Source organism: Octopus sinensis, linkage group LG8 (assembly GCF_006345805.1).
Source record: "Octopus sinensis linkage group LG8, ASM634580v1, whole genome shotgun sequence".
Classification (NCBI taxonomy): Eukaryota; Metazoa; Mollusca; class Cephalopoda; order Octopoda; family Octopodidae; genus Octopus; species Octopus sinensis.
In genome coordinates, this window is record NC_043004.1 from 41063960 (window position 1) to 41208138 (window position 144179).

The 144179-nt window shown below is 39.0% G+C and overlaps 3 protein-coding genes across 7 annotated transcripts in view; 1 reads left to right on the plus strand and 2 right to left on the minus strand.

Moving 5' to 3' along the window:
* Nucleotides 1–2834: 2834 nt before the first annotated feature.
* Nucleotides 2835–17104, minus strand: LOC118764541. 2 transcript variants are annotated; one of them, XR_005000351.1, is made up of 3 exons: nucleotides 16265–17104; nucleotides 4144–4851; nucleotides 2835–3060 (listed from the first exon to the last, which is right to left on the minus strand). XR_005000351.1 is itself a non-coding variant. In XM_036505364.1 (2 exons), the coding sequence occupies exons 1-2, from the start codon at nucleotides 16470–16472 to the stop codon at nucleotides 4535–4537; spliced, it is 525 nt and encodes a 174-aa protein (XP_036361257.1). In that variant the 5' UTR covers nucleotides 16473–17104; the 3' UTR covers nucleotides 4138–4534. The 2 variants fall into 2 exon arrangements, 1 of the variants encoding a protein (XP_036361257.1); XM_036505364.1 differs by lacking the exon at nucleotides 2835–3060 and having other exon boundaries at nucleotides 4138–4851.
* Nucleotides 17105–25480: 8376 nt separating this feature from the next.
* Nucleotides 25481–109523, plus strand: LOC115214921 (nuclear pore complex protein Nup214). Of its 3 annotated transcripts, none has more exons than XM_029783988.2 (30): nucleotides 25481–25653; nucleotides 32285–32411; nucleotides 35949–36172; nucleotides 38157–38337; nucleotides 41005–41136; nucleotides 44697–44791; nucleotides 46709–46803; nucleotides 49079–49148; nucleotides 50098–50224; nucleotides 51455–51607; nucleotides 52431–52585; nucleotides 56423–56501; nucleotides 60820–61251; nucleotides 63447–63773; nucleotides 66571–66698; nucleotides 73765–73914; nucleotides 75535–75800; nucleotides 77797–78021; nucleotides 80389–80549; nucleotides 82748–82884; nucleotides 84900–84975; nucleotides 87759–87968; nucleotides 89160–91146; nucleotides 93890–93961; nucleotides 96865–97121; nucleotides 100527–100709; nucleotides 103897–104110; nucleotides 104995–105137; nucleotides 107039–107063; nucleotides 108900–109523. In XM_029783988.2, exons 1-30 carry the CDS (start codon nucleotides 25627–25629, stop codon nucleotides 108931–108933), a joined length of 6492 nt encoding a protein of 2163 aa, XP_029639848.1. In that variant the 5' UTR covers nucleotides 25481–25626; the 3' UTR covers nucleotides 108934–109523. The 3 variants fall into 3 exon arrangements, with proteins under 3 accessions (XP_029639848.1, XP_029639849.1, XP_029639847.1); XM_029783989.2 differs by having other exon boundaries at nucleotides 25483–25653; nucleotides 89157–91146; nucleotides 109192–109523; XM_029783987.2 differs by having other exon boundaries at nucleotides 25485–25653; nucleotides 89157–91146.
* Nucleotides 109524–127030: 17507 nt separating this feature from the next.
* Nucleotides 127031–144179, minus strand: part of LOC115215101 (protein FAM78B-like) — a 147981-nt gene continuing 130832 nt past the window's right edge. Inside the window, exon 3 of one of the 2 annotated variants that reach the window (XM_029784266.2) lies at nucleotides 127031–127762. In XM_029784266.2, coding sequence (XP_029640126.1) covers nucleotides 127183–127762 — 580 coding nt within the window. In that variant the 3' untranslated portion in view covers nucleotides 127031–127182. The remainder of the gene's footprint in view (nucleotides 127763–144179) is intronic. The other variant, XM_036505365.1, reaches the window with a different exon arrangement.

Below are 144179 nucleotides of genomic sequence, written 5' to 3' on the forward strand. Positions count from 1 at the left end.
GAACCTAGTAATAAGGAAAAAAAACAACACACCTTCCCCGAAAATACTACCTTACATATCCACATACAACCCCAGAAACAAAGAAGCCTTCACCATCATCACCCAGAATTTACCAACACTTCATAAAGACCCCAAATTAAAGGAAATTCTAAACATACACCAAATCATTAAAAGCTACAAACAGCCTAAATCACTTAAAAAGATTCTCACAAAGGCAAAATTGTCTTCTGAAATTACGGATGCAAAAGTAAAACAAATGTGGTAGATCGAACTGTGCAACATGCCCTAACCTGCTAGAAGGATCAGAATTCCTCTTTAAAGAGGGACAGAAATTCAAGATCAAATCTAACTTTACTTGTGCCTCTGAAAACATAATTTATGTCATAAAATGCTCGGGCTGCCACCAAGACTACGTGGGTTCCACAGGACTATCACTCAGATGTAGATGCACACTGCATTGACAACAAATTGCATTCCCAGAATATAGAATGATACCTTTTAGTGAGCACATTGAGAAATGCGCAAAGCAACTACTACCACAATTTTTAATCTTTCCATTTTACCAATGTGCTTTCGGATCATCAACACAAATTAGACTAAACAAGGAAACATTCTTCATTGAAAAGTACAAGCCCAGACTCAACCATCCGAACATACTGATACAGAGAAATTCACACCAAGGGAAAGGAAAAAATTTTTAAGCGATTATCTCCCTTACACCGGAAGAAATCACTCACTACCTTCCCTTATTTAGAACTCTCCTGAACTTAAACATAACGAAAACTCTATTCAACATAAACATAACGTCGCAAGAAATTTGAAAAGCTACACGCGAAACCGGTCTTTCTTTTAAATTATGTCATTATAAGAGAAAAAAATTTTTTTTTTTAATTTTCTAATATTCTTCAGACATATTGACGCAAATATATATATTTTTTAACATTTAAGCCTTCTGTAGTTTTTTCACTCTTGACTGTTTTTTATATATTCACCCACGTGCTTTCACAAACCAACTTTCTTATCTATATATATATATATTAAAACAAAACATTGGTCCTCCGAAAAAGAAAAATGAAATTCTACCACAACCACCGGGGTCACTGTTGCTACGGCCACAGTGAGAGAATTATAATAATGGAGGTGGGGCGAATTACAATTTCTCAGATCCTTAAACAGTCACTCACGCTGACAGTGATATGTCTTAGGGAAGGAAAAATTTATAAAAAGATCTCTTTCTCTGCGAGCAGATCTAATCCTGATTCGTCAAAACATTGATGACGTGTTACCTCAGTGGTCAAGCTATTGTCACCCTGCTTGGTCGGTTTCCTCACACGATACAGCTATGGGTCAGACCCGATTCTGATTTGTCAAAACATTGATGACGTCTTTCATCCGTGGTCAAACTACTCATTCTGCTGGACTAGCCACCTAACAGGATACAGTCATGGGTCAGATCTAATTTCGATACGTCAAAAAAATGATGACATGTTTCTTCCGTGGCTTGGTTGGTTTCCTAACAGGATACAGTTAGGAGTCTTTTCACTATATTCGTTGAGACTGGGTTTTGATTGGTTTGGAACTATATGACGCAAGTGAACAGTGCAATTATGAACTATTACATCATACTCTTTAAACATATAGCATGGACTCTCTTTATTATATATGAATTTTTTATATTTGACTATTGAATATTATATATGAATTTTTTATATTTGACTCTATTGAATATTATATATGAATTTTTTATATTTGACTCTATTGAATATTATATATGAATTTTTTATATTTGACTCTATTGAATATATGTCACAATTATGAACTATTACATCATACTCTTTAAACATATAGCATGGACTCTCTTTATTATATATAAAAAAATTTTTTTTGATAAGGTTCGTCATTTCAAGAACCGAAACATGTTAAATTAAAATTTGTCTAATATAGCAGCATTTTCAAACTTCATTTTTTACAAATATGTGTGTGTGTGTGTGTGTGTGTGTGTGTGTGTGTCTGTTTGTCCCCCTCACCACCACTTGACAACCTTGTGTTGGTGTGTTTGTGCACCTGTGACTTAGTAGCTCAGCAAGAGATCAATAGAATAAGTACCACTTCTTAACGAAAGATTAAAAAGTCTCGGTTCGATTCATTTGACTAAAAATTTAAGGCAGTGCCGACGTAAGACTGCTGTCTAATGAGTGAAACAAGTAAAAGATAGAAGCAATGAAGGTTTCTGCAAAATCTTAAGACAAGCTCATATTTAAACAATTGTACACAAACACACACTAGTATGCATATTCACATATACAGAAACTAGAAAATACAGGGAATTCACTAAAATCATTCTCATAAGACTGTGGAGGTGACAGGAAACATAGCTGCCACACGATGATGATGATGATGTAGTGTAGAGGCAGGTTAAATGATTATTTTTTTTTTTTTCAAATGAAAATGTTGATTAGAACTATGTCAACCTTGATTGAACATACAGGATTTGAAAGTATCCCAGCCATGACTTCAGGGGTGGAGAAATGTGAGAGAGAAATGTGTTTTGTATTTATGTAAATCAAGTGAAAATGTAGAGGTTTGTATACCTTCAAGAAATTATCCTCGTGGAAAGAAGGTAAAAAAAAGGAAAAAAAAAAAAAAAAAAAACTGTGGTTGCTCAACCTTCCAGAAAAATACCAACCAACACTTTTGGAAAATAAGGGTTATTGACAATAAACTATAATAGCAAATTGGAGGGAATGTAGAAAGAAGGAAAAAAAAAACAACAAATAAATAAATAAAATATCACAGCCTTTCATAAAAAAAACATGTTTAACATATTTCAACATTTTCATAGAAGTCTTCATTCATGAAGATGATAAGGTAGCGATAGAATATAGTTTTGATTGCAGTGATGGTGTGGTTTTCATGGTAAAAATGTAATGATAGTGTAGTTTTAGTGGTTTTTGATTGTTTTGGTATTAATGAAACTTGGGGATGGAGTTTCGGATCAGGATACCTATGTAAGTGGAATTTCTCCGTTTTGCCAGGTATTTTTCAGATTTGTTTTTAACCCTTTCGTTACTATATTTCTGACCAAATTACACCCCTTATGTGTTTCAATTAATTTCTAACGTAATCATAAATTTAGTCTGGTTTCATTAAACAACTATAACTTTTTTATTTATCGATATATTAATCTGATTTTTGGAAGATAATTTAATGAAATATTCTCAACCAATTCTATACTATAATTTTTGTCACAAAGTGACTCTATTTGCAGGTAGATACAGGTAAATTCCACAAAATATAAAATTATTAAAATTTTGTTCAAACATCGCTATAGAAAATATTAGCTAATATTCAATTGGGTATACAACAAAATTTTACGATAGAATTTGTTATTCTGGGTAACTTTCTGATACCCATAATAATATTTATGGCAAAATAGGCCTTAATTTCATTTAAGGTTGTGGGAAATAAACTATCCTTTCTTTCGTTTTGTTTACGTTTAGCGTAACGGTTCGTTTTCGCTGTAATGATTTCAAATAGGCTCATTCGAAAAAGTAAATAGAAATAGCCTAAGGCTTTACCCTTCTGGGAAAGTCTGTAGCTTGGTCCAGTTTCTGCAGAAAAATCACCGAAAGAAACAGTTTTTAAATTTTCACTCCATTCAGGTGCCAATTCGTTTTCTTTATCGCTATCGGAGATCTCAGATTCACTGTTTTCACTTTCAGAAAATGAAACATCAGATTCATTATCAAATACCATGTGCTTTTTTTTTTCAGTCATAGAGTTAGATTTATGAAGGTCTTCAGTAGAAAATCCTTCGAATTCTGACTCGCTGCTTGATATAATGAAATTCGTATCCATTTTTTGTCAGAATTACAAATTTTGAAAACACAATAGGAACAAATTTCGGAAAAAAATCTCCCAAAATTCACGGAATTAAAATTACACTTCGATTATTGTACAAAACTGTAGTTGAACTGTTTACGAAGTATAATACGTGTTTTCACGAATGTACTGAAGAGATTTGCTCTGATATTCTCATTTAAATATGAATAGGTAAATTTGGGCGGCTTTGGGCGGTTTGGTTTCATAAACCAAAATTTTTTTCGGGCGGCTTTGGGCGGTTTGGTAACGAAAGGGTTAAACAAAACTCTTGGAAATGATGGGGGACGTTTCTTCTTCTTTTTGCTCAAAAGATCATTTCCAAGGGTGTTGTCAAGAAGGAGAAAAAAAAATCTGAAAAATCCCCATCAAAACAGAAAAATTCCAACTTATGTGGGCATCCTGATCAGAAACTATTTACTCAAGAAAAAAAAAGGTTAACTTAGCATAGTCAATTGAATTGACTAATACATTACCACCGGTATTCATTTTAATCCCAGAGGGATGAAAAATTATATGAAAATTCAGAAAAAAAAAGGGACAAAAATGCTGACAGATAATTTAATCCATCAGCCAACAGTTGTTTTCAACAAACAATTTTCCTTCAAATTTTTCCCATTTACCTTAAATTGAAAAATTACTCTATGGCTGTTACTTACAAATCTTCAAAGGACTTCTTTCGTTTCAAAGGAGACAATGTCCTCTTCTCTGTTTTCGCCTTTGAAGCTTTCATTTCGCACTGCTCAAGAGACTCTTTCTCTCGTTTCTTTTCGTGGCTGTTAGGAGCTGTGACCAACAGGTGGGACAGCAACCCGTCGGCTGTCGGTTCTCCTTGGTATTTACTGTAAAGGATGATAGCTGCCTGTATGGAAAGGACTCTATCGTGGTTCTTTTCACCTTCAAAGAGGTCCCAGTAGATGCTGTGTTCCCAAATGTGCTTAATGAAACATACTTTGCTCTTGTAGAGTTTACCTACAAGTAAAAAAAAAAGAACCAAGACGTAAACATTAGTGTTAAAGCACAAAAGCCATGAGGTTAAAGTGTTTGGGCGATTTACCTACAAAAGTGAATCAACTGAGAATACTCAAGCTGACTAGTATCACATACACAGGTTCTCAGTTCAAACCACATTGCATGCCTTTAACCCTTAGCATTCAGGTTATTCCGTCAAATATATTGCCTGTTTATTCACATATCTGAATTAATCATGCATTATTTTCATATCTTTGGGGATTTTGGTGATTTGACTTTATTTTTAGAACATGCAAGTAAAATAGTAAATTTGGGGATCCACAGTAGTATTTTAAGGGTCTATGAAAAAATTTGATTTAGATGTATTTATGAGGTCTGATCAATAAGTATCCGGACTGTTGCCATAGTAACGAAGCTAAAGCACACAGAGTGAAGCTACTCGGCACAGGTTGACCTTGAACTCTGCTGTGTATGCGCACTAAGTTTTAACGTTCTAGCTCACTTCCACTGATTACAGCAGTGCTTGGAAGGAAGGTGTGTAGCGTGTGATTGTTGCATTGACCATGACAGAGAAAGTTGTCATAGCAATACCTATGCAAAGTTGCAAAAAGTGTATGGAGAGGAGTGTATGAGCTGCACAAAAGTGTACGAATGGTTTAGACATTTCCAAGATGGCTGAAAAAATGCTGATATCGACAAATGTTCTGGGAGACCAGCAACTAGCAGAACTGAGAAAAACATCACTGATGTGCATACAGCTGTGAGGGGAAATTGTCAAATCACCATCCATGAGTTACCAGAGGATGTGCAGATTAGTTATAGTTCAGTTCAGTCCATTATCACTGAAGATTTGGGTATGAGACTCTTGTCTGCCAAGTTAGTGCCAAAATACTTTCAGCTGAACAAAAAGATACACAGGTTACTATAGCAATAGTCCGGATACTTATTGATCAGACCATGTATTGCTAGAAACAGCAGTTTCTTTTCCTAACATTTTACATACTTCAAACTACACAATGTGAATGTGTGAAAAACAAAATAGAAATTATGAAAGAAGTATCAATAAAAATGGTTTTTAAACATCAAAAGGTGGGGGGGGGGCAAAAAAGTTATCAAAGGGGGCCATAAATAAAATGGTTATGACCCATTGTTTTAGTGTTTGAACCGACAAGATCTGGCCTTTCACACCTACTCTACAATGTCATTTTAAGAGTTTTGTAAACTTGCATATACTAAATAATAAAACAAACTTGAAAAAATACAAAACTAGTTTTTTTTCGATCACTTTATTCCCTATGCCCAGTGATTGCAAATGGACTAGTTCATGCCGGAAAGGTTATTTTTCTGCTGGTTCTTAAGACTAAGTACGCATCTTACCTAGTCAACCTGGAATAAGCAAGACATTTTCATTTAATACCTACTATACACTAATGGGCATTTCTGTGAAACCAAACTTAAGAACCAATAAATGTGTTATGCTGGGTGCTTTCATTTTATGTCTTCAGCTTCTCAATTTAAATACAGGCAGGGTTGTGTGGGGAAGTCCAGCCCCATTGCACAAACCTTGGCAAAATACCCTCTACTATTGCCTCCAGTTGACCACAGTAAAATCAGACAGAAACTGCATAGCAACTTGGCATATTGTCACCAATATTCTATACTTTCATGGGGTAGACAGAATTTACTGAGGAAGATTTCCTATGATTGGATGCTCTTCCTGTTGCCAAACCTCAGCTTTTTCCAAGCAAGATATTTTCTCATAACCATAAATGTTTTTCATGGAAAACTGGAAACAAAACTTGTCTGATTAAACACTGTCTACATGAGGCTACACATATCTTTTACTGGTTTCAGTTGTTTGACCATGGCCATGCTGGGACACTGCCTTGAAGGGTTTTAGTCAAAAAATTGATGCTAGGCCTTAATTTTTTAAAGCCTAGTACTTATTCTATGGGTCCCGAATCACTAAACTACGGAGATGTAAACACACAACCACACTCTATATGACGGGCTTTTTCAGTCTCCATCTACCAAATCCACTTACAAAGCTATAGTAGAAAACATTTGCCCAGGGTGCCATGCAGTGGAACTGAACCCAGAACCATGTACTTGAGAAGCAAGTTTCTTACCACATGGGCATGCTTGCACCTATATGAAAGATATATCCATATGACTGCTTCTTTTCAGTTTCAATCTACCAAACAAATCCAGACCATCACCACAACTGCTTCCATTCTTTTCTTATTTTTTTCTACAGGAACCCATGTTTTTGGTTACAAAGATTCCGAATCTAAAAACATTGGCAAAAATCAGCATTTCAAAATTTCAATCCCTACCTCCAATTTTTCACTTTTTACAGAAATTTTTTGGGGCAAAATATGTGGCATTCTTTTGTTACTGTTAGCAAAGTTGTCATGAAAGCATGTGGTATTATCATCATCATCATCGTTTAACGTCCGCTTTCCATGCTAGCATGGGTTGGACGGTTCAACTGGGGTCTGGGGAGCCCGAAGGCTGCACCAGGCCAGTCAGATCTGGCAGTGTTTCTACAGCTGGATGCCCTTCCTAACGCCAACCACTCCGAGAGTGTAGTGGGTGATTTTATGTGCCACCGACACAGGTGCCAGGCCAATTTCCGTAAAAATTTATTTCTTTACTTTTCTTTGGAAGGTGACAACTTGCTTTCAAGAGTAGAACCGGAAAGAGAGGAAGGCAACATTTGCTTTGAAGTGAGAGCAGGAAGTTGAAAGAGAGGAGAAAGTGAAAATGTATGTATGTGTATATGAAATGGATGTAAGTGCATGTCTCAGAGAGAGAGAAATAGTGAGTGATGGTGTGCGATGTCATATGTGTATTTTTTTGTATGTATAAGTGGCACTCACTTCCTCTCTCTTACACACACATCATTCATATACACGTACGTACATACATATTTTTTTGTATATATGCGCACCAAAGAGAGAAAGAGTGAGTGAAGGTGTGTGTTCAGATGTTTTTTTTTTTGCATGTATGTCTAAGTGGCTGGGGTTCGTTTTTACATGCATCCTTTGTTAGCAGGTTAGCATGTGCACGTGTGTGTGAAAGAGAGATTCCTTTTAACACACCCACTTCAAACCCTACCTATTTCTTTTTTTTTCTTTATTGCCCACAAGGGGCTAAGCATAGAGGGGACAAACAAAGGGATTAAGTCGATTACATCGACCCCAGTGCGTAACTGGTACTTAATTTATCGACCCCGAAAGGATGAAAGGCAAAGTTGACCTCGGATGGCTGGACGATATAGGATAGTTGAATCTGTCATCTCTATTAACGAATGGTCTGAAATTAAATTCCAATCTACAAGACATTCATGTCATAATAAAAGACAAGAATTCAATGATCCAATCCCTGGCACCTGTGGGATTGATCCACAATTCTTCAGAATGCTGTAACCAGTGTGTTTCTTTCACTGTGCTATAGAGAATCTGAAGGAAAAATGTGGAGGTGTTTTGTTAGCCATAGTTATCAAAGCATTAGACAGGATCCCGTTTTTTGGGGGTGCCCATTCACTGTTGACTCTCCTCTTAGAGTTGATGTATCACTGGCCCAATATGGATTGCAGTATGTTGTAATGAGTGAAATTGGAATTGCATCAGAACCATTGGATCTTTTCGGTTTGAACGGCAGTTTTTTCTAGTGGTGTCATATGAAATTGTCACCCATAATTATGACCCTAGTATCAATCTATTTTAGGGTTAGGGGTGGGGGGAAGGGTATCTTTTTTTCTTCATAAATGTAAATAAACCCAATCTGTTTCTTAAACGAGGGACATATTCATACGGCACAGAATGCTTTTTTTTTTTACCTCAATAGACGTCAGTGATTGGTTGAAATTGCAGAAAAAAAACAACAAATATCTTACAAACTATAGAATTTTCTCAATAAAGCCAAGAGAAAAACATATTTTATAAACACATTCTACCAGTATACGAAGTTTAAAATTTTCTAGCTACCTAGAAATTATGTTAAAAACTGCCGTTCAAACCGTAAAGATCCGAACCATTTGATAATTGGTACAATTACCTCCGCGATATTTGTGCCACGTTGTGCACTGATAATTCTGTACAACTTGGAGAACAGAATGTAGTTGTTGAAATTGATGAATCTAAGTTTATGCCCAGGAGGTATCATCGCAGTCGCTATCGGCAAGGCCACTGGGTTCTTCGAATGACTAAACACAGTAATGCGTTTTAGACCCTGTCCAAGACATAAGTGCAGCCACGTTGTTGCCTATAATTACCAGACACATGCAGCCAGGAACTAAATTACAGACTGTTGGTAGGCATATAATGCCCTGGCACATCATTCTAGTGTGAACCACAGTGCGAGCTTCATTGATCCCAATGATGCAACAATTCACATGAACATAGTGGAAGGTATGTGGGATCATACAAAGGCAAATTATCACAATATGCATGGAGTGTCTGGTTCTTTATTGCAGGAATTTTGTCGCCAATGTTATAACAAAAATAATACTTCTATGAATTTCATAAAATGCATTAATTTAGCCTAAAATTAATGGAAATATGTTATTTTATATTTATTTATTCCATGCACGTTACAATAATTCCGATCACATAATTTTTATATTTTTTGGACTTTTCAAAAAATCATTACAAATTTGTGTTCCACACACGAAAATAACCCACATGGCTAGGTAGCATGGTAATAGCATGGCTTGTTACTACAGAAACAGGTATCTATATACCTGTGGCTTTCAACTGGATAAAATTACCCAAAATTTGAAAATTATAAATGCTAATTTACTTTTTATTTTCAATGTCTGAAGAGAAGTGTGTACCTTAGTTGTTAAAGAAATGGCATCAGCAAGTAGCGATTCCGACTTTGAAGGTTTTACTCTTGACGATATAGAAAATATAAATGAAAACAAGAGTATTTTGTCTTCGGACAAATCTGATATCGATATTAGTGAATATTCATCAGATGAGGAAGATTTTGGAAACGAAAGTGATATCATAAACATGGCAACATGGTTCAAGATTACAATGCCCAATCACTATTCCTGACTTCACAGAAAACACTGGTCCACAACACAATTTACCTCCTGATGCTCAACCACTGGACTATTTTAATTTTTACCAGAAAGTTTTTTTTGAAAATGTTGCAGAGGAAAGAAACAAATATGTGCAACGTTTAATTTCTATTCACGGAAGAAACGATCCACTATGGCAGCCAACTTATACTGCGGAAATGAGAGCGTTTTTTTTTACAATCAATATTATGTTTGGTGTTAAACAGCTTCCTCGACTGGAACTACTGGAGTCCTGATATAAGGTATGGCAATCCATATATCTCAAGTATAATGCCGAAGACAAGGTATTCGAAAATAACTCAGTATTTGCATTTAACTGATTCTGCCAATGACCCCAAGCAAAAACGACCCAGACTACGATCCCCTGTACAAAGTACGCCCTGTAATTGATTTACTTGTTAATAATTATAAAGCTGTGTATCTACCTGGGGAAAATCTCAATGTAGATGAAGCCATGATAGGCTATATGGGCAGAGTACATTTTCGGCAGTACATGCCTGCTAAACCTACTGAATGGGAGATCAAGGTATGGAAAGTTTATGAATCAGAGACTGGATATTGTGTAAACTTTGATGTTTATACAGGTAAAAAAATATAATGGAAACGGACCACGTAGATTGGGACATGATGTAGTATGGTCTCTTACTGAACCATCAGCACCAACACCTCTATTTTGATCGTTTTTTTTTTATTCTTCAGTGGCTTTGGCAGAAAATCTTGCCCATGTAAGTACTTAGACGTACAGTACTGTTATGGGAAACCGTAAAGGTTTACCCCATGAAATTAAAACAAAACTAAAAAAAAAAAATGAGGGGACATTTTACAAATGCAAAAAGAAAATATTTTAGTTACTGCTTTCAAAGACAAAAGACAGATTTTATTTCTGTCTTCTAATGAACAACCTGGTGTTGGCGCTGAGATGAAACCACTAGTGAATATTTGTTATAACAAATATGAGTAGGGTTGATAAATCCAACCAACATCGAGCATATTACCCAGTTGTTTGACTTGGGAAGAAATGGTGGAGGCACATTTTGTGGTTTTTAGTTAATTTAACTATAGTAAATTCATATATTGTATATGTAAAAAGCTACCAAAGGACTATGACCATTTGAGATTTTGTTTAATGGTTCTGCCTGAGCGGCTAACTGGCGTCTGTGCCAGTGGCACATAAAAAGCACAATTTGAGCGTGTTTGTTACCAGCGTCGCCTTCCTGGCACGTAAAAAACACAACATTTGGGCGTGGCCGTTGCCAGTACCGCCTGACTGGCTATCGTGCTGGTGGCACGTAAAAGCACCCACTTGGAGTGGTTGGTGTAAGGAAGGGCATCCAGCTGTAGAAACTCTGCCAGATCAGATTGGAGCCTGGTGCAGCCATCTGGTTCGCCAGTCCTCAGTCAAATCGTCCAACTCATGCTAGCATGGAAAGCGAATGTTAAACGATGATGATGATGAATTCATTAGTAGTACCTTTTGAACTGGCAATCATTAAACTGAGATTCTGAATCCCACCCCCGAAAAATTACAGCACACAAAACATTTTCTCAGAAATTTACTTCAACAGTTCTAAAATATAGAAGAGCATGTTAAGCTGGATATTAGAGAAACAAATGAAGCAAGAACGAACCTTAGCCACTTAGACATACATGTAAATAAAACAAAACAAAAAAAAAATCAGAACATATCTTCACTCACTCACACATGCATGCTAACTTGGATTTTACAGAAACAAAGGAAGCAGGTAAGAATGAACCCCAGCCACTTAGAACATACATGCAGAAAAAAAAAACCCCCAAAAAATGCCAACCAAATACATACATACAAAAAGGATGTATACATATGTATATATGTATGTGCGTGTATATGAAAAAATGTTTGTGAGAGAGTGCCACTTACACATACATGACATTACACACCTTCACACTCTCTCTCACACATGTTCAATTCATATACATACAGTGGCCCAGGAACAAAATTTTTACAAACAAGGAGGATTTTTCCAATCTCAATACCAAAACAAACAGAGATTCAATAATAACTTTTTATCATGAGGGTCGGCTGAAAAGTTAATAGGCTGACCAATATATTCTCATGGAATGTGACCAAATGAATATTTTTAAATATTAGGATCTTTTCTGCTTGGCTTCACTTTCTGAAATTTTTCATATTTTATATATTGGTGTAATTTTCCATGCTGAATCTGATGTTATTCACTCGTTCCAGAAAAACTTTAGAAAAATGTTACAGAGGTTTAAAGTTTGATCATTCTCACGCAATCAGAAAACAGGATTTGGAAGCTGGCATTTTGTACATGATGACATTATGACAACAAAACATTCAACAATGGGAGTTTTAATGAATAAAGTTTTGTGAAATGTTGGATTAACATATTGTTGATTTAGTTCATGTGGACATTACACGTTTTTGAAATCAATTGGGACAAAATTGAAGGAATTGTAAAGTGAAAATCAAACAGAAAAGATCCTCTACACACTTCTTTTGGCATTGCAGTGTTTTGATCCTTGGTGAAAAAGCTATCCTGTAAGTCAGGAGAATTATAAAAACCAAGAAAATCCTCATGAGCATTTATGTCTTCAGAAACACACCGGACAGTGATTGATGCTAGTTCCATGCCAGAGCAATAAGTGGTACCATCTCAGACAATGCCATTAGACACTCTCCATTTTTCAACTACGTCATGAAATATTTTGGCAAAGTTTAATCTTATGGTTCAGCATGTTGGTTGTCCTGGGTACATAATCCGACTTACAATGGATCTAGGATACCTGTTGGTTTTCAATATATCTAGGAAGCATGTAGTGTGGGTTACCTTGTCCTCCGTTCTGCTGCACTTACCCTGGATACATTTCTGGCGTGTCCTATTCTGGCACCGAGTGGAAGTGCTGAATTGTACTGGACAAACATATCTCTACTGGCCGCTTTCCTGTAGAACTCGATGTGGATCTCCCCTTCTTTCGTTATATTCAGTTTGAAGTCAAGTAGTGTTAGTGATCCAGTGATGTCGGGATGTTCTGTAGTGAACTTCATGTTCATGTCCATGCTATTGAACGTCGTAATATTCTATCAGTCTCTTCACGGGAGGATGTGAGTATGAGGATGTCATCTACGTATCTGGTGAAAAAGGCGCATGAGCAGCAGATGTTAAGTGCTCGACGTTCCAGATGGTTCATATAAGTGATGGCTAGTAGGCCCGACAGACTGGATCCCATGGGGAAACCTGTTGTCTGTGTATGTGGTCCTGGAAATAGAAGTAGGTGTTGACCACGATGGACAAAAGTTTAAGTATATCAGCTGCGGTAAGTTCGAAGCATTGGATGTTGGACGTTATTATGCAGTCAGTCAATAGGTTGACTGCTGAGTGTGCTGGCACCGTTGTGTACATTGAGACAACGTCAACACTAAGGGCATATCTGTTTTGCCTGAGTTGGTGTAGGGGCACCTGGTGCAGTCTTTTGATGACTTCGGAGTTCTTGACGTGTCCAGGAAAGGTGGAGAGTATGGGTTTCAGGATGTGAGAAAGTAACCAGGATATTTTAAATAGAGGTCCTTCCACGCTGAAGACGATGGGTCTAATCTGGATCGTGTCGCTATTCTTATGCGTTTTAATGAGGTGATAAAATCTGGGTATTCTACTGTTCTTGGTGATGAAGTTGTTCTTAAATTTATTATGTATTTGCCTCCGTCTACAGATGTCTGTCCATACGGTGTTAATTCGCTCCTCAATGCTGGTCGCACTTATATCTGTCACTTCAGAATATAGCCTGTCATTGCTTAAATATTCTAGTGCTAGTCTATCATATAGTTCACAAGAAATCACGCATATTTCTTTTCCTATATCTATCTGATGGTAAGTATACAAGATTTTTGCTTTTTAGTTTGGTCAGTGTTTTATATTGGGCCTTGGTTAAGTTTGGAGTTATTTTCGATTCCTTCCTTAAGATGTTGGAGATAGACTGTTTCCATCTGAATAGTTTGTGGTTGAGTTCAAACAAAAAAAAATAATTTATGAATTTCTTTCTCTTCGAAAGTCCTCTTCCCACCCGTCAGAAAAAAATGTCCCCATAAAACTTCGTGTTTATGACGCATACTGCAGGGGAGAGGAATGGTGTAGCCCCCCCACACACACACACATTTTCTCGCAATTATTGCTTTAAAAAATTTTTTTTATTTCCAAAAATCGGTATTTTGAAATACCCCACCCCCAATTTCTTCATTTTTCACTCAGTAGTGTGAGGGGGAATTTCAAAATACCGACTTTTGCCAATTTTTTTGCAGATTTGTATTCTCCGTAATCGAAAACAGAGGTTTGTGTAGAGAAAAAAATTAAAAAGAGGGTGATGGGGGGGGGGGGGGAATCGGCATTTTGAAACCACCCCCATACTGTGATTCTGAAAAAATTCCAAAGATTTCAAAAAAAAAAAAAAAACCCTCCCCCTCGCAATCTACGGCATAAACAGGAAGTTTTGAAACCCTTTTCGCCATTGCTCATGCGTTAACTGCGACGATAAAAGTGAAACTTTGCAAGTGGTGTGTGTGATGGTAAGCAGCCGTCAAGCAGTCTATGCACATGCTAGAAATAACAGTCAAATCTAATTTTGTTTGGTCAATATAAAGACCTTCGCCCGGGAACAAAAAAAAAAATCAGCTAAGGGGGTGGGGGTTACGTAGTGTGTGGAAAACGAATATGAAAAAAATGTACGCTGACGATCCTGGGGGTGGGGAGGGACTTTCGGAAAATTCACAAGATCTAATTTTTCCGTCATAACTTCCGGTAAAATGGCTATATACTTTCACTTCTGACAACTAAAAGCATGACAGTGCCTGAAATTTTTTTCCAGGAATCCCACGTTTTTTAGTTATGGGAGGATCCGATTCCGAAAAGTATTTTTTCAAAAAAATCGCGTTTTCAAAATTTCAATTACCCCCACTCCCCACCCTTCCCGGAATTTATTAATTTTTTTGCGAAATACATAGAAAAATAAGATTACGACTCTGAAAAAAAAAAAGGTTTGTAAAATTTCAATATATATAAACATATATATAGCCCCAGGCCTTCAAGCAGGCTATCCACATGCTAGAAATAACAGCCAAACCCCACAAACCTGCGATAACAATGTAATCAATCTACTCACCTTTCTGCAAAGATTTCTTTCAGAGTAATTTCCCGCACTAATATAAATAAGTAATTCATGTGAAATTAAAGTTTTTTTTCTTTTAAACTTTTTTCGAAATTTTCCCCCATCAATCTATGTGGGAAAATACGGAGATTTAGAATATGGAAAATAAATAAACAAATTCAAATTTTAATTTAATTTTTTATGAAAAATTCCGACCTAAAATTCCCCAGCCATCCCGCCGTCTAAATGTGAAAAATGAACGGTTGTTTCGAAAGTTAAGGAGAAAAAAAAAAAACTTTAATTTTGGCAATTACTCCGAAAGAAATCTTTGCAGAAAGGAGAGTAGTTTGATTACATTGTTATCGCAGGTTTGTGAGATTTGGCTGTTATTTCTAGCATGTGGATAGCCTGCTTGAAGGCGTGTGTGTGTATATGGGATGGAAGCACTCCGTCGGTTACGACGACGAGGGTTCCGGTTGATCCGAATCAACGGAACAGCCTGCTCGTGAAATTAACGTGTAAGTGGCTGAGCACTCCACAGACACGTGTAACCTTGGGGATATTCAGCGTGACACAGAGAGTGACAAGGCCGGCCCTTTGAAATACAGGTACAACATAAACAGGAAGTAAGAGTGAGAGAAAGTTGTGGTGAAAGAGTACAACAGGGATCACCACCATCCCCTGGAGCTTTAGGTGTTTTTGCTCAATAAACACTCTCAACGCCCGGTCTGGGAATCGAAACCGCGATCCTATGACTGCGAGTCCGCTGCCCTAACCACTGGGCCATTGCGCCTCCACTGTGTGTGTATGTGTTTTGGAAAACTGAAATTTTACAAACCAATTTTTTTCAGAATCACTATCTTATTTTTCTACGTATTTCCGGAAAGAAAAAAAATTCCGAGGGAGAAATTGAAATTTTGAAAATGCGATATACTAGAACCGTAAGATTGCCACGGGCGATCCTTCGGTATAGGTACCGTAAGTGGCGTTGTTTACCTTTCTGAAGATAACAGAAACCCTTTTCTCCCACTCCTAACCTTAAGCCCCATATATATATTAAAAAAAAACACTTTCTTGAAATGTATCCGGTACTTCCGGTACCTATACACCCATATTTATGAAAAGAAATTACAGCAAATATGCAAGTGTATATGAACGATAAGCTAAAATAAACTGACTTACCGCAAATACTGCAGTTGACGCCACCTTCGTAGTCATCGTATTGTTTGAGAAGATCAATAACACCCTGTAATTCTAAGGTTTTACAACCAGATCCGCTAACATCGTTATGTCGATGATTGTAGGTACTGCCATCACCACAAATTCTAAGACGCTTTGGTCGAGTGGTGAAACTCAAATGTCCGACAGTCTCCACAGGGTCAGCTAACATGGTTGTCGGTGGTAACTATATCACAAAATGTACAGCGAAACAAAATGTAGAGGTTTTTTTTTTCTGATGTATTCACCAAATCAACAATCGAAAAAATTTCAAATAAATAACTTGCAATAAAATCTATATAATGTAGCAACTGTTCTTTATATCTAAGCAAGTGTGTTTAAGTTTTTTCATTTCCTCGACTGCTTTGTATGGGTTTCATATGCGCACCAACCGTTTCGCTATTTCACGGAAATAACTTTGCCCATGCAACCTACTCAGTAATTTTTTTTTTTTGTTACTACTTGAATATGGCAGGTAAACAAACTCCAGCAAGGGCAATCAGTGGTGAATTCGTAAATATATTTATGAACATAAACAGCTTATGTTGTCCAGATAGTTTTCTTTGCAGTAAATATAGCAGACAAAAACAATCAAGAGTATGGTATAAAAAGTGTCCGTGCGTGAATTAATGCATGTCCATTGAATTGGCCTCGTTATTATTTCAAATGTATAGAAATGTTCACAGTGAAATTAATACTTTTAAAGCGATATTCCTTTTAGTATCATGTTTTCGTTTCAAATCAACAGTGTTACTAAAAACAAAAAAAAAAAAATGTTAATAGAAACGAATAGGAAGTGGTTGGTAAGGGTGGACGGTTCCTGTAGAATAAGTAAAATATTGGCGATGTTACGGTCCGTAAGATTGCCAAATAATTTATCTTCGTTTTATATTATTGAGCAGTGCGAATTGTCCGTACAAAGATTATTTAAACTGAATAAGAAAAAATCCCGAATCTTCATTGTGCAATTCATGTATAAGCGGAGCAGCATGTTGAATGTCGAAAGGTAACCATGCTGTCAATGACAGGGAAAACGAATACAACATCCCCTCCCCCCGCCTAATACACGTGAACAAAATAGTTGTAGAAACTTAAACCCCGCGAAAAAGATATCACGTGATATCTTTTTCGCGGGAGAATATGAACTTTTTCACTGACTCCATCAGGTCGATAGCTAAAATTACGCGCCAAAATTCTTTTTAGCTGTTCGTAAGTTAAGTCTTCTGTGCGTTGGACGTGTTGCGTCAGTATTTCACTGAATGTTTTGTACGAAGCAAAAGCTGAAATATGAAAAGTAAAATATCTTCACTCTGCTCTTCCTTCTTTTTGTAAACTTTGTAATTGGCTGAAATTTAGAAATATTGTAAACATGTTTAAATAGGACAATAGAAGAAAGTACGGTGAAGGCAAAGCGTGTACACACCACCCATTTCAACATTTTATTATTATTTTTTTTCAAAAATCTCTTAGGATTTCTGTTTTCGATATAGAATACGATTTTGCCCAAAATTCACATTTTCGAAATTTTAAATTCCGGTACTATTTAAGAAGAGTGGTCCCAGTGCGCGCACTTGCGTGGTCGCGCATCCGCGCTAGCTAGTCGTGACTAGTCGATCCTAAAATGACTACCTAGCAAAGTAAATAAAACACAAAATAAATATTTTTTTACACAAAGTAAATATTTTTTTGGCAATCAATAATTTTTTTTAAAACAAAGTAAATAAAACATAAAAAACAAAGGATCGACTAGTCACGACTAGCTAGCGCGAGTGACCACCACCCTTCTTAAATAGTACCGAGGAAGTGGAGGTTGGGGGATGGGATTTAAGTGTTTCTTAAAATTTTTTTTTTTTTTTTCGAAAGTAGTTAAAAACTTTAAAATTGGGGTGAGGAGGGGGAAATTAAAATTTTGAAAAATGAGTTTCTACTGCAAAATCCTAATCTTCTATATCGAAAACAGAGGAATCCGAAGAAATTCTGAAAAAAAAGTAAGGGTGAGGACGCAAATGTTGCCCCCGACATGCTAGAAACAACAGCTAAACGACCATTTCTGAAAAAAACTTCCTTTTAACTCTATATTGAAGATCAGGTTTACGCTCACAGCAAACACGAATTACAATATAAAAAACAGGTCGGCAGAGTTCTGATCGAAGCACTTAACTAAAACTCCTCATAACATTTTTATTCTTGAGAATTTTCATTATTTCTTAGATTCTGTCTCCTGCATAATGGAATTAATACGATTGTCCAACACATTTTTTTTTTTTCAATATTATCCCACCTAATTCCCAAATTTTTCATTATTGTTCGATTTTTAAAAAGTATTTGGTTTTAAAATATGGACAGTCCGATTCTGCCATTTGTTTCTCTTTATAATTTCCAATTTTTTTAAATATTTCGAAATCAAAAATCGATGCGTGTTTGTGTAAGAGAAAATCATATATTAACAGAAAATTATGTTATTAAAATAAAGGGAAACTTTCCAAAAAGGAGTGGCTGTGTGGTAAGTAGCTTGCTTACCAACCACATGGAGCCGGGTTCAGTCCCATTGCGTAGCACCTTGGGCAAGTGTCTTCTACTATAGCCTCGGGCTGACCAAGGCCTTGTAAGTGGATTTGGTGGACGGAAACTGGAAGAAGCCCGTCGTATATGTGTGTCTGTGTTTGTCCCCACATGTGTGTCTGTGTTTGACAACCGATGCTGGTGTGTTTACGTCCCCGCATCTTAGCGGTTCGGATAAAGAGACCGATAGAATAAGTACTTGGTTTACAAAAAGTAAGTTCTGGGGTCGATTTGCTCGACTAAACTGTTTTCAATTTTTTTTTTAATCCACGTAGAATTTCTATGTGGATTTTAAAAAATTTGAAGAAAAGGTAAAAATGAAGAAATTGGAGTGGCGAGGGGAGAAATTAAAATTTTCTTCATATATGCTTCAGGTAGTGTAGTTTTTCATCATGTAGGAATTTGTTGGGTGAAAATAAAAAACCAAAAAAAAACTGCGACAAAATAATGAAAGAAATATGTAATCAATTTACTATCTATACATACACGCATGCTTATAATTATGTTCATTATTACCTTGATTGTCGTGTTGTTATATTCGGGAACATTTTCACAAAAAATATATAAATCATCACCATCAAACATCCATGTTCCTTGCTGGCCTGGGCTGGACTGTTTGACAGGATCCGATGTGTCCAAGAACTGCACTGTGCTCCAATGTCTGTGTTTTGTCTCCTATTTATGGCTAGATGCCCTTCCTAATATGAACCACTTTACAACATGGACTGGGTGCTTTTTTTTTCATACCACCTGTCTATTGAGGTTGCCATGTACATCGCAGAACTACAAGTCCTGTGGGGGTGGGGTCAGCTTCATGCCAGCGGACAAGAGAATGATCTATGAGAAGGAGGTGCGGTAGTGCAGGTTTTTGTAGAGGACCTGTGTGGTTACTAATATTTTGTAGGGGAAAAGGGTAAAGATCCCCTTCGGTCATGAATGACCATGAGATTGCACCTAGTAAGTTCCCCTCCAAGACACAAGTCTGGGCAAATTTGTTTATGGAAGACCAGCAGTCACCTGTGCATACCAGCGTACCCTCTCCATGCCACCAATGTTGTCCAAGGGAAAGGCAAAGACTTATACAGCAAGGCATTCGATGCAGAGTATATATGTATGTGTCAAAAAGAGTTTGTGTGAGATTTGGCTGTTATTTCTAGCATGTGGATAGCTTGCTTGAAAGCCGTAGAATCGAGAGGTGGGGGTTGGTTTTTTTCCTTCTTTTCTTTTTTGAAAAATTGAAATTTTGTAGATGGGAATTTAGCCATTTTTTTTCAGAATTGGAACCTCCACAACCGAAAACGCAAGTTTCCGTAAAAAAAATGTGGGAAGTGGGGTTACGTCTCCGTCATGCTAGTAAGGAAGCATAGTAGATACTAATCTAATTTGAATATACACGAAAGTGGACAGTTGGGACCTGAACACAGACGAAAAAGAAAAAAACAAACAGACGATTAAATATTAATTTGCTATATTATGATCGATATGCTTACTGTCTCTCCAGTGATGAACCCGCCACTTTGATTGCTCGACCTGCTAGAAATAACAGCGAAGTTTTTCTCAAATCCCACCCTAAGATAGTTTTAGATATTTTTGGATTATGTATTCTTTTTATTATTAGAGTAATCCCAAAAGGGATGAAAGGCGGAATTTGACCTCCGAACGTAAGGATGGACGAAATACCTATTTCTTTACTACCCACAAGGGGCTACACACAGAGGGGGCAAACAAGGAGAGAGAAACGGATTAAGTCGATTACTTCGTCTCCAATGCGTAACTGGTACTTAATTTATCGACCCCGAAAGGATGAAAGACAAAGTCGACCTCGGCGGAATTTGAACTCAGAACGTAACGGCGGACGAAACACCGCTAAGCTAACGTTTCTGCCAGCTCGCCGCCTTAAGCAGTATGAAATATTTCTTTCTTTTCTATAATGCGTTTTATTTACTCGTCACAAAAGTTCAAACGGTGGATATTAATTTATAAAAGTATTTTAGCGATCCTTCGGTATAAGTACACACGTGGGCATAGTTTCGGTTGTAGTAGCACAGATTTCCGTCGATTTCCGTAAAAAACTTTTATTTTTTTACATAAGTAATGAGAGCGAAAGAGACTAAGAGGAAGCGATTTTACGACGAGAAGGTTTCACTTTGAAATCGGCCTGTGTGCGTTTGATGGGGTGTGGGAGACAGACAGTATGTTGTGTAAGTGAAGTGCTTCTGTTAGTGTGTGTGAAGAGACAGAGAGAGTAATGTGTGAAAGAGAGAGATAACTGATTTTTTTACTCGGTGTATGTGTATATGTATGTATGCATGTATGTGTGTGTGTTTATGTATGTATGTATGTATGTATGGCCGATTCATCGTAATTTTTTACTCGGTGTATGTGAATATGTATGTCTGCATGTATGTGTGTGTGTGTAAGTACGTGTGTGTGTGTGTGTATGTATGTATGTATGTATGTATGGCCGATTCAGTGTTTACATTATTTCGAATTAAAACGAAAGATTACCTTGCGGCGCCTGTTTATGTAACAGTCTGCTATGTAGAAAATAATGAGGTTGACTCAATGGAATAATGACAGTGATCGAAGATATAGACAAAATTTTTTTTATTTAATCGTTATACATGCCTTGTCGACTGCTACTGTGCAGCCTTAATGTCTCTGTTGATGTGACGATGGTGAAATGGTAAGAAAAAGATGGGAGAGTTATAAAATGAGGAGATATTCTTCTCATGAGAAAAGAGTTGCATTCAAAGGAAAAAAAAAGTAATAGTCTATAGAGGTGCACAGAAACTGGGTGCAAGCATGCATATATATGCATGTGTAAACATTGTGTTGTGCAGCAAAAGGAACGAACAGTACAAAATGTGTAAGGAAAAGTGACAAAATCCGATTGGTAATGTTCTGTGTGAAAAGTCTATGCCGGCCATACATACATACATACATACATAAACACACACACATACATAGATACATACACACACACACACACATACATGCATACATACATATACACATACACCGAGTAAAAAAATCAGTTATCTCTCTCTTTCACACATTACTCTCTCTGTCTCTTCGCACACACTAACAGAAGCACTTCACTTACACAACATACTGTCTGTCTCCCACACCCCATCAAACGCACACAGGCCGACTTCAAAGTGAAACCTTCTCGTCGTAAAATCGCTTCCTCTTAGTCTCTTTCGCTCTCATTACTTATGTAAAAAAATAAAAGTTTTTTACGGAAATCGACGGAAATCTGATCTACGACATACGAAACTTCGCCCACACGTGACTTTGTTTACATTTCCGAAGATAACAGAAACTCTTTTCTCCCACTCTAACCCTAACACAAACCCTATCCCGGTACTTGTCTATTGTCGTGGTCCCGGTTTCGCACACGCGAATTCGCGCGCGCGCGCGCCAGACGTAGGTACTCGATACTCGAGATCCTACGAGGTGACTTGCACAGTGCAGAATTCGCGCATGCGCGTTAACCCCCCCCCCTAAAAAAAAAAGGTGTTGGATTTCACTAAAAATATATATGTGTATATATAACATTTTCAATTTTACACAAAAAAATTACATAGTCGCTTTCCTCGCGGATTTACAGATAAATGAATTAATTACTATTTTACAGAATAAAATTAATGAATTAATTATATAAATTAAATAATTCTTGAAAATTAATTAATATTAATAATATTTTTTGAACAAAGTAAATAATTTATAAAACTTGGTTAATAATTTTTTTTACACAAACGCGAACGTATATAATTTGTGAAACTTTTTTTTTTTTACAGACGTATATAATTTGGTAAACTTAATGAATTAATTTCTTCTCATCATCATCATCGTTTAACGTCCGTTCTCCATGCCAGCATGGGTTGGACGGTTCGACCGGGGATCTGGGAAGCCAGAAGGCTGCACCAGACTCCAGTCTTATCTGGCAATGTTTCTACAGCTGGATGCCCTTCCTAACGCCAACCACTCCGAGAGTGTAGTGGGTGCTTTTTACATGCCACCCGCACAGGTGCCAGGCGAGGCTGGCAACGGCCACGGTCGGATTGGTGCCAGTCGAGGCGGCTCTGGCATCGGCCACGATTCAGATAGTGCTTTTTACGTACCACCAGTCCAGGTGTCCTGGCATTTGCCGGGTGTCACACTTGCCCCAACATGTTTTCGCAAGCAAAGGGGGTTGGCATGGGTGCCTGTCGTAGGATGAGGTTCGATATCAACTTCGCCTGCCTCAACAGGTCTTTGTGTATAAATGTATAAATTTTTCGCACTAAATTCTTTCCGTAGAATTTATCAAAAAACGCGCAAAATTATTCCGTAGAATTTATCAAATTAAAAAACGCAAAATTAATATATTTTTTGAAATTGCAAATTATTTAGAATATAAAACAAATGAAGTTAAATTTTAAAAATAAATGTCATATACTTATACTCTGTAAGGTGCTGTGTTCACACTTCAATTTACTATTTTCTAGAACTGTTGCTTTTCTAATTGAAACAATTTTTCTCAATCTCCATTTAAAAGTCCATAATGCCTCTTGAGACATATCAAAATGAACAACTTTGAATTACGCGGCGGCGGTGGTGGTGTGAGGTTCTAATTTTTTTTTCTGATCTCTCTTTGCCCCCTCTTTATCTCAGTTCCGCTAATATTTAGAAAAATTTTCGCGCCCAATTTTTGTTGTCGCGGGAAAAGATGAACGATTTAAAATAAATATATGTTAATTGTAGTGTGAGAAAGTATATATATTCTGATGACAATAATATATTATCTTTCAAAAACATCCCAAATTTATAGACTATATCGTGTAGGTTAAGAAATATATATATATATATATAGATATATATAATATATATACATATATAGTAGAGAATGAAACATCTTTCATCTGTCTCCCCACCACACCTCCATCTAGGGGGGCAAAGAGAGATCAGAAAAAAAAATTAGAACCTCACACACCACCACCGCCGCCGCGTAATTCAAAGTTGTTCATTTTGATATGTCTCAAGAGGCATTATGGACTTTTAAATGGAGATTGAGAAAAATTGTTTCAATTAGAAAAGCAACATTTCTAGAAAATAGTAAATTGAAGTGTGAACACAGCACCTTACAGAGTATAAGTATATGACATTTATTTTTAAAATTTAACTTCATTTGTTTTATATTCTAAATAATTTGCAATTTCAAAAAATATATTAATTTTGCGTTTTTTAATTTGATAAATTCTACGGAATAATTTTGCGCGTTTTTTGATAAATTCTACGGAAAGAATTTAGTGCGAAAAATTTATACATTTATACACAAAGACCTGTTGAGGCAAGCGAAGTTGATATCGAACCTCATCCTACGACAGGCACCCATGCCAACCCCCTTTGCTTGCGAAGACATGTTGGGGCAAGTGTGGCACCCGGCAAATGCCAGGACCCCTGGACTGGTGGTACGTAAAAAGCACTATCCGAATCGTGGCCGATGCCAGAGCCGCCTCGACTGGCACCAATCCGACCGTGGCCGTTGCCAGCCTCGCCTGGCACCTGTGCGGGTGGCATGTAAAAAGCACCCACTACACTCTCGGAGTGGTTGGCGTTAGGAAGGGCATCCAGCTGTAGAAACATTGCCAGATAAGACTGGAGTCTGGTGCAGCCTTCTGGCTTCCCAGATCCCCGGTCGAACCGTCCAACCCATGCTGGCATGGAGAACGGACGTTAAACGATGATGATGATGAGAAGAAATTAATTCATTAAGTTTACCAAATTATATACGTCTGTAAAAAAAAAAAAGTTTCACAAATTATATACGTTCGCGTTTGTGAAAAAAATTATTAACCAAGTTTTATAAATTATTTACTTTGTTCAAAAAAAATATTATAATATTAATTAATTTTCAAGAATTATTTAATTTATATAATTAATTCATTAATTTTATTCTGTAAAATAGTAATTAATTCATTTATCTGTAAATCCGCGAGGAAAGCGACTATGTAATTTTTTTGTGTAAAATTGAAAATGTTATATATACACATATATATTTTTAGTGAAATCCAACACCTTTTTTTTAGGGGGGGGGGTTAACGCGCATGCGCGAATTCTGCACTGTGCAAGTCACCTCGTAGGATCTCGAGTATCGAGTACCTACGTCTGGCGCGCGCGCGCGCGAATTCGCGTGTGCGAAACCGGGACCACGACAATAGACAAGTGCCCCCTATCCCTAACCCTAACCCCAATATAATAAAAAAAAAACAACACTTTCTTGAAATGTATCCGGCACTTATACCGAAGTTACGCCTATTTTTTTTATATCTTACAGGTTTACATCATCTAATGCGTCCGTTTTTAATACAATACAGCAGTGCTTTTCAAACTTTTTGCTGGAGCGAAACCCCAAGGAAACATTCCACTGGCTCGAGGAACCCCTGTGCAATAATTTAATAGTCTTCTGCACAGGAGACTTAAAAATTACTGCCAATTTTAGCAGTTTTGTAACTTCTTGCGGAACACCTGAACTGTACTGGCGGAACCCTGGTTGAAAACCACTGCAATACAGTATAATTTGAGAAAGATTTGGGTGCTTTTGCTATTTCGTGCCGAGAGGGCAGCCAGTCAGTGTTCTGATAAATAAGAGACGGAAAGTACTGTAACACCGGTTCAACGCATGCGTTATAGTCACAGTACAAAAGGCGAACAACTTGAAATTCAGACACAAATGCGTCGTTTTGGGTTGTAAATAAATTTTCCATCCAAAGTTGACGATGTTTGGAGTTAAACGAGATATCAAGGTAAGTCAGTGCATACACGTATAATTACTGCTTCTAGCTAAATGAAAGTAATATATGCCAGACAGTGATAGAACTGGAATTTGCAAGGAATAACGAGGACTGACCCCTAATTCCACGAAATGATGCAAGTCTTGTTTATCTTAAAACGTTTGACGAGTATTTTAATGTTCTAAACAAATAAAAGAAGAAGAAAATAAAACCGTTTTATGTTTGGAAAATATGAAACAATAATTGGTTCTATTTAATAGGAATACGTGGTTGAGAAAAGCGTGCTTTCATTTCGTGTGAGATTCAAATTTGAATATTTTCGTTTTTATCCGAGAGGAAACCTTTACACATGCTCTTCGCTCGACTTGCTAGAAATATCAACTAAGTTTCTTCACTTCTTCCCTTATCACACTAAAAACCAAGGACACGTTAGAAAAATATGGTCCTAGATATGCAAAAGGACCGGATGGCCAATGTTAAAACTAGTTTCCTTACAAGTGTACTGAAGCAGGGCTAAACAACCCTTGTTTTACCGTTTATTTAGTTTGTTCTTACTCTTTCTCTACACTTAATTAAACCCCCTGTTTGTCCGATCGTACTCCCTTATATTTTATTTAAGCTCAATGTAACTGTTCCTATGCGTTCAACCTGGTGATTGGAGCCCCCACCTTTGCAAAAATATCTTTTCGTGAGTTGATGTTATGCGACCATGCAGCTTGCTAAAAATAGTGACTAAATCTTAAAATTATATACTGCCGTTTTAAAAACTTACGTAGAGTTGGATATATTCGTTTATATTGGTCGGCCCAGGGTTGTCATAGAAGACACTTGTCCTGAGCGCCATATAATTGGGACACAATAAAGCAACAGTGAGGTTCAGATAAGTAGAATATCACCATCATCATTTAAGGTCCGTTTTCCGTGCTGGCATCGGTTGGGCTATTTGACCAGAGTTGATGAAGCCGGGGACTACATCAGGCTCCATTATCTGTTCCGGCATAGTTTCTACAGCTGGGTGCCTTTCCTGATGCCACCCACTTTCCTAAGTGTACTGAATGCTTTTTATGTGGGACCAAGCACCAGTGCTTTTAACGCGACACGAGCACCAGTAGATTTTTTTTCGTTTTTTTTTTTTTTTTTTTTGCACCAGTATCAAATTCTGCTGTGGTGGACGGGTATAATAACAGGCGCAAAATTGTCGAAGTTAATTGTTTTAACAATTCCCATTACAACAGGTGTCAAACTTTAGCCATCTTAGTGCATTTTTTAAATTGTTGATTATTGCTGTTATCAAAGATTTTGTTTCATATATATCTTACACAGTTGGTAAAAAAAAAAGTGAGAGCAAGGTTTGCTGCACGAAGGTGATCATAACTATTTTGTATTTGTAAACGTTTCATACTCTTTTACTCTTTTCAGCCATTTGACTGCGGCCATGCTGGAGCACCGCCTTTAATCGCGCAACTCAACCCCGGGACTTATTCTTTTGTAAGCCCAGTACTTATTCTATCGGCCTCTTTTGCCGAACCGCTAAGTAACGGGGACATAAACACACCAGCATTGGTTGTCAAGCAATGCTAGGGGGACAAACACAGACACAGAAACACACACACGCATATATATATATATACATATATACGACGGGCTTCTTTCAGTTTCCGTCTACCAAATCCACTCACAGGCTTTGGTCGGCTCAAGGCTATAGTAGAAGACACTTGCCCAAGGTGCCACGCAGTGGGACTGAACCCGGAACCATGTGGCTGGTAAACAAGCTACTTACCACACAGCCACTCCTGCGCCATACGTGCATGTTACTTGAGAAAAGGATCGTAAACAGTAAAAGAAAGTTAATTTTGTGTAATATTTTGTGCATGGCTGCTTAGTCATTTATCATGTGCTAAGTTTCCAACATGTGCGAGTTAAGTTTTTCTGTGTTATGAGTTTTGAAACCAGAATCAAGTAAATATTTACAAATTAAATAATGGGGACTAGAAAACTGTATTATATATATATATATATATATATATATATATATATATAAAACAATGATATATCTCAGAGCGAGTTATAAACAGTAGTGGTAACAGATCGTGACGCATATTTGCCATTTGAATATGGCTAACCCATAAGGGTGGATGCTACTGTAGTTTGTAGCTCCAGGAAGATTTCTCCTCCAGCTGGCTATAGACACACTCTCTGTGTCCTCTCAGTATTTGTGAAGGGGAGTCATCCTCCCCATCTTCAATTCATGATACACACGTAGCACAAAACGGTGGTGCATCAGCATGGCTGCAGCTCTGAGCTGAAACTAGAAAAAAATATATATATATTTATGTGTATTATATTGTATATATAACTGCAAATGAAGTTTTGAAGGCATGTTGCACATTTGTGTCTTTCTTTAATAAAGAAGAGTTTGATTTCAGGGAGATTTGGCTGTTATTTCCACCAAGGTGACCAGCTTTGTAGAAGCTTCTTCACTGGCCGGGCTTGCTTACTCACAAAAGTTGATGCTTAAACATTATAATTCAGAAAATGTAAACCAACTTACTTCAGATATAAGGAAGGGAAGCACTCAGTCGGTTACGACGACGAGGGTTCCGGTTGATCCGAATCAACGGAACAGCCTGCTCGTGAAATTAACATGTAAGTGGCTGAGCACTCCACAGACACGTGTACCCTTAACGTAGTTCTCGGGGATATTCAGCGTGACACAGAGAGGCCCTTTGAAATACAGGTACAACAGAAACAGGAAGTAAGAGTGAGAGAAAGTTGTGGTGAAAGAGTACAGCAGGGATCACCACCATCCCCTGCCGGAGCCTCGTGGAGCTTTAGGTGTTTTCGCTCAATAAACACTCACAACGCCCGGTCTGGGAATCGAAACCGCGATCCTATGACTGCGAGTCCGCTTCCCTAACCACTGGGCCATTGCGCCTCCACTTCAGATATACACCACCCAACTGCATTGAAACAAACCAGCTATAACTCTTATATAATAGCAAGGGAATTACACCCTACCGCCTAAAAAAAAAAAAAATTTGTCATCTAAGTCTAATACTCTAATAGATACATAATACTAAAAAATAAAGATGGGATGGTTATGGCTCAAGAGCTTTTGTTCATAGATCTCATCTACTGGGATTAAACAAGAAAGGTATGTTGAACAGAATGGATTCTCATCATCATCATCATTTAGCATCAGCTTTCCATGCTAGCATGGGTTGGACAGTTCAACTGGGGTCTGGGAAGCCAGAAGGCTGCACCAGGCCCAGTTTGATCTGGCAATGTTTCTATGGCTGGATGCCCTTCCTAACGCGAACCACCTCCGTGAGTGTAGTGGGTGCTTTTTACGTGCCACCGGCACAGGTGCCAGATGAGGCTGGCAAACGGACATGATCAGATGGTGCTTTTTACGTACCACCGGCACGGGGGCCAGGTTAGGCTGGCAATGGTCACGATCGGATGGTGCTTTTTACGTGCCACCTGCACTGGTATCACAGCGACAATTTCCGTTGCTGTTTTTCGATTTTGATTCTGATTCTCAATTGCCTCAACAGGTCTACACAAGTAGAGTTTTGTGTCCCAAGAAGGAAAGGTATGCATAAGTAGACTGGCTACATCCCAGGTAGAGGCCATGGGTTATGGTCTCACTTGTACTGCCGGGTCTTCTCACGCACAGCATACTTCCATAGGTCTCGGTCTCTAGTCAACATTGTTTAACATAATCATCATTGTTTAACATATTTTCCATACTGGCATGGGTTGGATGGCTTGAGAGGAGCTGGCCAACAGGAGAGTTGTCCAGGTCCCAATTGTCTGTTTTGGCTTGGTTTCTATGGCTATATGCCCTTCCTAAAGCCAACCACTAGACAGTGTGTGCTGGGTACTTTTACTTGCCACTGGCTCAGGTCTCTTCAGTGAGGCCCAGCATCTGAAGATCCTTTCTCACCACTTCATCCCATGTCTTCCAGGGTTTACTCCTTCAACAGGTTCCTTCTGCAATTAGAGATTGGCACTCCTTTATGCAGCTGTCCTCATAACCCAACATACAATTTTAGCTAGAGAACTGTGCTTCTATTTTCTCAGCGAAAACTGTTTATAAGAAGAAAGTGTGAACAACTGTTTGTGGGCTAAAATAAGTTTTGTTTATGATGCTGTCTTGACATAAGGAAACGAGGAAGTCTTCTACAGGAGGCTTTTAAACAGGGATCATTGAGCCTACTGTTTTAACCCTTAAGGTACCAACCTACTCGAGACTGCTCCTGGTCCTAAATTAAAAACTTCCATTAAAATTTCAGATATGTTTATGCCTCAAACATCAAATTTAATAATTCTTTCTGTTATAGGCCTGGAATTTTGATGGGAAGGGGCTAATTGATTACATGGAACTCAGTGCTTGACTGGTACTTATTTTATCAACCTGAAAGAATGAAAGACAAAGTCAGTTTTGGCAGAATATAAACTCAAAATGTAAACACAGACAAAATGCTGCCAAGCATTTAATCTGGCATGCTAACAATTCTGTCAGCTCACCAACTTAATAATGATTACTATTTTGCTAGTCTTCATTTTCAAAATTAATTGAGACAAAAGTGTGAATGGGTGTGAAGGCGCATGGCTCAGTGGTTAGAGCGTCAAGCTTACAATCGTGAGGTTGTGAGTTTAATTCCCAGACTGGGCTGCGCGTTGTGTTCTTGAGCAAGACACTTTATTTCACACTACTCTGGTTCACTCAGCTGTAGAAATGAGTTGCGACGTCACTGGTGCCAAGCTGTATCGGCCTTTGCCTTTCCCTTGGATAACACTGGTGGTGGCGTGGAGAGGGGAGGCTGGTATGCATGAGTGACCGCTGGTCTACCATAAACAACCTTGCCCAGACTAGGAGGGTAACTTTCTAGTTGCAATCCCATGGTCAGTGTCGTGACAGAAGGGGGTCCCGACTGAATGGATGTGATGGTTTGAATTGGTTACTATTCTAGAAGAGAGAGAATTTAGTGTTGCATAATATCTATTAAGTTATCTGGAAAATTCTGAGCGTCTTTTTAATATGCAAAAAAGGGATATAAATAATTGGCCTTTCAATAAATTTTATTCAATGAAATAATTTCCATTATTATTAATGATTTTTGCCCATCTAATCAGGCAATTTAATTATTCCATCAACATGAAATTTGACTGGTTTTGAAGAAAAAAAGTTATCTATTTGGCTCCTAAAGCATTAAATGTTTTTCCTTGCGATGAGTTCTGTAGAGACAAAACCAAGTGGTAGTTGGATGGTGCAGTATCAGGAGAATATGGTGGACAGGGTAAGTGATCCTAGCCAAGTCCATGTAACTTTGTTGTCGGAACACTATTCCTTTCCTGTTGGCAATCTTAGGCCACAATTCTTTGAGTTTTTTTTTTTTTTTGTTTCAAATTAGCCAGCTGACAACAGGACACATCAGAATTAATGGTCTGGTTTTGTGGGAGAAGCTCATAATAAATAATGCCTTTACGATTCCCACCAAACACAAAGCATAGCTATTGTGGCATGGATATTTGTCTTTGGTTGCTGTTTTGGAGGATCCTTACGCAAACTCCAGGATCTTTTTTGCATTACGTTTTTGTACACAATCCATTTTTCATCTCCAGTCACAAATTGTTTCAAAAAAGGCATGTTTTCATTCTGTTTCAAAAGCAAATCACAGAGTACTGACTCAAGCAATTCTTTTCTGAGAGTTTGTGAGGGTCCCATACATTATAGTGAGAAATGTATCCTAGCTTCACTAGGTGTTCATGAGCCGTACTTTTAGAAATTTCCAACTCCTCTGCAAGTTCTCTTGTGATATTTGAGTTTTCTTTGATTTTTTGCCTTCAAAACATCTTAGTCCAATTTTGAAGGTCTTCCACTGCAACTGTCATCTTCCAAGCTAAACACTCCAGCATTAAATTTTGCAAACCACCTTCAAATTGTTGATTCACCTACAGCATCACCGCCATAAACTTCACAAATGTTTTTACACATCTTTGCAGCATTTTCTCCTGTTTTAAAAAAGAAAAGCATTGCAACACAATTATGAAATTTTTAGTTATCTGTTTCAAATGACAATAAAGGGTAACCGAAATGCAAGATAAATCTATTTTTAGTCAGGAACAAAGAAGAGATGCACTACCACTTCAGGCAATGCCAAAGTTTTAACTGTTATGTTTATGGTGTATTCAATGAAGCATTAAAAGATTTGGCTTAAAAACCACTCATAACTTTCCGTACGACTTAATATTTATGATGCCAGCCTCGTCTGGCCTCCATGCCGGTGGTACATAAAAAGCACCCACTACACTCATGGAGTGGTTGGCATTAGGAAGGGCATCCAGCTGTAGAAACACTGCCAGATCAGACTGGAGCCTGGTGCAGCCTTCTGGCTTCCCAGGCCCCTGTTGAACCGTCCAACCCATGCTAGCATGGAAAGCGGACGTTAAACGATGATGATGATGATGTAAGTTAAGTAGACCAAGTCAAGCTTTTGAGATATTTTTGGAAATCTTTGTTCATGTTGGCATGAACATGTCTTGTTAAATTTTCAAATCTGATTATTTACATACATTTGTTATTATGATTTTCTTAATTTGCTTAATTTTTTTAATTATTTTTTTTTAATTACAGGATTTTGAATTCCAACAGCTGTGTAAATTCCGTTTATTCAAACCTATTGCTGATAGCCATAAACAGAGAAATTCTCTCTTGACTTGTTCAAGCAAATATGGACTTTGTTTTGCGGGGTTTGGAAATAGTAAGTAGTTTTGTTACTGTTTTTGTTATTCTCTTTCACTCTTTTACTTGTTTCAGTCATTTGATTGTGGCCATGCAGGAGCACCGCCTTTAGTCGAGCAAGCCGACCCCAGGACTTATTCTTTGTAAGCCTAGTACTTATTCTATAAGTCTGTTTTGCTGAACCACTAAGTTACGGAGACGTAAACACACCAGCATCTGTTGTCAAGCGATGTTGGGGGGGACAAACACAGACATACAAACATACACACACACACACACACATATGAATATAAGATGGGCTTCTTTCAGTTTCCATCTACCAAATCCACTCACAAGGCTTTGGTCGGCCCGAGGCTACTGTAGAAGACACTTGCTGAAGGTGCTACGCAGTGGGACTGAACCCAGAACCATGTGGTTCGTAAGCAAGCTACTTACCACACAGCCACTCCTACGCCTATTATTAATTTTTAAAAATTTATCGAATGCGACTCACTGAGATAATTGTATTGGCTAATTATACACCCATGCTGTAGTCACCAGTGTTTTATTTGACTATTCTGATTCTTTTTGAAGTCAAAGCTAACTACCACCACCAAAGAAAAGTTCTATTCATCAGCATGAATCAATGTTGCTCTGCCTGTTAGAAATCTCTATATATAAATGGCAAAATGTCTGCATGTGTGTCCTTTATACAAATCCACAATTTTTCAGTTAGAGAGGGCTCGCACTTTCTATAGTCATTCAAAACCGTCCAAGGGTGGTCGTGCACCTCCTTACATTTCCCAAGTCACCCCGCAAAGCTATTAAAAAATCAATAGAAGTGACTTTTTTGTGAATTTTCTATCCAAAACCCAATCAAAATGCCCAAAACTTGATGCGCCAATTGAATGCCAGCTAGCTGTATGTGATTGGTCAGAGATTTGGACAGTATTCGCGTGTATGTGCGCACGCATGCAGCTGTATATGCATACACTAGCACTATGACCTGGCATTGCCGGGTCATAGTGCTAATATTAGATAATGGGGACTAGAAAACTTTATCAGAGGAAGTAAAAGGCATAACACATTTTATTATTTGCAATAAAGAAGTTGAATCTCATTGTTCTTGAAGGCTTTAACGATGTATTTAAAGTAATTCTGGTTATTGAATTGGTGACATTGTTGAATACAGAAGACTGGAAATAGTTGGCCGTAAATAGGCTTTACTCTCCTTCTGGTATTTGTCATTAGTTGTTTCAATTGTGAAACTTGCTTATCAAGAGTCAGCCATGTTTATATATCATTCCAAAGTTTTGTTATTGACTGGCTGGTGAGGTGATGGAAATAACTGAGTAGTAATAATAGCAGTAATTATTACCACAGTATTCACAAACACATTCCATAACTGGAATAAAAAATATTGTTCCTCAGTCCCAGTTGACCCTGATTGAGCAGTGAGCAGCAGTCCAGCCATGACTGACACGTCTTTTCCTGAAACACAATGCATCCGGGACAGTAGGGCCAAGAAGGTACTCCTTTGCTGTAATGTATTAAACTTGTTCTGTTGTGTCTGGGGAGAGTCATTAGTGCCTTATTATTTAACACATTCACTGGTAAAATTTCCACTTCTTTCTTTTTTTAAAATAAAAAAATAAGTGGAAATTTTATCTGTGAGTGTGTTACATTATAAGGCACAAAAAGAAAATGACTCTCCCCAGACACAACAGAATATGCTTCAACACACGAACTCATATAAAGAATCTTGCAAACCAAATCCAAAAACGAAATATTAAACTTGTATTTTATGCAAATACTTTGTCCTTCACGATATTTTGATTGGCTTATTCTCTTGGAGTATTGAGCACAGTATGTCTGCTATTCTTCATCATTTAACATCCATTTTCCATACTGGCATGACTTGGAATGGTTTGACTGAAAGCTGGGGAGCTGTACCAGGTTCAAGTCTGAATTGACATTGTTTCTACTGTTGGATGCACTTCCTATCGCCAACCACTCCAAAAGTGTAGTGGGTGCTTTTTACATGCCACTGACACAGGTGCCAGTTACGAAACACCAGCATCGGCCACAACTGTGATCTCACTTGGCCTGACAGGTCTTCTCAAGCACAGTACATTGCCAAAGGTCTCAGTCACTTGTCACTGCCTCTATGAGGCCCAAAGTTCAGAGGGTTTTTTTTTACATGTCATCAGCACAGGTGCCAGTTATGTGACAATTTCATTTGGCTTGACTGATCTTCCCAAGCATGGTATATTGCCCAACGTTTGAAGGGTGTTTATTACGTGCCACCAGCATGGGTGCCAGTTATGTGACACTAGCATCAGCTACGACTGCAAATTCACTTAGCCTGACAGGTCTCCTCAAGTGAGAGCTCATTGAAATAATAATTGTTTTGATTTCAAACTCAGCCTATGAATTTGTATAAGAATAAGGCATCTAAAAGGTGAATGTTGAATGTAACAGCATTGGAGAAAAATTCACAAGAAGGAAGATGAAAAATTTGGAAAATATCCTAAAGGGACATGTTCGTTGGTTTTGCTAAAGGAATCTCCTCATCCATGCAATGTTAAATCATGGTCACTTGAAGCTGTTGCCCAGGAACCCCAATTTTTACCAGACGTTCTGTGACTTGCTATCAAATAAATGAAAGGGCGGTGAGCTGGCAGAAATGTTAGCACACCGGGCGAAATGCTTAGCGGTATTTTGTTCTAAGTTCAAATTCCGACGATGTCGACTTTGCCTTCATCCTTTCGGGGTCGATAAATTAAGTACCAGTTACGCACTGGGATCGATGTAATCGACTTAATCCGTTTGTCTGTCCTTGTTTGTCCTCTCTGTGTTTAGCCCCTTGTGGGTAGTAAAGAAATAGGTATTTCATCTGCCGTTACGTTCTAAGTTCAAATTCTGCCGAGGTCAACTTTGCTTTTCATCCCTTCGGGGTCGATAGATTATGTACCAGTTACGCACTGGGGTCGATGTAATCGACTTAATCACTTTGTTTGTCCTTGTTTGTCCCCTCTATGCTTAGCCCCCTGTGGGAAATAGAGAAATAAGGAAGGGCTTCTGTACATTCCTTTTCCTGGATGCCCATATTGATGTTCATACAGGCCTCTAATCATCTTCATCAATATTTATCATCCATTTTCCATGCTGGCATGGGTTGAATGGCTTGACAATAACTTGCAAGGCCAAGGACAGCACCAAGTTCCATAGTTTGTTTTTGCTTGATTTCTGTGGCTGAATGCTCTTCCTAACACCATTCACTTTACAGAGTGCACTGGGCGCTTTTTACATGCTACCAGCACCCACGCCAATGCTATTTACATGGTACCTTGGTTTTAGGATCTCGATTCCGTTGTGATGGGTGGGTCTTCTCGAATATAGCAATGCGCCATATATCTCAGTCCTAAGGGACTCAAAAGTCAGCAAAGCTGATGAGATTACAAAAGATGGAAAACACATGATTTTGAAGTTAGATGTGTCTAACAGTCCAAATATTTTAGTTATTCTTTTACAGCTTCTTCAAGTTTGCCATTATTAATTTATTTTTACTTTCTAGGTTTGCTTGGTTTCAAAAGTACGGACCTTCTACGACTGGACGAAGAAAATATTGAACAAAGGAGCCAGAATATCATTGAAACTCTACCACTTCTCAAGAACTTTTGCCTCAGTGGGAAACTTCTAAATGTAGCTATTAGTTGTGATGATCTTGTTCTTGCTGTTGTCGTTGAGGCAGCTACAACTGTACTATATTTCTTTGAAACAAAAGCATTCCTCAATCCTGTAAGTAAATTTCTCTGTTTAGTTAATTATAATGCAATGAACTGCTGTGTTTATGTTTATTTCAATTCAATTCAATTCAATTTATTGGCTCAAAAAGCAAAAGCAAGGCCATGTAGGGGGACAGGGAGTTATGTACAGGGAGGGTGGTCATAGAAAGAGTTCAGGCCGTTTCTGGTCAAGAGAGACTTTGAACCGAGCGGTTGTCGGCATCTTCACTATCTCGTCCTGCAGCTTATTCCACGGAGAAAGCACCTCTCCTTCGATTGAGATGAAATCGTCGTAGATAGAGCTTTTTGGAGTGACCCCGCAGCCCACGCTCTGGAGCAGGAATGAAGAACCGCTCTTTCGAGAGGTTATATATTTATGGCAAAGTGGTTAAGATAATTTTGCAACCATGTGTCTTAGTTTTGATTCTATAATACTGTACCTTGGACAAAACCTTGTGAGTAATGTTTGTTACCTGTAAACTCCCCTGTGTTTGTAACTGCTTGGAAAACAAGGTCTGCTGTGTTGGACAAAAATCCTTTGGGATTTTTTTTCTGACTCAGTTGACTTCAACTTTTGTTCCGGGATGACTAAAACTCTTGCTGACAGTGCTCCTGTATAGGCCAATGGTTGAAGGGTGGTGAGCTGGCAGAATCGTTAGCACGCCGGACGAAATGCTTAGCAGTATTTCGTCTGCCGCTATGTTCTGAGTTCAAATTCCGCTGAGGTCGACTTTGCCTTTCATCCTTTCGGGGTCGATTAAATAAGTACCAGTTATGCACTTAATACCTTATGCCTGGCCTTGTTTGTCCTCTCTATGTTTAGCCCCTTGTGGGCAATAAAGAAATAGGTTGAAGCACTGAAAGAAAGAACAAAAGTACACACACACATACTCTATATATCTCAGAATTTGAAAATTACATCATGTCCCATAAGAAGTGACTGAGAGGTTTAGTGACAGGAAGAACATCCAACTGTAAGACATTGCATCAGAAAAATCTGTTCAATCTAAGCTGGCATGGAAAAGCACATGTATCTTTGTTGTTTGTTCCTTCTCGAGCCATGCCTGGCTCATAAGGGCCGGTTTCTTGGCGTATAGGTTCTCCACCTGGACGGGACGCCAGTCCATCGCAGGTGAGCTGCAAGATGCAGGAGGAAAGAGTGAGAGAAAGTTGTGGCGAAAGAGTCAGCAGAAGCTTCACCATTACCTACTGCTGGAGCCACATGGAGCTTAGGTGTTTCGCTCATAAACACACACATCGTCCAGTCTGAGATTCGAACCTGCGAGTCCGCTGCTCTAACCACTAGGCCATGTGCCTCCACACATGTATTATGATGGTGTGTGTGTGTGTAGACAGACCTGCACAGTTGGTTTTAGTGTTTAGAATATGCAGTTTTGGCTTTAGTGTTTAGAGCATGCACACTTATAAATAATTTACAGGTGTAAATTAAACTGGTTTCCTGCATTGGCTCAAGACTATAAAGTTATAGGGGAAGGACATAGTTGAATGAATGAACTCTCATTATATGACTGAGTTTGAAACTAATGAAGAATTTTGTAAAATATCTTTCTTTGGAACAAAAACAAACATGAAATTTTGATCTGAGGTTTTCATTTAGATCACCTTTAAACAGGAAGTTAGTTTCATAGAATGAGGAATGGTTTCAGATGAATGAAAAGGAGCCATTGGTGCTGTTCTTTATCTTTTAATGACATTTAATAAAATTTAGCTTTGCTTTCGGTTTATTAGTCATTCTGAGTTTAAATCCTGTTAGTCATCTTTGTTTTAACTATGTCTCTAGGCTTGATAAATTTCTATAAAATACTAAATTAAATCAAACATCAATATTTTTTTGTTAATGCTCCAAATGTATTTTTGTTCTTCTAAGTCTGTTAACGCATTTCTCATATTCTGTTTTATTTTATGTTGTTATTCAGTTGCTATAGTGGGAAAAAAAATCTGAATTTATTTTAATCACCAGACCTTTCTCTTAACAGGGAGATATCGGGCCATTCCTAGTTCACAGCATGGAGCCTGGGATCCAGGTGAAAGACCTTGCTTGGAATCCTAAAATGCCAGAGTTACTTGCAGTCTGCTGTTCAAATGGCAATGTTAGTATGTTCAAGATTGCTGCTGACGTAAAAGTGGTTGCTGAAGTGTCTGTTGGTGCTTCTTGTTGTAAGTGAGCTTTTAGCTTCTCATATTTTATTTTGGAACAGCTAAATGATGACTATTTTAACTACAACATTTTTAGATGAATTTCCTTTGGGTTGGATAACAGAGATTGCTTTCTTTACACCACAATTTTTTAAAATTCCTGAAGAAAGGCATTCCAGCTGTAACCATCCAGTCTTTTTAGTGAAATCTAAGACTACATTATCTTTTGTGTTTTATCCTTCTTTATGATGAATGGGTGTAATTTCAGAGAGATTTACCTGCTACTTTTAGCAGGTTGAGTGATTGTGTAAAAAAAAAACCTTCATTGGCTTACTAATTTTATCATCTTGAAGGCCATATAGAGTGGCAGAAACAGTGTAACATTAGACTAAATACCTTGCTCTAATTAGTTTTGTCTCTGTGTTCAGAATTTAAATCCCTTTGAAGGAGGGTGGGGCTTCAATAAAATATTTCCCAATACAAACTATTGGACTGGGCTCAGGTTTAAATCCTCTCTACCGCTTTTCTACAAATTGATGACCAAGTACCAGTTTTAAAAACATAATTGTTTACTTCATTAAGATTAGAAAAATGTTTCAAATGAAATAGTTGGTGTTTTTATGACACTGTATCAGTGCTCCACAACTAGTATTCCGCGGCACACTGGTATACCACGAGACGATGCTAGGTGTGCCACAGTGTAACCTGAATCTAATTTTTTTCCCTATTCTTTTAGTTATATTTTTAGTTCAGGTATACCACTGAATTCTAAAAACTGTAAGTGTACTGTAAGTGTAAAAAGGTTGCAGAGTACTGCATGATATTAACATACCATATGTTTATTCACGAACATTTATTAAAGCTCTTATAGAATAAGTACCAGGCTTAGAAAAACTTGTACTGGGGTAAATTCACTCAGCTAAAATTCTTCAAGGCAGTGCCCCAGCATGGTCACAGTTTAATGATTGAAACAGTTTAAAGATTAAGAAGGTGTATGGAAACAACAAAACATTACAAATATTGATTTTTGGGACTAGTGTTCTTTAAACCGTCAGTATTGAAACTGGTCATTATCATCATCATCGTTTAATGTCCGCTTTCCATGCTAGCATGGGTTGGACGATTTGACTGAGGACTGGAGAACCAGATGGTTACACCAGGCTCCAATCTGATCTGGCAGAGTTTCTACAGCTGGATGCCCTTCCTAACGCCAACCACTCTGAGAGTGTAGTGGGTGCTTTTACATGCCACCGGTACGAGGGCTAGTCAGGAGGTACTACGGCCATACTCAAATGGTGTTTTTTACGTGCCACCTGCACAGGAGCCAGTCCAGCAGCACTGGCAACGACCTCACTCGAATGATTTTTCATGTGCTGCTGGCACAAGTGCCAGTAAGGCAACGCTGGTAACGGTCACGCTCAAATGGTGCTCTTTACCGGAAGCCTGTTAGCTGCTCTGTAAACGATCACTCTTGGATATCTGGCAAAAATATTCTACCTGTCTTATGTTCAAACTGACTAGATCTGGCCTCTCACACCTATCATACAATGTTATTCTAAAGATAAACAGTCACGTCATCAAAATTTTGAAGTTATGATTAATTCAAAACAAAATAAATAATTAAGCATTGCATTTGACAATAATCTAAATGCTAAAGAGTTGATATTTTAATCAATTTTGATATCTTTGGACAGTGCTATTCAGTCAAGGAATATGACTTGGATGTAGCTAATGTGCACACCTAACTTTTGAATTTTTGTTTTCTGGAGTGGTTGGCATTAGGTAGGGCATCCAGCTGTAGAAACCTTGCCAGTTCAGATTGGATGTTAAACAACGATGGTGAGGGGCCAAAATCACAGCTGGTTCACTCTCTTCTTGTTGCTATACATTCCCTACAGGTTGTGTGACACAAAACAATGAAACAAAAAAAAACCCTTGCTAGTATGATTGTTTAACCTGCTAGAAATAGCAGCTACATCCCTCTCTTACATTAAAATGGTTGCATTGAACAGTATAGTGTCTGCTATACAAAAATGTCTTTGTTTGGTCAGTGCTGACCAGAAGCTAAACAAGAACTTAATTCAGATCAAAGCAGGATGAAACTAAACAATGTATCATGTTAGTCAGTCTAGTGTTCTGTAGCTCCTGACAATTATCTTTTTCTGATTGAAATAATTAGTATTAAACATTCGAGTGAGGTCGTTGCCAGTGCCACTGGACTGGCTCCTGTGCAGGTGACACATAAAAAACACCATTTGAGCGTGGCTGTTGCCAGTACCTCCTGACTGGCCCTCGTGCCGGTGGCACGTAAAAGCACCCACTACACTCAGAGTGGTTGGTGTTAGGAAGGGCATCCAACTGTAGAAACTCTGCCAGATCAGATTGGAGCCTGGTGCAGCCATCTGGTTCGCCAGTCCTCAGTGAAATCGTCCAACCCATGCTAGCATGGAAATCGGACATTAAACGACGATGATGATGAATCCTGCTGAAATTTGAATTCTCATCATCAATGGACAAAATCTAATTATCATATGATGTTATTCAGTCTAGTGTTCTGTTTCTGACTGTTTCCAATTAAAAAAATTAGAGTTTCTCTTAAAATGCAAGAAAAATAGAAAATAAAATTTATAATTCTTTAATACCTTTTTCTTTATCTTTTTTTTCTTTTTTTTTGTTTTTGTCTTATAGTATGCTGGAGTCCCAAAGGCAAACAGTTAGTTGTTGGAACTAAAACAGGTGAACTGAAACAGTTTCAACCCCAGTTGACAATAACAAAAAATTGGCCTCCTCCAAACAACCTTGGTGATGGTCATCATGAAGGTTTGTCAGTAACTTTGTCTTTGATTATTGGATAAATTCTTTGTTTTAGATTTGTTTTTATTGTATTCCAAAGAGGCAGATTCTATGAGGCATCTCTTTTACTTGTTTCAGTCATTTGACTGTGTCTATGCTGGAGCACCGCCTTTAGTCGAGCAAATCGACCCCAGGACTTGTTCTTTGAAAGCCTAGTCCTTATTCTATCGATCTCTTTTGCGAACCGCTAAGTTACGGGGGCGTAAACACACCACCATCGGTTGTCAAGCGATGTTGGGGGGACAGACACACAAACATACACACACACACACACACACACACACCCATCCATTCACAAGGCTTTGGTTGGCCTGAGGCTATAGAAGACACTTGCCCAAGGTGCCACGCAGTGGGACTGAACCTGGAACCATGTGGTTGGTAAGCAAGCTACTTACCGCACAACCACTCCTATGCCTAGGTATGTGTAACAAGTATTAAACTTGTGGTATAATTTATATCAGTTTAATGAACAAGTTTCCAGCACTTTGAATCTTGTCCTTGGAGAAAAGTAACGACCAGCTGGATGGCACAGGGTGGAATTTTACTAATGCTAACCTTATTTTGCTAAATAAAAGCATTGTTGTCCTTGTATACAGGCTGTTCCCTGCATCCCTCTCCAGCAGAGCATTCCTAACCTTGCAGGCTTATGGGTGCTGGTGCCATGTAAGGGCACGTGTTGTGCTGTGTAAGAGCACCCTCTACACTCTGTAAAGTTGTTGGCATTAGGAAGGGCATCTAGTCAGAAACCATGCTGAAACAGACATGGAACTTGGTCAGCTCTTCAGCTGGTCAGCTCCTGTCAAATCATCCAACCCATGCTAGCATGAAAAATGGACGTTAAATGATGATGATGATATATAACAGCATCAGAAGCAGTATTAATAACAAAGGTGGCAATCTGGCAGAAACGTCAGCATGCCGGGCGAAATGCGTAGCCGTATTTCGTCTGCCGTTATGTTCTGAGTTCAAACTCCGAGGTCGACTTTGCCTTTCATCCTTTCGAGGTCAATAAATTAAGTACCAGTTATGCACTGGGGTCGATGTAATCGACTTAATCCGTTTGTCTGTCCTTGTTTGTTCCCTCTGTGTTTAGCACCTTGTGGGTAGTAAAGAAATAAGTATTAATAACAAATGGTAATCTGATCTCCAACTTAACATGGAGGTTCTATTAGAACACGGAATACCAGGTTATTTACCTTCAGAGAATCTCTTAAAAACACTCGAAATTATATTCTTGACAGATAATAGTCTGCTTCATCTATCAGATCACATGATTTCACCCTGCTATGGGTTCCTCAGTGACAGATGTTCAACAGTGCAATAACAGGCAAATCTCCTGTCAACTATATATAGAATCTAAGTGTCTATTCAAACTCTGGTGTTACAAATAGCCAATGGGCTTATTGAAAAATAGATAATGGCAACAGAAGTATTATTAACTAGCAGTATCGCCCAGCGTTTTTCGGGTTTGTTTCAACCCTTTAGAATTGGAATTTTTGAAAAGTAAAAATTTTGCATTATGTAGCTTGTTATTCTCTTTAAGTGATCATTTTTCTGGTTGAAATACACCGAAAAATGGCGACACAGCAATAAAAAAAATTGTAAAAAAAATAGGGATTTTCAGAGAAAAAAAGAATCTTTTTGATGTAAATAATTTTTGGTAGTAACATGGTCAGATTTGAATTTTTTTCTTCTACGGAAGGGAGAGCAAGCCTTCTTCTCTCATACTCTCAATTTTGATCAACTTGCACCACAGAGTCTAGGAGGAAATAGTGTTAGTTGAAGGCTACCAAACCTGCCATACACAGACAACTTCAGCTTTATATATATGTAGAGATATGAAAAAGTAATCTTGATCTCCAACTTAACATGGCGGTTGTTTTAGAACGCAGAATACCATGTTATTTACCTTGAGAGAACCTCTCATAAGGACTTGTGCATAAAAGTACTCAAAATTATATCATCAACCAATGAGCAGTCTGCTACAGCTAGATCACATGATTTCACCCTGCTATGAGTTCCCCTAGTGACAGATATCCACCACTCTGTGTGTGTGTGTGTGTGTCTATATTGATAATATTATTTTATAAGCTTAAAGCTTCTAAGTGATTACCATGCATTGACTAAGGTAAAGGGTCTAATATTGGGGCATGTAAACCCTTGAGGGGGAAAAAAGCAGAGTTGTCTGTGTGTGTGTGGGGGGGGGGGACTTTTTTGTGGCCAGATGCTCTTGATGATACTAACCTTTTTCATTACTTAGCACATGCACCAATGTTGTATATTCTAAACACTGGGGAACACATAGCAAAACCTCTTATTTATAAAGATCTATTTTATCATTAAAGATTTGTAGGGGTTACATTTGTACCTCATTCCTGACAATTCAATTAATTCTCTTGGTCTTCCTTTCAGCTGCAGTTTGACCTTGTGGGTTTAACTGAAACTAAAATGTGGTAGTTTGTTGGATAGACTCTATTTTTGGATGACTGACCTGGCTTAACTCTTAAGCATTTAAACCAGCCATATCAGGCCAAAATATTCTACCTGTTTCACGTTCATATCATCAAGAACTGGCATCTGACACCTACTCTACAATGTCATTCTAAAAAAAACACTCAATCACATTGAAATCTCAAAGCTATGAGATAATGCATGATTTATTTCCAAACAATGTGAATAAATAAGCATTACATTTGACAGAGTAATCTGAATGCTAGAGGAGTATACACTTGTTCTTTGTGTGCCTCTAGCAGTATTCACTGTTTCATAAATATTCAATCCAAGTCTCTCGTCTGATGAAAACTTGATGTTTGGATCTGATGTTTCTTACTGTAGCAAACCATTGTTCTCCATTTCTTACTACCAACCTTAGAAACCCTGCAAAAAGCCATGAGTTTTGGCCTTCTTAATATATTTGAAAATGGTCAGGGACATTGTTTTTCCTTTTCTTCTTGCTTGCTGGAATACTAAAAAACAAATTACATTGAATTTCTGTTGCAAGATTCCTGATGTGAAACCATGTGTTGAAACTTATATTTCAGGCTGGTAATTTTCTTTTTTTTTTTTTTTTGTCAATTAAACACATGCACTGTATATTTGTTCTTCGCTTGTTTATTATTGTTCCTATTTTATCTTATGTCCATTGTCTGGAAATCTCTTGTCACACATCTGTGACCTCTTCAGCAACTCTTTCCATCTATGTGTATCCTCCTGCTTCACCTAGTCCATTCATAGGACAGAATGGAGTAGGTGGAGCAGGAGGATATATGTGGGTGGAAAGGGTTGCTGAAGAGGTCGCAGATGTGTGACAAGAGATTTCTAGACAATAGACATAAGATAAAAGAAGAACAATAATAAATGAGTGATGACGGAATATATAGTGTATGTGTTTATTTGGCAAAAAAAAAAAAATTACTGTCCTAGTTATAAATTTATTCTAAGAAAATATTATGAGTGAAAAATGTCATTCAACTCAAATAATTATTGTTAAACATGTACTGTAGTTCTGTTCATATATATACTTACAGTCTTCGATGTCGTCTGGGTTGCTACATACATGTTCATTGCTGCATACCAAATTGCGGGTAGACGACAACCTGCAGTCCAAATCGTGAATGTCCCGGTAAGTTTCTTTTTGTTTTTATTTTGAACATTACCATGTGCCATGAATGGAATTATTTGTTTTTCATCATCATCATCGTTTAACGTCCGTTTTCCGTGCTAGCATGGGTTGGACGGTTCGACCGGGGCCTGAGAAGCCAGGAGGTTGCATCAAGCTCCAGTCTGATCTGGCAGTGTTTCTACAGCTGGATGCCCTTCTTAACGCCAACCACTCTGTGTGTGTGTAGTTGGTGCTTTTTACGTGCCTCCGGTACAGGTGCCAGGGGAGGCTGGCAGTGGCCACGATCGGTTGGTGCTTTTACGTGCCACCGGCACAGAAGCCAGTCAAGGCAGCGCGTCTTTATAAAATTCACTTGATTTTCAAATTAAATTTGATCATCTCTAGACAGAGGAAAAGGAGGAGGGCACAATAATCGTATTGTTGTGGTATCAATAGAAAGTACAAATCAAAAACTGTGTTTGAATTGGAGCTATAGGAGAAGACATTTACCAAAATATAAAATTTTTTATCTTTTACTTGTTTCTGTCATTAGCCTGTGGCCATGCTGGGGCACCACTTTGAAGAGGTTTTAATTGAATATCTGTTTCTTAAAGCCTAGTACTTTATACAGGGTGCAATGGGTAAATTGTTGCCATTTTATATTTTTAATTTCACGCATGCGAATTATTTGTTTTTGATTTTGTTGACTACACAGTATAGTAGGGTAATAAATTTACTCTTTAGTATTTGAAGATATTTTTATGCAATGTTGGTAAATATATGTTAAAATGAGATCTCAGTGTTATTTCCATTTTTGTGTAATTTAGACGATAATTTATTCGCCTTACCCTGTATCATCATCGTCGTTTAACGTCCGTTTTCCATGCTAGCTTGGGTTGGATGGTTCAACTGGGGTCTGGGAAGCCAGGAAGTTGCACCAGGCTCCAGTCTGATCTGGCAGTGTTTCTACAGCTGGATGTCCTTCCTAACACCAGCCACTCCGTGAGTGTAGTGGGTGCTTTTTACGTGCCACCAGCACAGGTACCAGAGGAGGCTGGCAACGGCTACGATCGGTTGGTGCTTTTTACATTTCACCAGCACGGAAGCCAGTCAAGGTGGCGCTGGCATCAGCCACATTTGGATGGTGCTTTTTATATGCCACCAGTACGGGTATCACAATTACAATTTCCTTTTTTCTTTGTTTTGATGTTGATGTACTTGACTCAATAGGTCTCCTCAAGCACAGCAGGTTACCCTACGATCCAAGGTACTTTTGAATGGGCTGGGGCTGGTTATGTGAAACTGGTGTAGGATACAGCCGTGAACTCACTTTATTTGCTGGTCTTCACAGCATATCTCTTTTATATATAGAGAACAAATTTAGAGTGGTTTGTAGGTATTTGACATCTACTTCTAGTTGATTCAGTAGTGATTCAGGTGAACAAATACAGCAGTTGAGAGGTAGGCCTACTATTGTTATTCTTTTGTGATTCTGTTCATTAGTTTGTCTGAGCTGTATGCAACTATTTATTTTTTTGCTCAGGAACCCAGGTGGAAGGTAAAGTTAGACACAAGGGGCCAGATCTGAGAGGGTTAAGATTAAACTGAATCTACAGCATATATCATCATCATCATCATCATCATGTCCGCTCTCCATACTAGCATGCGTTGGACGGTTTGACTGTGAGTTGGCGAACCAGATGGCTGCACCAAGCTCCAGTCTTGATCTGGCAGAGTTTCTACGGCTGGATGCCCTTCTTAACGCCAACCACTCCGAGAGTGTAGTGGGAGCTTTTACATGCCACTGGCATGGGGGCCGGTCAAGCGGTACTGGCAACAACCTCGCTTGAATTTTCACACATGGGCCAGTCAGGCAGTACTGGCAATATATATATATATATATATATTTATATTTCATATTCTTTTTCTCACTTTCAGAAAGCTGGAGATCCTAGTTTCATAAATTTTAGAGACCCTTGTTTTGGTGCTGGAGATCGAGACAATAAATATAATTTAGAACTTCTTATTGGCTGGTAAGTGCTGAATTTCTCTTTAAGTTTTATGGATTAACTTTGAATATGTGTGTTTATGTTGTCAAATCTACAAACGTAGGATTAGGTGCTGTTAGCTGCAGTCTAGATTAACCTTTTCGTTATCATACTTCTGTTGCAATTAATTTTTAAAATATGAAGAATTTAGTGAATTAACTTTGTCGTTATTAAACTGGTTAATTAACTTGAAATTTTGATGAAAGGCTTTACCTTACATCACTTTGAAATAGAAAGTCGAATCACAGAACCACGGTCAATCACAGGCGGTTTGCCTTTAAAAGGATAGGATTAAGCATCTTTTACATCATCTGGGCTTAAAAATTTAAAAAAATCTAATCCTCATTTTCTATCCATATAACAAATTTTGTTAACAGTAGTGAAAAACATGAATGGATCAGGTTTCATTTACTATTTATTTCACTGGAGTTCAGCTGCCACAAATGTGAATATGAATATTGATTCCATAATTTGGATGCTAGTATTGCTAAAAGGACAAAATTCTGCAAGCCGGATATATTGAATAAATAAACTCTTTGAAGCAATAATTGGAATGTCGAGTGAAGAATTTGTTATAGAAGAACCAAAGTTGCTCAGGATAACTTAAATAATTTGTCAATCATTCTGGAAATAAAACAGCTAAGGAAGCAAAATATATCACTTTCCATGTTTTAGATGAAGCTGACAGAATGAAGAGCTTTAAAGCAACGTGGTTGACCGTCCAGCGTACTAGCGGCAACTGAACTAACTTTTTACCTGAAGGTGCATTCTAGCCTTGGGCGGATGTTGTTGCTTGAATCCATACAATGCCAATCCTACCTTGATAGCGTCTGTCCAAGTGCAACTAACTTACGCCCCAGTGTAAAAATAGTTTAACAATGTCTCACTACAGTACCAACCATTCAAAGTGGAAAAGGGATACTTGAGAAGTCATGAGAAGTGGTGAAGACTTCTCAAGAGACTGAACCTCTTTTGGAAATCTTGCAAGCATGTTGTTATGAATGTTAACCCTTTCGTTACCGTATTTATTTTGAGACTCTCTGTGTTTCTTTCAATTATTTTAAATATAACAAAGAATTTAGTAAAATAACTTCGTTATCATTAAGCTGGTGTTAGGAACATAAATTGTGACTAAGGATTGGTGGAAGATTTTAATTCAAAACTTATGAAAACAAGACATTTGTACTACAGAGCCAGAGCTGGTTTCAGTCGGGTTGGTATCGAAAGGGTTAAAGTGATAGTGGTAGTAATAGTTGTAGTCGATGGTGGTGGAGGCTGGGATGTATAATATGTCTACATTTGGGTCTCTGTATATTATAGTCTTAACGAGTTCCACCTGCCTCTCATCACTTTGATACCCTCTTATCTCTATTACACTCTCTTTCTCTTATTCATCATCTCTCCTCTTCACCATACCATGTTGCTGTGTAACAAGAGATGCCATTGATTCAGTTTGTCCGTATTCAGTCCCCTACTACCTATTTCTTTACTACCCACAAGGGGCTAAACACAGAGGGGACAAACAAGGACAGACAAAGGGATTAAGTCGATTATATCGACCCCAGTGCATAACTGGTACTTATTTAATTGACCCCGAAAGGATGAAAGGCAAAGTCGACCTCGGCAGAATTTGAACTCAGAACGTAACGACAGACGAAATACTGCTAAGCATTTCGCCCGGCGTGCTAACGTTTCTACCAGCTCGCCGCTTTTTCAGTCCCCTACTACCACTATCATCATTCTCATCACTTTACTTTTACCTCCCTCCCTTTACAGTGCCTGCATAACAACATAGACTAAGGTGCTTTTTTTATGTGGCACCAGTACCAGTTACAGAAATGCTCTGTGGAACTGACAAAATTTTCGGTTCTTCAAAGTGATGTAGCACAGGTTTCAGTAGTCCCTTTAAATATAGCATATCTTTGATGACAGTAAACATGATAAATGTAGTCCACACACCCTATGCAATGTCACTGGTTCTTCATTTAATGGGTTTTTTTTCCCCTCTGTTTTGCAAGTCACTTGGCAACCTCACGAGTGCCAGTGACAGGAGATAAGTACTCGGTACACATTATAAAGTGGTTGGTGTTAGGAAGGGCATCCAACTGTAGAAACCACTCCAAAGTGACACTGAAACTGGTTGCAGCTCACCAGATACTGTCATTGACCAACCCATATTGACATGAAAAATGCATGTTGACTGATCGTGTTTGTATTTTTAATCTTCAAATTTCTTTTTTCCTTTTTTTTTTGTCACTAGGGACATGGTTGTTTTGGCTTCAAGCAATTCTTTAGAAGCTGCTATTATTGCCAGAAACTTAGATACAGAAGTAAGTATCTTCCTCTTGTTCCTATAACAGTTGTTGTAAAAAAAAATTAATATCCATGAACTGGTTTCCCTCATTGGTGAAAGAAGGAGTAAAAGAAATAGTAGATCACCAGACCCATTCACTGTATTAAAATCTGACAGTCTACATTTAAAATTCAAACTGTTGACATTGCTTTCCTCCTACCAGGTTGATAAAATAAATATCAATCATGTATTGGGCGCAGGAGTGGCTGTGTGGTAAGTAGCTCGCTTACCAACCACATGGTTCCGGGTTCAGTCCCACTGCGTGGCACCTTGGGCAAGTGTCTTCTACTATGGCCTCGGGCCGACCAAAGCCTTGTGAGTGGATTTGGTAGACGGAAACTGAAAGAATCCTGTCGTGTATATATATATGTATGTGTGTTTGTATGTCTGTGTTTGTCTCACCAACATCGCTTGACAACCGATGCTGGTGTGTTTAGGTCCCCATGACTTAGTAGTTCGGCAAAAGAGACTGATAGAATAAGTACTAGGCTTACAAAGAATAAGTCCTGGGGTCAATTTGCTTGACTAAAGGCGGTGCTCCAGCATGGCCACAGTCAAATGACTGAAACAAGTAAAAGAGTATTGAGGTTGATTCAGTTTATTGCCATCTCCCTCACAAATTTGTGACTTTATATCAGTGTGAGAAATTATTCCCCTGTTGTTGTGTGTGTAAGACACATCAGAACTTTTCTGTGTGTTACTTTTGTAAACTTCTTTTCTTGTTCCTTGCTTTGCTGAAATATGTGTAAGCCATGCGCTAGTGTCAATTCATTCAACTGTTTTCCTCCCTTATACATTTGTGTAAGTTTTGTCACTGTAGGAAATCATTATTCTTAAGGATTATAGTGAATAGCTTTTGTCTAAAAGTATTTTTAACTTCCTGTTGTATGTCTTTAAAACAATCTCATTCTCTTACCCTTTTCTAGAAATCTTGGGACCATTGCATGCTAGAAGATAGTGCACGTGCTGAAGTTCCCTTAACAGCAGAGAAATGTGATAGCTTTCCTGTTGGACTCGCAATTGACTATTCAAACCAAAAACAGATAATAATGAGTAAGTGCTATACTTTACAGAAGTTACTATTGAACTTATCACATATGCATATATACAAGAAACTGTAGTAATAGCATTAGAACTATTTTGTACATGCATTAATGAATGAGTGATCTGTCTAACATTGTAGTGTAGGTATACATATCCACTCCTGTCAGGTTTAAACAAAAGTAATTCAGAACAAACTTATACATAATTTTGATTTGCTCTCTGAAGTCAGGAGAAAGGTTGTCTATGGGTAACTAATGAGAAGTTTATTGTGCCAGTAATGGAATCATTACCGGAACATCTTAGTATTTATCTAACCTTGTGGAATAAAATATTATTCACTTAATTCATAGACATCAGATTGTTTCTGGAGCATTATAAACCTGCAAAACTCCAAAATCTATTCAAAGTATGAGTATTGACATTGAAGAGCCTAGTACAGTCCTTAGTTATTGAACATCTTTGCTTCTTAGTATTTGGTTCATGAAAATAATGAAAATTCAATATTAGAACAAAAAGTGTATTTATAGCCCTGTTTTTAGTGATACAAAAAAATGTACCATCCTTGACAGATTGGAAGGCATAGATTTATCTGCTGCTTATTAGACAAATATCAAAAGGATCATATAAATTTGTGAAATAGCATAGTGATATATAATTGAAAATATATTCTGTTATGAAACTTAGAAACTATCGGAGTAGCTAACTCTGAGCAGACAATATATCTTAACTTGAGTTAATGCAGGATTGTAGGACTTAGCAATCGCAGCTGTTGCTGTATATGGCATTTAATTGGAGATTTGACTAGTCGATGCCATCACGATTTGTGATCTATGATTGGAAAACTGACCAGTTATTATCTTGATTATATGTAAACTGTTATTGCAGGACAGACCTTTCATATACAGAAACCTCATTTTATTAGAAGGCGGCGAGCTGGCAAAAACATTAGCACACCAGGCGAAATGCTTAGCAGTATTTCGTCTGCCGTTACGTTCTGAGTTCAAATTCCGCTGAGGTCGACTTTGCCTTTCATTCTTTCGGGGTCGATAAATTAAGTACCAGTTACGCACTGGGGTCAATGTAATCGACTTAATCCGTTTGTTTGTCCCCTCTATGTTTAGCCCCTTGTGGGCAGTAAAGAAATAAGAAACCTCATTTTATTGGTAGTTCTTAAATTGCATTTTTGTTGTCTAATTTACAATCCAATATTAATTCATTTTATCACTAAATATTTTTCAGATGAGGTAGAGATAGGACCTTTCCCTGTGATGCTGATGCTGTCTACAGACGGTGTATTAGTCCCATTCTTCATGGTTTACAAACACAAGGCAGCTGCCAGTATGACTGTTCCAATTGAAGCACTGAACCCATCAGGACTACGTCCTCAAATACGTAAGAATCTTCTATAATTTCATCTGCAACACTTTCCTTTTGCAAAAATTAGCCTCTGTGGAACTTGTTTTTGTTTTGTAGTGAAGCTGATATAACAACAGCAAGTCAAATCAAGACTTGAACACGCTTTATCAGTTTTATTACTGTGAGATTTGATACTCTGATAATAAGGAAGGAGTTTTTTTTTAACCTAAGGCTTCTTATTGTTATACAATTACTTCTTTTTTTTTCTGAGCTGTTACAGTATTTGAACCTAACCACTAATAATTTCAGATTATTTTTTCATTTAATCTTTCCGTTGATTACATAAAACTTTCTTTCTTTAATACAATATTTTCTGGTCTAAAAGCCAAATTTTTCAAACAGCCAAAAAAGGTAGGTCAACATATACACCAAGATAACTTTGGAGAACCTAAAATTCCACGTAAACTGCAGCAGGATTTAGAAAGATAATGGTGGCGTTTGAATGTTTACACTATATACTATGTCAACTTGTCATCATCATCATTTAACATCTGTTGTCCATGCTGGCATGGTTTGAACAATTTGATTAGAGCTGGGGAGCTGTACCAGACCCCAGTCTGATTTGGCATGGTTTCTACAGCTAGATGCCCTAATTAATGCCAGTATTTTGTCCTGCATGCTAACGATTTTGCCAGCTTGCCACTTGTATGCTGGAAAATATGGTACAATATATTCCCTCTTTACTTCCTTTTTACTGACACACACACAGACTCTCCTCTCCCTACCACCTTTATACTGACTCCAATATACTCACTTTCATTGCTTTACACAGATTACATTCTTCTGTCCATATTTTCAGCGGGAGTTACACAGCTGCCACATATTGCTCAGAGCCCTCCTGCAAATGCTGCCACAGGAACACCAGCCCCTGCAGCACCACCTCCAGCTATGGCAGCCCCTGCAGAGACAAGTTTTAAATTTGGTCTGTTTGATCAGAAGCCTGCTGAAAACAAAGTAAGATATGTTTATTCGGTTATTTTAGCATGTTTTGTTTCTTTCTGTTACCAACTTGCCATTTTCATTCAATCAGTATTATAGTTCTTGTTGTAAGGCATATGGGTTAGTGGTTAGGGTATTTGCCTCACGATTGTAAGGTTGTGGGTTCAATTCCTGGTGACATGTTGTGTCCTTGAGCAAGACACTTTATTTCACGTTGCTCCAGTCCACTCAACCAGCAAAAACATGCAGTACCTGTATTTCAAAGAACCAGCCTTGTCATACTCTGTGTCACACTGAATCTCCTTGAGAACTATGTTAAGGGTACATGTCTGTGGAGTACTCAGCCACTTACATGTTAATTTCACAAGCAGCTTGTTCTGTTGATTGGATCAGCTAGAACCCTTGTCCTAACCGACAGAGTAGCCATCCATGATGTCAGCTTATATCACATTACTAGCAGTATGTTGTCTATTAGTCAAAACTCTTTAAGCTTTAATGCTCCCAATCATCATCATCATCATCATCATTTAGCATCCGCTTTCCATGCTAGCATGGGTTGGACGGTTTGACTGGGGTATGGGAAGCCAGGAGGCTGCATCAGGCCCAGTCTGAACTGGCAATGTTTCTATGGCTGGATGCCCTTCCTAACGCCAACCACTCCGTGAGTGTAGTGGGTGCTTTTTACGTGCCACCGGCATGTAAATATATAATATGGTGGAGGTCTGCCCTCTGCTGTGGGTAACTTGGACACTCTTTTTAACCTGATACTTTGTAAGTTTAACCCTTTATCATCTAAACTGGTCAGGCTCCATGTCTCTTTTGGGATGGTTTCTACAGTTGGATGCCCTTCCTAACTCCAACCACTTCACAGAGTGTACTGGACACTCTTACACAGCACCGGAATGGGTACTTTTTACGTGGTACCAGCACTTAAGAGCCTGCAAGATAAGGGATGTTCACCTGGAGAGGGTTGCAAGAGACGAGCCTGTATCCAAGGGCAACCATGCTCTTACATCACTTGGCAGGTCTTTTCAAGTACAGCAAACTGCAAGGAGTCTCAGACCACTGTCATCCCCTCTGTGAGTCTCAAACTTTGTAGATTGTTCCTCACTACTTTGTCCCAATTTTACTGTGGAACTTAGGTGTAAGCAAGCCATTAAGGCAGCTTCTCCAAAGTCACTCAACCTGCTAGATTAGCTAAATATCTCTCCTTTACATGCGTGTTTATGATTGAGTGAATTCGTATTTCCCTTATTATAAACATAACCACACTGTTTGTATGCACAGTGGCCTTTGTGATCTGTCACAAAAGCATGTCTAGGCTTCTTGGCATGTCCTGACATATAGTACTATCTTTGTAAGCAAAAATTCATTCAAAGAGTGTCTTTTGTTTTCAGTTCCCTGCAAAGCCATTTCTGGGCTGTTTGTTGAGTTGAGTAGGTGATTATTACCTTGTTTGGAAACAGATGAAGCTTGACATAAGGAAGGACTTCTAACCATAGAAAAGTCTGCTCCAACGTCTGACCTATGCAGGCATGGGAAAGTGGACATTCCAATGATGGTTTTGTGTGTGTGTGTGTGTTTATTAATATTTAAAAAAAGGTAATGGTGATTCAAAGTTTGAGTTTTTTGTGTGTTGACACTTACAAAATGCCAACTTATGAAATTCTCAGACCTTGAGTCACTCTGTTACTTCTGCAAAACATTTGCCTACCAACCACATGGTTCTGGGTTCAGTCCCACTGCGTGGCATCTTGGGCAAGTGTCTTCTGCTATAGCCTCGGGCCGACCAATGCCTTGTGAGTGGATTTGGTAGACGGAAACTGAAAGAAGCCTGTTGTATATATGTATGTATGTGTATGTATATGTTTGTGTGTCTGTGTTTGTCCCTCTAGCATTGCTTGACAACCGATGCTGGTGTGTTTACCTCCCCGTCACTTAGCGGTTCGGCCAAAGAGACCGATAGAATAAGTACTGGGCTTACAAAGAATAAGTCCCGGGGTTGATTTGCTCAACTAAAGGCGGTGCTCCAGCATGGCTGCAGTTAAATGACTGAAACAAGTAAAAGAGAAAGAGTAAAAAAGAGATACTCATATTTTGAGTTCTATTTTTCGTGTTTGCATCAACATACCTGTGTGTGTGTGTGTGTGTGTGTGTGTGTAAATATATGGTGATGTTTTTATGTGTGAGATTGAGAAAATATTATCCCTAACTGAATGCTGTCAAATAAGTGACAATGATCAGGCAGGTTTTCTACAACCACATGCCCTTCCGGTTGCCAACCCTCACCTATTTTCCAAGCAAGGTAATATATCCCCATGACCAGCCACACTTCCTCCGGAAGACTGGAAATGGACATCATCACTTGTATGATGGTGATTCTCATTTACATTGGTCATGCGATGTCAAGTCAAGGTTTCACACAAATACACACACACCCATACATAGATAGCAAGCTTCTTTCAGTTTCTGTCCACCAACATCACTTAAGGCTTTTGTTGGCCCAGGGCTATGAGCCCAAGGTGCCATGCAATGGTACAAAACTCAAGACTACATGTTTTGGAAGCAAACTTTTTAACCAAATGTCCACGTCTGTATCTGTTGCATACACTTTTGCCATGTTTTTGTAAACCATGGGATCATAGCTTGTAGGTTTTCAATAGGCCACTCGCTGCTTCACTGTCTTTTTGATGGTGATAGTTACAAGTACTTTTTTCCTCAGAAAACCAGGTCTGAGAGGGTTTAAATTAAACTGGATCTACAATATATATATATATATATATATATATATATATATATATATATATATATAGACTAGCAGTATCGCTGGGCGTTGCTCGGGTTTGTTTCAATCCTTTAGAATTGGAATTTTTGAAAAGTAAAAATTTTGCATTATGTAGCTTGTTATTCTCTTTAAGTGAACATTTTTCTGGTTGAAATACACCGAAAAATGGCGACACAGCAGTCAAAAATCGTAAAAAATAGGGATTTTTTTCACACCTTTTTGATGTAAATATACCTTTTTTCATACACCTTTTTGATGTAAATAATTTTTGGTCTTAACATGGTCCGATTTGAATTTTATCTTCTACGGAATGAAGAGCAAGCTTTCTTCTATCATACTCTCAATTTTGGTCAACTTGTGCCACAGGGTCTCAGAGGAGATAGTGTTAGCTGAAGGCTATCAAACCTGCCACACACAGACAACTTCAGCTTATATATAAAAACACACACAAAAACACAATATTCTTTTTCTCTCTTTCAGAAAGCAAGGAGATCCTAGTTTTATAAATTTTATAGACTGTTGTTTTGGCTCTGAAGATATTTAGAACTAACTCCGTTGGAATAGATATCACAGCTGTATCTAAAGCAGTTTTTCTCAACCATTTTTTGCCTATGGACCCTTTTTGATTACTATCCTATTCTGGTGGACCCCTAAAGCCATTCATTGTGTGAAAATGCTAATTTTATAGATGCTCTTTTTAAAATTCCTATTTTGTTTTTCACACTATAAATTGTTTAAGTTGAACTATGTAAAACATTAGAGAAAGAAACCTGTTTCTTGCAATACATACATCTAAAGCAAACATTTTTCAAGGACCCTTAAAATACTACTGTGGATCCCCAATTCACTATTTTGCTTGCATGAACCCCAAAAGTCTTACATGGACTCTGGTTGGGAACCACTGATCCAAAGTATATTTTTACTTTTAATTACCTATGCTTTATGAAACCATTTTTCACCAGTCTTTGATCTGCACCAGATGCATCACTGCTGAACCTCTGCCCCACCACCCTACAATTTTCCCTCCCATCAACATACTGTATGAATTTACTTTTTATTTGTTGCAGCCTGCAGCACCTGTTTCAAGTGGTCCATCTGCCCTTGACCAAGTACAACCTGCAAAACCTTCCTTATTTGGTACACCTGGTAAGTCGGCTAATATACATACAATCTAATGAGGTAACCTCTATGGTTGGTTGACCCGCTAGAAGTAGCAGCTAAATTTCATTCAAATTACGCTCTATCTTTAAGAAAAATCAGAACACATTGGATAATGTCATTCTGGGTATACTGCCTGAAAATTTTTGGCATGGTCATGATTGGAAAGTACTTATTTGATAAGACCCACTTATGTCTACCAGCATCAACAATCAGTATATCATCATTTACATCCATTTTCCATGCTGGTATGGGTTGGTCTGTTTGTCAGGATCTGGTGAGCCACTGGGTTGCATCATATTCCATGTCAGTTTTGGCATGGTTTCTTTGGCTGGATGCCTTTCCTAGCAACAATCACATTAAAAATCCTTTTTTTTTTCTTTTTTTTTTTTTGTGCCACTGGCATTAGTGAGTTTGCTAACTTGCAGACAGGAAAGAACAAGAAAAAGGAGAAAAGGAAAACTCCCCTCTTGACTGAGTGGTGGGGAGCATTTAAGAGTGTGGAAAGGAAATTTTTATGCTAGAGACAAGCAGATGTGTCTTGTTATGGAAACGATGCATGCATGGCTACCTTGCATTTATGTAAGGGTGAAAGGGAGTATCTGGGGTAAGGAAGATAGAATGGTAACAATGGAAGCAAGAGATGAGATGGGCATGATATATGAAATAACAAGGTGGCTACCTGGCAGAATCATTAACATGCTAGGCAAAACAGTGGCATTTTATCCGTCCTCACGTTCTGAGTTCAAATTCTGCTGAGGTCAACTTTGCCTTTCATCCTTTCAGGGTCAATAAAATGAGTATCATTTGAGCACTGGGGTTGATGTAAACAGCTTTACCCCTCCCCCCGAAATTGCTCGCCTTGTGCCAAATTTGAAAGCAGCATTCGAACTAACAGGATGGTCATGGTTGGAATACCTTTATTAACTATAGATCTGTTTGACTGCAGCTGGCTCAACAATAGTCCCATCTGACCAGTGAAACATAAGGATGAGAATGATCATGTCCTATATTCAAATTAATTCATGTCATGGCTACAGGGAGAAACTAAGAATTGCAATGGAGTGCATCCTTAGTTTTGAACATATTTACTCTACTTCATATAAAGAGTTTTTTTTTTTTTTCTCAGTGGTACATCCAAACGTTTGTGTATGTGTGCAAATATTCATATGTGTACTTGTATATGTGATTATGTATTACATGTGTGTATTTATTTCTGTATATATGTATGTACATGTTTTTGTGTGTATGTGCATATGTGTTTATATATGTGTGTACATATGTATTTATATATTTGTGTGTGTATGTGTTTATATAGTTATGTATGTGTATGTGATTATATTTATGTATGCGTGTGTGTTTATATATTTATATACATGCTTGTAGTTCTATATGTATGTATGTATGTGTGTGTAGTTATACAGGATCGGCCAAAAGTCGCCTGACAGTAAATCAAAACCATTTAATTCCAAGATTTATTTATATTTAACAACTGAATGAATTTAATAAAAGCATATAAATAAGAAACCTCGTGAAAATAGTTCAAACTGAAGTCCTTCTTGTGCGACACATTTTTCCATTCAAATCAATACAAAATTACAGGAGTGGCTGTGTGGTAAGTAGCTTGCTAATCTCTGACGTGCTCAGACGTGTTTTTTGGCTGCTCCAGTTGTCACATGTTTCAACGTGAAATGTTGAATTTTTGAGACTCGACTACAGGTAGGCGTGTTGTATTTTTGGGGGGCTTAGTGAAGTTTATTGCTCTGCATTTAATATTTTTTAGCAAGTAATAGACTCCACTTTGCTCTGGACAATTTTTCTGCCTGTAGTCGAGTGTAAAGACTCACTTTGCAGTGAGAATTGTGTTTTTTGAGGAGGTGTAGCCCCTCCTCAAAAATTATTTGCTTTCGAGGAGATTACCAACAACAACCAAGGACTGTTTTCATTGGGATTTACCAGGAAGCACCAAAGACTGTTGAACGTTTGGCCAGGAGTACCTTTTCGGCCAAAATAATTAATTCCTTTGCTGAATTTGAACTCTTCTTCAAGCTATCGTTATTTTTAAGGAACTTTTTTTGAACTTCTATTTTTATTTCTTCCCTTCTGTTGTGTTTTCCATTCTCCTTTTTGTGACCTATTTTATTTTTTGTTTGAACTATTTTTGAACTACTATTTTTATTTCTTCCCTTCTGTTGTGTTTTCCATTCTCCTTTTTGTGACCTATTTTATTTTTTTGTTTGAACTGTTTTTGAACTTTACGTTATGGCAAAGGAACTTATTGTGTGGGACCTAGCACCTCCCAAAAAATATTTAAAAGAGTTGGAAAGGAAGACCGTGGTGTTGAGGACATACTCGAAGTCGCTCGACACCATAGCAGTCTTCCCAAAGGCTACTATTTTAAACGAGCTGGCAGACTACATGCCAGCCGTTAAATATATCGCTCGGGGAGTTAAATACGCAACGGTTTGGTTGCTATTTGACTCCCCTAAAGCAGCTTGCAAATTTGCAAGCCAGCCTATCGAGGGCGAAAAAATATTGTTTCTCCCCAATTATATGGGAGAAAAACTGTTGAGAGCTCGGATCTGCGGATTACCACCAGGCATTGAGCCCGAGTGGATAGAGGACTCTATCCGCCGGGGCTTGGATGGTAGCAGTTCCAAGCTACTGAACGTGAAAGTGCAGCCTGTGGCTAACTGGGAGGGGTCAAAAGCTGTTTTGACCCTATGGACCCAGTCAGCCAAAAGTCTGGTTTTACCGGACTTTTTGGGGATGGCCGAGTACAGGTATCCGGTGATGCTTGAGGGACGCCCCCCCAAGTGTCACCTGTGCCTGGAGACCGGCCATATTAAGAAGAACTGCCCCAAGGACCAGAGTAGGATCCTGGAGCAGTTGATGTTGGAGCCTCTCCCTGCCCCCCCAATGGAGGGAGAGAAACAAAGCGAGGAAGCGGTGACTTCCTCAACAAAAAGAAAAAGAAAAGTGGGGTGCAATGGCGACCCACCAAAAGAACCGGAAACTGCGGGAGAAAAAGAGGACCCAGTGCGTACAACAACGGAACCTCAACCTCCTGAGGCCCAAGGTAAAAAGAAAAAGAAGAGAAATGGGATGCCACCGGCGGATTGTAACATGCAGACGGCGTCGCCCATGTCTCCTCCGGCGGTTGTGTGGCCGGTAAAACATTCTGTGGTATTCTTCTATAAAAAGGAATATTAGAGAATGAAATAGGTAAAATGAGGAGGAGAGGCCAATGGGAGGGACTTTGGTTCTGCACGGAGGATCCCGAGTGGCCTTTGCAGCTGGCTGTGGAGGTCCTACTGGATAAAGATCTGTGCAGGATCACGAATTCTTTCCCGGAGGACTCCTTTCGAGTTATGCCTGTATGGGGCCTGACGAAGAACGATTGCCTCAATGAAGCAAGAGGTCTGGTCGGCCGGGTAACGTGAACCTGTTTTTGTATTATATTGAGAAAGAGGTTTATTGCCTCTTATAAAATTTTTGAATTTGTAATTTGTAAAATTTGGAATTGTTGTGAAACTTTGAAATTTTTCTAAAATTTTTGGGAAAAAAAGAACAATGTCTTAGAGAAGCGAAAGTCGGCAGGCGCTTTTGTCTTCTCCCATCACCATCTTCGTCCATCACCATCATTCATTAATGTCTTTTGTCCAGCCCGCAGCTACTCTGTGTACTACCCTAGTGGCAAATTATATATGAAATAAAGTAGCTTGCTAACCAACCACATGGTTCCGGGTTCAGTCCCACTGCGTGGCATCTTGGGCAAGTGTCTTCTGCTATAGCCCCGGGCCGACCAATGCCTTGTGAGTGGATTTGGTAGACGGAAACTGAAAGAAGCCTGTCGTATATATGTGTTTGTGTGTTTGTCCCCCTAGCATTGCTTGACAACCGATGCTGGTGTGTTTACGTTCCCGTCACTTAGCGGTTCGGCAAAAGAGACCGATAGAATAAGTACTGGGCTTACAAAGAATAAGTCCCGGGGTCGATTTGCTCGACTAAAAGGCGGTGATCCAGCACGGCTGCAGTCAAATGACTGAAACAAGTAAAAGAGTATAGTATTTTTGGAATTTTGATTTACTGCCGGGTGACTTTGGCCAACCCTGTATATGTGTGTACAATTTGTATTTATGTATGTGTGTACATGTATGTATTTATATATGTATATATTTGCATGCATTATTATATAAGATATTTAAATTCCATAAGTGTATGTCGAGGTAATTCTCATTCCGATGTTGAATTATTATTTTTTTTTTATATTTATTTTATGCAAATTTCTACTTGTTCATTCTAGGTACTAGTGTCTTTGGAAATATGTCTGGCTCACCACTCATGGGTCAGCAGCCTAACGTAGGGTCAACATCAACTAGTGCTCCCACTGCAGGACAGGGCTTGAACCAGACCCAGTTTGGACAGTCAAAGCCAGGCTTATTCAGTTTCACTGGGAGTTCTACTACTACTACTACAACATTTGGTTTGCAGCCACAGCAATCTCAAGGTATATTACCAACACCTTCACCAGAATACAAAACTGGTTCAGGCCCAGATGCATCTGCCATTAGCAGCACCACTTCTGCAGCAGAAATTAAACCCCTAGCTGGTACATCAGCACCAAATTCTTTCTCATTTTCTGCTCAGCCATTCATGCAAGCCCCAGCTGTAGCTACATCATCAGCTCCTGTTTCAACCTCAACTGTACCCATGTTTAACCCAGCTTCCAATAACAGTAAGTTTTGCATTATAGCTTTGCCTTCATGCTCTTGCATAAATTTACCATTAGTAAACTATCTCTGATGGTGTTTGTTGTTGTTTAGCAGGTCTATTATCCAGTATTCTAGCCATGACCAATTCATCTTATATATCTAAGAACACATTCTCCAATGTGCTCTGCCTTCTAAGATGGTGTGGTGTAATTTGAAATAGATTGGCTGCTATACCTAGGAGATCAAATGACCACATAGTCTCCCTCATTGGTTCATTATATATCTGGTTTAGTTGATTGACCCCCAAATCATCCCTGACAGTGCAGACCTCTTACTAAAAGTGTCTTGGCGATGGCTACTTCATTCTTCTCTAGGACTACATTGTCCATTGTGTCCCTCTCTTTCACAGACTGTATGGTGTAATTCAAAGGAGATTTGGCTGCTATTTTTAGCAGGTTTAGGAATTATGTTGTACAGGGGTGTGAAACCTTTTTGTACCAAGGATGAACTTCACCAGTCTAGATTGGTGAAATTTATGCCATTTATGCACCTCTGCAGAAAATACTTGAGCAAAGTGGAAAGTCCAGAGCGTTGATCCTTTTGGAAGGAAACAAGCACATTATCAATTTCCCAGTATCCTTGGTTCTGTAGCCTTGACAGATGAACCATTTTGCTGGACCTACCAATTATGCATTAATTACTAATTATGTCATGTAACTACAGTTACGTTCCATTTTTCTCAACAGTCCAACTTAATCTTGAATTGATATCAATTGGTGTTTATGCTTGACCCTGTCACTAATGCTCTCGGTTATCTTACCTGTAGAGGCCTAAGCTAATACATAGAAGATCTCTTAAAATTATCTCGTCACTCACAAGTTCAGTGTAAATAATGCATGTAAACACTTGGTACACCTGATGCCACCTGTGATCATGTAGTTATTTCTTTACTACCCACAAGGGGCTAAACACAGAGGGGACAAACAAGGACAGACAGACGGATTAAGTCGATTACATCGACCCCAGTGCATAACTGGTACTTAATTTATCGACTCCGAAAGGATGAAAGGTAAAGTCGACCTTGGCAGAATTTGAACTCAGAACGTAATGCCAGACGAAATACGGTTATGCATTTCGCCCAGCGTGCTAACGATTCTGCCAGCTCGCCTGTGATCATGTAGTATTGTAGACTGGTGGCCTCCTCATGATTTCTCCAGATTAATGGAGGTGTCAAACCAGTTGGTGTATCTGTGGTAGAAAAAAACAGAGAAAGGTGACAGCATGACTGTAAGCCTTAGGCTGAGAACGTCTGAGTGATTTTATGCTAGTCAATCAGGTGCTCCTTTTCTGGATGTGGTCAAGGATATTGCTTATGGAGTTTGAGTGTAAATCTATCCCACTGTCCCAGTATATCCCCAGCTGTGGTTGTTATAACAAATCACAAAGCTAGATATTTTCCATCACATAAGCGCAGGAGTGGCTGTGTGGTAAGTAGCTTGCTAACCAACCACATGGTTCCAGGTTCAGTCCCACTGCGTGGCATCTTGGGCAAGTGTCTTCTGCTATAGGTCCGGCCCGACCAATGCCTTGTGAGTGGATTTGGTAGACGGAAACTGAAAGAAGCCCGTCGTATATATGTATATATATGTATATGTATGTATGTGTATGTGTTTGTGTGTCTGTGTTTGTACTCCTAGCATTGCTTGACAACCGATGCTAGTGTGTTTACATCGCCGTCACTTAGCGGTTCGGCAAAAGAGACCAATAGAATAAGTACTGGGCTTACAAAGAATAAGTCCCGGGGTCGATTTGCTCGACTAAAGGCGGTGCTCCAGCATGGCCACGGTCAAATGACTGAAACACGTAAAAGAGTATATAATTTTGGGTATACTCATGTACGCGTGCACACACACATCCATATGTGACATTCCTGCATATTGTCCATCTATCAATTTCACCTCTCTAGGTATTGATTGGTTAACCTGATGCTGTGGAAAAAGACCTTTATGAAAGCCAACACGATGTGGGATTGAACTCACAATCTCATGGTTGTGGAATGTGAATTTCTTTACTACACAACCATATCTACTGTGCATTACGTTTCTGTTTGTTTTATTTGTTTTTTAATTGTCTTGTTTTTTTGTTTTACATTTATCAATTATACCACTTTAAACTCTTATTGATTTCAGTAAAACCTTTTTGTTTTTTTGTTCATTAGAATCCAATAATGAGAAGCCAATACCATTTGGAGCAAGTACCCTTCCAGAAAATAACAAACCTTCAATATTTGGTGCGGCATCTTCAAACATCGGATCCAATCAGCCTGAATTTTCTGCGGCCACAACCATGGGTTCACCTGGACAAGGTTTCAGTTTTGGAGCTAAAGCTGCACCACTTCCAGCTACAACAGTTACTAAACCTGATACTAGTGGTGTGTCAGCACAGCCCAAAGAACCAGCCAAGTTTGAAATGTCATTACCTGCACAATCAACCACTCCCGCAAAACCTCTTGTACCTCAGAACAATGTAATGAGGTCTGCTTCAGGTTGGTCTTCAACAAAGTCTTATCTGTTTGCCTGCTTTTATTTTTCCCTATCTCTCTTTCTCTCTCCTTTCTTTTTGCTGCGTTTGTCAAGTTCATTATGGATTCCTTAACATTGAAACTTAGTCCTACAAAAAGTCGTTATTTGTTCAAGCCAACCACATTTTATCTTACTGAGATATGGCCTTTAATAGATAGAAAACCACTTCAAACATACACACACACACACACACACACACTGCCGCCGCTGTCATCATCATCATCTACTCTGCTTTTCCTGTCGGAGTAGCCAGGTATCTCTTCTGCAGCAAGGGACACCTGTTCTACCTCTACCACACTCTTGTTTCTCAACACCTGACATAAGCTTCCTCCCTTTATACCTTTCCACTCTGTCAAGAGGTTGTGTTTATGAGCTACTAAGCAACCTTACTAGCGCTGGTGACATGAAAAAATGCACCTGGTACACTTTGTAAAATGACTGGAATTAGGAATAACATCCAACCATAGAAACCATGCCAAAAGAGACACTGAGGCACAATACAATCCTTTAAACCTGCCTGATCCTTTCAAACCATGCAATTCATGCCAGCCAGCATGGAATACAGACACTGAATGATGATCTTACAGAAAGTTAAGCTGTTCTTAGGTGCATCATTTGGATCTTTTCGGTTTGAACGGCAGATTTTTCTAGCGGTGTCATATGAAATTGTTGCCCATAATTATGACCCTAGCATCGATCTATTGCATTTCAATCTGTTAAACCCAATCTGTTTCTTAAACGAGGGACATATTCATACGGCACAGAATGTTTTTTTTTACCTCAATAGACGTCAGTGATTAGTTGAAATTGCAGAAATTGAAGAAAAAAACAACAAATATCTTACAAACTATAGAATTTTCTCAATAAAGCCATGAGAAAAAGATGTTTTATAAACACATTCTACCAGTATACGAAGTTTAAAATTTTTTAGTTACCTAGAAATTATGTTAAAAACTGCTGTTCAAACCGAAAGGATCCTATCCTTTTGTTTCCACAAATAAATATATCATACTCTTTGTTGTATGATTATTAAAAGGTTGAAGTTTGCTTTAATCACAGTTTGAATCATTTAGCTTTTGTTTGTACTTCTGATGAAATTCTTTTTTTGATTTCACTAGTTTCAGTCATTAGATGAAGCCATATTAGGACATCACCTCTTAGGGTACACTCAATTATAAGGCGGCGAGCTGGCAGAAACGTTAGCATGCCAGGAGAAATGCGTAGCCGTATTTCGTCTGCTGTTACGTTCTGAGTTCAAATTCCGCCGAGGTCGACTTTACCTTCCATCCTTTCTGGGTCGATAAATAAAGTACCAGTTCCGCACTGGGGTCTATATAATCGACTTAATCCCTTTGTCTGTCCTTGTTTGTCCCCTCTATGTTTAGCCCCTTGTGGGTAGTAAAGAAATATATATAGACATCAGTACTTATCAAATGATTGAGCAGACCAGTGATAAAGGTGTTTGAGCTGTGACCATCATGGATTTCTTCAAGATATAGTGTAATTAGAGCTACATTATTGAATATGCTCTTTTCCTTTTTCAAGATAATAGGTTGTGATTTGAGAATGACTTAGCTGATTTTTCTCGAGGCTGCCTAAGTTTAGTTGGAAGACTACGGGTCTCTTGTTGCTTTCGTTTTGATTTCCGTGTGACTCACAAAGGCTGTTAAAATTAAAATACTTGACTGAGCCATTGTAATTTGCCATAGACAAGTCACATTATTTTGTTCTATGATTGACAAAACAATGTTGCAACCCCTTTTCGAAATTAAGCATTCCAACTGATATTCCACTCACACCAGCATGGAAATAAGGATACAAAACAAAGGAGCTTATCAACACAATAAATAAGGGTGTTTCTACATGGTTTCTCAGTCTGTTAGAAATAGCAACCAAATCTCACTCTGATCACACCCTTTGATCTTGAAAAGAAAGACATACTGAATAATGTGGTCCTAGAAATACAGATCACCATGGCTGGAACACTTTTAGTCATTTGGAAGTAAAATGAACTTAGCAATATCCAACTGTGTGTGTGTGTGTATATATATATATATATATATATATATATATATATATACATACACGCTCTTTACTCTTTCCAGTCATGTGACTGCAGCCATGCTGGAGCACTGCCTTTGGTTGAAAATATCAACAACAGGATTTATTCTTTGTAAGCCTAGTACTTATTCTATCAGTGTCTTTTGCTGAACTGCTAAATTATGGGAACATATACAAAGCAACATCGGTTGTCAATTAATGATGGGCGTACAGACACATACACACACAGAGAAATATACACATATATGCAACAGTCTTCTTTCAGTTTCTGTGTACAAAATCCACTCACAAGGCTTTGGTTGGCCTGAGGCTATTATATGTGTGTGTATATATATATATATATAAATCCTACACTGCTAAGCTAAGATTTTCTGTTGTTTTTCAATCTTTTTTCTCATTCATATGCTATTATTATTTACTAATATCTATTTTCATAAACGATGATGATGATTATATATATATTTTTTTTCTTGAAATGTTAAATTCTCACAACTCCACGAACTAGCATCAGCCGTTGAAAAGTTGAATTTAAAAAGAATAGCCCAGGTGGGAAGGAAGTACTTTTTTTTAGTAACCATTGTTTTTTCACCAACTTAGTTTTATATTTCATGTTTAAGAAACTAATGAAAGGTGAATCTTGGTTAAAAGTTGTTTGTTATATTTTTTTACATCATTTTGATTTTTTTGATTTTTGACTAGGTGCTCAAAAACCTGTTAAACGCAATGAATCTGGTGGCATGGTTTCAAATACTGAGGTAGAACGCAAGCCACAGACAAGCACTAGTGAAGCTCTTGAGAGCACCTTTACAAAAAACATATTGGAAGAGGTGAATATACGTGTGTTCTTCAATTGCAAGGGAATAAATGGGAATGGTGGTAGTATTGGTAGTGATAAGAGTTGATGCCGTTTAACCCAAGGTCAGCCCTAAGATTAAAAATGCTTGATTAAGGATGTTCCAGGTTTAGCAATTCTGTTGTTTTACATTTGGTGTGTATATATATATATATATATAATATATATATAGAGGGAGAGTTTACGAAAAAAACAAAAGATGAAGACAGCTGGTGTACAAAACAGATTTATTAGTATAACGCTCAGGAATAGAAAGTCTTTTACATTTCAAGCCTACGCTCTTCTACAGAAAGGGACACAGAAAAAACAAGGAGAGAAAAAAATATTTGCTAGCTCATACGATTAACAGAACCTCTTTACTCAGCTACGGTGTTATATTAGCTATCAATAATGATATTCCCTCTGATCTTTCTGATTTTCAAACCTATTTATCTAATGTTTATTTATCGACAATGCCGTCCCCAGTCAAATTCCCTCACACACGCTTATTGTCACGTGTCCCTTGACCTCTCTCTCTAACTAACCCTATCTCTCTCCTCTCTATGTCCCCCCTTCCATAAATAACCATCATCGCCATGGTTTCTCTGCCCCCCCTCCCCTTCCCAAAACCATCATCGCCATATATAAAAGAGCGATCGCATTTATCGTTAACCCCACTCGCTTCAAAATATCTAAAGAATACGCACAGATCATGAATGGCTAAAAGTTAAGTGAATCGTCCAACCTCGCTACGACTACCTTCTTTCTTGCACTTATTCTTATTCTTTCTCTATTCTTCAATTTCCATCTCATTGTATTGTCCCTCATTCTTTCAGTATTCCTCATTACCCCCGTCTAGCTCAAACATTTTTTTCGTTTAGACTTGTCTCCAGGTTCATAGCCACTCTGATTTTTCAATTTTTCGTTTAGTATTGTCTCCCATTCATACAAACCCATTTGCTAGCTCATACGATTAACAGAACCTCTTTACTCAGCTACGGTGTTATATTAGCTATCAATAATGATATTCCCTCTGATCTTTCTGATTTTCAAACCTATTTATCTAATGTTTATTTATCGACAATGCCGTCCCCAGTCAAATTCCCTCACACCGCTTATTGTCACGTGTCCCTTGACCTCTCTCTCTAACTAACCCTATCTCTCTCTCTCTATGTCCCCTCTTCCCATAACCATCATCGCCATGGTTCTCTATGCCCCCCCTCCCCTTCCCAAAACCATCATCGCCATATATAAAAGAGCGATCGCATTTATCGTTAACCCCACTCGCTTCAAAATATCTAAAGAATACGCACAGATCATGAATGGCTAAAAGTTAAGTGAATCGTCCAACCTCGCTACGACTACCTTCTTTCTTGCACTTATTCTTATTCTTTCTCTATTCTTCAATTTCCATCTCATTGTATTGTCCCTCATTCTTTCAGTATTCCCTCATTACCCTGTCTAGCTCAAACATTTTTTTCGTTTAGACTTGTCTCCAGGTTCATAGCCACTCTGATTTTTCAATTTTTCGTTTAGTATTGTCTCCCGATTCATACAAACCCATTTGCTAGCTCATACGATTAACAGAACCTCTTTACTCAGCTACGGTGCACCCGCCCTCCCACCCCCACCACGCATGCCGGAAGTTCCTATTCTCTGCCATTCCGGGGTTGCTTCCCATGAAGACTGCAAATGCTCTCACCATCCCTACCCCTAGTCTCGACTTATGTAAGGTAATGTTCATACAGTGCAAAATATGAAAGGCTAGCGTTATGCAGGTTGTACTGAAGGCTACTTACTATACTTCATTTCTTGCACATGAATTCTGCCAAATGCGAGCTTTCTTTTCAGGTACACGAAGCTACTGTCCACCGTCCCAGGGTCTCTAGAGCCCATGCCTCCCACACCCCTCAGGTTGGCACCCTCAACGTTGGCACTCTGAAAGGTAGGTCTGGTGAGATAGTCGAGATGCTTGAACGGAGATGTGTGGATATATGTTGCATGCAAGAAATAAGGTGGAGAGGAGGATCAGCTAGGTTCCTCACAGGCAAGGAACGCAGGTACAAGATTTTCTGGGCAGGAACACTGACGGGGTTGGTGGCGTGGGTATACTTATCGCTGAGAAATGGGTAGATAAAGTAATTGAGGTAATCAGAGTATGTGACAGAATACTTAAGATTAGATTAGTGCTTCATCATAGTTTAGCAACCATTATATCAGCCTATGCTCCTCAGTCGGGGCTACCCGATGGACAGAAAGACCGATTCTATGACACTCTACTGCAGACTACCTCGTTGACGAATGACAGAGACCTTATCTTTGTGGCTGGTGACTTCAATGGTCACGTTGGACGACATGCTGGGGGCTTCCATGGCGTACATGGAGGCTATGGCTATGGCTCCCGCAACGAGGAGGGAACCAGGCTGCTGGAGTTCTGCGATGCAAATAATCTTATGATTTGCAACACTAACTTCAGGAAACCTACCAGCCACCTAGTCACTTACCAATCGGGCCAACATACCAGCCAAATTGACTACATCCTTACAAGGCAAAGGGAGAGATGGCTGCTTATAAATGCCAAAACCTTCCCAGGTGAAGAATGTACCCCACAACATAGACTGGTAGTTAGTGACTTTAGGATCAGGACTAGGAGGACAACCAGAAGACAAATATGGAGAAGAAGGATCTGGAAGCTTAAAGATCCTGCAAATGGACAGAGATTTAGGGACATATTACTTGAAGCCTCTGACAAGTAGAAGGGGATAGAGCATCACAGGGGGTAGAAGACAGCTGGACGTTTCTAAGGGACAACCTGCTGAGAGCCACTGACCAGATCTGTGGCTGGTGCTAAGTCCCCTCTCGACCTAGAATAACGTGGTGGTGGAACATATTGTAGACAGGGCTATTAGAGAAAAGAGACAGGCTTGGAAGGTCTGGAAAAATGGGGGTAGCAGGGAATTGTATCAGACTGCCAAAAGAGAAGCTAGGAGACAGGTTTATTTAGCCAGAGGGGAAGCAGATAAGAAAAAATTTGCCAATGTTCTGCGCCGTGAGGACCAAAGACTGGAGGTGTTTCGTGTTGCAAGACAGTGTGTGAGAGAGAATCGTGATGTGGTAGGAGAGAAGTGTGTTCGCATGGGAGATGGTTCACTTGCGCTAAATGAGGATGCAAAGAGAGAGGTTTGGAGATGCCACTATGAAAGGTTGCTGAATGAAGAAAATGAATAGGATAAAGAGAGTCTGCCGAATGTTGACCCAACAGAGGGACCAGCTATCCGAGTCGATAGTTCCGTGGTAGCTAAGGCAATTAGAAGCATGAAGACGGGGAAAGCCCCAGGCCCATCAGGAATCACTGCAGAGATGCTCAAAATGTCTGGTAGTGTCGGCTATAGCCTAGTCACCCGTATAGTTAATCAGGTGATACACAAAGGGGTCATACCCAATGACTGGTGTAGCAGTATAATAGTCAACTGCTACAAAGGTAAAGGTGATGCCCTAGATACAAATAACTACAGAGGTATCAAGCTGTTGGACCAGGTGATGAAGGTTACGGAGAGGGTCATAGCCCAACTAATTAGAGAGAGAGTTAGTTTAGATGAGATGCAGTTTGGGTTTGTGCCAGGGAAAAGTACTACTGATGCTATATTCCTGGTAAGGCAGCTGCAGGAGAAATACCTAGCCAAAGATAAGCCCCTGTACCTGGCTTTTGTTGACATGGAGAAAGCCTTCGACAGGGTCTCCCGATCCCTTATCTGGTGGGCAATGAGGAAACTAGGGATAGATGAATGGTTAGTGAGAGCTGTGCGGGCCATGTATAGGGATGCCGCTAGTAGGGTGAGGGTTGGAAATGAGTACAGTGAAGAATTCCGGGTAGAGGTAGGGGTCCACCAAGGCTCAGTACTCAGCCCCCTCCTATTTATCATAGTCCTCCAGGCAATAACGGAGGAATTCAAGACAGGATGCCCTTGGGAGCTCCTCTATGCTGATGACCTTGCTCTAATTGCTGAGTCGCTATCAGAACTGGAGGAGAAGTTTCAGGTGTGGAAACAAGGATTAGAATCGAAGGGCCTCGGAGTCAATCTAGCTAAAACCAAAGTCGTAATCAGTAGGAAGGTAGACAAATCACAAACACCTTCAGGTAGATGGCCCTGCTCGATCTGTAGAAAAGGTGTAGGTAGAAACTCTATAAGATGCACCAAGTGTAAGCTATGGACACATAAGAGATGCAGCAATGTCAAAGGAAGGCTAACTAGGAAGATGGTTTTTGTATGTGGCAGATGCTCAGGAACAATAAACACTGAAAATGCTCTGAGACCAACTTCCGTCACTTTCCAGGGAGAAAAACTAGAAATAGTTGATAGTTTCCGTTACCTAGGTGACCAAGTCAGCAGCGGGGGGGCGGGTGTGCTGAAAGTGTAACTGCTAGAGTAAGAATAGCTTGGGCAAAGTTCAGAGAGCTCTTACCTCTGCTGGTGACAAAAGGCTTCTTGCACAGAGTGAAAGGCAGACTGTATGATGCGTGTGTACAAACAGCCATGCTACATGGCAGTGAAACATGGGCCGTGACTGCTGAGGATATGCGTAAGCTCGCTAGAAATGAAGCCAGTATGCTCCGATGGATGTGTAATGCCGGTACTCACACACTCGGCAGAGTGTAAGTACCTTGAGAGAAAAGCTGGACCTAAGAAGCATCAGTTGTGGTGTGCAAGAGAGACGTTTGCGCTGGTATGGTCATGTGGCGAGAATGGATGAAGATAGTTGTGTGAAAAAGTGCCACACCCTAGCGGTTGAGGGAACCTGTGGAAGAGGCAGACCCAGGAAAACCTGGGACGAGGTGGTGAAGCACGACCTTCGAACTTTAGGTCTCACTGAGGAAATGACTAGAGACCGAGACCTCTGGAAGTGTGCTGTGCGCGAGAAGACCCGCAGGACAAGTGAGTCCATAACCCTTGGCCTTCTACATGGGATGGAGCCAGCCTACGTATGCATATCTTCCCTTCTTGGGACACAAAACTCTACTTGTGAAGACGTGTTGAGGCAAGTGAGGATCAGAATCGAAATCGATCAATGGAAATTGCGGATGTGCTACCAGTGCCGGTGGCATGTCGAAACTCTGCTTGTGAAGACCCGTTGAGGCAAGTGAGGATCAGAATCGAAATCGATCAATGGAAATTGCAGATGTGTTACCAGTGCCGGTGGCATGTAAGAGAACTTTCCGTTTCACGACCGTTGCCAGCACCGCCCCGTTTCGTGTCCGTTGCCAGCCTCGCCTGGCCCCCGTGCCGGTGGCACATAAAAAGCACCATCCGTTCGTGGCCGTTTGCCAGCTCTGTCTGGCACCAGTGCGGGTGGCACGTAAAAAGCACCCACTACACTCACGGAGTGGTTGGCGTTAGGAAGGGCATCCAGCCGTAGAAACACTGCCAGATTTTGACTGGGCCTGATGAAGCCTTCTGGCTTCACAGACCCCAGTAGAACCGTCCAACCCATGCTAGCATGGAAAACGGACGCTAAACGATGATGATGATGATGATATGGGACTGAAGTGAAGGCACATGGCTCAGTAGTTTGAACGTCAGGCTCTCAATCATGAGGTTGTGAGTTTGATTCCCAGACCGGGCTGTGTGCTGTTTTCTTGAGCAAGACACTTTATTTCACATTGCTTCAGTTCACTCAGCTGTAGAAATGAGTTTGCAACATCACTGGTGCCAAGCTGTATTGGTCTTTTCCTTTCCTGTGGATAACATCGATGGTGTGGAGAGGGGAGACTGGCATGCATGGCTGACTGCTAGTCTTCCACGAAAAACCTTGTCCAGACTTGTGCCTAAGAGGGGAACTTTCTAGGTGCAATCCCATGGTTATTCTTGACCAAAGGGGGTCTTTACCCTCTACCCTATATATAGGACAGCCTTATCCAGTGTGAGCTTCTCCTTTTTAAGACAATAAAGTATGAATTAAGGATGACTTGGCTACTACATCTAGTTAGTCAAGTCATTGAAGAGACTCTCTCATTGACAATTGTTGTGTAGCATTGACTGAACACACCTATGATAAAGGTATTCTGGCCTGTGATCTTCTTGTCTTTTTGTATATTAGGGGTACCCTAAGCATCATATTTATCTGGTAGTACCTATGCTAGCTATCGCTATATCCCTTTCCAGTTAAAAAGAACTGTTCTGATCTCAGAAATTTCTAATTATCATGCTTCTATTACAACGATTATGATGATAGGAGAAGTATGCATGTTCGTACAGTATGACATACTCACACAAATGCATGCATATACACATTTGGTTTTGCACAAGTATTGGCTGACTTGCCTAACATACCACCTGGTTTAACACCATCACCAGCTTCTGGGGTACCTGTTAGTTGGGATCACTCTATTGTAAGCTTTTGGTCTAAACCTCCGTTTCCTTGAAGATGTACAGGCTAGGAAAGATGTATTAGCGAATTTAGTCCAACCAATCTGAGAGGGTACCTAAATTCATTGATACTGTTCCTCCTCTGATGGATTTATAATATTATCATTTAGACCTAGTTGATCATCATCATTATTATCATTTAATGTCCATCGTCCCTGCTGGCATGGGTTGGATGGTCTGACCAGAGCTGGCAAGCTGGGGAACTGCACCAGACTCCAGTTGATATTTCAACAAATTCAAGATTTGTTAGTTTTTTTTTTTGTTTAGTTTAAAAAATTAGCCAAGATAAGAGTTCAAATCCACAGGAAATATAGGAAAATGTAGTCTTATAAATAAATGGAAAATTTATCTAACACTACAGTTTAAATACCTATCGTTTGACCCCATTTCAATCCTGATGAAGTAGATCTATAATCAAAGAAGTTCGAAACCTGTCCAACCTGTTGTAATTTCTGCCAGCTTGTCCTTTTTCTTTAAAAAAACCCCAGTAAAATGTAATATGGGGAGGTCTCTGTTAAATAGCCATCAGAATTGACAAAAGTAGTTTACTAGTAAAAAAAAAAATACAAAAGAAAAGTAAAATAAAAATATACAAAACCTGTAATTATTTTTTAAAATTATTTTGCCAATTTATAGATCAACCACTTCCAGCAAGAAATGAATGAACTCAAAGTTCGATCAAAGACTTGCTTCTCAACTGTTGGAACTGAAGACGAGAAACGCTTCTTGAAAACCAAAACTGAACAGATGACTGGATTCTGTAAAGAGATCAAAAACATTACTCAGGTCAGTTGATCAATCAAATTGTATTCATTTATTTCTCTCTCTCAAGCTCTTGATATTTTGCATATCTTGCCAAAACTTAGGTTTTTCAGGTGGTACTAAAGTGGGAAGCTAAGGTGTTAAACTACCTCATTACTTACATTCGTTCTGACATTGTTGTAATTGATTTTGCCAAAACTTGACCATGCAGTACTATGGCCCACTTCCATAACCCGACAAGAAAACAAAGCGTACTAGTAAATTGCACTGTCCTTCCACTTCTTGTGACAGAAAATTGTACCTATCCATTGTACCTATTTGTAGGAAAATGGATTGGATCAGGAGTGTTATGTCTCTTTCGTAAAAGACAAGATGCTGGCGATGAGCCAGTAGGCCAGTAATTTGTCATGTTCTTAACTTGGTCTGAATTGACTTCTTGTTTGTTTAGATACTACAGAACAGTATTCAGTTTTCAGCAATAGATGTGGGTGTGGCCGTGTCATTAAATAGTTCGCTTCCCAACCACATAGCTGCAAGTTCAGTCCTACTGCTGGACACTTAGGCAAGAGTCTTCTACTATAACTGCAAGCTGATGAAAGCCCTGTGAGTGGCTTTGGTAGGCAAAAACTGAAAGAAGCCTGTTGTGTGTGTGTTTTTGTCTATGGGCCTGACACAGCTCTGCAACCAGCTGGTTCCCAGTCAAACCATTCCAACCCATTCCCGCATGGAAAGCAGACTTTGAATGATGATGACGGTGTGTGTGCGTGCATGTGTTACTGTCTTCTTGCCCTGGCGTCATGTGATAGTTGCAAGCAAGTGTCAGTGTCATGCAAGCGGTGTCCTTTGCTTCCAATCTTCTGAGATACATCTGCTCAGGGTCAAATATTACCTCACTTGGAAACAGATGAGGGTGGTAACAGGCAGGATATCCAGCCGTACAAAATCCACCTCAATAAGCTTCATCCAAGCCATGCAAACTTTTGAAAAGTGAGTCTTAAATGTTTACAATGACATCAATATTATAATTGAAAATAAGGCAGCAATCATATCAAGAATGTGACAAATTATTGGCATGGCAGGCAAAATGCTTAGTGTCATTGTGTTTCCATTTATGTTTTAAGTTCAAATTCCACTAAGGTCAGCTGCTTTGCCTTTCATCCTTTTGAGGTTGGTAAAATGAGTACAAGTTGAGTGCTGGGGACTATGTAATCAACTTGCCTCATCATCATCATCGTTTAACGTCCATTTTCCGTGCTAGCACAGGTTGGACGGTTCGACTGGGGTCTGGGAAGCCAGGAGGCTGCACCAGGCTCCAGTCTGATCTGGCAGTGTTTCTACAGCTGGATGCCCTTCCTAATGCCAACCACTAGTGGGTGCTTTTTGTGTGCCAGGGAAGTCTGGCAGCGGCCACGATTGGTTGGTGCTTTTTACATGCCACCGGCACAGGTATCACAACTACATGTACTTGACTCAATAGGTTTCCTCAAGCACAGCAGGTTGTTCTGAAATAGCACAGCAGGTTGTTGGCCTTGTACTAGAATTTAAAATCAGTATTATAATTGAAAATGTGTGTGGGGAATCAATGCTTCCAATTGTTGCTTTGATTTTAGTCTCTTATCTACTACCTGTTTTTTCTCTTTAAAGATTGTGCACAAAGAAATTGATGCAGAGAAATTATCTGTGTTTGAGATGTTTGGCATCCTGGAAGAATGCCGTGTTAAGAACCGATACCATCAAGATGTCAACTATCACAAAATGCTGCGTTTACAGCCATTAGATCCTGCCAGTGTCGACACAATGAATATGCTACGACAACAGTTGATGGCTGTCTCAAATCGACTGACTGACATTAATACTGTCTTGGACGAACAATGGGAACTCTTCCAGAAACAGCGCTCAACAAAAAACAAGTAAAATACCCCTAAGTTTATTTTAGTACTTTCATTGATTTTTTTTTTTTTATGGCATATTCAGGAGTAGGAAGGGCAGTGCCCACAATATTTTGCAGGGCCTCCACAACTAATAGTGTGGAAGGGTAAGAAGCTACCCTTAGATCAGAGACCTTGTTTAAAGCTTGCAGTAGAGTGCATTCTACCAAAAGCATTCAAAGGCCAGGTGATGATGCTGAACCTGGTGTCCACCCAAAAAAAAATAGTTGTTCCAACAATTTCACTCACAACATTCGGGTCAAGCCAAGTCTGTGGTGGAAGACATCGACCCAGAGTGCTCTGCAGTGGGAAGATTATGAAACAAACTTCTTAATCTCATGTCCATGCCTGTGTCTCAACTAGGAGGAATTACAACCATGTTTCGTGGTCTGCTACCACAACAGCTCCTTTATAGGATCCAGTTAGCTCAAGACATCATCAGAAAGAACCACGTCCGGTTTCGGTCCCTACTCCTCTACTGTTTTGATGTGGCGGGGCCCCTCCTTTCGGAGGTGTCTTCAGCTCTGGTGTTGGGTGCATGTCTTTCTTCTGTTCCCTGGCCTCATCAATGTATCGTCAGCCGGTGACTGAGTGCCTTGTCAAATTTTTCCCTTTAAATACCTGCTGCATAGGCTCTAGCAAGTTGTCATGTGATACTGTCTCACCTTAACTGATTGTTTTTTGCCCATTTTACGCCATGAAGCTTGAGCTAGGCATCGACCATTTGAGACTCTTAAGAATGTAGAAACCTTTTACATTTGCTGCTGGTAAAGGAATTACCTTGTCTTATATTCAGTATCTGGCTAGTACTTTAATTTATTATTTTATTGTCATTGTGAAGACGAAAGGCAAAGTTGATCTGAATGAAATTTGAAACCAGAACACAGATGGCTGTAACTAAACATCACAGGTTGGAAGACGGCGAGCTGGCAGAAACGTTAGCACGCTGGGTGGAATGCGTAGCCGTATTTCGTCTGTCGTTACGTTGTGAGTTCAAATTCCGCCAAGGTCAACTTTGCCGTTCATGCTTTCGGGGTCGATAAATTAAGTACCAGTTACGCACTGGGATCGATGTAATCGACTTAATACCTATGTCTGTCCTTGTTTGTCCCCTCTATGTTTGGCCCCTTGTGGGTAATAATGAAATAGGTTTATCTGATGTGATAGCCCTTTAGTGTTCAGATTATTCTGTCAAATGTCATGCTTATAAATTCACACTTTGAATTATTTATTTGTTATCTCATAGCTTCATGTGTTATCTTATTGTGAAGGTGCATGACTCAGTGGCTAGAGCGTCAGGCTTGCAATCATGAGGTTGTGAGTTTGATTCTTGGTCTGGGCTGTGAGTTGTGTTCTTGAGCAAGACACTTAATTTCATGTTGCTCCAGTTCATTCAGCTGTAGAAATGAGTTACAACGTAACTGGTGCCAAGTTGTGTCAGCCTTTCCCTTGGATAACATTGATGGTGTGGAGAGGGGAGGCTGGTATGCATGAGGTAATTGTTGGTCTTCCATAAACAACCTTGCCTAACTTGTGCCTTGAAGGGAAGCTTTCTAGGTGCAATCCTATGGTCATTCATGACCGAAGGGATTCTTTATTTTATCTCATAGCTTCAAGATTTTGATGACATGATTAATAATTTTTAGAATTACCTCATAGGTTAGGTGTGAGAGCAAAGATTTGGTTTGTTTGAAGATAAACTAGAATATTTGGGCTGGATACAACTGTTTTTAACCCTTTAGCATTTAAACCGGCCATATCCGGCCAAAAGTATTCTGCCAGTTTTATGTTCAAACTGGCCAGATCTGGTCTCTCACGCCAGCCCTATAATATCGTTTTAAAAATTAACAGCTACCTCATAAAAATCTCATAGCTACAAGATAATGCATGATTAGCTCAAAACAATGTGGATAAAAAAGTTTATATATTTGTGTGTATTTGCCTTCATGTTCATACACTTTTCTTTGTTTCTTTGTAGAAAACCATCTCTAAGTGGTAATATGCCCCTTCAAGAAATCAACACTGCCAGTAAATTTAGCCCTTCTGGCAGCAATACCATTTACCAAGTGATCCGCAAAAACCACAATATTATCAATGAACAGAAGAAAGTTATTGAAAATGTACACAACAGTTTGAAAGACCTACATTTATATGATCAGAAAGATGCTTGGAGCTACAGGAACCTCTCTCCATACAAACTTGGGTAAGTTATTTCACTTTTTCTTTTTCTTTTTTTTTTCTTTTGCTTGTAGCAGTGTAGTCAAAAGTTTGCTTCCCAACCACATGGTTCCAGGTTCAGTTCCACGGTGTGGCACTTTGGACAAGTGTCTTCTACTACAGCTCTGGGCTGACCAAGGCCTTGTGAGTGGATTTGGTAGACAGAAACTGTAAGAAGCCTGTTGTGTGTGTGTGTGTGTGTGTCTATGTGTTTGTCCCCCCACCTCCATTTGACAACCAGTGTTTGTTTGTTTTCATCCCTGCAACTAAGCAGTTTAATAAAAAGAAACCAAATGGAATAAGCGCCAAGCTTAAAGTTATGTGCTGAATTTGATTTGTTTAACTAAACCACTCGAGGCAGTGTTGCAGCATGGCCACAGTCCATTGACTGAACAAGTAAAAGATAAGTAAGCCTACCCGAAACAGACTCTCTATTATTTCTCGTAACAGTGTAATATATCCCACTAAAGGCGGGCAGCTAGCAGAATTGTTAACACGCCAGACAAAATACTTTGTAGCAATTCACCAGTCTTCGTGTTCTGAGTTCAAATTCCATGGAGGTCGACCTTACCTTTCATCCTTTCTGGGTTGATAAAAATGAGTACCAGTCTAACTCTTGGGTCAATGTAAATCAACTGACATACCCAACTCACATGAAATTGTGCCAAAATTTGAAACCAGTATAATATATTGTTATGTAAGCATGTTATATCTTTTGTTTACTGATGCAGACTTCTAGTTTTTTTTTTTTTTTTTTGGTGGGGTGGCTTTTTCTGTTTGAATGTTTTGCAAAACAATTGAGAATGGAAGGCAGACATTGAATGATGATGATGATGTAGGAGTGAAAAGGACATCAATTCTCAGCAGCAGTAGCAGTAGTAAGCATTAGCTGAGATGGTTGGGTGCAACCATTTGGGTGCTGACTGGATACCCAAGCTGTTTTGGCAACGGTATATTTTGGTGCTGGAGGCAAACTCACACACTCATGCTCAATTATATATGTAATTCTTGGGTTCAAGTGAAGGCACATGGCTCAGTGGTTAGAGCGTTGGGCTCACAGTCATGAGGTGGTGAGTTCAATTCTTGGACTGGGCTCTGTGTTGTGTTCTCAAGCAAAACACTTTATTTCATATTACTCAAGTTCACTCAGTGACGTCACTGGTGTCAAGTTGCTTTTCCCTTGAATAACATTGGTGGTGTTGAGGGGTGGGGGGCTGGTATGCATGGGTGACTGCTGGTCTTCCATAAACAACCTTGCCTGGACTTGTGCCTTGGAGGGGAGCTTTCTAAGTGCATCCCATGGTCATTCATGACCAAAGGGAGTCTTTATCCATTTGGCACCTTGGGACGTCTCTGTTGTGCAGGTTACGTAGCAACTTCACTTATGCTGGTAGCACAAGAAAAATTGCCCAGCACACTCTGTAAAGTGGTTGGTGTTAGGAAGGGCATCCAACAATAAAGATCATTCCAAAGCTGACACTTGTGCTTAGAACAGCCCTGTGACTCACTGTATCCTGTCAGTATGGGAAACAGATGTTTGATGATGAATTAAATTTCTTTATCTTGTATGCTCAGACATCCTATTCCATTGTTTACTTTAAATTCCATCAATTGAACTGGTACCTCATTCATTTGAAAAGCTTATATAGATTGAAGCATATAGTTTTCTGTAATGAGTCACAGTTTCATTTGGTGCAGTCATCATCATCATCATTATTATTATTTAGTGTCACGGTGAAGAGTTAGCAGAATGGTTAGCACGCTGGGCAAGATGCTTAGTGGCATTTCAGCCATCTTTATGTTCTGAGTTCAGATTCCGCCGAGGTCAACTTTGCCTTTCGTCCTTTTGGGGTTGATAAAATAAGTACCAGTCGTACACTGTCATTGATGTAATTGACTTACCCCCTCCCCCAAACTTGCTGCCCTTGTGGCAAAATTTGAAACCATTATTATTTGGTGTCTGCTTTCCATGCTGGCATGGGTTGGATGGTTTGACTAATCCTGGTAAGCTGGAGAGCTGCACCAGGTTCCAGTCTGATTTGGCATGGTTTCTATGGCCGGGTGCCCTTCCTAATGCCAACCACTCCAAGAGTGTAATGGGTGCTTTTTACATGTCACTGATATGGGTGCCTGTTATGTGATACCAGCATGGCATATCACCAAAGGTCTTGGTCACTTGTCATTGCTCCCATGAGGTCCAACGTTCGAAGATCATATTTCACCACCTCAGCCCATGTCTTCCTGGGTCCTACCTCTTCCACAGGTTCCCTCCACAGTTAGAGATAGGCACTTTTTTTTTTCGCATGGATATTTGTGTGTATATTTTCATCTCATTATTTCTATTTATAACCAGTGAAAACAAGCTATCCAGCTTGGCTGATACTCTCCTTGAAAACAAGACACAGCCAGAAGCAGAGACTCCACAAGTGACAGCCATTTCTCCTTTAAAGCAGTCTCAACTACGAGAGCACTTATCCAAGAGAGTGGTACCCCTTGTTAAATCAGTCTCCCCAGGTAAGTTACCATTAGCAGTATCATGTGATTTTTACCAAAATCCACTTTGTAAGTGCAGTATCTGGTTGTGTGAGGTGCAATGTATGTATGTCAGATCATGTTATATTGAGTTTGCTGTCTGACATGATCACTGTAACAGCCAGCCAGGTGAGGTGGACACAGCCATCAGTGTTGTTCCCTCGATCAGCACTGAACAAACAAACCTACACTCAATGTTTCATGCCATTCGTTTTTTTATGAAATCAATGAATTTCAATACATTAATTCACCTGACATTTAAAAAAAAAAAATTGAGAGCTTCTTATATACACCTGTTACTTCATGGATCATCACCACACTTTTAACGCTTTAGCATTTGAACTAGCCACATCTGGTTCAAATATTCTACATGTTTTACATTCATATTGGCCATATTTAGCCTTTCACACCTATCCTACAATGTCATTCTGAAAATAAATAATCATGTCATCAAAACCTCAAACCTATAAGATAATACATGATTAATTCAATACATGATTAAATCAAAATCGAAATCTTTCAACATCAATGGAAATTGTAGCTGAGATACCAGTGCTGGTGGCACGTAAAAAGCACCAACCAATCGTGGCCGTTTGCCAGCCTCGTCTGACACCTGTGCAGGTGGCACATAAAAAGCACCCACTACTCTCTCGGAGTGGTTGGCGTTAGGAAGGGCATCCAGCTGTAGAAATACTGCCAGATCAGACTGGGCCTGGCGCAGCCTCCTGGCTTCCCAGACCCCAGTTGAACCGTCCAACCCATGCTAGCATGGAAAACGGACGTTAAACGATGATGATGATGATACATGGGTCAAAGGGAGTTCAGTGGGGTAGATTTTCTAAGGCCAATGAATGCTTTTTGTTGCTAACTTTCACCTGTTTTCCAAGTGGGTTTTTTTAATCTTTTCCCATGGCCAGACATGTTTTCATATAAGATTTGAAATGGACACTGCTTTTATGATAATGATATGTTTACAACTGTCAAGACAGACGTGCGCATGTGTGCAGATGCATGCACACCCATGTATACACACACACACACACATACATTTATATACATATGATGGGTTTTTTCAGTTTCCATCGACCAAATCCACTTACAAGGCTTTGATTGGCTTGGAGCTATGGTAGGAAACACTTGCCCAAGGTGTCATGTAGTGGGATTGAACCCAAAATTATACCATTGGCAAACCAATTTCTTCACCACACAGCCACACCAATGCCTGTTTATGTATTTTTTAGAACATGTTCTCAGATGTTTTTTTTCTTAACCTGTGTGCGTAAGCGAAAGCAGGGTATAGTGTTCATTTGTCTGTATGCTTGCAAAATTACTAGAAAACAGCTGAACAGATTTTCACCAAATTTGGGTGAAATATTCATTGGGTGACTGGCTCGAAATGGCGAAAGTTTGATTTGATTATCTTCAAATTTCGAGTTGATTTCTTAATTTATTCATTATACCTATAATGATGATACTTAGAAAAAAAGAATTTAAAAAAATCAAACTTACAAATTTCCCCATAGTCAAGTTTAGTCAAACACTTGCAAAGCTTAATTCAGTTCAGTTAAAAAGCATGGGTCAGGAACGCGTTGTAAGTCACACTATAATCTGCGAAAGAATTTCTCTGCACACAGGATATTCATCACCCATCCGATGCCTCTTTTTTTTCATTTTAAACTTTTTTCAATGCAGCACACGAATTTTTTGAACCACTAAGCTGATTTTCTAACTCAGTACTTCATTTTATTTAATTTAAAATTTGCTTTTTCTCCCTCTGGGACTGATAAAATCAGTACCAGTAATTTATTAGGATAGAATCAATTCTATTCTACACTTCAGTTTCTCATGTCAGTGTATGAGATGATATATTAACCCTTTAGCATTCAGTTTACTCTGTCAAATGTAATGATTATATATTCAAATTGTAACTTTGAAATTTCAAAGATGTGATTGTTTATTTTCAGAACGACTTTTTAGGGTAGGTGTGAGAGGCTGAATCTGGCTAGTTAGAACATAAAACAAGGGTACAATATTTGGGCCTGATATAGTCAGTGTAAAGGCTAAAGTGCTTAATGGAATTTACCCTTTTCTTTGTCTTCAGATTTTTGAAACAAAATATTTTACTTCTGCTAGTCTTTTTTTTCCCTTTTTTTATGTTTTTCTTGATGTTTTTACTTCAGATACTAGTATCACTCTTCCGACTCAGTCAGCGTCCAAGCCAGCTTCTGCAGTAGTCAATGCACAAAAGCAGGGTTTTGGTTTGAAGCCAAGTACTGCGACTGCTGGCGGTGATGATGAGATCAGCCTAATTGGACAGGTACAAGTATTAACTTTTGTTTTTCTTACCCTGGTTCTGCATCATTTCATTCATCATCATCATCATCATCGTTTATGCTATAGCATGGGTGGAACGGTTTGACAGAAGCTGACCAGGCAGGAGACATCAGCAAGTGCATTTAAGGCTGGTCATGGGTGGTTTGATAATTTCAAGAAGAGAACTGGTGTTCCTAGCGTCATCATGTATGAGAAGCAGCGAATTCTGACACGTAAACAGCTGAAGATTTCGTGTGTGAATTCCTTCAGCTCATCGCAGTCGAGAGGTACATCACACAACAGGTATGGCCTTTTTGGGAAAAAAATGCTTAGAAGAACCTACATAACTGCAGCGAAGAAAATGCCAGGCTACAAGCCTATGAAAGATAGGCTAACTCTTGTCCTTTGTGTCAATGTGAGTGAAGACTTGAAGATTAAGCTGCTCCTTGTCTACCATTCCGAAAACCTACAAGCATTCAAGTTGCACAAAATCCTAAAGGAAAAGCTGAAGGTCATGTGGAGGGCAAACATTAAAACCTGGGTCACCAGGTAATTCTTTGAGTTGGTCAACCTTGTCTTTGGACCAGCAGTGAAAAAATACCTTCTGGAGAACAATCTTCCTCTCAAGGCCTTCCTCATCCTTCACAATGCCCCTGCTCACCCTCCTAACCTAGAAGATGATATCCTAGACGAATTTAAATTTATAAAAGTTTTGTACCTTTCATGCAACACCATGGACCAACAGGTGATTTCTAATTTTAAGAAATTGTACACCAAACACCTATTTCATTGGTGCTTTGAAGTGACCGAAAATACAATTTTTTGTGAATTTTGGAAGGAGCTCTACAACACTGTAAATTGCTTGAAAATTGATATGACCTGGCAGGGTGTAACAAGGAGAACACTAAATCCTGCATGGAGGAAACTGTGGCCTGACTGCATATTCAATAGAGATTTCGAGGGGTTTGAGTCTGAGAACCTGTAGATGAGGAGATAGTGTCAGTTGGCAAGTCCATGAGCCTTGAGGTTGATGATGGTGACATTAACAATCTCGTTGAGGAACACTCAGAGGGGCTGACGACAGATGAACTCCTGCAGCTGCATTTGGATGCGGTGGAAGAGATTGGTTCTCTGGAGGAGGACCGTGTAGCAGGGAATATTTTCTCTATGAGTGACATAAAGGTCGTGTTAGCAAAGTGGCAGTATGCTTTTGAATTTGTAGAAAAATATTGTCCTGAAAAAATAGGTACAATTCATGCAGCTGCTTTATTTAATGACACTGCTCTGGTGCCTTTTCGTAACATTTTGAAAGGCAGGAAAAAGCAGACTTCTGTTGATGTGTTTCTAATGAAATGATCTGCAAGTGTAAAAAGTGAAGAAAGTGTATCCATAAAAGCCTAAATTAAACAAAGTGAGAGAGAAGATGCCAGAAATTGTTCTTCATGAAGTCTTTATGTAAGGAGGTTTTCCTTCATCATCATCATCATCATCCTTTAACGTCCGCTTTCCATGCTAGCATGAGTTGGACGATTTTGACTGAAGGCTGGCGAATCAGATGGCTGCACCAGGCTCCAATCTTGATTTGGCAGAGTTTCTACAGCTGGATGCCCTTCCTAACGCCAACCACTCCGAGAGTGTAGTGGGTGGTTTTTACGTGCCAGTAATCCTCCTCCACCCCTCTCAGTCGTCTTCCTCATGCACAAATTGTTCCATTTCTAAAATAGTTCAGTTAATAAAACCAGTTTGCATATTTCTTTTGCATTCTCTTTTTATTGTCATTCTACTTTTAAAACTCATAAAAAGTTATTTTTGGGTGGTTTGGGGTGGGTGGGCTTGAACAGATTAATTATTATTTAGTTAGTTTCAATGGAGAAACTTGATTTTTTTTGTAAAATGAGTAAATCGTAAACCGAGCTCAGTCATGGAACAAATTAAACTCATACTCCAAAGTATCACTATTTAATAAGTGTCAGACACACACCTTTATAATGTACTCTTGTCTTTTTGTATCTTGCACAGGCCCGGTCAATAAGCACGAGTACCCCGCTGAAGCCTGATACAAAGACTGGGCTCTTTCCATCTATACAGATTTCCAGTAAGCTTTTTTTATCTTTTACATTTCTTACTTTCTTTTACATACTGAAGCAACTTTACAATCATCATCATCATCATCGTTTAACGTCCGTTTTCCGTGCTAGCATGGGTTGGACGGTTTGACCGGGGTCTGGGAAGCTAGGAGGCTGCACCAGGCTCCAGTCTGATCTGGCAGTGTTTCTACAGCTGGATGCCCTTCCTAATGCCAACCACTCCGTGAGTGTAGTGGGTGCTTTTTACGTGCCACCGGCACAGGTGCCAGGGGAGGCTGGCAGCGGCCACGATCGGTTGGTGCTTTTTATGTGCCACCGGCACGGGGGCCAGACAAGGCTGGCAGCAGCCACGATCGGTTGGTGCTTTTTATGGGCCACTGGCACAGAAGCCAGTCAAGGCTAAATGGGCACACACTCATGGCTGTGTGGTAAGTTTGCTCCCCAACCATATGGTTCTGTCCCCAGTCTCTGTGTGTGGCATCTTGGGTAAGTGTTTTTTACTATAGCCATGGGCCAACCAAAGACATGTGAGTGGATTTGGTTGATAGAAACTGAAGTAAGCTTGTCATGTGTATGTATATGTGTGTGTGTATATATATATTGTGTGCCTTTGTGTTGTGCTTGTCCCCGACCACTGTTTGACAACTAGTGTTGGTTTGTTTATGTCTTTGTAACTTAGCAGTCCAGTAAAAGAGACCAATAAAATAAATACCAAGCTTAGAAAAGAAAAAGTACTGGAATCAATTTTTTTTGACTGAACCCTACAAGATGGTGCCCCAGCGTGGCCACAGTCCAATGACTGAAACAAGTAAAAAAAGATAAAAGAATGATTCTTGAGATTTCGAATCCCATGATTTTTGAGCTTAACCCTTTAATGTTCAAATTATTCTGTCAAATGTGATGTTTGTTTGTTTATATTGTTTTGAATTAATCATGCATTATCTTGTTTAGAGATTTCAGTGATGTGATTTTTTAGTTTTAGAATGACATTGTAGGGCTGAGGTGAGAGGCGAGATCTGGTCAATTTCAATATAAAACAGGTTAAATATTTTGGCCGGATATGGCTGGTTTGAATGCTAAAGGGTTAAACTTGCAATTTTGTTATTTTCATCATCGTAATCATCATCGTTTAACCCGTTAATATTTAAACCGGCCATATCCGGCCAAAAGTATTCTGCCTGTTCTATGTTCAAACTGGCTAGATCTGGTCTCTCACACCAACCCTACAATATCATTTTAAAATTTAACAGCTACCTCATCAAAATCTCATAGCTACAAGATAATGCATGATTAGTTCAAAACAATGTGGATGAAGAAGCATTAATTGTGGCAGAATAATGCAAACACTAAAGGGTTAAGGCGGACATTAAATGACGACGATGAAAAATTAGAAAATCACAAGCTTAAGCTCAGTTTCAAGCCCTGTATACAAGTTGGTAACAAGAAGTTCCCAGACTAGTCATGTTCAATAAAACGTAACTCATTTGCTAAATTTTTTTATATCATCTCCTTCAAAATAGTCCTCTTGTGCAGCAATACACCAGTGCCAGTGTCCCTGCCACTTTTGGAATCTGGCCAAGAACTTGTTTTCTGTAATCAAGTCGAGGACCTTCTGCGATTCGCTCTTGATCTTGACATCATTGCTAAAACAGCGACCATTGAGCTGCATTTTCATTTTGGGAAGAGACAGAAGTCTGGAGATGCTAAATCTGGTGAATAGGGCCAGTGTGGAAGCAAATACCATGTTCTTTTCGGTGAGAAAATCAGTGACAGGGTGCATTGTCGTTATGAAGATACCAATTCTTCGCAGACATTAGGATTGCCTGCACAGACCCATACAACAGACCAACAACATCAGCAATTATTTACATTCAACGGATATTTGTCCTCATCTTGTTTGTTGTTAACACAAAGTTTCAGCTGATATACCCTCCAGCCTTCTTCAAGAGTCTTGGGGAAATTTCGAACCTGGGTTCTCATTACTAAGGTCCTAAGGCATATGGCGTAGTGGTTAAGAGCACAGGCTACTAACCCCATGATTCTGAGTTCGATTCCAAGCAGTGACCAGAACAATAGCAATAATAATAATCATAACATTGAAAAATACCTTAGGAATGAGAACCCAGGTTCAAAATTTCCCCAAGACACCTGAAGAAGGCTGGTGGGTATATCAGCCGAAACGTATTAACAACAAACAAGACAAGGACAAATATCCATTGAATGTAAATAATGTACATAATTCCTCATGTCTTAAATATAGAACTGTATCCACATTTTCAGGGGGTGACACTTGTGGCCGGTCTTCCATATCACTCATTATCTTCCATTCATGTTCTTCCACTTTTGAAGCACCTGTTCCACTCAAAACGTTGCATAGGACTCATTGCCTCATCACCATAAGCTTGTCAAAGCATGCTCAAAGTTTCTGTAGCAGACTTCCCGAGTTTAATATAAAATTTTACATTGGCCCTTTGTTTCAGTTTCTTGTCCATGACAAAAATCACAGACTACAGTATACACATGATCACAAAGACACAAATCTCACAACTTTGGAAGTAAACACAGACATGTTACTTGACACACTGCCTCATGAAGGTCACTGCTAACTCTCACCCTGCACATGGCCATGTGCTGTCATCTGTTGGTGCACTACAGAACTAGTTCGAGACCTCTTTGGCACCACCTTGTAAATGATATGATGACAGTAGTAGTGTCTGTTTTGGTAGATTTTAATTGGTTCTGTTGAAAATGCCTTGTGTTTAATGCATTTCATGTGTGTCATCCCTTTAAGATTATGCCAGTGGTCTCAACCTAGAAGACATCTCCTCGGCAGAATCTGTGACAGGTGATGACTGGCCTGGGGTAGAAGAGGAGGATGATGATGACGACGAAGAAGAATGTGAGGAGGAAGAGGAGGAAGATGACGATGAAGAAGAAGAGGAGGAAGAGGATGTAGAGGAATATTCAGCTCTTGACATTGCAGAAGAGAAGCAAACTGAGGGTAAGTACAGGTGTTCTTTTAATCTTAATTTTTCTTCTTTTTTCTATGCTTTTTTTTCTCTTTATTTGTTTAATGTCCGTTTTTCCCAGACTAGCATGGGCTTGGAAGGGGATTTATTCAAGGTAGCACGTGATCGTCACATTGACCACGACAGAGAAAGTTGTCGTGGCGATACCTGCCCAGAGGCCTACACAAAGTTGCAGAAAGTGTATGGAGAGGAGTGTGTGTGCTGCACCACACAAGTGTGTAAGTGGTTATCAAAATGGCTGGAAAAATGTCAGCATTGATGAACGTTCTGAGAGACCTGCAACCAGCAGAACTGAGAAAAACGTCGCAGAAGGGCGTGCGGCTGTGAGGGGAAATCGTCAAATCACCATCTGTGAGTTATCATAGGATGTGCAGATTAGTTGCAGTTCAGTTCAGTCCATTATCACTGAAGATTTGGGTATGAGACGCATGTCTGCCAAAATTGCTTTCAGCTAACCAGAAAGACAGGTTTCAGTTGCACAAGATCTCCTTGATTGTGTTGAGAACTATGACAACTTCTTGAAAACTTTGAGCAGGTATTGCCAAGCTTTTGGTAAAATTTTGATGCAGATCTCTGCCCATCTTTCTCTGTCATGGTCAGTGTGATGATCACACGCTACACACCTTCCTTCCAAGCACTGCTGTAAACAGCAGAAGTGAGATATGAACATTAAAACTTAGTGTGCATGCACAGCAGAGTTCAAGGTCAGTCTGTACCAAGCGGCTTCACTCTGCGTGCTTTAGCTTCCTTACTATGGCAATAGTCCAGATACTTATTGATCAGATCACATATGTATGATAGGTTCCCTGGTTTTCCCATTGCATGATGATTGGTTGTGTTGAGACCATATAGTGGGACTGAATTCGGAATCTCATGGCTGCAAAACAAACTTCTCAACCACATAGCTCTCCCAGTGTTGCCTTCCTTCATTGGTCATCAATCTAACTCAGTTCTAGGGCATCCAACCATAGAAACCATGCCAAATCAGGCTGGAGTCTGGTGCAGCTTCCCAGCTTGCTAGCTCTGGTCAAACAGTCCAACCCATGCCAGCATGGACAACAGGCACTAAATAAAGATGATGACCTTCATTTCTGTAACTTATATCTTCATAGATGTCTTCAGTTATTGTTTTTCATTTCTTTTGCCTAATTTTATTACAGCAGCAACAACTGAAGATTCTTCAAAATCTGCTCAGAAATTACCAACTACTGCAAGTCCTCCCTATGTTTTTGGCGTTGCTGACAAGCTCGGTGCATCGTCTTCCTTTTTGGCAACTACATCAACCAAGGTGAATCAGTTTACAACAACACAAGTGACCAAATCTCCGTCTTTAGCCAATACTAACAAGCCACAGTCACAAATATTCAAGCCCCCAGAACAATCTTCAACTCTTGGAAGTCTTCTTGCCACCCCCAAATCATCCGAGGAATCAACTAGCAAGGGCTTATTTGGCAATAGCACAGCAACATTTTCATTCCCTGGTTCAAAATTTAATACCAGTTCAGCTAATGATCTCTCAAAGCCACTTGCTCCAACTACAAAACACTCAATATTTTCATTTTCCCAAGAGAATACTGGAATCGGCACTGCAGCTGCTGCCACAGACACTAAAAGTGCTCAGAATATTTTTTCATTTGTTCCTTCTTCAGCCAGCACCACCACTACGGCTACTAACGAAGCAGTTGCATCAAATACGTCCATTCCAAGTGCAGCTGCAACCACGAAGTCGAAGCCGATATCTACATCACAGGGTTTGAGCAATTTACAGATGTTTAACGAAAACCCCTTCCAAGCTCCAACAGAGGGTTTCTCTTTTGATGGAACCTCTACTGGGATTGAATCTACAGGTGCAAGCTTTCCACAACAACACTCCCCTCAAACAACCGCCACCGCCACTGCAGCTGTTCCTCTTACTGCAGGTTTATTTACCATGCCCACTACATCGATTTTCAAGTCGTTCCCTCCTGCTGGTAGCACCACATCTGAGGTTACCACCGACAAACAAAATGCAGTAGTGTCTTCGGCAACTGAGGTAGTTTCTGCTGCACCTACTGCAGTAGCTACGGCCCCAGCTGCACAAGCAGTACCTGCAACGACATCATTAACTTCAAATGAAGCACCTTTGTTCTCCACCTTGAGTAACCTCCCGAAGCTGACTTCACTGAAAACTGAGGAGTCTTTGACTTTCCCGCCACCTTCCGGATTGACTGCAAAAAGTGCAACTGTCCCTCCAGCGTTGTCCTCAATAACTTCACCAGTGGCTAATGTAGTTATCCCTGATGCGACAACAGCTGCTGCTTCATCTACTGCCACTCCTATTATGACTACCACCCCTACTAATACTATTTCATTTACAGCTCCTTCTATTGCAACTGCTGCTGCTACTACTACTTTCTCTGCTCTTGCTTCCACATCTACAACTATTCCAGCAGCAGCAGCAGCTGTTTCTACTACAATCACTGCTGCTCCTACTCCTCCCAGTACTTTGTTCGGTGCCGCCTCTGCTTCTGCCCCAGCTACAGCACCGTCTACGTTTTCCGTGTCAACCACAACTGCTTTTGCAGCTCCCACAACTAATGTGTTCACAATGTGTTTCAACACGGCAGCCGGTACCGGTAACGCCACCTCGGGTATTGCTGGCTCAACAGTCTCAGGAAACGCGCCTTCTGGTAGCGCTGCCAGTATTTTCGCCAACGCTGCCAATACGCTCTTAGGTTCACCTGTACAGGCAACAAACGCTTCAACGCCATCGACTGTTGCTGAGCCATTCAAATCACCAACTTCTCAAACTTCTAACCTGTTCACCCAAAGCACATTTCCTACATCATCCACGGGTAGCCCCTTGGCCAAAGGACTGTTTTGTCAAGACACTAGCGGCAGCAGCAGCACTGGACTATTCGGTCAAGTTGCTGGCCTACCTGCAAATACAGCAATCGGAGGTTCTAATAGCATTGATGATTCAAGTGCCAGCAACACTGGAGCTGCCTTCAGTTCAGCCAAGACACTGTTCTCTCAGTCTAAAACTGGGTCTGTGTTTGGGCAGGCTTCAGCATCTCCTGCAGCTTCTACGAAGGCCACAGGTCTTTTTGGGCAGACAAGCACACCTCCAATGACTGCATTCAATCAGTCAGTTTTTGGTTCAACAGACAAGTACGTATACCTGCATATTCTTGGACGTTATCATCATCATTGTCATTTTTATGTTTTGTTGTTGTTTTTCTTCCTATTTTGCCCAAACCACATAGGGTAAACTGGTTTGTAATTCAGTTGAACCTGTGTGTGTATGTATGTATGTCGATGTTGTTTAACCCAAGGTCAACTCTGATTGAGCAGATGTACAATCAAAATGATTTCCTTCCATAACCATACTATTTTTTCTCTCTCAAATGTAGTCTAACTTGGATTACATTAGCCACTATTTTCGTTTGTTCTTTCTGTGACAATAAGGTATGATTTTAGAGAGATTTAGCTATTGTTTCTTGCATGTTGGGCTACAACATATAGGCTCGCTCACCAACTGGAACATGCTATTTTATTTATGCAATTTGTAAACGATCATCGTTTACAGCTTTCTAATGGGATAATCACTGATTCACGATATAACTGTTGGGTGTGACTGACGCAGAAGTTTCCGACACATTGGACATTGTTCAAAGAACACTGATTGTTTTATCAATATATAACCAAAGTTTATAAGCATGCACATATGAATATATCAACCCATTAGCACTTACATTATTCTGTCATATGTGATGCTTATTTATTCACATTGTTTTTTTTTTCCTTTTACCTAATCCTGCATTTTCTTGTAGTTTTGAGATTTCAGTGATGTGATTATCTACTTTTAAAACGACGCCATAGCATAGATGTGAGTGGTCAGATTTGGCTGGTTTGAACATCAAACAGTTTGTGTTTGGGCCAAATACGGTCAGTTTAACCCTTTCGATACCAACCCGGCCAAAACCACTTCTGGCTCTGTAGTACAAATGTCTTCGTTTTCAAAAGTTCCGAATTAAAATCTTCCACCAAACCTTAGTCACAATTTATATTCCTAACACTAACTAAATGATAACTAAGTTACTAAATTCTTTGTTATATCTTTATATATAAAAGTAAGGTTGTGTGCTGTCTCCTATGATTTAGATTCCTAACTACTCCCACATTTTGCGGTGCAGTTTAACCAAAACCGGGTATCTTATAGTCGTGATTCATATCGAGCCCATCTGGGTATTAGCATGAGTCTACGATTTAAAAAAAAATTTACCATCAATTTTCCCATTTTTAATGCATTTTTGGCATATATAAGGGAAGTAACTCTCTAAAAATTTATTAAATCTCAACGTAAAAAGCTACAGTAACACCCTCCCCCTTGTGGTTAGCCATATTGAGATGGCTATTATACTTGCATCTCTAAAAATGCTTATATAGTTATTTCCCTTACAAACCTGAGCAACGCCGGGCGATACTGCTAGTTTAAAATAATTAAAAGAAACACAGAGCATCTCAAAATAAATACAGTAACGAAAGGGTTAAATATATTTTTCACAAGGAAAAGTGCTAGTGGTGGCTTTGGAGTTTTAGATTAGTTGCTTATGTCTCAGACTGAGGCAAAACTTTAAAGTCATTGTCTTCTTTCCCTTTGTGAAAAACTAAAAAAAAGCATAAGGCATTGAATTATTCTTCAATTAATGTTTGATTTTGCATGGCTGTGTGGTGAGGAAGCTTGCTTTTCAACTGTGGTCTTAGGTTCAGTCCCACTGTACAGCATCTTGAACAAATGTCTTCTGTTATATCCCTGGGCTGATGAAAGTCTTATGAGTGGACTTGGAAGGCAGATATTAAGATAAACCTGTTATATGCGTATCCTTATGTTTCAGCAGCTCTTTTATCTACATGAGTACACAAAAAAGTTGTTCACCAGCAGAAATCTGCACCAAAGAGACTCTACAGAAAGCAATGATGCAGAAATAAACGGCACGTCAAGATGTCAACTTACCCTTAGACTTGAGACCCAACTTGAATGCTTGCAAAATGCTGAAAGCATCCCGGGCCATATTCTGGTGTTAAACTTGCTCTGTTTGGTTTAGTACCATCATCTGGTCCTTGCATGCCTTTAGCATTTCGCACTTTTTCACAAGCATTTGAGAGCCAGGTCTCTGGAGGACAGCTTCTTTCCTTTGTTTTACCAGTCTCAGACTCCCCGAAAGAAGTCACAACCACTATCCTTCCTCCCCCTAAGCTACTAGATATATATATATATATATATATATACTCTCTTTTACTTGTTTCAGTCATTTGACTGTGGCCATGCTGGAGCACCACCTTTAGTTGAGCAAATCGACCCCAGAACTTATTCTTTGTAAGCCTAGTACTTATTCTATCAGTCTCTTTTGCCGAACTGCTAAGTAAACACACCAGCATCGGTTGTCAAGCGATGTTGGTAGGACAAACACATATACACACATACAAACATATATATATATATATATACATATATATACATATATATACACGACGGGCTTCTTTCAGTTTCCATTTACCATATCCACTCATATATCTGAGGCTATAGTAGAAGACACTTGCCCAAGGTGCCACGTGGTGGGACTGAACCCTGAACCATGTGGTCGGTAAGCAAGCTACTTACCACACAGCCACTCCTACGCATATATATATATATATATATATATATAAAAGCTTCTGGTAGCTCTTGGTTTATCAATCTTTCTGAACTCCAGGATAAAAAAGTAAGCATTTATGTCTCCCGTTTAGAACTTTGTGAAAACTTTAAAACATTGTTACCCAGAAGTACTTAGACAAGGTTGCTTTGATTTTATTTATTTATTTATTTTTTTTTTTTTTTACCATTTAATATTATATTTTAAATCTCTTACAGTACCTTCAAAACAAATGCATTTGCACAATCAGCAGCTTCAACAGCATCTGTTTTTGGACAGGCTCCTTCCAGGTAAGTTGATACTTTTAGAATTTAGCATTTTGATTAACAATGTCGTTATCATCATCATCATCATGTCCATATTTAATGCTGTTATAGCTTAAACGGGTTTACAAATATGTTATGTCAGTGTTTCTACCAAGGTTGTCTTTACCTTTCATTCTTTTGGGGTCAATAAAATAAGTACCAGTTTAGGACTGGGGTCGATGTAATTGACGGTGCTGAGTTGTCAAACATTTAAACCAAATTTTCTCAAAACAACTTGTCCGACCATCCCATAGGCCTTCCCTTTGAGAAACACTGATTTAAGCTAAATTTGAGATACCAGCAAAAGAAGAAATAAAGGTAGACTTTTTTTCTAGTCCAAAGAAAAACGATTTTATTCACACAAATATGCAACCAAAGAGTTTAAAGTACCAGTAATGATATGGCTGTTGACTGGGAGAACACAAATACGGTTTAAACAGTAAGTTTGGCAGGAAAGAAACGTGCCTTCAAGCAGTACAAAACAACAAAAAATAGAAGATGCAGTTATGTACAGGTTGACGGAAGAAAAGCAGGACTAAAACAGCTTTACCGATCGCATTCTCACCTGGAATTGATTTTTGTAATTTTTTTCAAGACTTATACATGCCCTGATACCATCTGTATCTACATATCAAATTTGAGTGCAATCGGATAGAGGATGTCCGAGATCCGAGAAGACACACAGACAGACAGGCCGGATTTTATATAAGAGATATACTGTTTTGAAGGCGATGCCCCAGCATGGCTGCAGTCCAGTGACTGAAACAAATAAGATACAAGATATATATGTCTTCTTTTGTTCTTTTCAATCATTTGACTGTGGCCATGCTGGAGCACCGCCTTGAAGTGATTTATGTCAAACAGTTCAACCCCATGACTTACTTTTTAAGCCTAGTACTTTTTCTATTGGTCTCTTTGCCGAACCACTAAGTCACAGGGACATAAACACACCAACACAAGTTGTCAAGCAACGATGGAGACACACGCACACATACACATGTATAACAGGCTTCTTTCAATTCCTGTCTACCAAATCCACTCACAAGGCTTAGGTCAGCCCATGACTATAGTAGAAGACACTTGCCCAAGGTGCCACATAGTGGGACTGAACTTGGAACCATATGGTTGGGAAGCAAGCTTCTTACCACACAGTCACGTAGAAAATAAAATGAAACTTAAGGTTGTTTTAGCATTTAAATCGGCCATATCCAGTCCAAATATTCTACCTGTTTTACGTTCAAACCAGCCAGATTCAGCCTCTCAAAACTACAAAATAATGCATGATTAATTCTCTTTCTTTTATTCACTTTTACTTGTTTCAGTCATTTGACTGTGGCCTTGCTGGAGCACCACCTTTTAGTCGAGCAAATCAACCCCAGGACTTATTCTTTGTAAGCCTAGTACTTATCCTGTCGGTCTGTTTTGTCGAACCGCTAAGTTACGGGGACGTAAACACACCAGCATCGGTTGTCAAGCGATGGTGAGAGGACAAACACAGACACACACACACATATATACGTATTTACAACGGGATTCTTTCAGTTTCCGCCTAATATATCCACTCACAAGGCTTTGGTCGGCCCGAGGCTATAGTAGAAGACACTTGCCCAAGGCGCCACGCAGTGGGACTGAACCCGGAACTGTGTGGTTGGTAAGCAAGCTACTTACCACACAGACACTCCTGTGCATCAAAACAATGTGAATAAACAAGCATTGCATTTGACATCATCATCGTTTAACATCCGCTTTCCATGCTAGCATGGGTTGGACATTTGACTGAGGTCTGGCGAACTAGATGGCTGCACCAGGCTCCAATCTGATCTGGCAGAGTTTCTACAGCTGGATGCCTTTCCTAACGCCAACCACTCCGAGAGTGTAGTGGGTGCTTTTACGTGCCACCAGCATGAGGGCCAGTCAGGCAGTACTGGCAACGGCCACGCTCAAATGGTGCTTTTTATGTGCCAGCAGCACTGGCAATGACCTCGCTCGGATGTTTTTTCACATGCCACCAGCACAAGTGCCAGTAAGGGCGACACAGGTAATGATCATGCTCGAATGGTGCTTTTTACGTGCCACCGGCATGGAAGCCAGTTTGTTGCTCTGGCAACGATCACACTCGGATGGTGCTCTTAGCGCTCCACTAGCACAGATGCCAGTCATCGAATTTGATTTCTATTTCAGGTAATCTAAATGCTTAAGGGTTTATTTCACCACATTTTATGTGTTTCATTATCGTCATCATCATTTAATGTCCATTGTCTGTGTTGGCATGGGTTGGGTGATTTGACCAGAGCTGGCAAACTGGGCTCCAGTCTGATTTGACATGGTTTCTACGGCTGTATGCCTTTCCTAACACCAACCATTTTACAGAGTGTGCTGGGTGCTTTTACATGACACCACACGGGTGCTTTTATGTGGCCCTGTGCAAGCACTTTCACATGGCACTGACACAGGGCTCTTGCAGGTCTATCCTCACCACCAGGGGACTGGTTTAATACTTCTACTGTGGAGAGCGGATCTTCTTGAACACAGCAAGGCACTAGGCATCTCAGTTCGATGTCATCTCACCTGAACAGTTCAGCGTTCTTTCTAAGGTCATTCTTTGGTACTTCATCCCATTATTGGTTATATAATGCAAATTATACAACCTGCACCCACTATCAAATCATCAAGCAATAGCTTATAAACAAACTTGTTTTATTTTATTTTCTAAATATACCCTGTGTAATACTTCGGCCCAAATTTAATAAAGGATAAAATGATAATACGTGAAAGGAAATAGTCATGGAGTTCTTAATTGGTTATTTGTCAAGAAATTTATGATTTAACTTGTATTGTATGAATATAATAATATGTATGTATATCTTCTGTGCATTTGTAAATTCCAGTTCGTCAGTCTTTGGGCAACCTGCAACTACTGGCAGCAACAGTGTTAGTACTGGCAGTATATTTGGCAGCACCAACAACCAGTCGTCCACTGCACCAGCCTCAACTGGTGGCATTTCAGCAGGTCTGTTTTCATCTGGAGCATCCACACCCTTCTTCAGCGGTCTCGGTGGGAAGCCAAGTGAAGAGAACGCAAACCAGAACATCTTTGGCAATACTAGTCAGGTGTTCAATTCAGGAACAACAACTCAGAATGCAGGTAAAATAATAAATGGGATGCCTTCAAAAATAGATGCTGTGTTAACTCTTAATATTAATATTCCGTACAACACAAAGCCACCCAACATTGCATGTATCTCTTAGTCCTATAAATTTTATAATGTAAAAGCTGCAAAAAGATGAGTGGGGAAAAACATTTCTTTTTTTATATCCTGTTTGTGTGTCCATGTCTGTTACTAGACATTACTAATATCTTTTTTTTTTTTATGTATCTAGGTTTTTTTTTACTTGTGTAGAATTTTTAATAGCATGGACAACATTATTTTTTAGCAAAAAGAACTATTTACATTTAAAAAAAAATGAAGTCTTTTCTATAATACTGACAGTTTTCTTGATAATCTGACCACAAGTAAATACACTATAAACATTTGGATAAACAAAAACATTTTCATGTATTTTCTCTTGCCGGTGGCACGTAAGAGAACCATCCAAATGTGGCCGTTGCCAGTGCTGCCCCAACTGGCCTCCATGCTGGTAGCATGTTAAAAGCACCATCCGATCGTGGCCGTTGCCAGCCTCGCCTGGCACCTGTGCTGGTGGCACGTAAAAAGCACCCACTACACTCTCGGAGTGGTTGGCATTAGGAAGGGCATCCAGCTGTAGAAACACTGCCAGATCAGACTGGAGCCTGGTGCCGCCTTTTGGCTTCCCAGACCCCAGTTGAAGCTGTCCAACCCATGCTAGCATGGAAAACAGATATTATACGACGACGATGATGATGTTATTATAAGGCTAGTGTTTCGACTTCATCTTTTTATTGTCTGTCATTTTCATGCTGGAATAATATGTTAGGTAATCTGTATATGACCAACCCTCTTGATCCTTTGGCATCTCATATACTATCATCATCATCATCATCGTTGGACGGTTCAACTGGGGTCTGGGAAGCCCAAAGGCTGTACCAGGCCAGTCATATCTGACGGTGTTTCTACAGCTGTATGCCCTTCCTAACGCCAGAACCCATACTATATGTATGAGAAATGCTATGATTTATGAAAGGGAGACATGTGGGCAACAAGGATGAAAGAATTGGAAAGAACAAAAATGGGAATTGTTCTGTGGATGAGATGAATATTGCTGAAAGAGGGGAAGTTAAAGAATTACAGAGAATAATGGAAATAGTCAGTGGTGCGAGAAATGAGATGAGATGATTGGGTCCTATGCTGAGGAAGGCTGAAAGAGACTAAGAGGAATGATGGAAATAAATGTAGAGGGAGGTAAAAGTGGGGAAAACCAAGACATGGCTAAGGAATAGTAGAAGAGATAATGAGAGCAGCGAGGTTGTAGAGGATAGGGCAAAAAAAGAGGAGACTGTCACAGGGCTTGAAAGGCTAACTTTTGCCTTAGCTAAAGCAAAGGAAATGGCCTTAAAATGCTTTGGTTGTTGTACATGCAGGAAACAATACTACTGTGAGTTATAGACTTCAAGACAGCATTTATTACATACATAGAAGAAAAATATTTTGATCTTTTCTGTTTGAACGGCAGTTTTTTCTAGCGGTGTCATATGAAATTGTCACCCATTATTATGACCCTAGTATCGATCTATTGCATTTCAATCTGTTTTAGTGTTAGGGTGGAGGGAAAGAGTATCTTTTTTTTCTTCACAAATGTAAATAAACCCAATCTGTTTCTTAAACGAGGGACATATTCATACGGCACAGAATGTTGTTTACCTCAATGGACGTCAGTGATTGGTTGAAATTGCAGAAATTGAAGAAAATAAACAACAAATATCTTACAAACTATAGAATTTTCTGAATAAAACCAAGAGAAAAAGATGTTTTATAAACACATTCTACCAGTATACGAAGTTTAAAATTTTTTAGTTACCTAGAAATTATGTTAAAAACTGCCGTTTAAACCGAAAAGATCCACATTTTTTAACTTATTTCTTTTTTTTGTTTTGCAAGGTACTTGGTGACCCTGTCAGTGCAGGTGCCACTTAAAAAACATCCAGTCCACACTGTAAAGTGGTTGGCATTTGGAAAGGCATCCAGCTGTAAAAACCTTGCCAAAAACTGATCTCACCTATGCTTGTGCCTCATAAAAAGCACTAAGTCCACTCTGCTGAGTGGTTGGTGTTAGGAAGTGCATCCAGCTGTAAAAATCCTGTCAAAACAGTCACAGAAGTCTGGTGCAGGCTTCTGCCTGGCCGGCTCCTGTCAAACCGTCCCACCCATGCCAGCATGAGAGGCAGACATTAAATGATGATGATAGAAGACCCAGTAAAGAAAACAAAAACAGTTTACAGACTTCCTTTTTTTCTCTCCTTGTTTTTTCTGTGTCCCTTTCTGTAGAAGAGCGTAGGTTCGAAACGTAAAAGACTTTTTCTATTCCTGAGCGTTATACTAATACATCTGTTTGTTTTGTACACCACCTGTCTTCGTCTTTTGTTTTTTTCGTAAACTCTCCCTTCTTAGAACAATCACAGGTACCATGTTTGGTGAACAGAAAGACAACAATAGTGTACAAACAGTATATTAGAGTCCATCATGGATCATTCTAGTTTTACTTAGGATCCAATTGTTCTAAAACATAATGACGCGCTATGCATAACAGAATGTACGCAATCTACTCCCTTTTAGCACATCTGCAATAAAGTAAAAACAACTAAAAAGGAATGACCACCAGGATATATTCTGTTGCTGTAGCAAAGATTGTAATCTTGTTGTCCCTGTCATTACACGAAAAACAACCTCCATTTTTACCCAGTAAGAGTTGTTATTGAACATCAGTCACTTCATAGGCATTCAAGATTAAGATATCCAGGTCATTGATTCCAGAGAATTGTGTCTCAAGTCTAAGACTTTCAAGAGAAAGGGTTATCTCCGACGTCTGGCAGCTGACTTGGCAGACACCCATAAAATTATCAACCATCATACAAACAATAACTCTGAGCACCTTTTCAAACTCCACCCATCTAACACCCGTGGACATATTTACAAAGTAAGAAAACAGCACAGCTCCCATGACTTCAGGAAACATTTTTTCACGCTGAGAGTTGCTGAAGCATGGAACAAACTGCCGGCATCAGTTGTTAGTTGTCGGAGCACTGCATCCTTCAAAACTTCCATGCTTCCTGAGATTCACCAACACTACACTTGATTTTCTCCCCTCCATACACACACAAGCATGTATCTAACTCATACATTGTTCGCTTTCCAGACATTTTTACATTACTGCATGTACTTTATATGCACTTTCTGACAAGTTGTGGTGCACCTGAGCACTGTATACAATAATTTCATTATATTATATTATCTATGCATACAATAGCTTGGATTTTAATGTTATCAGTTGTGTGTGTGTGTGTCTTGTGAAATTTATTGGAGTGATTGAGAAATGGTGTTACTGAAGCTCTTCTCTTTGTATTTGCACACAGCTAACCTGTTTGGTTCCCAGTCGCCTACATCAGGCTTCAAGAGCGTCGCTTTGGCGAGTCCTAAACTGAGCAGCACCTTTAGCTTTGGTTCATCAAACACTGGCGGCAGCGTGGCCAGTTCTGGCTTTAGTCTCAGCCAACAGCAGCAGCAGCAGCAGGCAAATCAACCCCAGCAGCAGCAAGGCAAGTAGTTTTATTTGGACATTGATAAAGGGTTGATGAATTAGAAAGTGGAATCTTTTAGCTGGATTAAGGCGGCGAGATGGCAGAAACGTTAGCACGCTGGGCGAAATGCTTAGCGGTATTTCGTCTGCGTTACGTTGTGAGTTCAAATTCCGCCGAGGTCGACTTTGCCTTTCATCCTTTCGGGGTCGATAAATTAACTACCAGTTACGCACTGGGGTCGATGTAATCAACTTAATACCTATGTCTGTCCTTGTTTGTCCCCTCTGTGTTTAGCCCCTTGTGGGTAAAAAAGAAATAGGTATCTTTTAGCTGGATGAGGAGTGAGGTTGGTGGCAAGGTAGACATGCATCTGTGTGTGTGTGTACGCATGCATGCATGTCTGTCTTTGTGTATGCCTTGTTGCACAGTAGCTTGATTAGAGGTTGGATTTAAGGTTTCTTTTCATGTAAATAGATAACTAGCTCAGATGACAGATGTCTGCCTGTATATGTATTTGTGTGAAAAATGTGAATGTAATGCTTGTAAGAGTAACCTAGGTGTGCGTGTGTGTGTGTATACTTTCTGTTAAAGTGCTTGAGTTACGTATGTGGTACTTGACAGTCATTGTGTATGTGTGTGTTATGTGTGATGTTTGTAAGAGTAACTAAAGCAGGTGTGTGTGAGTGTATGCATACACATGTGCAAGCTGGCTGTTTTACGGCAGTTTATCCAGTGATGTGCTTAAACTTGGTGGCCAGTTGGCTGAGTTATTAAGACTGTCGGACAAATTGCTTTGCAGTTGTTGTTGTTCTGACTCTCTAGTTTCTGAGTTCAAATCTCAAAAAAGTCAACCTTGCTTTTTCTTGCTTTCAGGATCAATAAAGTAATCAGTCCTGAATTGGCGTCAACTCTTCTTTCTCTCACTCTTTTATTCTGTCTGTATCTGTCTGTCTTTCTCAGTTTTGGAAGAAATCAGTTGTCATCAGACCTGGAGAGGGATGGGTACTGCCAGTCTAAAATTGTCCAAGGCATGGCATATGTCATAATGGTGCTTCTGTGACCCTAAACAAGGAATTGAAGGCCCGAGGCAAGGCACATGTCTATTGCAAGAGTATCAGTGAATTTAAACTGGCCACACCTAGCAAAAACATTCTACCTGTTTTGACTCATACTGGCCAAATCTGCCCCTCCCTACTTACCCTATAGTATCATTCTAAAAACTAGCAGTTATTGCATAAAAATCAGAAGGCTTTAAGATAATGCATGATTAATTCTAAAAATATGAATAAATAAGCATTACATTTGACAGAATAATTTGCATACTAAATGGTTAAGGACAAGCTACTGCCTTAATGCAGAACAAATCTGGAGAGAACTTGTGGCCACCTTCAGTGTTGGTGGTTGTAGTGGTAACAATTACAGCTTTACTAATGAGGAATGCATTGCCCAGTGTAGTCCTAAGTATTAAAAAAAATACAGAATGGTCATGATTATAACACCTGTCACAGGTTTACTCGACAAGTACTGACCTGGTGTTAAACAGCAATAAAAACAATGGTATTTCTATGACCTGACAGAATTGTTAGCGAGTCAGATATAGCATTTCTGGTTCAAATTCAGCCGAAGTCAGTTCCACTTGATTTTCCTGGGTCTATGAAATATATACTGGTTGAATATGGGTTGATGTTATCTACTTACTCCCTCCTCCAAAATTGCTGACCTTGTGCCAGAATTTGAAATTCTTGTTATTACCATTAACACTATCACCATTATCCAGGTTTTATTTCCATGTCTGGAATTTCTTCTCTAAATTTTTCTGCAGACTGCTTGAAGTACCAAGTGTCAGTCTTAAAGTCCCTTGGTATAGCTTGGAGAATTATAATAGGAGGGATTTAAGAACTGGGCCTTGATATGTTTCTTATTGCCCAAAAGGGGCTAAACATAAAGTGGACAAACAAGTATAGACAAAGGGATTAAGTCAATTACACCAACTCCAGTGCATAACTGGTACTTTATTTATCGACCCCAAAAGGATGAAAAGCAAAGTCTACCTTGGCGGAATTTGAACTCGGAACGTAACGGCAGACAAAATACGGCTATGCATTTCGCCCGGCGTGCTAATGTTTCTGCCAGCTCGCCGCCTTGATAGCCACCTGCCAATCTGCACGCTAAATTTTTCACTGCCATTACCATTATCATCAATAGCAGTAGAGCATTATCCTCATCACTAGGGTAGTGAAGTGGCAGAAGTGATACAATGTTGAAATGCGTAGCCGTATTTCGTCTGCCGTTACGTTCCGAGTTCAAATTCCGCTGAGGTTGACTTTGCCTTTCATCCTTTCAGGGTCGATAAATAAAGTACCAGTTATGCACTGGAGTCGATGTAATCGACTTAATCCCTTTGTCTATACTTGTTTGTCCACTTTATGTTTAGCCCCTTGTGGGCAATAAGAAACATATCAAGGCCCAGTTCTTAAATCCCTCCTATTATAATTCTCCAAGCTATAAGTTTCAAGTTCAAATTTCACTCGTCAGATCTGCCTTTCATACTTCCTAAAATAAAGTATAAGTCAAGACTAGTGTCATTTTAATTGTCTAACCCCACCCCATACACACACATAAAGTTTCTGGCCTTGCATCTTATATTCAAAACAATTTTTCTTATCTTCAGTAACAGCACCATCACCATGGTCCTTATCATCAAACTTAATCCTAGATCTTTGAAATGAAATAAATTTTTTCATTGATGCACACAAGACTTGAGACATACTAGGCTTAGGAGTGGCTATATGGTAAGTAGCTTGCTTACCAACCACATGGTTCTGGGTTCAGTCCCACTGCGTGGCACTTTGGGCAAGTGTCTTCTACTATAGCCTCGGGCCGACCAAAGCCTTGTGAATGGATTTGGCGGACAGAAACTGAAAGAAGCCCGGCGTATATATGTTTATATATATATATGTGTGTGTATGTTTGTGTATCTGTGTTTGTCCCCCCAACGTTGCTTGACAACCGATGCTGGTGTGTTTACGTCCCTGTAACTTAGCGGTTCGGCAAAACAGACCGATAGAATAAGTACTAGGCTTACAAAGAACAAGTCCTGGGGTCGATTTGCTCGACTAAAGGCGGTGCTTCAGCATGGCCGCAGTCAAATGACTGAAACGAGTAAAAGAGTTATTTGTTTGTAACTTGTGCTTTATCATTTCAGCCAGTGCCTTTGGTGGATCTCCAAGCTTCAGTTCATCAACATCTTTTGGTGGAGCTCCTGCTTTTGGAAGTAAACCTGCTTTTGGAGGAGGTGCTTCATTTGCTGGCAGTACTTTTGGAAGCGGTGCTTCACAGATATTTAATTCTTCCTTCAGCGGTGGCTCAACAGGTGTTTTTGGACAGCAGTCTCCTAACGCCACTCCAGGTTTTGCTAAGTAAGTACAGACCTTTATGTATGTCATTGTATATATTAGTGTGGCACATAAAAAGCACCTACTATACTCTCGGAGTGGTTGGCGTTAGGAAGGGCATCCAGCTGTAGAAACACTGCCAAATCAAGATTGGAGCCTGGTGCAACCATCTGGTTCGCCAGCCCTCAGTCAAAATCGTCCAACCCATGCTTGCATGGAAAGCGGACGTTAAACGATGATGATTTGTGTTTGCCATCATTATTTAATGTCTGCTTTCCTTTCTCGCAGAAGTTAATGGTTTGACAAGAGCTGGCAAGTAAGAAAGATTGCACCAAGCTCTCTCTGCTTTCGTGCATGGCTTCTACAGCTGGATGCTCTTCTTAATATCAACTACTTTGCAGATTGTTTGTGTGTGTATAAATCCCTTCCAAGTGGTAGTGTATTGTAAGGATGGTTTTATGAGCAGCTGATCCCAGCCCTAAATGTTAATAAAATGCTCATCAGATTTTACATTGCTTCTGTTGCTTGGTGTTGAGTTGTTCCTACCCTCTTTGCAAAATCCATACCTGCTAAAGAGGTTCTGTGCTTTTTTTTTAACACTTTACATCTATAATGGATACTATCTCGAGATAAACATTGCAGTTTTGTGGCTTTCTACATCGTATCCATGTTAAATAAGATATGCTGAATACTATCAGTCATATTTATTTTATCAACCTTGAAAGCACTGTAAAAGTTATGGGCACTGTCCCTTCCTTCTGACAAAGCAATACAAAATATTGTACAGAGCATTTAGTCTGGTGCAGTACTGTTCCTATCAACTCGTTGTCTTAACCCAGACCACTATTAAACAAATTTTTGTTCTATAATCATGTATAATTCATTCATTTATTTATTTGTGTATTCAGTTTTGCACAGAGCAGCAGTCCGACATTTGGCAGTTTAGCACAGACTTCTCCAGTCCAAGGTTTCAATGAAGCACCTAGCCCTCCGAATACTGGTTTCGGTGGATTTGCTTCAGGTTCTGCATTTGGAGGCGGAAGTAGTGGAGGTAAAAGTTTCCGTTTAACCCATTTGCATTCACATTACTCTGTCAAATATATGCCTTTTTATTCACATTGTTTTGAACTAATCATGCATTATCTTGTAACATAGCGATTTTAATGATGTGATTGTTTATTTTTAGAATAACATAGTAGACAGGTGTGATTTTTGTTTTTCTTTTTTATTTCCCACAAGGGGACAACATAGATAAGGGCCAATACAATCTGATTGGGGTCAGATGGACGGATGAATATAACATAAAGATGACATTAAAAATTCACAAAAGTATAAATAAATCGAATGATAGGACAGTCCGGAAGACGTTACGGATGGAGTGAGAAGGCGGGTTCAATTCGGACCCCACGAGCCCCGCCTCACCACTGATACCTGAGATATGCCCTGCATCGCATTCATGAGGTTACATTCACTCGCAACATCCGTGCTACATTCTTCCATCGATTTTCAAACATTTTCACAGTCAGGCATTTCCTTTCCAGCCCTTATCTTATTGTAGACAGGTGTGAGAGGCTAGGATCTAGCTGGTTTGAACGACAAAACAAGTAGAAAATTTGGGCTGGGTATGGCCTGTTTAAATGCTAAAGGATTAAGGCTTGTAGTTTCCTCCCTGGGTAATTAACTGATGACACCAGCTCTAGGTCTTCCTTGTCCCTTGCCTGACTGAAAAAGTTGCCTCTACTCTATGTGGTCTCCATTTGTTCAAGGCAAGCATGTCCATAAGGGTGAATAAAGACAATAAGTGTGATGGTGGGGAAACGCACATAAGAGCAAAGGATTGGTAGCAGTGGAAGTAATAGAGGACAGTAATGATGCTGTCCCTCAACCCTGCTTGAAGTAGTACCCAAATGTTCTTTAACCTTTTAGTATTCAATTTGATCTGTTAAATGTATTCCTTATTTATTCACATTGTTTTGAATTGCCCATTGCTTTTAAGGTTTTGATGACGTGGTAGTTTATTTTTAGAATGACATTGTAGGGTAAGTGTGAGAGGCCAGATTTGACCAGTTTGATTTGAACATAAAGCAGGTAGAAGATTTTGACCAGATATAGCTGGTTTAAATGCTAAAGAATTAAATCACCCCTTTTAAAAAAAAATGCACACACCCAAGGATAAATTGAACAGTGTGTTTCTTAACCCATTACCATTCAGATTACTCTAACGTAATACTTATCTGTTCACATTGTTTTGAATTAGTCCTGCATTATCTTGTATCTCTGAGATTTCAGTCCTGCCTCTTACATTGTAGGATAAATATGAGAGGCTGGATCTGGCCAGTTTGAACATAAAATGAGAAGAATATTTGCATTGGATATGGCCAGTTTAAATACTAAAGGGTTAATATACTACTTTTGAAAACAAGGTTATGTTCCCGAAAAGCCTTTAATTATAGATTTATTTATTCATTGCCAAAAATGACTACCACCATAGGAAAATACTATTTAGTATCATCCATGCGCCAACTGCAATAGAAACTTACTACACAAGCATGTCTGCATGGTAAGAAGTTTGCTTCCTAACCACAAGGTTCTGGGTTCAGTCCCAGTGTGTGAAACCTTGGGCAAGTGTGTCTTCTACTATTGCCTCAGGCTGACCAAAGCCTTGTGAGTGGATTTGGTCAATGGAAACAGAAAGAAGCTCGTCACACGTGTGTGTGTGTGTGTCTTTGTATTTAATCTTAAGTAGTTGCTTTCTCGAGGTTATACACTAGCTTGATTAGCTGCATAAATAAAAACACAGATGAAAAAATATACTTCAAAGAATATGATTAAACAGTAAGAGTTTATTCTAGAATCATTTACGAATATATTACACACACACACACACACTTTTACTTTATTTTCATTTTATTTTTTCAACACTAATTATTTTCAATTTTTTTTGTTTTTAAGGTTTTGGTTCTGCACCAGCATTTGGGTAAGTTACCATATTTGTTTTCAGTTAAATCACTACACCTAATCTGATGCTGTAGGCTGAGTTTTTAATCATCCTTATTATCATCATCATCATTTAATGTCCGTTTTCCATGCTGGCATGGGTTGGATTTAATATCTATAATAATAAAAAGTGAAATTCTGTCTGTCCGTCTGGGACCCCTCCTGTATCTCAATCTACATTTGCTTTACATAGACATATTATACCTCTTTGGAACCAGGATGATCCCAAGATTGAAAAACTGCCCTTCACTTAGTTCAAGAACATCCAGCATTGGGATCTGATTTAAAAGCATTTAGGTTGATATTTCTATTTCTCAATAGATTAAGGTAGCAAGCTGGCAGAATCATTAACATCTACTTACACACTCCACTGAAATGGCTGGCCTTGTGCCAAAATTTGAAACCAGTATTTTCAATAACCTATCATCTCTTCCATTCTTCTTTTGTAAGACTCATAAAATCTTTTTCTTTCTCTCTCACATCTGCATGTAAATTTACTCTTTGACTGGCTCTTGCATTTGAACTGTGGCCATGCAGAGGCATGCAACACTACACCACACTACTTGTTGAACTGGCAAAGATGGACATGTTATATTAAGATTTGCATGATTTCATTGGAGAATCTTAGAGGGTCTGTAATCATGAAATTAGTGCAAGTTTGAGGGGAGAGGTATTTTAGATTGCATGTACAGAAGGCTTGTGTGTGGTGTGAAGATTAGAGGGGAATGAAGGGGTATAACATCTGCATTGAAGCTAGTATTATTGGCGGTGATTGCAAGTGGGTAATTAATGTCTAGAAATCATTGTCATGGTCAGTGCTGGTGTTATATAACTGGCACGTAAAAAGCACCCTTTGAACATTGGGCCTCACAGAGGCAATGATAAGTGTCCAAGACCTTTGGCGATATGCTATGCTTGAGGAAACCTGCCAAGCCAAGTGAAATTGTAGTCATGGTCGATATCGGTGTCATGCCAGTGGCACGCAAAAGGCACCCGTTACACTCTTGAAGTGGTTGGCATTAGGAAGGGCATCCAGCCATAGAAATCATGCCAAAACAGATTGGAACCAGCTTGCCAATTTCAATCATACTGTCTAACCCATGCCATCATGGAAAGCAGACACAAAATGATGATAAAAGAAAAACGTAGGAAATAAAAATCAGAAGTGTAGGGTACTCCAGAATCAACCAGTTTTTATTAACTTTCATTGCTAAGTATCATTTGTTACACTAACTTTCTATGAGAGAGGATAGGAAGTGTGGTGAATTTTAGTTCTTTGTTGGGTGATTTGGGAAAGGAAACTGTTTTAATCTATTAAGACACTGCAAATGTTTGAACTTGCAGAAGAATCCATTGACTAACACCAACTTTTCTAACAACTACAGGTTCAACACCATCTTCAGTCCAAATAAATTATGAGAGAGGTCTTGGAATTCCCATGGTCACCAGTCTGGTTCATTGTGTAACCACAGTTGATGTGTGTAACGTGTATTTACACGCATAATTGATACTACACTTATTAGTAATGATACCAAAATATTGAGAGACCTGCCCTTCTTTCCCTCTGCTTATTTAGTTTAAAGTTACCCATAGCCATAGTTATTACAGATAAAAGGACTGTGAGCATCTGTGCTAGTGCCCAGCGTAAACACCAATCCATATTGGTCCAAGTAAAAGATGAGCTACATTGAAAATATGGACTGTGGTGATTCAGTATGTAAGCTGTCTGGGGGTAGGCAGGATCATGGTTATGATATGATTTGTGGTCTTTGCTAAATTTCCATATAATTTTGCTTATTTTATTTTTTCTTTGCAGGCATTCTGCTTCTTTCACTGATTACCGATCCTGAATGGTTGGAAGCAAAGAAACCATTTAAAAGACTAGTTTATCACCATTTTGCTGGTTCTTTGGCAAAAGAAAATTCTTCCAGACAAACACATTCTTTTACATGTATATATTAATATACATATATATGTCTCTCTCACACACTCCATTTATCATACCTGTTGTACACTAACTATAGCCAAAGCCTCCATCAGTCACATTTAAATTCCTGTGTCTAATTAGCTTTGTTATATTAAAACGCTTTTTTTCTTCTCTCAAACAGACCTTTATGATGATGATAATGATGGTGGTAGTGTTTGTGCTCTGGTGTTGTATAGGCAGTTGGATGAGGTTGAGTAAAGAAACGGAGTTAAATGACAAAACAATGCGGAACAAAGAGATGGGTTTCTCTCCATTTATTATTTCTAGGAATTGGATTGGACACAGAACATTATGAACCGGTTTCTGCATTACCATTTTTTTGTACATATTTTTTTTCTTTTAATTTGCTAAAAACAGACTGAACAATTGAAAGACTTTTTTTTTTAAATAAATGATTGTATGTCAACATACAAACTTTCTTATGTTGACATAGCAAATTTCCAAGACTGTAAACATTGTTTTCACTTTTTCATGTATTTGTGTATATATATATATGTATGGTATGTATGTATAGAGCAGAACTCCACAACCTATTTTCATATGCGGTACACCTATATTCTTTTCAAAATTCGGTGGCACACCTGAACTAGAAATATAACTAAAAGTATGGGAGGAAAAAATTATATTCAGGTTTTACTGTGGCACACCAGTGTGCCATGGCATGCCGTTGTGCAGCACTGGTATAGAGCCAACAGATGGGATCCAGAGGTTCTCAATATAGAAAACACTTTGTAGTGCTCAAATGATTTGAACTTGTCTATGGGTAAACAGTGGCTATAAGAGGAATCCTGGTGAGTAGATATGGAAACAATGATGCAAATAAATAAATAAAACTGCTTGGGTTTGATGTTAAAAAAAATATGTAAGTATACATATAAATAGAGAGAAAGCAAAGACTGAAAATTTTCAGACAATGAATATTCATATATAAATATATATTCGTATATAAACAGAACAAACTTTCACAGAATACAAATGACACTAAAAATTAAAGGAGAGAGGGGTATGGTATTACAAATCTGACAGCTGTTTCTGGGGGCTCGGAGTTCCTTCACAATGTTGGCAGATGTAGCTCACTAGAATATGCAACCAGTAATGGAAGCAAATAATAAACACTGGATAAATTGAGTCTCGGTGTAGAAAAAAAAATTCTGACCATATATGTATACAGGAGTGGCTGTGTGGTAAGTAGCTTGCTAACCAACCACATTGTTCCGGGTTCAGTCCCACTGCGTGGCATCTTGGGCAAGTGTCTTCTGCTATAGCCCCGGGCTGACCAATGCCTTGTGAATGGATTTGGTAGACGGAAACTGAAAGAGGCCTGTCGTATATATGTATATATATGTGTGTGGGGGGGGTGTCTGTGTTTGTCCCCCTAGCATTGCTTGACAACCGATGCTGGTGTGTTTACGTCCCCATCACTTAGCGGTTCGGCATAAGAGACGGATAGAATAAGTACTGGGCTTACAAAGAATAAGTCCCGGGGTCGATTTGCTCGACTAAAAGCGGTGCTCCAGCATGGCCGCAGTCAAATGACTGAAACGAGTAAAAGTGTACACACGCACACACACACACACACACACATCACGTGACTAACCACACCATCAGATGTTGTTACACATTGCTGGTCACAATGCGTTTGCATTGTTTTTGCCCTCGAATGACGCCACCCCGCTGGCTAAGCAAGCAGGCCAACAGAAGAAAGAGTACATCAGGGATCACCACCCCCTGCTGGAGCATCGTGCAGCTTTTAGGTGTTTTCGCTCAATAAACACACAACGCCCGGCCTGGGAATCGAAACCGCGAGTCTGCTGCCCTAACCACTGGGCCATTGCACCTCCATATATATATACACCACACATATATATATATATACATACACACACACATATATATATATATACACACACACATATATATATATATACACACACACATATATATATATATACACACACACTATATATATATATACACACACATATATATATAATATACACACACACATATATATATATATACACACACACATATATATATATATACAACACACACATTATATATATATACACACACACACATATATATATATACATATACACACACACATATATATATATATATACATATACACACACACATGTATATATATATACATATACACACACACATGTATATATATATACATATACACACACACACATATATATATATATACACACACATATATACATATATATATACACACACATATATACATACATATATATATACACATATACATACACATATATACACACATACCTATATATATACATACATACATACACATATATACATGGAGGTGGAGATTTGATGATAAGCCATGGCAAACGATAACAGAAGTTACTAGCTCCATTTTTGAGGAGAGAGTGCATTAGGGTTCAGTAGAGGAAAGATAGAATGGTAGACGTATTAGATGTCAGCATCATCCAGACTCTAGATATTAAGAATGGGAGGGAGGGGGTTATGATGGTATTAAAGAGGTTATAAAAGACAATGCATGGCCAACAGACATTAAAGGTGATGATGAATACACTTCTTAAATTAAAGCCCCAACAACAGCGAGTGTGATGCAACTAATGTTGAGGGGAGATTTAAGGATCACCTGGTTATAATGGTGCTAGAAACATGCAAATAATACAAAAATTTTTTTTAATTTGTAGTCTTAGTGAAAGTGTATGTTCATTGAGAATAAATGAATTAAAAAAAAATTTAAGCACCTTCTGCTAGTGGTTTCTCATGAAAAATAAAATTCTTGTCTAATATTAAAGCTTAAGAACTATCTAGCTCAATAAGATTCTAATTCTACTCCCTGCAAAACTACAAATATAACAGTTCTTACTCATCATCATCATCATTTAGCGTCCGCTTTCCATGCTAGCATGGGTTGGACGGTTCAACTGGGTCTGTGAAGCTGGAAGGCTTCGTCAGGCCCAGTCAGATCTGGCAGTGTTTCTATGGCTGGATGCCCTTCCTAACGCCAACCACTCCGTGAGTGTAGTGGGTGCTTTTTACGTGCCACCTGCACAGGTGCCAGACAGAGCTGGCAAACGGCCATGAACGGATGGTGCTTTTACTATAGACAAAAACGTTCTCATTACCCTGAACCATAAGCAACATCCTGGGTATATCCAACTGCCTCTCCCATACCTTATACATACATATACACACACATATACATGGCAAATGAAGAGGACTGCTTTACCAGTAAGCTACCAGGTGTAAAACATTTTATTATCTGTCGTCATCATCGTTTAACGTCTGCTTTCCATGCTTGCAAGGATTGGGCGATTTGACTGAGGACTGGCGAACCAAATGTGTGTATATATATATACATATAACAATTTAACAAATAAAACATACATACATACATATATGTACATACCTACATCTATATGTATATATACATGCATATATATATATATGAGTACAGGACACCACAAAAAAACGTAGAACACGAGAAACGAAAACAAAAACAAACTAGGAAACGGACTTTTTTTAACAACGAAAAAACAGTAAAAGACAAACAATACAAGGAATATTCCCCTTCATCAGCTGCCCCTGGTTCGACTCAATGTGTGTTTCGAAGGTAAGGGCAGAACATGATCCGGCCGAAGCAGTCCTTCCTGCAAAATGAATTAAATAAAATTCTTTTGCAGAGGGGTAAAACAAGGAAAGAAAAAAAGTGACCAGAACATAACGTAAAAGCAATACAAATAAAAATACAGTACACATAAAGAATAAAAACAGGACAAGGAAACTAACATTGAGGGCTTTTTAAGCCCAGACGGTGGAAAAATTCGTTGGAATGCAATTCAGAAGATCGACTTGCTAGAGACAGAAGTCGATGTTGACTTGGTGTATATGTATGTATGTATATATATATATGTGTATATATATATGTGTGTGTGTATATATATGTATATGTGTGTATATATATGTGTGTATATGTATGTATATATATATGTCTATATATGTATTGCATTCAGAAACTGCAGATACAGTGTTTACGTCCATTATCGAACCTCTGGCAGCATATTTAATATCAGGCACCTTGCTGCAAAAACAAAGGTATTTACCTCTATCATAAGAGACGTTTTGTATGCAGATGATTGTGAGCTAGTAGCACACACAGAGATTGATATGCAACACATTTTGAATGCATTCTCTGATGCTTGCACTGCTTTAGGATTGACAGTCAATCTCAAGAAAACTTGTCATGGTAAGAAAACCTGCCCCTGGTAAGCAGTATAGTGTACCAAATATCTAGGTGTATGGTAAATGACTTGATGTAGTTGATCAGTTTGTCTATCTGGGAAGCACTATTAATAGATATAGCAATTTGGATGATGAAATTCCATATAGAATTAGGAAAGCAAGTGTTGCTTTCGGAAGGCTAGAAAAGCGCCTCTGGAGTCGGCGAGACATATGCAGAAAGACAAAGATAAAAGTGAACAAGGCATGTGTGCTCCCTTCTCTTCTCTATGCTTGTGAGACGTGGGTCACATATCGATACCACCTTAAACAACTGGAACATTTCCATCAGATGTGCCTCAGACGGATCTATGGCATTAAGTGGAAGGATCGCATCAGTGATCTTGAAATATTGGAAGGCTCTCGGTGTGAAAGTATAGAAGCTCTTGTGCAAAGATGGAGTGGTCAGGATGAAGGATTCAAGGATGCCAAAACAACTCTTTTATGGAGAGTTAGCTAAAGGAGAACGACTTCCACATAAACCAAAAAAGAGGTATAAGGACTTGCTGAAAGCATCCTTAAGAGATGCTTGCATCTCTACTGACACATGGGAAGGCATAGCTATTGATCGTAGCAGGTGGAGAAGGATTGTGCACGAGGGGACAGCCACTTTTGAGAAATCTCGAGTTGCACATGAGAAAGTAAGGAGGGATGTCAGGAAGGGCATCGCTGTTACACTTCCAGATGAGAAGGGTCTTCCTTTGATGCTGACATGCAATGTCTGTGCAAGACCCTGCCTCAGTAATGCTGGACTCAAGAGTCATCTTCATAGTCATAAAGCGAGACGGATGAGTGACAACCTGGCCACTGGTGGTGGTGTAACACACCATAGTAATCGTATCTGTCGGGCATGTGGAAGAGAGTGTAATTCGGCAGGAAGACTTAAACGACATGCAAAGGTACATGAAGCCCAGTTACAACTACAGCCGGCTATTACCGGTAAAGGTATTAGTTGCCAATTCTGTACAAGACATTGTAGATCTTTAGCTGGGCTAAAAAGTCACATTCAGTCACAGCACCAGTAACAGTTAAGCTTCGTGCAATGGCCATACTCGATAACAAGGGGGCAGCCATAATATATATATGTATGTATATATATATATATATATATATATAAGTACAATCTTACTTAGAAATGGATGCGTGCGTTCCGTCATGTAAGAAATTAATAGATAAATAAAACATATGCATATATACATACATATATGTACGTACCTACCTCTACATGCATATATGGGTAAAGGACACCAAAAAAACATCAAACACAATGAGAAACGAAAACATAAACACAAAGTCAAGGACATTTTTCTTAAACAATGAAAAAATAGAGTACAGGACATACAAAACAAGGAAAATTCCCCTTCTTCAGTCGCCTTTGTTTCACGTGGAGTAGATGAAACAAAGGCGACTGAAGCGGCTGACCTCCCCTGTTCGAAAGTCTATAATGGACGCAGATTGTGTGTCAAATAGCTAGCTTGAGGCGGTGGCCTCTTGGAGCTAATCGACAGCTTTAGTCTTATATTTATAAGATTGCCATATTAGTATGGCGATAACTATTAATATATATGTATGTATATATATATATATATATATGTAAATGTGTATATATATTTATTTTTTATTTTATTTTATTTTATCTAGTTTCAGCTCATGAGCTGTGGCCATGCTGGTGCACCACCATTCGGTGTTGCTACATGATTTTACTTCACGAATGCTTTTTAGCAATTGACATTTGGTGTATGATAGAGTTAGAAGCAGCTGCCCTCATCTGCACCTCCTGCCGTGAAGTTGGTTCATCTGGGACAACTGACAGGAAGAGATCCAGTTTTATTTTAAAGACATCTGCATCCACCCCATGCAGGTCTCTCAGGTCCTTCGGGAGGATATTGAAGAGCTGTGGACCTATGAAGTCCAGGCTATCACAGTATCTTGTCCTACATCTTGATGGCAAATTTGGAGTCCTTGGCTCTATGCAGTGGCGCCCAGTTCTGGTATTTGTGTAACTCTTGATGCCAAAGTTTGGGACAAGTCCTTCCAGGATCTTCCAGATGTATATTATGGCATATCTTTCTCGCCTACGCTCTAAGGAATAGAGTCTTAATCTCTTGAGTCTTTCCCAATAGCTTATATGCTGCATAGAGGCTATCTTCTTCATGTAGCTTTGTTGGATCACCTCAAGTTTTGTGATTAATTTGATACTGGATGGTGACCATAGCTGAGAGCATAGTCAAGTGGCTAGGACAAATGTCCTCCAGAGGACCATCATGGTTCCTGGTCTCTTGTTCTAAAGGCTCTAAGAATCCATCCAGTCAGCCGCCTAATTTCATTGCCCAATTAGCAACATGCACATGAAAGGTTGCATCATCACTCATGTAAATACCAGGTCTCGCACTGATTGTGCCTCTGGGATTGCAGTCCCTCCAGGTCCAGTGTATTATTGGGTATTGCATTAGTTTTGCATGCTGATGATAGCATAGAGCTTGAAACTTTCAGCATTGAACTGCATGCTATTCTTTTCAGTCCACTTGTATATTTGTTCCAGCTCACATTGCTGGTGCATAGTGTCTTCGGGTTCTGTATATACCTGATGATGTTGTCCTCAGTGACGAACTATGGTCATCCCTCAAAGCATATGTAATCTGTTTGACTGACAGGCAGTTCCCGTTGGGCTTCCCAAGAGGAAGAAACACAAGGCCTGGGTGACGAGAGGGTTAAACGAGAACGTCGACTCAGAGATATTGCTTGGGCTGAATCAAAAATCTGGATTCGACTGCAGCTTTTGAGGTGTACAAAACACAACGAGACCGAGCCGTGAAAATCGAAAAGAAAGAACGCTTCAGTTATGAATACAAAATGCAGCAAATGCCAGTAGCAATCCAAAACCTTCTTGCCCATGTCCAGCGGAATTCCCGCTTGAACAACCAGATTGCAACGTTGGTAGACTCAACAGGCGTATCGATTGAGGACCCTTATCAACAGAGTCAATTATTTGCCGAGGCATTTTCAACTATTTTCAAACAAGATGATGGTCGTGAACCCCCTCCATTTGATAGATCGGTACCTCCAATGCTTCGATTGGTCATCACGCGGGACGAAGTCAAACGTGTCATTCAAGGCCTCGATGTCAACAAGGGTCACGGCCCTGACGGCATACACCCACGGGTTATCAAAGCGTTGGCTCCGGTCATCTGCGAGCCCTTAACGCGACTATTCAATATGTCATTGGCGACGGGTGTTATACCTGCAGACTGGAGAACAGCGATAATCTGCCCAATTTTCAGAAAGGGAGCCGCGAAGACCCGCTTAACTACCTACGGTTTCCCTTACATCAATAATCAGCGAGATGTTCGAAACCATCCTTAAGAAAAGTATGATGCTCCACCTCCTAAACACAGCCTCTATCTCTGATTCCCAACACGGCTTCGTGCCGAAGAGATCATGCTTGACCAACTTACTAGTAATGGAAGAATTGGTGACGCGCATCCTCGATGATAGTGATGCTGGTTGACATCGTTTTACTGGACTTTGCCAAAGCTTTTGACTCGGTAAACCACCGCCTATTACTTGTCAAGCTTCAAGCATATAGTTTCCATCCGGATATTGTACGATGGGTTGGTGCCTTCCTCTCAGATCGCTCCTTCCAAGTCCAAGTTAATGGTTCGCGGTCCGACGTCTCCAGTGCGAGCAGTGGCGTGCCTCAAGGTTCAGTGCTTGGGCCCTTGTTGTTCTTAGTCTTCATAAATGACTTGCCCGACGACCTCACGCAACACACCCTTCTATTTGCCGACGATATCAAACTGGTCGCTCCTCGCGGTAATATAGAGGATCTTCGTCGATGCCTCCACCAAATTTGGAAGTGGTCTAACGATTGGGACCTGTGTCTGAACGTGTCAAAGTGCTGTCATCTGCCTGTCGGCTCTACTCCTGCAACTCAACTTGATTTCGAGCCGGGTCGTCTGCTGCTGGAGAGGACCGATCAGGTAAAGGACCTAGGTATCTTGGTGGATTCCTCCTTTTCGCCTTCGGCCTAGTGCGTCCATGCTGCCAACAAAGCACGCGGAATTCTGTTCTTGATTCGACGGTCATTCGGAATGCTCACAGCAGCCATATTCCTACCACTCTATGTCACGCTGGTGAGATCCATATTGGAGTATGGGATTCAAGCCTCTTCTCCTTATCTCCTCAAAGACATACAGCATCTCGAAAGAGTCCAGAAGCTGGCTACCCGCATGGTTCATGGTCTCAAAAATTTGTCCTACGAAGAAAGGCTGAGGACGCTCGACCTTTATTCTCTTGAAAAACGCCGCCGCTGTAGTGATCTCATTCTCGCCCACAACATCATAAGCGGAAAGTGTAACCTCTCAAAAGAGCTGTTCTTCACTCCTGCTCCAGAGCGTCGGCTGTGGGGTCATTCCGAAAAGCTCTACCTGCGACGATTTCATCTCAATCGAAGGAGAGGAGCTTTCTCCGTCCGGGTTGCGGATCCGTGGAACAAGCTGCCAGACGAGATGGTAAAGATGCCGACGACCGCCTTGTTCAAAGCCTCCCTGGACCTCAAGTGGCCTGAACTCTTTACATGAACACCACCCTGTACTTAACTCCATGTCCCCTTACATGGCCTTGCTATTTGCTTTTGAGCCAAATTAACTAACCAACTAACCTGTGAAACTTTTGTATCATCTGCATAACTTGTGATCATGGCTCTCTGCGTGGCTGAGGGCATGTCCGAGAGGGCCATTATGAATAGTAGTGGTCCCAAAACAGTTCCCTGCGGAACACTGCTCACTATTTGCGTGTTAATGGAGGTGGCCCCATTGGCTACTACCACCTGACTTCTATCCTTCAGAAAGTCATGAAGCCATTCTCCCAATTTTCCAACTATGCCGAGATCACGCAGTTTGTGACATATCATTCCATGATCGACATTATCAAAGGCCTTCGCAAAGTCGAGATATATCACTTCCACACTTGAGTGGTTGAGCAGTTGTTTCAGCACCCATTCATAGTGTTGTAGGAGCTGAGTTAGGCAGCTTCTTCCTGGTCGGAAACTATGTTGGGTGTCAGGCAGCAAGGTATTTTCTTCAAGGAAGCCGATTAGTTTCCTTCTGACTCTTTGTTCCATGACCTTACTGATGTGTGAGGTCAGAGAGATAGGTCTGTAGTTCTTATCAATTTTTCAGTTAGAGGGCTCGCACTTTATATGGTTATTCAAAACTGTCCAAGGGTGGTCGTGCACATCTTTACATTTCCCCAGTCACCCCGCAAAGCCATTAAAAAATCAATAGATGTGACATTTTTGTGAATTTTCTGTCCAAAACCCAATCAAAATGCCCAAAACTTGATACGCCAATTGAATGCCAGCTAGCTGTATGAGACTGATTGGAGATTTGGACAGTACTCGCGTGTATGTGCGCATGCACGCAGCTGTATATGCATGCACTAGCACTATGACCCGGTGACGCCAGGTCATAGTGCTAGTAAGTTTACAATAAGCAAGTTAATCAAGTACTATACTCTTTTACTCTCTTTTACTTATTTCAGTCATTTGACTGTGGCCATGCTGGAGCACCGCCTTTAATCAAGCAAATTGACCCCGGGACTTATTCTTTGTAAGCCCAGTACTTATTCTATCGGTCTCTTTTGCCAAACCGCTAAGTGACAGGGACATAAACACACCAGCATTGGTTGTCAAGCAATGCTAGGGTGACAAACACAGACACACAAACATATATACACACGTACATATATATATATATACGACAGGCTTCTTTCAGTTTCCGTCTACCAAATCCACTCACATGACTTTGGTCGGCCCGAGGCTATAGTAGAAGACAATTGCCCAAGGTGCCACGCAGTGGGACTGAAGCTGGAACCATGTGGTTGGTAACCAAGCTACTTTTCACACAGCCACTCCTGCGCCTATGCTTTCACTGATAAAGAGATATGTTAAATAAAGTCATAAAATGATAAGCTTGTTGTTTAAATAAGGAAATACTTTTCTATCTATACTCCAGGAGATTTTATTGTCACTTAATTTCCATACATTTTAAGCTGAGGATGTGATTCAAACATTAAATGATAAGACAATTGTGTACGAGACGAAGAGACAAAACACAAAAACACAAACGAAAACGTGATGCTTGTGGAAGCACCTACATTGGAATGGAGTTGAAAAAATTCCAAATTCATAGATATTTACGAATATGGAAAATTGTTATCTAATGAATGTGAGTGGTGCAGAAACATATGCATGAAGAAATTATATGAATTTCCATCCACAAGTTATTATTGTTATTATATTTACCCTAAGCTGAAAGGAGTTCCATGCTGTGTAATCATACTGTCCGATTACCTGGGGAGGTGGAATTAACAGGTGGTAGGTGACAAAGAGGAGCATAGGAGCTTTTAAGAGCACTTCCAAGACCTTTGCCCAAACAAAAGTAAATGGATATATATGTATAATTAGGACATTATTTACATATATATACAGGCATATGGCGTAGTGGTTAAGAGCGCGGGCTACTAACCCCAATTGTTTCTAACACAGTGGAGGAGGGTGATATCACAACATCACCTCCCTCTTCCTTCATCCTTTTAAAATATTCCTGCAACATATCTGCCGAGATATCAATATTTTCGGTTGCCACTGCGGCAACTGCCGAAAACTTTTTCACAGTGTTGGCGCAATTGCCAACATCAACATTGCTCTCTACAAGAGCACATTTTTCTCAAATGATTTCAACCGAAATGGTTGAAATAAGTATAATTCAAGAAAAATTGGGGATCTTTTCCGTTTGAACGGCAGTTTTTAACATAATTTCTAGGTAACTAAATATTTTAAACGTCGTATACTGGTAGAATGTGTTTATAAAACATCTTTTTCTCTTGGCTTTATTGAGAAAATTCTATAGTTTGTAAGATATTTGTTGTTTTTTTCCTTCAATTTCTGCAATTTCAACCAATCAGTGACGTCTATTGTGTTAAAAAGCATTCTGTGCCATATGAATATGTCCCTCGTTTAAGAAACAGATTGGGTTTAATTTACATTTGTGAAGAAAAAAAGATACCTTTCCCCCACTCCTAACCCTTACCCTAATCCTAACTAACCCTAACCCTAAAAGAGATTGAAATGCAATAGATCGAATCTAGGGTCATAATTATGGGTGACATTTCATATGACACTGCTAGAAAAAACTGCCGTTCAAACTGAAAAGATCCGAAATTGGCTTCCCACAAAACTGGGAAACCTATAGAAAAGGTTTTCCTCTCGCAGAGGACAAAAATAATCAATTTGTATTACAGCAGTCCAAAGTTCAAATTCCACTCCCGCTGGGGGGGCCAGACGTTGCAACAAAGTCTACAATTTTCGAAATTAATTTTTTCCACACAATAATGAAATATAGAATCCCCAAAAAGGAGAAACCTATAATATTTTTTTCTCTCACGAGGACAACAGTTCAAATCTCATCTATGCAACGGGCGGATGCCACAATAGAGCCAACAACGGCTAAAATTTAAATTTTCTAGCAATAATTAATTGCTTATGCCAAAAAACCTATAATATTTTTTTCCTTTTAATGAGGATAAAAGTTCAAATTCCACCCCCGCTGCGGGGGGGGGGGGGCACGACAATAAAGCCTACAAGTTCAATATTAATAATATTAATAACTTCAATATTTCAACAATTACTCCTTCCCGTCACCGGGAAAAAGCACAAAAATTTTCAAAGTTCACGAAAATATTCAACAATAAACATTCAACAATAGAAAAATTATCCACGTACAACAAAACGTTTGACTCACCGCCGAAAAAAGACGTCTGTCCACAACAAAGGTAAACGAGCTACTTACCCCACAGCCACTACTGCGCCTATTATGTATGTATATATTTCTTTTATTCTTTTACTTGTTTCAGTCATTGACTGTGGCTGAGCTGGAGCACCACTTTGAAGGGTTTTAGTCAAACAAATCGACTCTTGGTACTTATTCTATCAGTCTCCTTTGCCAAGCTGCAAAATTACAGGGGTGTAAACACACCAACACTGGTTTTTGAAGCAGTAATAGGAGGTGGGGCAAACAAAGATACCATACACACATACACACACACACACACACACACATACAACAGGCTTCTTTAAGTTTCTATCTACCAAATTCACTCACAAGGCTTTGGTTGGCCTGTGGCTATAGAAGACGCCTGCCCAAAGTGCCATGCAATGGGACTGAACCCGGAACTATGTAGTTGGGAAGCAAACACACACATATATATGTGTGTATAGACGTACATATATATATACTGTGTGATATGATTTTCAATAAGTAGCATAGCACTCAGTCAGTTAAGAGAGTAAAGATATCATTATAAGGCTTGTGAAATACGGCTACCCAGGGTTTCCTGGTTAAAATATTAACTTATTTTGACATTTAACAGGCAGGTAAATGCACATGTTTATCTAAATGCTGACTGCATCAAATGCAGTAAACCAAACTGCCTTGTTTTTATTAGCTTGATAAATAGCATAATTAATGAATATTTTGGTTAGGAATCCTTGGGTCGCTATATTTCACAAGGTTTTGTTTTGGTTTTTATTATGATGATGATAATGATGATTTCAAATTTTGACAAAAGACGAAAAACATTTTTCCTGGCATGCTAATGATTCTGCCAGCTCACTGCTTAATAATAATAATAATAATTTCTATGTAATCCCAAGGTTTAAAACAAACATAATTTTCGTTTTTTTTTTTTAGACATTCACTAGACAACACAAAAAACCCCCCAAATATATAGGCATAACAACAACATGAACTTCCAACCTGTTGTCTCTTGAGGTCTCTGGGTGAGACTTGGAGCCAACTTGTACAAATATAAAGCAAAAGTCAAAACATAGAATAATAATAATAATAATAATAATAATAATGATAATGATAATAATAATAATAATAATGATAATAATAATTTCTATTATAGTCACAAGAACTGAAATTTGGGGGGAGGGGGTTAGTCGATTATATTGACCCTAATGTTTCACTGGTATTCAATTTATCAACCCCAAAAGGATGAAAGGCAAAGTCGAACTTCACGTAATTTGAACTCAGAACATGGTAGCAGGCGAAATACCGCTAAGCATTTTGTCCAGCGTGCTAACAATTCTGCCAGCTCACCATTAATAATGATGTGTGTATGTATATATCAAATTAACGGACCTCTTGACCAAAGATATGAAGACAGGGAAGGCCCCTGGTCCATCAGGAGTTATTGCCAAGATGCTTAAGATATCTGGTGGAGTTGAATACAGTCTAGTCCCCCACATGGTTAATCAGGAGGATGTAATCTCTATTGACTGGCACAGTAGCATCATAGTCAGCTGCTACAAGGGCAAGGGAGATGCCTTAGATAGAAGTAATTCTTCTTCTTCTTTATCCACTCAGTCAACTCTCGGTTACTCGTTGGATCAGTGTCCTCCAGTCAGTTCTATCCTGGGCTGCTTCTTTCAGATTGGCTATGTCCATTCCGGTATCACTCTTGATGGTGTCAAGCCAGTGGGTTCTTGGTCGGCTTCTTCCTCTCTTGCCACTGACCATTCCAAGCATGATGTCCTTCTCCAGGGATTTTCTCCACATAATATGACCGAAATATGCCAATCTATGCTTGGTGATCCTAGCTTCTAGCGACATTTTCGGCCTGATCTGCTTAAGAACTTCTCCATTGGTGAGCCTCGCTGTCCATGGAATCCGTAAAAGTCTTCTCCAACGCCAAATCTCGAATGCATTAATTCTCTTCTGGTCAGAAGTAATTATAGAGGCATCAAATTGCTGGACCAAGTGATGAAAGTTACAGAGAGAGTTTATATTAATTAGGAACACAACAAGACTAAATGAAATGCAGTTCGACTTTGTACCAGGAAGAGGCACCGTGGATGTTATTTTCATAGTTAGGCAACTAAAAGAGAATTATTAAGCTAAAAACAAGCTGTTGTACTTGGTATCTGTTGATCTAGAGAAAGCCTTTGACAAAGTACCATGCTCTGTGATACGATGGGCTCTGAGGAAGCTAGAGATAGACGAATGATAAGTGAAAGCAGTACAGTACAGGCCATGTACGGGTGGGTGGGTGGCTGTTAGTAAGGTAAGAGTTGGTCATCAGTATAGTGATGGATTTAGTGTGTGAAGGTAGGTTTTCCTAAAATTTTCATTGCATCTTGCAACCTTTTCAATAGTCTTGACTCAAGACAATAAAAAAAAGGCGGTGAGCTGGCAGAAACGTTAGCACGCCGGGCAAAATGCGTAGTCGTATTTCATCTGGCATTACGTTCTGAGTTCAAACTCTGCCGAGGTCGACTTTGCCTTTCATCCTTTCGGGGTCGATAAATTAAGTACCAGTTACCACTGGTTTCGATGTAATCAACTTAATCCGTTTGTCTGTCCTTGTTTGTCCCCTCTATGTTTAGCTCCTGGTGGGTAATAAAGAAACAGGTAGGTTTCCAACAAAGGCCGGTCCTCAGCCCACACCTACTCACCATCGTCCTCCAGACCATAACAGGAATTTAAGATAGGAAACCCATGAGAACTACTGTATGTTGATGATCTTGCCCCAATAGCAGAATCTAAAACAGAATTAAAAAATAAATTCCAGGTGTGGAAACAGAACCTGGAATCAAAGGCTCTTAAAGTAAACTTAGCAAGGATCCTTCACTCTTCTACTAAATAGCCCTGTTTGATATGTAGGAAATGCATAGGCAGAAATTCTGTTCGATGTACCCAGTGCAAGCTATGGACACACAAGAGATGCAGTGGGATAGTAGGAAGGTTAACAGAGAAAGTAGGGATCTTTTCGGTTTGAACGGCAGTTTTTTCTAGCGGTGTCATATGAAATTGTCACTCATAATTATGACCCTAGTATCGATCTATTGCATTTCAATCTGTTTTAGGGTTAGGAGTGGGGGGAAGGGTATCTTTTTTTCTTCGCAAATGTAAATAAACCCAATCTGTTTCTTAAACAAGGGACATATTCATATGACACAGAATGTTTTTTTTTACCTCAATAGACGTCAGTGATTGGTTGAAATTGCAGAAATTGAAGAAAAAAACAACAAATATCTTACAAACTATAGAATTTTCTCAATAAAGCCAAGAGAAAAAGATGTTTTATAAACACATTCTACCAGTATACGAAGTTTAAAATTTTTTAGTTGCCTAGAAATTATGTTAGAAACTGCCATTCAAACCAAAAAGATCCGAAAGTAGTATTTGTATGAAGATGTTTGGGAGTTATAACTATGACAGAAACATGAGAAACTGATTTTCTTAAATGCCCTGGTGGATCTCTGAAAGTTGTAGATAATTTGTGCTACCTAAGTAACCTAATTAGCAACAGAAGAAGGAGGTTGTACAGACGGTATAATTGCTAGAATAAGAATAGGATGGAGAAAGTTCAGAGAGCTTTTACCAAAGGTGCCTCTCTTTCTCTCCAAGTGAAGGGAAAATTGTATGCTGCACATGTATGAACTGCAATGCTGAATGGTGGTGAGATGTGGGAGCTGAATGTAGAGGACATGCAAAGGTTGAAGAAGAACAAAGTTGGTACGCTCCACTGGATATGCAATATCAGTATGCATGTAGAACAGAGCATAGATGTATTGAGAGAGAAGTTGGGCGTTAGAGGAATTATTTGCAGTGTGCAAGAGAGGAGAGTGTGCTAGTTTGGTCGTATGATGCAGATGGATGAGAACAGTTGCATAAAGAAGCACTGATTACTCAAAGAAGAGAGAAGTTGTTGAAGAGAGAGATTCAAGAAAGACATGAAATGAAGTATTAAAGTATTAAAGACCAATCTCAAAACGCTAAACCTTACAAAGGAGAGGGACAGAGGACGGAGATATGTGGTGCAATACTGTACTTGAAGAGACCCACCCAACACAACAGAATTGAGATTTTGAAACCAAGGTTCCATGTAAAAAGTACCCAGTACACTCTGTAAAGTAGCTGGCATTAGGAAGGGCATGCAGCCATAGAAACCAAGCCAAAACAGTCTATGGAATCCAGTGCAGTTTCTGGCTTCACCAGTTCCTGTCAAACTGCCCAACCCATACCAGCGTGGAAAATGGACGTTAAATGCTGCTGCTGCTAATATATATATATATATAAAATTAGAAAATAACCACCTTTTATCAATTCAAAATGAACAATTAAATTACACCATCCAAAAAATTTCATATAATAGAAAAGTTAAAATTAAAATAATAATAAAATGTAAAGAATAAGTAAGGCGCAAAAATAATAATAAAAACATATATAATATTATTATTATTTTTGCATTTTACTTATTCTTTACATTTAACTGTTATTTTAATTTTAACTTTTCTATTATTTGTAATTTTCTGGATGGTGTAATTTAATTGTTCATTTTGAATTGATAAAAGGTGGTTATTTTCTAATTTTATATATATATATTATATTGTGTGAAATTTGATTCCTTATTCCTTAAGCATTTAAGCCAGCCATATCCTGTCTGAATATTCTACTGGTTTTATTTTATATTCAGATTGGCCAGATCTGGCTTCTCACACTGAATCTACAATGTCATTCTAAAAATAAACAACCATGGGCATGTGGTGTTGTAGTTAAGACCGTGGGCTACTAACCCCAAGATTCCGAGTTTGATTCCAGGCAGTGACCTGAACAACAACAACATCAACAGCAGCAGCAACAGCAACAACAACAACAACAACATCGAAAAATACCTTAGGAATGAGAACCCAGGTTCAAAATTTTTCCGAGACACCTGATGAAGGGTGGAGGATATATCAGCTGAAACGTTGTGTTAACAACAAGCAAGATGAGGACAAATATCCGTCAAATGTAAATAGTGTAAATAATGTACATATGGAGCCTGGTGCAGCCATCTGGCTCACCAGTCCCCAGTCAAACCGTCCAACCCATGCCAGCATGGGAAGCGGATGTTAAACGACGATGATGATGAGGAGGAGAGATTCCTCATCTCTTAAATATAGAACCACATCACTGAAATCTTGAAGTTACAAAATAATGCATGAATTAATTCAAAACATTTTTGACTAAATAAGCATTATATTTGACAGAGTGAGCTGAATTATAAATAGTTAATAGGTGGCGGTAATAAAACCAATTAAATATATCTTAAAAATATATTTTATTCCTGCAAAAATGTACCCGAATGCTTTTTATCATTTCTTGTACATTAAGATATCTAATGACCTGGATAGTTTAGATGATAACACTTGTGTGGCTTTATTCATTATGTCTTTGTTACTTCCTCACAGAATTGCAGCTTTTAAATTCTGTTACCGTGTGTTAATATTATATATACATTCACATTCAACTTAAACAGAGCCTGTTGTATGTGTACATGTTTTTATATCTATACACATACATACAGATATGACTCATTAAAAAAAAAAAAAATTTATAAGAATATTTTATATATATATATGTATATATATATATATATAATGTGTGTATGTGTGTGTGTGCATGTGTGTATGTGTATCTGTGTCTGTGAAAATATTGTTTAAAAAAAAATTATATGAGTAAATATTTTTGAGTTTAAACTTTTGGAATGCTTAAAATATTTATAGTAAAATATATATATATATATACATATATATATATATATAAATATATGAATGTATGTATATGTCTCTCTCTCTATATATACATATGTTTTTATGTATATGTGTATTATATATATATATATATAGAAATATATATATACATATATATGCATGCATGTATGAATGTAAGTTATGTATGTATGTAAATATATAATCAGCAGTTCATCATAATTTACTGTCATGTTTTTGTATCTGACTCTCTGCCGATTTTTTACTGTTCCATACAGGGGGGATAATCACAACAGGCCGACCCCGTTTTGGGTTCCACACCAGTCTCTGGGCACTGTTTGCATTCGGTGGGGAAAGAGCACAACGAGGTATTGGTATTTTCTCTTTGAGGATAATAGGCTGTTCTGGGAATTGAGGGCTGACTAACTTGGCACGTTCGCCAAGCTTCTTGTGTGGGTCAACAACAATTTCTAAGTTCATAGTCCAGTATATGTTCATCAGGATGTAAGATTTTCCTGTGGTCATGTTCCATGCAAGCAACCAAACATAGAAACTTTGGTTGCGAATGATATTGGTGAGATTTGGTTCTATTTGGTTTTCATTGGCTGGGTTTCGCCACGTTACATGTGGATGGAAATTGTCATTCATTACTAGTGTAGTTTCCTGTGTTTTTAATGAAGGGCAATGAAAAACAACCGTTTCATCTCGAGCACCATACCATGGATAATAACAACCATCGCAGTCACTAATCATTGGCTGTTTATTGCTGGTTAGTTCTTGGAATTCCCAACTTGTACTGAAATAAAACAAACAAAGGTACTTTAGTTTATGCATGGTGAGAGGATAACAGTACTTTAAAGGAAAGAAGTGGTTGTTAAAACAAAGACAAAATTTACAATGTCCAAACACAGATACTGCAAAAGTATCCTCAATGTATTTGACTTTATGAAAAAAATGAATATATTTTATCATCATTTAACCTCTGTACCTGGCTTTCATTGACATGGAAAAAGCCTTTGACAGGGTCCCCCGATCCCTTATCTGGTGGTCAATGAGGTAACTAGGGATAGATGAATGGTTAGTAAGAGCTGTGCAAGCCATATACAGGAATGCTGTCAGTAAGGTGAGGGTTGGCAATAAGTACAGTGAAGAATTCTAGGTAGAGGTAGGGGTCCACCAAGGTTCAGTCCTCAGCCTCTTCCTATTTATCATAGTCCTCCAAGCAATAACAGAGGAATTCAAGATGGAATGCCCCTGGGAGCTCCTCTATGCTGAGGATCTTGCTCTAATTGCTGAGTCACTATTAGAAGTAGAGGAGAAGTTTCAAGTGTGGAAACAAGGATTAGAATCGAAGGGCCTTAGAGTCAACCTAGCTAAAACCAAAGTCCTAATAAGTAGGAAGGCAGACAAACCACAAATCTCTTCAGGTAGATGGCCCTGCTCGATCTGTAGAAAAGGCATAGGTAGAAACTCTATAAGATGTACCCAGTGTAAGCTATGGACACATAAAAAGTGCAGCAATATCAAAGGAAGGCTAACTGGGAAGATAGTTTTTGTATGTGGCAGATACTCAGGAGCAATAAACACTGAAAATGCGTAGAGAACAACTTCCACCACATTCCAAGGAGAAAAACTAGAAGTAGTTGATAGCTTCCATTACCTCGGTGACCAAGTCAGTAGCAGGGGAGGGTGTGCTGAAAGTGTAACTGCTAGAATAAGAAAAGCTTGGGTAAAGTTCAGAGAGCTCTTACCTCTGCTGGTGACAAAGAGCCTCTTGCTCAGAGTAGAAGGTAGACTGTATGACGCATGTGTATGAACAGCCATGCTACACGGCAGTGAAACATGGGCCGTGACTGCTCAGGAGATGCGTAAGCTCACAAGGAATGGAGCCAGTATGATCCAATGGATGTGTAATGTCAGTGTGCATACTCGACAGAGTGTAAGTACCTTGAGAGAAAATTGACCTAAGAAGCATCAGTTGTGGTATGTAAGAGAGACAACTGCGCTGGTATGGACATGTGGTGAGAATGGATGAAGATAGCTGTGTGAAAAAGTGCCACACCCTAGCAGTTGAGGGAACCTGTGGAAGAGGTAGACCCAAGAAGACCTGGGATGAGGTGGTGAAGCACAACCTTCGAACATTAGGCCTCACTGAGTCAATGAACTCAATGAAAATCAGAAACAGCAACGTTTGGAAGTCTGCATTATGCTACTTTCTCATCACAAAAATGAATCATTTTTTAATCAAATTCTAACATGTGATGAGAAATGGATCCAATAAAAGAACTGTAAATGCTCAGCACAATGGTTGGAAAAAGATGAGTCACCAAAATACATTCTACATTCTAAATGTAGAAGAATATATGTATATATTTGATTCTGTGAGTGGTTATTAATTATGTTCCTCTAATTTCTGCTTGCATTGCCTCTATTCAGATTATTAAGCGGTATATATGTATATATACACATATATGTATATATACATATATATATATATATACATATACATATATACATACATATACATATATACATACATATATAACGGGAAGCTTTATGAAAATAAACAAAAGACGAAGGCAGGTGGAATACAAACAAACAATTGTATTAGTATGGCGCTCAGGAATATAAATAAAAAATATACATATATACATACATATACATATATGATGGCCGTCCACTCGTGACCGAGGAAGACCATTGCCGACCTTCAGGAACATGGTGCGCTCTAGGACTAACTTATATTTTGCATTTGCGGCTCCGTTGGTGGCTAATGAGCCCTGCTCTTGACAAGCATACACGACTGCAAACATTGCAGACCAAGCTTTCCTCATTCACTATACGAGCCGTGCGCTTTCGCGCAGCTCGCTTAAGTTCTTCGTGCTGGATACGTGCTCTCTCAAAAGTGTCGATCCCCTCCTTAACCTGTAATACATACATATACATATATACATACATATACATATATACGTACATATACATATATACGTACATATACATATATATATGTATATAGACATACATATATATGTACACATATATATATACATATATATATATACATATATATACATATATATATACATATATATGTATATAGACATATAATAATATTAGGGAGTAAATCCAAACTTACAGGGAAAAATTAGATTTAAGATTAAATCTAATTTTATAGTATATAGTATATCTCTAATTTGGCTAGCATGGAAAGTGGACGTTAAACGATGATGATGATGATGACATATATATATATATATATATCACCGTGATCACCGTGACCGACCAGGCTATCAGATGTTGTTACACATCACTGGTCACAATGCGTTTGCATTGCTTTAGCCTTCGAATGACGCCACCCCGCTGGCTAAGCGAGCAGGCCAACAGAAGAAAGAGTGAGAGAAAGAGTGGTGAAGGAGTACAGGAGGGATCACCACCCCCTGCCGGAGCGTCGTGGAGCTTTAAGGTGTTTTCGCTCAATAAACACACACAACGCCCGGTCTGGGAATCAAAACCGCAATCCTACGACCGCGAGTCCGCTGCCCTAACCACTGGGCCATTGTGCCTCCACATATATATATATATATGTATATATATATATATATATATATATAATATATATATATATATGTATACATATATATGTATGTATGTATGTGTATATATATACATATATATATATGTATGTATGTATGTGTATATATATACATATATATATGCATATATATATGTGTATATAAATATACATATATATATATATAGTGTAATATATATATATATATATGTATATATATATATTGTGTATATATATATATATGTGTATATATATATATATAATATATATATATATGTGTGTGTATATATATATATATGTATATATATATATGTATATATATATATGTGTGTATATATATATATGTTATATATTATATATATATGTGTGTATGTGTATATATATATATATATATACACACACACACATATATATATATGTATCTCTTTTACTCTTTTGTTTCAGTCATTTGACTGTGGTCATACTGGAGCACTGCCTTTAGTTGAGCAAATCGACCTCAGGACTTATTCTTTGTAAGCCTAGTACTTATTCTATTGGTCTCTTTTGCCGAACTGCTAAGTTACAGGGACGCAAACACACCACCATTAGTTGTCAAGTGATGTTGCGGGGACAAACACAGAAGCACAAACATACACACACACACACACACACACACACACACAGATATATACAGATATACAACAGGCTTCTGTCAATTTCCGCCTACCAAATCCACTCACAAGGCTTTGGTATGCCCGAGGCTATAGTAGAAGACACTTGCCCAAGGTGCCAAGCAGTGGGGGTGAACACAGAAACATGTGGTTGGTAAGCAAGCTACTTACCACACAGCCACTCCTGTAAAATTTCAAAAATATTTAAATGTACAGGTGACAGTATGTAGGCATGATACACAAGGTCTAATCTATTATTAACCAGGTTGCTCTTGTCCCTATACTTAAAAATTTCATAAGTTTCCATAGAGTTCGTGGAGCATGTTAAAAGCATATGTCAATTAGTAAACAAATGTGACAGACCCAATTGTGGGATATGCGTCAATTTAATTGAGGGAACAGAGTCTTCCTTCAAACAGGGACAACGTTTCACAGTGAAAAGTAGCTTCACATGTGCTTCAGAAAACCTGATATATGCACTAACCTGCTCTGGGTGTCAAGAGCAATACATAGAGCAAATAAAAAACAGTCTATGTCAAAGGATAGCTGTACACAGATACCAGATAAAAATTCTGAAAAACAGAAAAGTGGCATTCAACTAACACATCGACATTTGCGCCAATAACAAAAATCCAAGCTTCAGAATCTTTCCCCTCTATCAATTCAGGGATGATACAACCTGTAGCCAATGAATTAGTAAAGAGTCGTTCTTTATCACAAAATACAGACCCCTTTTGAACATATCTACAACAAATGACATATCCACCATGACCTTAGAATAACACACAAGCAAATATTAAAAATGATACATTTAAAAGAGATACCCAAGAATTCATTTAAAACAGTCCCAATCACTACTATAATCCACAAGGAACCACTTTTAGGTCACTTGACTATTTAACATCCTACTACTATCATACCACTTCTGTTTTCTTTTATTATTCTTTCTCTTCTTCTCCATCCCCTTCTTCGTCTTCTTCTTCTTCCTTACTTTACTACTACTGCTGTTTAGAATAACACCCATGCAAATATTAAAAACAATACATTCAAAAGATATATCTCAAGAATTCAATCACTACTACCATCCACAACAAGTCACTTTCAGGGCACTCCCACATTCTCTTCTTCTTCTTCTTTGCCAAAAATTCACAATGACCTCAAATCCACAAGAGTAAGCAGAAGAGACAGAGACAGGTAGAAACAAGGAAAATGCCCCTTGTATTTGAATACTATGCAAATATTCTTTTAAAAAAACTTTTCATTTAATTTTTCCAAAATTTAATTGTCTTCCATACTTACAGTTGAAAAAGTCTCAATGACTGAAACCAATACTAGAATGTTTTTTATGATAAAATTATTTTAGCATTTTCTACCTTGACTTTTTTTCTTTATATACATACATACCCCACCCGGTCTTTCCCCACTCTCGCCTCCCCCACCTCCCAACAACATCACACCACACCACACATTACACATCACATCACAACACACCACCCACACACCCATCCCCACATTTTCACACCTACACATACATACACGCACCCGCCCAGACCACTAGCCCTCTTTCACATGCACATACATACTCTCTTATACACACACGCACCTTCGTGTTGGGAGTCATCTTTGCCTTGTTATCTCCTCTACTTTCCTTCTCATGTGTGACCCTTCTGTCCGGCACTAGTCGCCATGATAGATCGTTAGCCACTACACACATTTTTTTCTCTCCTTGTTTTTTCTGTGTCCCTTTCTGTAGAAGAACGTAGGCTCGAAACGTAAAAGACTTTTTCTATTCCTGAGCATTATACTAATACATCTGTTTGTTTTGTACACCACATGTCATCGTCTTTTGTTTTTTTCGTAAACTCTCCCTGTATATATATATATATATATTATATATTATATATATATATATACATATATATATATATCTCCTTGTTTTTTCTGTGTCTCTTTCTGTAGAAGAGCGTAGGCTCGAAACGTAAAAGACTTTTTCTATTCCTGAGCGTTATACTAATACAACTGTTTGTTTTGTACACCACCTGTCATCGTCTTTTGTTTTTTTCGTAAACTTTCCTATACACATATATGTGTGTGTGTGTGTGTGTATATGTATATGTATATGTGTGTGTGTGTGTGTCTGTGTGTGTGTATATATATATATATATATATATATATATATATGCATATCTTAATTTATAAAATCCGTTCCATCTGTCTGTCTGTGCGCTTATAACTTGAGTAGTGTTCATCCTATTGTGTTGAAATCTTAAACATGGATACAAGAGAGAGCTAGGCGTTCCATAATCTCTCACTGTATATATATATATATATATTATATATTATATATATATATATACATATATATATATATCTCCTTGTTTTTTCTGTGTCTCTTTCTGTAGAAGAGCGTAGGCTCGAAACGTAAAAGACTTTTTCTATTCCTGAGCGTTATACTAATACAACTGTTTGTTTTGTACACCACCTGTCATCGTCTTTTGTTTTTTCGTAAACTTTCCTATACACATATATGTGTGTGTGTGTGTGTGTATATGTATATGTATATGTGTGTGTGTGTCTGTGTGTGTGTATATATATATATATATATATATATGCATATCTTAATTTATAAAATCCGTTCCATCTGTCTGTCTGTGCGCTTATAACTTGAGTAGTGTTCATCCTATTGTGTTGAAATCTTAAACATGGATACAAGAGAGAGCTAGGCGTTCCATAATCTCTCACTGTATATATGTATATATATATATATATATATAATATATATATATATATATATACTGGCATGCCATTGTTTACAATGACAAGGGTTCCAGTTGATCTGATAGATAAAACAGCCTACTCAAGAAATTAGCATGCAAGTAGCTGAGCACTCCACAGACACACAGTCTTTTAACGCAGTTGTGATGCAGAATGTGACAAGGTGGGCACCTTTGAATGACAGGTACAGCTCACTTTTACCAGTTGAGTGGACTGGAGGAACAAGAAATAAAGTGAACACAACATGCAGCCAGGAATTGAACTCACGACCTCACAATTGTGATCTGATTACTCTAACCACTAAGCTGCTCACACAAACACACACGCGCGCACACATACACATGCACACACTCACTCACACACATGTCATAACTTCAACAGCTGTCTTTTGCAGTAGTCTCAGATTGACCGATGCCTTGTGAATGGAATTTTGAAGACAAAGCTGTATGGTAACTTACAGATAAGAATTTATGTATGCATGGCCATTTGGTTAAGAAGTTCGCTTCATAACCACATGGTTTCAGGTTCAATCCCACCAGACAGTACCTTGGGCAAATGTCTTATTCTAACTCTGTCATGCGAGAGAATTTTGTAAATGAAAACTGTATGGAAGGCCATAGTGTGTGTGTGTGTGTGTGCGTGCATGTGTGCGCGTGCGTGTGTGTGTGTGTGTGTGTGTGTCTCACTGCTTGACAACTGGTGTAGGCTTGTCTGTGTCCCAATAACTTAGCAGTTTTACAAAAAGAGACCGATAAAAAAGGCATCAGACTTATTAAGTAGTGCAATTGAATCTGTTGAATGTGTAAGTGCAAGCATAGCCTTAGCCAATGTACAGCATCTACTTCTATAATAAGTCCAAATATTTTATTCTTGATTTTAACTGAAAAAAAAAATAAATAAACTGGGATACAACTTATACATGGACTAAAACTATAAAAGGAAAAAAAAATTTGCACCAAGATTTAACACTAAATTATGGATGTAACTTATATATGATAAAATATGGTATATTACCATCCAAAAAAATGCTAATAGTGTATGTCAGATGGTAACCATAAAATAAACTGAATGACTATCAAGATGGGATCTTAAAGGACTGTGAATATTTCATTAATTAAACTGTGTCGCTCAATCTCAAGAATAATACAACCAGTTTATATTCTGTTTCATAATAATTCAAATTACTTGGGCAGCAAGTTTGTAAAATTGATGGTGCATCAGAAATAATGTTTAATGGCATTTCTTGTGGTTCTTTATATTCTGATTTCATATTCTACTGAGGTTGACTTTGCTGAGACGCCCTTTGGTCATGACTGACCATGGGATTGCACCTAGAAAGTTACCCTCCCAGGCACAAGTCTGGGCAAGGTTGTTTATGGAAGACCAGCAGTCGCTCAGCATACCAGCCTCCCTTCTCCATGCCACCGATGTTATCCAAGGGAAAGGCAAAGACCGATACAGCTTGGCACCTGTGACGTCGCAACTCATTTCTACAGCTGAGTGAACTGAAGCAACGAGAAATAAAGTGTCTTGCTCAAGAACACAACATGCAGCCTGGTCTGGGATTCGAACTCACAACCTCACGATCATAAGCTCAATGCTCTAACTACCGAGCCATGCACCTTCACTTTACCTTTACCTTTCATTATTTTGTGGTTGATAAAATAAATACCAGTTAAGCACTGGGGTTGATGTAATCAGCTAAACCTTTCCCTTGAAGTTGCTGGCCTTGTGACAAAGTTTGAAACCAATAATTTAAATTACTGAAGAACATAGGTGCAGGAGTGGCTGTGTGGTAAGTAGCTTGCTTATCAACCACAAAGTTCCGGGTTCAGTCCCACTCCATGGCACCTTGGGCAAATGTCTTCTATTATAGCCTCGGACTGACGAAAGCCCTGAGAGTGGATTTGGTAGACAGAAACTGGAAGAAGCCCATCGTGTATATATGTGTGTGTAAATATATATGTGTTTGTGTGTCTGAGTTTGTCCCCCACCCCCACCATTGCTTGACAAACCGATGTTGTAACTTAGTGGTTTGGCAAAAGAGACCAATAGAATAAGTACTAGGCTTACAAAGAATAAGTCCTGGGGTTGATTTCTTTGACTAACGGTGGTGCTCCAGCATAGCCACAGTCAAATGACTGAAACAAAAAAAAACAACAAAAAAACATGCCAAAAATATTACGTCGAAGACATTATTTATAGCAGTGTAATGATGATATCTTTTGTTTACTGTTATTAAAAGTACTATGTATTGGTCTGATGGGGAAAAAACCCCCAAAAAACATCAGGATAAGACTTTTGAATAGCACTTTCAAATGAAGTCACAGCAGTCAGGACTGTCATTCACATGTGGGTCCCTATAGCCACAGGATATGCTGTTCTACCAACATGTGCAGATCCATGGTCTTGCTAACCTGACAGTTGCCTCCAATATTTGTCTGGTTGGTTTATTAATTTCATTTCAATCAGTTACTTTTAATCGTTAAAATAATTTCAACACATAAATGTAGAACTTTATTTCGAGTACACATCGTCCAACCCATGCTAGCATGGAAAGTGGATGTTAAATGATGATGATGATAATGATGATGATCTGTTAGAAGTAACCAAGTTTGTTGCTGTTACCATGTCAACGAAATGAAAGTGAACACCACTGCCAGTTGAACAGAAAAAGTAAGATTTTACAACATCTGGAGCATGGTGAAAAAACAAAGATTTCATATGGGAAAAATCAACAGTGTTCAGAATCAAGACAGCCTTGACTGGTGACTGGGAAATACTCAGCCACTTTGATTGCATTAAAAAGAAAGTCGATGGAAGTCTGGGAAAGTACAGATGCTAAGGATATTTTTTCCTTCTTGAGCCATGCCTGGCTCATAAGGGCTGGTTTCCAGTCCGTCGCAGGTGAGCTGCAAGATGTAGGAAGAAAGAGTGAGAGAAAGTTGTGGCGAAAGAGTCAGCAGAAGTTCGCCATTACCTTATGCCAGAGCCATGTGGAACTTAGGTGTTTCACTCATAAACACACATCACCCGGTCTGAGATTTGAACCCTCGATCCCTCGACCGCGAGTCCGCTGCTCTAACCACTAGGCCATGTGCCTCCAGTATGCTAAGGATATAAAATGGAATGATATACTGATACCCCCCTCCCCAGTGCCCATTAGCAAAGCTGCTGACAGTTTGAAACTTTTCATGGAGTGGCATGTTGAACAAGAGGAAGCCAATATTAAGTTGATACCTCTTAGTCAAATGTTACAGCTAGTAAAATATAAGGAACAAGCACCTGAAGTAACAGCAACTGGATATTTTCTTTGCAAAATAATGATCAACCACCACCTCAATTAATTTTATTTACATGAACTTACCATTTTCAATGATCTCTGTGAACTCCTTGTACAAGTACATATTTTATAATTACGAAGACATATTATGTGATTCTGTTTGTTAAATATTATGAATTGTTAAGCAATATCCTGTGTCTGTGGACATTTTATTGATTGAATAGCTCAAAATGTTTGTTTGTAGGCTTCCTAGTGAGGTCATTGCCAGTACCACCTGACTGCCCCCCCCCCGTGCCGGTGGCACGTAAAAAGCACCCACTACACTTTCAGAGTGGTTGGCATTAGGAAGGGCATCCAGCTGTAGAAATTCTGCCAGATCAAGACTGGAGCCTGGTGCAGCCATCTGGTTGCCAGCCCTCAGTCAAAATCGTCCAACCCATGCTAGCATGGAAAACGGACGTTAAACGATGATGATGATGATGATGATGATTGATGATGTTTAGACCAAACAAAATGCTTCCTGCCTTCCTTGTTTAGATAACTGGGACAAAGTATCTTTTGAAGAGATGTGACTTTTGAACAAAATCACAGGCTGATCTATTGACTTTACCAATCTTTGATGATTATAAGTGATGATAACAAATTATTTTCAGTATTAGAATGAGGAAAAAGAAAATGTTTAGTATTGTCATTTATTAACCCTTCAGCATGTGCAGATTTATTAACCCTTCAACATGTGCAGATCCATGGTCTTGCTAACCTGATAGTTGCCCCCAATATTTGTCTGGTTGGTTTATTAATTTCATTTCAATCAGTTACTTTTAATCGTTAAAATAATTTCAACACATAAATGTAGAACTTTATTTTGAGTACATATCATCCAACCCATGCTAGCATGGAAAGCAGATGTTAAACGATGATGATGATGATGATGATGATGATGATGATGATCTGTTAGAAGTAACCAAGTTTGTTGCTGTTACCATGTCAACGAAATGAAAGTGAACACCACTGGTCATATCTGGACAAAATATTCTACCTGTTTTATATTTTTATATACAAACTGGCCACATCTAGCCTCTTACACCTGTCCTACATTGTCATTCCAAAAATAAGCAATCATATCAAAATCTCAAAGCTACAAGATAATGCATGATGAATTCAAGCATTACATTAGATGAAATAATCTGAATGCTAAATGGTTAAATCAACAAGATATTGTACTTTAGAAGAATTTATTTAGAAGTGGTAACTTTATCAAAAAAACTTCACTTTAGTACTGTCAATATTTTTCATGAAGAGTGAGATATTTGATCCAATACAATTCACATGATGTTATTGTTGTTGTTGCTGTGACATCTTTATCATCTCCACTTAATCAGCCTTATGATATGGAGATAGCTAATCAAACGAAATGTTCTTTCAATGTTCAACAAATACTTGATTGGGGTACCAAAAGGTCATCTTCAGTTTGATGGCTGGCCTAATCTTGATCAGTAATAGTGTCCTAAGATTTTGATGCTACAAACAGGTGATCCTTAATTTCAGAATGATAGGGTACTTATTGAAGAACATTTTAGCCTGTTATACTGACAAAACAGCTGTACAGAAACTCCCTTATAGGCTCTATCATCTGAACATTGTTAAATTGTTAAGGACAGTGCTATCTTAAGCCATGGGCAGACTGGGTAGTTAACTGGGGGCTTCACAGGCCTAAGGGCCCTATGTGTTGATTTGCTCAGGAGCGTAGGACTGGCTATGTGGTAAGTAGCTTGCTTACAAACCACATGGTTCTGGGTTCAGTCCCACTGTGTGGCACCTTGGGCAAGTGTCTTCTACTATAGCCTCGGGCCGACCAAAGCTTTGTGAGTGGATTTGGTAGACGGAAACTGAAAGAAGCCCATCGTATATATGTTTATATATATATGTGTGTGTATATGTTTGTGTGTCTGTGTTTGTCCCCTCAACATTGCTTGACAACTGATGCTGGTGTGTTTACGTCCTCGTAACTTAGTGGTTCAGCAAAACAGACCACTAGAATAAGTACTAGGCTTACAAAGAATAAGTCCTGGGGTCAATTTGCTTGACTAAAGGCGGTGCTCCAGCATGGCCGCAGTCAAATGACTGAAACAAGTAAAAGAGTAAAAGAGTAAAAGAGGGTCTATAATGTTGCTAAAGTGAGTAAAAGGGCAGAGTTTTTTTTATCTTGGATAAGATACATACTAGAATGTTCTTTATTTAGAGACTATTTAGATAAAAGGAAAATAGCTTGCAGACAACAATAGACAAGTACTGCAATTTCGGTGACCGTAATCAGTGCCAAGTGTTGGATCTATAGAAACCAGTGAGACTAAGATGTGAAAGACATGGAACAAGATACATTTCCCCGAGAAAAACAGTTACATCACAAACTCTACATCATGTTCAATCTAGAAAAGAATACATCTACGCAAAAGCCAGAATCAAGACTTTTAAGTTTATTAGCTCTAAACACTATGTCAAGACAAATGTCCCCTTGTTCACCTTTCTGTGGACATCAGTAGAATCTATTGGCATCTAAAAATAGTCTGAGCAGTGCAAAAGAAATAGCAGTGGTAGTGGTGGTGGTGGTGGGAGGTATGCTCAGACAACTGCATGGTACTTGATACTAGAAACAATAGTCTCTGTTATAGCATGGTTCTGCACTTATTGGAGGATGGCATTACTATGAACACAATGGAATCTGTGGAATAAACATAGTCATTTCGGCAACTACCTATGTTTCTATAAGGTTGAAAAGTGTGTCTGAGAAGGTGGTGATGGCCTGTGGTGACAAAAAGTATAGAGTGAACTTGGACAAATCATAATAAGAAGAAAGGAAGAAAGAAAGAAAGAAAGAAAGAGAGAGAAAAAGAAAGAAAGAGAAAGAGAGAGAGAAAGAAAGAGAGAGAAAGAAAGAGAAAGAAAGAAAGAAAGAAAGAAAGAAAGAGAAAGAAAGAAAGAAAATGGCCCCTTGTGTGGGAGGGAGAAAAAATTCTTCAGCAGAAAATACTTTTCTCACCCAGACAAAATGTCTTTCCCAAGATGCCACATTCTTCTCCTTACAATATACAGACTTATCCAAACTCATGAACTTCACTGTGTGCTGTAAGTCTGATTGATCATGTGAAAGAAAACTAAACAAGGCATACATGATCAATGTAATAATGTATGTGGTGGAATTAGAGCAGTCAGAGGGAGAAGTCACGCATGATGTTGGGTGATGGATATGCAATATCAATTTACAAGGAAAAGATGGTAGGCTGGCACAAGCTTCAGGGCATCAGACGAAATGCTTAGCAGTATTTCTTCCAGCTCTTTACGTATTGAGTTCAAGTTCTTCTAAGACTGACTTTGCTATTCATCCTTATGGGATCAATAAAATAAGTACCAACCAAGAACTGGGGTCAATATAATCAACTTACACCCCCTATTCTCACCCCAACAGAAAAAAAAAAATGATGGCCTTACTCTTTTACTCTCTTTACTCTTTTACTCGTTTCAGTCATATGACAGTGGCCATGCTGGAGCACCACCTTTAGTCAATCAGATCGACCCCAGGACTTATTCTTTGTAAGCCTAGTACTTATTTTATCGGTCTCTTTTTTGTCGAACCGCTAAGTTACGGGGACGTAAACACACCAGCATCGGTTGTCAAGCGATGTTGGGGGGACAAACACAGACACACAAACACGCACATACATATATATACATATATACGACAGGCTTCTTTCAGTTTCCGTCTACCAAATCCACTCACAAGGCTTTGGTCAGCCCAAGGCTATAGTAGAAGGCACTTACCCAAGGTGCCACGCAGTGGGACTGAACCCGGAACCATGTGGCTCGTAAGCAAGCTACTTACCACACAGCCACTCCTACGCCTGTGCCAAAATTTGAAACCCGAAGGCAGTGAGCTGCTAAGAATTGTTACTAGATGGGACAAAATGCTTAGGGGCATATCTTCTGGCTCTTTGCATTCTGAGTTCAAATAGAGTTGAAGTCAACTTTGCCTTTTATCCTTTCAGAGCCAATAAAATAAGTACCAGTTGAGCACTGGGATCAATGTAATTGAATTGCCCCACTAAACTAAAAATTTATGACTTAACCCTTTAGCATGTAAACTGGCCATATCCGGCCTAAATATTCTACCTATCTTATGTTCAAACTTGCCAGATTTCACCTCTCACACCTACCCTACAATGTAATTCTAAATATAAACAATCACACCATCGAAATCCCAAAGCTATGAAACAATGCATGATTAATTGAAAGCAATGTGAATGCATAACCATTTCATTTGGCAGATTAATCTGAATGCAAAAGGGTTAATTGTCAAGATTAGAAATCATTAATTAACAAGAAAATTACAGAGAATCAAAAACATTTGGTGAGGTATGAAGAAGAGATGACTTTATGGGAATCCTAATCATTTAATGACCATAGGTGCAGGAGTGGCTGTGTGGTAAGTAGCTTGCTTACCAACCACATGGTTCCAGGTTCAGTCCCACTGCATGGCACCTTGGGCAAGTGTCTTCTACTATAGCCTCGGGCCGACCAAAGCCTTGTGAGTGGATTTGGTAGGCGGAAACTGAAAGAAGCCCATCATATATATGTATGTATATATATGTGTTGTTTGTGTCTGTGTTTGTCCACCCAACATCGCTTGACAACCGATGCTGGTGTGTTTACGTCCCCGTCACTTAGCGGTTCAGCAAAAGAGACCGATAGAATAAGTACTAGGCTTACAAAGAATAAGTCCCGGGGTCAATTTGCTTGATTAAAGGCGGTGCTCCATCATGGCCGCAGTCAAATGACTGAAACAAGTAAAAGAATAAAAGAATAAAATTTTTGTCCATGCTTGAAAGGGTTAAACAGAGTTCATTGAATCAGGTTGTCTATGGCTGGATGCCTTTCCTGTCGTCAACCCTTACTCATTTCCAAACAAGATAATATTTCTCCTTGACCAGATGTGTTCTTGTAGAATATTGGAAGGGAATGACAATGCTTGTGTGACAGTGACATTAATTTACAGTCGTCGCACAATGTCAAAGCATGCAGACATACAGACACTTATTTCTTTATTACCCACAAGGGGCTAAACACAGAGGGGACAAACAAGGATAGGCAAAGGGATTAAGTTGATTACATCGACCCCAGTGCGTAACTGGTACTTAATTTATTGACCCCGAAAGGATGAAAGGCAAAGTCGACCTCGGCGGAATTTGAACTCAGAACGTAGTGGCAGACGAAATACCTATTTCTTTACTACCCACAAGGGGCTAAACACAGAGGGGACAAACAAGGATAGGCAAAGGGATTAAGCCGATTACATCGACCCCAGTGCGTAACTGGTACTTATTTAATCGACCCCGAAAGGATGAAAGGCAAAGTTGACCTCGGCGGAATTTGAACTCAGAACATAGCGGCAGACAAAATACCGCTAAGCAATTCGCCCGGCATGCTAATGATTCTGCCAGCTCGCCACCAGACACACACACATACATACCACTCGCACATACATACCACTCGCACATACATATATGATGGGCTTCTTTTAGTTTCCATCCACTAAATCCACTCACAAGGCTTTGTAATTTGAATGGATGATATGGGGGTTACAAGACTGGAACCTGAGTTGACAAATTCCCAAGTTAAAATCACAGCACAACAACCGTTTGGTCAAATGAGCAGAGACATTACATGATAGGTCATGCTAGGAGTTTCTAGAAAGTTCTCCTAACAAGGCCTATAAATAGGCACCTTTTTGAGTGCCAATCTTTAGTGTGTGGCAACCTGCAGCTCAGCTCCACATACTCTCTTGCTGATTTTAATTACAGCTCTAACTCAACCTCAATCAGACTAAAACCTACAGAGTGATATAAGGAGGCTCAAACTGCTATAAATATCAGTCAAATCGGATCTTTTCGGTTTGAACGGCAGTTTTTAACATAATTTCTAGGTAACTAAAAAATTTTAAACTTCGTATACTGGTAGAATGTGTTTATAAAACATCTTTTTCTCTTGGCTTTATTGAGAAAATTCTATAGTTTGTAAGATATTTGTTGTTTTTTTCTACAATTTCTGCAATTTCAACCAATCAATGACGTCCATTGAAGTAAACAACATTCTGTGCCATATGTATATGTCCCTCGTTTAAGAAACAGATTGGGTTTATTTACATTTGTGAAGAAAAAAAGATACCCTTCCCCCCCACCCTAACCGTAACCCTAACTAACCCTAACCCTAAAACAGATTGAAATGCAATAGATCGATACTAGGGTCATAATTATGGGTGACAATTTCATATGACACTGCTAGAAAAAACTGCCGTTCAAACCCAAAAGATCCAACAAATCTCGCTCAAATCACACCAAAAAAGAAAAAAAGATGACACTCCAAATAATGTAGTCATAGATACACTAACAAAAACATGGACTGGTCATGACTGGAAGAGCTTTCATCATAATTCTGCTAAATCAGAGCAACAACAATACCGTAAATCCTTGAGTATAGTCCGCCCTTGAGTATAATACGCAGGGGATTTTTAGGGGGCTGTACCTCTGAAAAACCTAAACCTTGTGTGTAATATGCACCCCTTTTTTAACTTGAGTCAAGGAGGTCTATATAACATCCTTAGTTTGTAAAAATGTATACGGTAACATCCTTTATTATTATTGTATATATAACATAATGCAAACGTGTAGCTTTTTTGTGCATTTTGTTTGCAGAAAATAAAGAAATAACGGTAATAACGTTTAATAAATGTTGCTTACTGCAAGTCATGGATTATTCTTTTATGACTTCATTGCTTTCAGGCTTAGCTTAAGGTATTTTCGCGCCCGACATCACAAAATGCGTTTGAATAAACATTGCCGGACAGCAAATAGAGACTCGGACATTGCTTAGAAAATAATTT

Bases quoted from the DNA above. Each gene is read 5' to 3' on its own strand.
- LOC118764541 (XM_036505364.1), bottom strand. From the start codon at position 16,472: ATGTTAGCTGACCCTGTGGAGACTGTCGGACATTTGAGTTTCACCACT. The intron at 4,852-16,264 runs GTAAGTCAGTTT...TTTTACTTGTAG, and splicing joins CGTCAACTGCAGTATTTGCG to GTAAACTCTACAAGAGCAAA.
- LOC115214921 (XM_029783987.2), top strand. From the start codon at position 25,627: ATGTTTGGAGTTAAACGAGATATCAAG. The intron at 52,586-56,422 runs GTAAGATATGTT...TATTTGTTGCAG, and splicing joins AGAAGCCTGCTGAAAACAAA to CCTGCAGCACCTGTTTCAAG. The intron at 80,550-82,747 runs GTAAGTTACCAT...TTTTTACTTCAG, and splicing joins TGTTAAATCAGTCTCCCCAG to ATACTAGTATCACTCTTCCG.